General features: G+C 36.5%; 2 protein-coding genes, 1 long non-coding RNA gene and 1 pseudogene across 9 annotated transcripts; 2 read left to right on the top strand and 2 right to left on the bottom strand.

Annotated features, from left to right (window-relative positions):
• Positions 1–967: 967 nt before the first annotated feature.
• On the top strand, positions 968–24,656 carry CRISP3 (cysteine rich secretory protein 3). 4 transcript variants are annotated; one of them, XM_033217417.1, is made up of 9 exons: positions 1,068–1,092; positions 4,292–4,355; positions 14,296–14,399; positions 15,219–15,335; positions 16,432–16,519; positions 18,185–18,330; positions 18,735–18,832; positions 20,799–20,887; positions 23,175–24,656. In XM_033217417.1, exons 3-9 carry the CDS (start codon positions 14,328–14,330, stop codon positions 23,300–23,302), a joined length of 738 nt encoding a protein of 245 aa, XP_033073308.1. In that variant the 5' UTR covers positions 1,068–1,092; positions 4,292–4,355; positions 14,296–14,327; the 3' UTR covers positions 23,303–24,656. The 4 variants fall into 4 exon arrangements, with proteins under 4 accessions (XP_033073306.1, XP_033073307.1, XP_033073308.1 ...); XM_033217415.1 differs by lacking the exon at positions 4,292–4,355 and having other exon boundaries at positions 968–1,092; positions 14,326–14,399; XM_033217416.1 differs by lacking the exon at positions 4,292–4,355 and having other exon boundaries at positions 986–1,092.
• LOC117087338 lies at positions 20,005–43,336 on the bottom strand. The gene is made up of 4 exons (XR_004438763.1): positions 43,055–43,336; positions 31,454–31,592; positions 20,429–20,497; positions 20,005–20,099 (listed from the first exon to the last, which is right to left on the bottom strand). It is a non-coding gene; the product is annotated as an uncharacterized LOC117087338 (long non-coding RNA).
• Positions 43,337–43,430: 94 nt separating this feature from the next.
• On the top strand, positions 43,431–70,252 carry CRISP2 (cysteine rich secretory protein 2). 3 transcript variants are annotated; one of them, XM_033217420.1, is made up of 10 exons: positions 43,431–43,519; positions 44,453–44,556; positions 45,738–45,774; positions 47,821–47,895; positions 56,292–56,408; positions 57,141–57,228; positions 58,520–58,665; positions 59,076–59,173; positions 61,104–61,192; positions 69,684–70,252. In XM_033217420.1, exons 4-10 carry the CDS (start codon positions 47,830–47,832, stop codon positions 69,809–69,811), a joined length of 732 nt encoding a protein of 243 aa, XP_033073311.1. In that variant the 5' UTR covers positions 43,431–43,519; positions 44,453–44,556; positions 45,738–45,774; positions 47,821–47,829; the 3' UTR covers positions 69,812–70,252. The 3 variants fall into 3 exon arrangements, with proteins under 3 accessions (XP_033073311.1, XP_033073310.1, XP_033073312.1); XM_033217419.1 differs by having other exon boundaries at positions 43,439–43,539; XM_033217421.1 differs by lacking the exon at positions 43,431–43,519 and adding an exon at positions 43,524–43,624.
• Positions 70,253–96,313: 26,061 nt separating this feature from the next.
• Positions 96,314–100,838, bottom strand: LOC117088535 (annotated as a pseudogene). The gene is made up of 2 exons (XR_004439245.1): positions 100,779–100,838; positions 96,314–98,763 (listed from the first exon to the last, which is right to left on the bottom strand). The product of XR_004439245.1 is annotated as a caspase-3-like (transcript).
• Between the last annotated feature and the right edge of the window lie 19,916 nt (positions 100,839–120,754).

Here is a 120,754-nt window from a genome sequence, read left to right as displayed (position 1 = left end):
AAATCCAAACTGATTTTCTGAGTTCTTAACTCTCTTATAACAGACATTTAGAAGTATCTAATTCTTGAACTCAAAATTAACCATAACTTTAAAATGTGCCTATTGAGTAGACATTGATTTGTGATTATACATTTTGTCACATAAATCAATAAAGCTAAATATAAAAATGAAAATGAACAGAAACTTTTGAATTATGTACCACATGGTGCAATCTATATGCCGACATGTGTGCTATGCATATGCTACTTGTGATTTATTAATTTATACTTATTTATTTATATAACTCAGTATTTAAGATTATTGTATTTTAGAAGTAGAGGAAATCTGAAATTGTTAGTCCCCCCTACTTTATTATTGTGCTATGGAAACAAGCCTGGAATGATTGAAATTTTCCACAGATGAACAGAATCAAATAATGATAATTTAACATGGAGATCAATATTATGTTTAGTTTTATACAACCAGAAAGTAAAAGTAAATACAGCACATCTTTGAACATGGAAATACCAATGAGTTATGGTGTTTGGCCATCGAGTTCTGAAAGTCACTGTGGCCTTGTATTTACAAACATTAAAGATAAAATTATTATCCAAAACAGTAATGTCCAATAGTTTATTAATAAACATTTTAGATAGCTGTAAAAAACATTGTGTTCTCTAGAGTTCATGAAAATTATGAGCTTAATTTCAATCCAACAGAAGTAATTCTAAAAACTCTAATGTTATGATGATAATAATTTGGCTAAGAAATTTCAAACTATTGACTAGCAAAAATATGGATAAATTGTAATATACGAGCTTCAAAGAATAAATGCACAATTACAAAACTTGATATAGCAATTTATTTTTAAAAGGCATTTGAGGAAACACCAAATTATTTCAAAATCATTATTAGAAAATCAGCAATGAAATCTGAGACTATTGGTATGACAAATCCTGTTTCAGGCCTTGTTGATCTAGAGTTACTTGCACAACCAGAATTTGCCAAAACAGGAAATAGGTGTTTCATATATATGGCTCTAACCTTCTCTCTCTCCACCTTCCTTCTGTCAGCAGATGAAACAAAAACTTCATCCTGGTCTGAAAACCACTGGTAAGTGATAACGCCTTTATTTCAAGGTGAACAACACATTTATACCTTCTCAATGATAAAGTGATATATTCAGTATATTGTATCTATGATTTTCCAAAGTTTATTGATAACTTTTAATGAAAGCAATTATCTTAACATATTCACTTTAAGCTGAGAAACTAATATATAGACAGCTTTATTATTCCAAAAGCACTTTTATCCAATCTGATTTTTAAATAAATTTTTACCTTTCATTCTAAAGTAATATAATTATTTCCCATGTCTATGACTTTTGGAAACAATTATACTAGAACTATTTTTAATAGAAAAATGAAAAACTATGAATATATGTGTGTGCATACTGTTCCATCAGTAACTTTTACTAATATTAAAACATACAGCTATATGAGAAGCCATAGCAAAAGTTTTAAATTGGTTAAAACAAAATTATAGCACTGATCTCGAGATTAAAAAGTATTTTATTAAAGACCATCAACATAAAATGCAGTTTACCTCATGAAATGCACTCAGATTACAAAATAAAAAACTTATAAAAGTTTTTCAGTCAAAAGTCAATCTACTCAGTCACGTTTATGTAGGTAATTTAAATATAATATCTATCGTGCATATTTCATCTAAGGAAGCAATTTCCACATACAGCTTTATATTCTGTAGCACATTAGAAGTGATTATGAAGAATCAGATATTAGGAGACCACAGAACTACCTAATGACAACATGAAAAGGGTTACTTACCACTAGACAGAAGATTTTAAAGTAAAATGCTTTTCTTCCCTGTGGCTAAATGCTATCCAGGAAACTCTGGGAGTATTTACAATAGCCATAGAAGATCCGGTGTTGCCTCTTCTGCTAGTTAAAACCAAATCTAGAATGTTTGCCTGTATGACTAAGACCTCTGAAAGCGGATCAGAAGAAATTAAATTGATGACAAGTTTCAAGCGTGGGAGTTACCCTACATTGATGAGTTGTGAGGTAAATTGGGGTTTCTGATTTGTAAGAGACAGGGATGAATTGGAAGGAAGAGCGTCAGAATTCTCAAGTAATGTAAATCTGATATTGCTGTGAATTTCAGTTATGTTATTTATTGAATTCAAGTAAAAGGGAGGGAATTCATCCTTGAAAAAAAAGTGCTTCTCAAGAAATGCAAGACAGCTATTCTTATTTGTATATCTTTACAAATTTCTTACTTGATGAAATATAGCAGTTTTGCAAACTTTGCATATTGGCCTAGGCTGCTTTCTGTATCACAGATACATAATAAGATGAAAGAAAGTGATCAGAATAAAGATTAGTTATTAAATTTTAAGAAAATATTGCATCAAATACTTTTCTGTGCTGTGACTAATATATAAATGTGTCTATACCTATAGTGCACGCATTATACTCACATGTATTAATGCTTTTGACATCTTTTCTAATCCACATGATCCTTTAAAATATTTCTGTAATCTCTTCTCCCTCCTTTGTTTTTTAATGCTGAGATGTTTGGTCTGTCTCTTAAATTTTGTATTTACCTCCATCGATTGATTTACCTATTCCTACAATAATATTAAATTTTGTCAACAAAGGTTTGAAGTCTATCTTAATAACTAATATGAAAAGATAATCCAATTAATTCTTCTTTATTTTATTTGTTTGTTTATTTATTTGAGATGGAGTCTCACTCTGTCTCCCAGGCTGGAGTGCAGTGGCACAATCTCGGCTCGCTGCAACCTCCACCTCCCGGTTTCAAGCGATTCTCGTGCCTCAGCCTCCCCAGTAACTGGGATTACAGGCATGCACCACTGCCATGCCCGGTGCAATACAAATACAACTTTTGTATTTTTAGTAGAGACGGGGTTTCACCATATCGCGCAGGGTGGTCTCGAACTCCTGAGCTCAGGCGACCCACCCGCCTCGGCCTCCCAAAGTGCTAGGATTACAGGCGTGAGCCACTGCGCCCAGCCAATTCTTCTTTTAAAAGTTTACTGTTATTCAAAAGCCACTTAAAATTTGTATTGGAATTAAAATAAACAATTAGGTTAGTTTAGGATTGATATCTTAACCTTAACATGTACCATTTAAAAGCATTACAAAACTCTCAATTTATTCAGAACTTCTACTATGTTCTTTATTAAAGTTTTAAAATTTTCTCCAAAAAGGATTTTTAATTTTTTTGTTGTTTTCCAGATACTGTATAGTTTTTTTAACTGTTACAAGTGTTTCTTAAATCTTATATTCTAGTTGAGTATTTCCAGTAATAGAAATGGCATTTTTGTAAGTTGATAGTGCATCTAGCAAAATTGTTTATTTTCGTGTGTTCTCCAGATAGATGATCGCATCATTTAAAAACAATAACAATTTTACCTCTTCCCTTACAAAGGTTACAAATATTTTATATAAATAAATATATAAATTAACATATAATATATATTTATTACACATAATATATAATATATATAATATGTGTTATGTGTAATAAATATATATTATATAATTATTTAAATAAATAAAATATATTTATAAATATAAACATATAATATATTTATATAAATATAACATATAATATATTTATATAAATATAAACATAATATAATATGTTCTATATTCTATATTCTATATAATATACATTATATATAGTAATATATAATATACATTATATATTATGTGTAATAAATATATATTATATAATATATTCATTATGTTACTTGTATATATTATATGCATATACATGTATATGTATGTATTTTCTTTTCTTACGGCTTTGATTAGGATCTCTCCAGTACTTTGTTAAATAAAAGTATTAGTCATTCTTTTCTTGTTCCCAATATTAAATGAAATGCACCTAGACTTTCTCCAATAACCATTATATTGGATATAGATTTGTAGTATATGCTTCCTACCAAATTAATGATCTCCTCTATTTTTCCTTAAAAAAAAATACATATAGGGATTGAATTTAATGACGTATTTTTGTCATATTACTTTGCTTTAATCTATTAATATGATGAATTTTACCAATGAATTTTCTGATTTTGAATTATTCTTGCAGTCCTCATATAACTTTACTTGGTCATGATATTTTTAATATATTTTTGAAATTGGTGAGTTAATATTTTGTTAGGATTCTTGCAATTCATTTACGAAGTGGCCTTATGTATTATTTACTATTATTCTTATGTTTTTTATGAGTCAATCAAGGAATTATATCCACTCCTCAGATTACATTTCAGGAATGAAACAGCATTGGGAGGACGCTGTCAAGCTAATTTGAATCATACAACGGTAGGGAGTAAGAAGGTGTGACTATAAGTGACTATAAGAACACTGGAGAGTGCTATCACGCATGACCTTATTATCATCAGTCCTTCACACAGGACGGTTCTTTTTTTTTTCTTTTTCTTTTTTTGAGGCGGAGTCTCGCTAAGTCGCCCAGGCTGGAGTGCGGTGGCGCAATCTCGGCTCACTGCAAGCTCTGCCTCCCGGGTTCACACCATTCTCCTGCCTCAGCCCCCTAAGTAGCTGGGACTACAGGAGCCCGCCACCACTCCTGGATAATTTTTTTGTATTTTTAGTAGAGATGGGGTTTCATCGTGTTGGCCAGGATGGTATCGATCTCCTGACCTCGTGATCCGCCCGACTCGGCCTCCCAAAGTCCTGGGATTACAGGCGTGAGCCACCGCGCCCGGGCCCCACACAGGATGGTTCTTACAGCTCTGTGATACTACTTTGCTGACACATAGCAGCAGAGCAAGCGTTTTTCTGTTGTTGCAGAATTTTGCAAATAAAGAGGAATCAATGATTGTTTTGAGGCAAGAGTCGGAACTAACAGGCATTACTTTAGACCAACCACTGCTGTTGGATACAGCACTCCCCTCCCCTTCACATTCACTATACACAACACACACACACACAGCACACACACATACACACACATTCTAGAAGTCATGAGAGACTTTATTCTCAGATTTTCTCACTATCTTTTCAGTATTTTCTTGGAATCCCTGTTTCCCTCTTGCTTCTATAATTCTTTCAGAGTTAATTTTGGGGTGACAGTAAGAAACTTGCCTACTTTGATATTCTGCCTGGAATAGAAGCCAAAGGCTTGCTTTATAAATGGACCTTTTGATTAATTCTTCTCTTATCAACTAAGCAAATTTGTCCTACTTCCCAATTTGCAAATCCTTATTTCCACAAAATGGGCTCTTAAGACCAGATACGCCTATAGATTTTTTGTAGATATATGTTATCAGTCAACATGCAGTGATATCAGGTCATTTGAGAAAATATATAACACTCCCTTTTCCAAGGGAGTGTTTCAGACATACCAGTGGTCCTAACATCAGTGTGAAGAAGGCACAGTATGTTACAGTTTAATTGTATTCTATATATTTATGCTTCAGAAAGACAGAATTTGCTCTGCTGTAGATCTGGAATTAGTAGCAAACTATCACTATTTGAAATCATAAATCTTTGAAATCTGGGAATTTGGTTTTTCTCTAATCACACTTGAGACGAATTATTAATTTCTTTGAGAAAGGAAAACCAGAACAGAACAGAAAACCATATAAAAGGTGGGACTCAGTGACTTACACAAAGTGCAAAATAACTTTCAAGTGAAATGAATTAAGAGAAATCTAATGTTTATTTCCAAGAAATAACAGAAAAAACTGTATAACTAATACATTTAGAAATTGCTTCATGCAAGTGAATGACAGGAGAGGCAATTTTTTAAAAATTCTTTCTAGTACCTTCTATGTGACGCTACTAAATGGAATTGCAAACAAATCATTTTCCTCTTGCACCTGCTATTTACAGTAGTCCCTGGGGAGGAGAAGTGCGGATGGAGTGAAATATTACAGCGACCCTCTGTCACCATTATTGGTCTTACTGCTGATGATATATCTTTATCATATTTACCTCATTTGAATTGTTTACTCCCTGAGCCCTGAATTGTGCTAGATTCTTCCCCATCTCTCTCCATAAAGCATTGTAATGGATCACTGTAAAAGGAAATAAAATCTTATTCTCCTGTTTTGCACACATGAGAAAATTCAACCAGCTCCCACTCTGGGTACTTGAATGACGAGCTCCCATAATGATATACCAGGACTCTGAGGGCAAGAACCAAGTCTTGCTCACTTGATCATGTGCACCAATATTGTAACATGTTATCCTGAATAGAGTGTACAGAACTTGATAAATGTCTCCTAAAGGAAAGAAGAATACCTAATTGTCTTTGAATTACAAATGAAAATAAGGATCTATTTTTCCTCTTTTGCTCTCAAATTCTGAAGGAGGCCCACTAGAGGGCCCACCCATAAATACAGCACACTAAGAGTTAGAGCATCCACATATTAATTTAGAGGTGGAAGTGGGGCTGGATTAAGTTATTTTTGAGTGAGTTTCAAAGTCTGTAACACTAGTAGATTGAAATGTTCTGGAGTTCCAGATCTGCATTCTGGCACTATCATTTTTCGTGGATTCTTTTTTTTTTTTTTCAGGCTTCAAGTGTATTTATTGATGCATTGGACAAAGTAAAACCACAATTGTTATCAAAAAGTATATCTCTCCTCTCATTTTCTTGTTCTTGCATTGGAAATATCTTTGAAAAAGTGATACAAATGGATACCAGCGAAGTCCCATATTTGTGGGGTGATTGTGCAGCAATGCTGGGACGGGATGGTTTGTGACATTGACTTTAATAGCATGAAAATGGGTTTTGCAATTGTGTATCAGGCTGCATTCCAATACTTAGATTCACAGTGGGGGGGTGCAAGAGTGCTGGTTAGCGGAAGGGAAAGCTGAATTTAGTGCTGGGGACCAGTTTGGGGTGGAAAGTTCTTCCTTTGGGAGTTCTGTGGGGATTTGGTGTTAGCTGAATTCATAGTCTAAGGGAGACCCACTCCCAGCCCTCAAGAGCTGAAGTTCAGGACGAATCAGTGAATAACTAAGAAGGAAGAGCTTTTGTAGGATGAGTCACTACTTCTATTAACACTCAGTCCAAAACAGAAGGCTAAGGATCTACCATGTATTATTTATTCTGCTTTCTTGTTTATAAACTTAACATTGAAGCATAAGGTTTTTCTCTGAGGTTACAAAACCACCATAAATATATAGTGGTTTTTATGTCTAATATACTGCCATAAGAGGATGTACTCTCATTTACCTAGACATTATAGCTCCCTATTACTAGGCATGTAATTAATTTACAATGTTTTACTTCTTATAAATGATAACATGATAAAAATTTTATACTTAAAACTTTTCCAATGTAGTTTATAATTTCAGTAGGTTTCCAAGAAGTTGAATTAGTGAGACAAAGAATGTGAACATATTAAGGATATTAATACAGATAGGGTTAGTAATCCCTTAAAAGTGATAATCAAATTATTACCTTTTTGGTTTAAGTTCCAGAGGAAAAAATGTTGTCTTTTTAAATTTGAGGCATGGTACTAAAGGTGAAGTTTTGAGAGGAAAGGAGTTAGGATACTGGCTGCACAGGTAAAGTTGAAGAGAGTAGTTTAGAAGTATGCATGAAAATCATATACTTGGTGGGCGGAGCAAGATGGCCGAATAGGAGCAGCTCCAGTCTCCAACTCCCAGCGCGAGCGACACAGAAGACCGGTGATTTCTGCGTTTTCAACTGAGGTACTGGGGTCATCTCGCTAGGGAGTGCCGGACAATCGGTGCTGGTCAGCTGCTGCAGCCTGACCAGCGTGAGCTAAAGCAGGGCGAGGCATCGCCTCACCTGGAAGCACAAGGGGGAAAGGAATCCCTTTTTCCTAGCCAGGGGAACTGAGACACACAACACCTGGAAAATTGGGTAACTCCCACCCCAATACTGCGCTTTAAGGAAACAGGCACACCAGGAGAATATATCCCACACCTGGCTGGGAGGGTCCCACGCCCACGGAGCCTCCCTCACTGCTAACACAGCCGTCTGCGGCGATCTATCCGCAAGGCAGCAGCGAGGCTGGGGGAGGGGCGCCTGCCATTGCTGAGGCTTAAGTAGGTAAACAAAGCCGCTGGGAAGCTCGAACTGGGTGGAGCTCACAGCAGCTCAAGGAAGCCTGCCTGTCTCTATAGACTCTACCTCTGCGGACAGCGCACAGCTGCAGTCCATTAGGGGAAAGAGCGGGGACGGTGCAGACGCGAACGACTCTGTCTGACAGCTTTGGGGAGAGCCTTGGATCTCCTAACGCGGAGGTTGAGATCTGAGAACGGACAGACTGCCTGCTCAGGTGGGTCCCTGACCCCTGAGTAGCCTAGCTGGGAGACATCCCCCACTAGGGGCAGTCTGACACCCCACACCTCACAGGGTGGCGTCACCCCTGAGAGGAAACTTCCAAAGAAAGAATCAGACAGGTACACTCGCTGTTCAGCAATATTCTATCTTCGGCAACCTCTGCTGCTGATACCCAGGCAAACAGGGTCTGGAGTGGACCTCAAGCAATCTCCAACAGACCAACAGACAGTCCTTCTGACTGTCAGACGGAAAACTATCAAACAGGAAGGACACCTATACCAAAACCCCATCCGTACGTCACCATCATCAAAGTCCAGAGACAGATAAAACCACAAAGATGGGGAAGAAGCAGGGCAGAAAAGCTGGAAATTCAAAAAATAAGAGCGCATCTCCCCCTGCAAAGGAGCGCAGCCCATCGCCAGCAACGGATCAAAGCTGGTCAGAGAATGACTTTGACGAGATGAGAGAAGAAGTCTTCAGTCCATCAAACCTCTCAGAGCTAAAGGAGGAATTACGTACCCAGCGCAAAGAAACTAAAAATCTTGAAAAAAAAGTGGAAGAATTGACAGCTAGATTAATTAATGCAGAGAAGATCATAAACGAAATGACAGAGATGAAAACCATGACACGAGAAATACGTGACAAATGCACAAGCTTCAGTAACCGACTCGATCAACTGGAAGAAAGAGTATCAGCGATTGAGGATCAAATGAATGAAATGAAGCGAGAAGAGAAACCAAAAGAAAAAAGAAGAAAAAGAAATGAACAAAGCCTGCAAGAAGTATGGGATTATGTAAAAAGACCAAATCTACGTCTGATTGGGGTGCCTGAAAGTGAGGGGGAAATGGAACCAAGTTGGAAAACACTCTTCAGGATATCATCCAGGAGAACTTCCCCAACCTAGTAGGGCAGGCCAACATTCAAATTCAGGAAATACAGAGAACGCCACAAAGATACTCCTCCAGAAGAGCAACTCCAAGACACATAATTGCCAGATTCACCAAAGTTGAAATGAAGGAAAAAATCTTAAGGGCAGCCAGAGAGAAAGGTCGGGTTACCCACAAAGGGAAGCCCATCAGAATAACAGCAGACCTCTCGGCAGAAACTCTACAAGCCAGAAGAGAGTGGGGGCCAATATTCAACGTTCTTAAAGAAAAGAATTTTCAACCCAGAATTTCATATCCAGCCAAACTAAGCTTCATCAGTGAAGGAGAAATAAAATCCTTTACAGATAAGCAAATGCTTAGAGATTTTGTCACCACCAGGCCTGCCTTACAAGAGACCCTGAAGGAAGCCCTAAACATGGAAAGGAACAACCGGTACCAGCCATTGCAAAAACATGCCAAAATGTAAAGACCATCGAGGCTAGGAAGAAACTGCATCAACTAACGAGCAAAATAACCAGTTAATATCATAATGACAGGATCAAGTTCACACATAACAATATTAACCTTAAATGTAAATGGACTAAATGCTCCAATTAAAAGACACAGACTGGCAAACTGGATAAAGAGTCAAGACCCATCAGTCTGCTGTATTCAGGAGACCCATCTCACATGCAGAGACATACATAGGCTCAAAATAAAGGGATGGAGGAAGATCTACCAAGCAAATGGAAAACAAAAAAAAGCAGGGGTTGCAATCCTAGTCTCTGATAAAACAGACTTTAAACCATCAAAGATCAAAAGAGACAAGGCCATTACATCATGGTAAAGGGATCAATTCAACAGGAAGAGCTAACTCTCCTAAATATATATGCACCCAATACAGGAGCACCCAGATTCATAAAGCAAGTCCTTAGAGACCTACAAAGAGACTTAGACTCCCATACAATAATAATGGGAGACTTCAACACTCCACTGTCAACATTAGACAGATCAACGAGACAGAAAGTTAACAAGGATATCCAGGAATTAAACTCATCTCTGCACCAAGCGGACCTAATAGACATCTATAGAACTCTCCACCCCAAATCAACAGAATATACATTCTTCTCAGCACCACATCGCACTTATTCCAAAATTGACCACATAATTGGAAGTAAAGCACTCCTCAGCAAATGTACAAGAACAGAAATTATAACAAACTGTCTCTCAGACCACAGTGCAATCAAACTAGAACTCAGGACTAAGAAACTCAATCCAAACCGCTCAACTACATGGAAACTGAACAACCTGCTCCTGAATGACTACTGGGTACATAACGAAATGAAAGCAGAAATAAAGATGTTCTTTGAAACCAATGAGAACAAAGATACAACATACCAGAATCTCTGGGACACATTTAAAGCAGTGTGTAGAGGGAAATTTATAGCACTAAATGCCCACAAGAGAAAGCAGGAGAGATCTAAAATTGACACTCTAACATCACAATTAAAAGAACTAGAGAGGCAAGAGCAAACACATTCAAAAGCTAGCAGAAGGCAAGAAATAACTAAGATCAGAGCAGAACTGAAGGAGATAGAGACACAAAAAACCCTCCAAAAAATCAATGAATCCAGGAGTTGGTTTTTTGAAAAGATCAACAAAATTGACAGACCGCTAGCTAGACTAATAAAGAAGAAAAGAGAGAGGAATCAAATAGAAGCAATAAAAAATGATAAAGGGGATATCACCACCGACCCCACAGAAATACAAACCACCATCAGAGAATACTATAAATGCCTCTATGCAAATCAACTAGAAAATCTAGAAGAAATGGATAATTTCCTGGACACTTACACTCTCCCAAGACTAAACCAGGAAGAAGTTGAATCCCTGAATAGACCAATAGCAGGCTCTGAAATTGAGGCAACAATTAATAGCCTACCCACCAAAAAAAGTCCAGGACCAGATGGATTCACAGCTGAATTCTACCAGAGGTACAAGGAGGAGCTGGTACCATTCCTTCTGAAACTATTTCAATCAATAGAAAAAGAGGGAATCCTCCCTAACTCTTTTTATGAGGCCAACATCATCCTGATACCAAAGCCTGGCAGAGACACAACAAAAAGAATTTTAGACCAATATCCCTGATGAACATCGATGCAAAAATCCTCAATAAAATACTGGCAAACCGGATTCAGCAGCACATCAAAAAGCTTATCCACCATGATCAAGTGGGCTTCATCCCTGGGATGCAAGGCTGGTTCAACATTCGCAAATCAATAAACGTAATCCAGCATATAAACAGAACCAAAGACAAGAACCACATGATTATCTCAATAGATGCAGAAAAGGCTTTTGACAAAATTCAACAGCCCTTTATGCTAAAAACGCTCAATAAATTTGGTATTGATGGAACGTACCTCAAAATAATAAGAGCTATTTATGACAAACCCACAGCTAATATCATACTGAATGGGCAAAAACTGGAAAAATTCCCTTTGAAAACTGGCACAAGACAGGGATGCCCTCTCTCACCACTCCTATTCAACATAGTGTTGGAAGTTCTGGCTAGGGCAATCAGGCAAGAGAAAGAAATCAAGGGTATCCAGTTAGGAAAAGAAGAAGTCAAATTGTCCCTGTTTGCAGATGACATGATTGTATATTTAGAAAACCCCATTGTCTCAGCCCAAAATCTCCTTAAGCTGATAAGCAACTTCAGCAAAGTCTCAGGATACAAAATTAATGTGCAAAAATCACAAGCATTCTTATACACCAGTAACAGACAAGCAGAGAGCCAAATCAGGAATCAACTTCCATTCACAATTGCTTCAAAGAGAATCAAATACCTAGGAATCCAGCTTACAAGGGATGTCAAGGACCTCTTCAAGGAGAACTACAAACCACTGCTCAGTGAAATCAAAGAGGACACAAACAAATGGAAGAACATACCATGCTCATGGATAGGAAGAATCAATATCGTGAAAATGGCCATACTGCCCAAGGTAATTTATAGATTCAATGCCATCCCCATCAAGCTACCAATGACTTTCTTCACAGAATTGGAAAAAACTGCTTTAAAGTTCATATGGAACCAAAAAAGAGCCCGCATTGCCAAGACAATCCTAAGTCAAAAGGACAAAGCTGGAGGCATCACGCTACCTGACTTCAAACTATACTACAAGGCTACAGTAACCAAAACAGCATGGTACTGGTACCACAACAGAGATATAGACCAATGGAACAGAACAGAGTCCTCAGAAATAATACCACACATCTACAGCCATCTGATCTTTGACAAACCTGAGAGAAACAAGAAATGGGGAAAGGATTCCCTATTTAATAAATGGTGCTGGGAAAATTGGCAAGCCATAAGTAGAAAGCTGAAACTGGATCCTTTCCTTACCCCTTATACGAAAATTAATTCAAGATGGATTAGAGACTTAAATGTTAGACCTAATACCATCAAAACCCTAGAAGAAAATCTAGGTAGTACCATTCAGGACATAGGCATGGGCAAGGACTTCATGTCTAAAACACCAAAAGCAACGGCAGCAAAAGCAAAAATTGACACATGGGATCTAATTAAACTAAAGAGCTTTTGCACAGCTAAAGAAACTACCATCAGAGTGAACAGGCAACCTACAGAATGGGAAAAAATTTTTGCAACCTACTCATCTGACAAAGGGCTAATATCCAGAATCTACCAAGAACTCAAACAAATATACAAGAAAAAAAACAAAACCCCATCAAAAAGTGGGGAAAGGATATGAACAGACATTTCTCAAAAGAAGACATCCATACAGCCAACAGACACATGAAAAAATGCTCATCATCACTGGCCATCAGAGAAATGCAAATCAAAACCACAATGAGATACCATCTCACACCAGTTAGAATGGCAATCATTAAGAAGTCAGGAAACAACAGGTGTTGGAGAGGATGTGGAGAAATAGGAACACTTTTACACTGTTGGTGGGATTGTAAACTAGTTCAACCATTATGGAAAACAGTATGGCGATTCCTCAAGGATCTAGAACTAGATGTACCATATGACCCAGCCATCCCACTACTGGGTATATACCCAAAGGATTATAAATTACTCTACTACAAAGACACATGCACACGTATGTTTATTGCGGCACTATTCACAATAGCAAAGACTTGGAATCAACCCAAATGTCCATCTGTGACAGACTGGATTAAGAAAATGTGGCACATATACACCATGGAATACTATGCAGCCATCAAAAAGGATGAGTTTGCGTCCTTTGTAGGGACATGGATGCAGCTGGAAACCATCATTCTTAGCAAACTATCACAAGAAGAGAAAACCAAACACCGCATGTTCTCACTCATAGGTGGGAACTGAACAATGAGATCACTTGGACTCGGGAAGGGGAACATCACACACTGGGGCCTATCATGGGGAGGGGGAGGAGGGAGGGATTGCATTGGGGAGTTATACATGACATAAACGTCATGCACATGTACCCTAGAACTTAAAGTATAATAAAAATAAAAAAATAAAAAAATAAAAAATAAAAAATCAGCTAAAACAAAAACAAAAAAAAAAAAAAAAGAAAATCATATACTTAGAGAACTTTCTAGGGTTCAAAGAACAGCAAGTATATGAGCCAGATCCCTGATGGAAAAGAACTGGTACATGCTAACTTGTAATTTGAAGAGATGTTAATAAGAGTATATTTATAAAAGTGTAGACAGCACTTAAGGAAATCAGCAAGGGCTAATGCAGTAGTATCCCAGTAATAATCAAAGTTGGAAGCTACTGAATTGTCATTGTGAAGAATCCACTCCTAGAACCTAAAGAGAGCAGTTACACAGAGAAGACTGCAGAGCTGCAGAAGAAGGAGGTAGAAAGTCCTTAGCATTTACAGGCATGCTTCAAGGGCTTCAGTAGGGAATTTAGGTTTGTTCTTTATAGTCCCAGTTGGAGGCATACTTCGAAAGCTGAATCCACTGTCACTCTGCTGACTCCATGCGACAAGTCTTCTCCTGTTACATTAGTAATGAATTTGGGATAATGGAAGTCATTTCGTTTTTCCCACCCTCATGTTACTCAGCAGTTCATGTACTAATCATTTTAATGCAGATCCCTGATCCACTGGTTTTGTTTTCCCAGCAATGACATTATTCCCAGTGCTGTTGCTCCTGGTTGCTGGGCTGCTTCCATCGTTTCCAGCAAAGGAAAATAAGGTATGGTTGAAGTCAAAAATCTTCAGAAAAATTCAGGCAACCATGAGGGATAGCAAGCTACTAAATCAATCTTCAAAGGTGAAAAGGACTAGAGTGTCTGGTACATCATAAAGTACTCATTAGTAGCTCAAGATAGTTAACATAATTATGTTTAAAGCTGTCGTGATCAATATGGTAGCCCCTGGCCACATGAGGGTATTGAAGTTCATTAATTAAATGACTTTGCTCCATCCCACAAATTGTCTTGGAGATTTTTTTAATGTGGTAAAACTATCTTTTGAGTGATCCCATAAAATTTGCTACATAATACATAAAACTCTTTTACTAGAGTACTGCATGTTACACATGCACTTAGACTGAGCCTAAGCATTTTTTCTAAATACCAGACACCATTTCAGGCAGAAATTCCTCCTAAAGTCTTAGGGTAAATCATATAGCCCAATCCTTACCACTTCTTTGCTGCAGCCTGAGTGTGAATGTCTTAATAATTCCTATCATGTACCCTTGTCCCTATAAGATGTTGTCACTCATATATCTAGAAAAATCACATTAAGACCTCTCTTAACCCAGAAACTGGTGTTTGTGACCTCAGAGGAGATTTTAGTTTGTTATGCCATGAATTATATCCCCAATCTGAAAACTCTCATATGATACTTTTCCATTAAAAAGTCATGGCTTTGGCTGTCATTGACAGTGTTTACCTAGTATTGGCTCAAACACTTTTTTTAAATGGTCCTTGTTCCCTCAAGCTAACATAGTTACTACTATGTGCAATTTCCAGCAATGTTAAAAAATAATTGTAATTTTATTTTCCCTTAGGATCCCGCTTTTACTGCTTTGTTAACCACCCAAACACAAGTGCAAAGCGAGATTGTAAATAAACACAATGAACTGAGGAGAGCAGTCTCTCCACCTGCCAGCAACATGCTAAAGATGGTAAGAAGTGGTATATTGCAAAGGAGAAGGGTGTGAACAAGCCGTGGAAGGAGCAGGTGGCTGCAACAAAAATCTCTTAATAACTTCAAGGTTTACAAAGTTCTGTCTCTATTTTGTTATTTCATTTAAGCTGTGTAATGGGCAGAGCTGAATTTCTTAACTTCTCTTTATAATGGTTGCGTAACGTCAAATTCATAGGGCTATTTAAATTATGGAGGCAGAATTAAAAGCAAATCTTTGGACATACAGTGAAAAGCCATTATGCTTTTCTGCTCATCTTATCTGTCCTAATCTAAGATCAGAAAGAATTTTTTCGTTTAAGCTAAATGCCACTTAGGGTAAATAACAATCTACTTTTCTGGGCCCTGTACCAAAGGCCACATGTCTCCCAAACATTCAGTGAGGGGGCGCGGGGGAAAAGAACTCGAAGTGAAGTAAGCCAGCTAATTACTTCATTGTCAGCAAAAGCAATTTCAACACCTCCACATGTTTATCAATATTTAGAGTAGGATCATTACTAAAAATGTTTAGGTTTCTACTGTCCTGCCATAAATACTTAGGCCATAAACCTAGATTTTTTTGATTACTTAGAGTAGGCATATTGCCTATATTTCTTTGTGGAGCAGAAAAAGGCCCATCAAAAAATATATATATTTGATTACTATAAAAATCAGAAGATGCTGCCGGGCGCGGTGGCTCAAGCCTGTAATCCCAGCACTTTGGGAGGCCGAGACGGGCGGATCACGAGGTCAGGAGATCGAGACCATCCTGGCTAACACGGTGAAACCCCGTCTCTACTAAAAATACAAAAAACTAGCCGGGCGAGGTGGCGGGCACCTGTAGTCCCAGCTACTCCGGAGGAAAATGGCGTAAACCCGGGAGGCGGAGCTTGCAGTGAGCTGAGATCCGGCCACTGCACTCCAGCCCGGGCGACAGAGCAAGACTCCGTCTCAAAAAAAAAAAAAAAAAAAAATCAGAAGGTGCTTGCACAGAAATTTTATGATGATGTAAATCAACCTATAACCTGATTATAAGGCTTATGCTCCTGTGAGGTTTGAGATATTAAGTGGATATCTTTTTTCTGTTCTTGTTTCAGGAATGGAACAAAGAGGCTGCAGCAAATGCCCAAAAGTGGGCAAACCAGTGCAATTACAGACACAGTAACCCAAGCGATCGAAAGACTAGTATGTAAATTAGGAAATATTTGTTGAATATATCAACAAGTAAAATAATAAGAAACCATATTATAATGTTGAATTAAGAAAAGTTTGTAAATAAATATTGCTTCTAATGCTACCTTTTTCAAGATAGAATATCTCTATATGTAGAGATAACTCTGAGAAGTACCATCTGTGCTTATGGTTTTATACAAATTTTACAAAAACTGTCTCAGGCAGTATCACATTTGTACCTCTCAATCAGCTCATGAGTAAAGCAGGCTACAGATCATCTCTTTCCCAAGTACAGAGATTAGAAAACCAACAGTCTTGGAGAAAATGATGACTGGTAATTATTGTCATATATAGGAAATCTGGAATTAGAATTTCTGGCTTCTAAATCAGTACCCTTTTTAGTGACAATATAGAGCCTATTTGTGTTTTGAAACCTACTTAATTTTGTTCTTATAAAATATTTTAAATTTTGTCAAACTGTTTCTGAATTTTACAAAAAAAAATTTAACATCAGCATTAGCTTTTACAATTTTCTTTTGAAGTTTTGATGATAGTAAGCCATGTCTTTTATATTTTCTGGATGTTTACAATGCGTACAATATTAGACTAAAAAAAATGACCTGCAAGACATAATCTATGCATCAATAAATATAAATACAACTAGATAAAATATCATATGGATGAGCTATCAGATAAAATACTTACTGAATTATCAAAAATAACATAGGTAAAGGCAAGCCAAATTTACAAGTGGTAAATAACTGGCTTGTTTTGAAAATAGGACTGCCATTGTTATCTATATTTTTTATATTAAAACTATAATAAATTTATGAAAGGGGGTAATTATGGTCACCAGAAGATTGAAAGAAATGGTCTTGAAAATCCCAATCTATTGTTAAAATCTTAGCTTCTTTCTTTCCCTCTTAAAGGAGCTATACAAAGGCAGTTTATACTCTCTTTAAGTAGCATGTAGACATTCCATGTTAAGCCATCCAAATATAAATATTAATTTCAGGGCTTGAAAAAGCATTGAAATATTTCTGGGCTGCAAGACACTTCTTTTCCTTATTTTTTGAGCAAAGTGTGGCCTGTGATGTTCTGATCTGCTAAGAGGAGGCCTGTAACCTGTGAAAATATTGTCTTTTATGGTGTCACTTTCTTCACGTTTAGGGCTCTTAAAGACTGAGCCTAAGACTTTTTTAAAAATTCACACAAAATAATAATTCTAACCACTTATTCAGATTCCTATACATGAAAATCTCTGGTGAATATGGACTAGAGCAGGAGAGGAATTACTAAGTTTAAGTCTGCCTTCAGCAAGCTCACATTACAAAGCTGAAAGCTCATAAGGCTCACCCATGTGAAGAATTCAGTGTGTAAATAAATGAATCCAGGGAGAGCAGATATTAAAGAAAAAAGGCTTCTCCATCTACTCAAAGTTTTGCATGTTGAGACCAACCTCAAGTATTGGGCAAATCTGGCTTCTATTCAGCTTATAGCTGATAAGGATCTGAGGCACCCTCCTTGTATATTAGTTGATATTTATTAATGATGGGCATTGGGGACAGTATTTAAAAAACAGGGATTCTGCTGTGTGTGTGGTGGGGTCGGGTTGTGTGTGTATTTTGCCATTGCATGCTTTATTGCTTTCCTCATGAGTGGTCTGTTCCTTCTTAGGTCTAAAATGTGGTGAGAATCTCTACATGTCCAGTGCCCCCAATTCATGGTCACAAGCAATCCAAAGCTGGTTTGATGAATACAAGGATTTTGACTTTGGTGTAGGGCCAAAGACTCCCAATGCAGTGGTTGGACATTATACACAGGTAAGGAGAAGAAATGAAAAACCACCTCCTTTATAAGTGCCCTAAAAAAAGGATTCTTCAAATTTTGACTGATTCCAAGTTGAATTTGGGGGAAAATTTCAAGTGAATATAGAATAGTCTGGCATTTGGTGAGTATTTCAGCTGTGAGCTGTCATTTTTCAATAGTCTGCAGGATCATGGTAGGGAAACATAATCTTTGTCTAAGTCTCAAAAAGGAATGTACATGGAAATGTAATATTTTAAAAGTCTTTTAGTTTGATTCAATAATTTAACTAAATGTAGCCATAAGGTATAGGCAAAATATGTCGGTAATATTCTTCTCCATTTTGTATTTCCTACTATTTGTTTTTTGGTATTTCCTTCTTCTCTAATATGCTCTTGTATACTCACTTATGGGTTTATAGGTTGTTTGGTACTCTTCCTACCTCATTGGATGTGGAATTGCCCACTGTCCCAATCAAAGAGTTCTCAAATACTACTATGTTTGCCAATATTGTCCTACGTAAGTATATATTTTAGAGTTTATTGTCAATAATGCTAAATACAATTTAATATTTAATATAAAAACAAACTAAAAAGCATATTTCAGTAAAGGTGAAGGAGATTAATCTTTAGAAATATTTTCTGAAGTTGAGACACATTCAATCTACTTCGCAGAAAGATAAAGTTTTCAGTTCCAGTTCCAAGTATTATTGAATAGGGAACTGTCTTTCCTCATGCCTAAAATAATTTGTCTCCTCTCTCAGTTGCCTTTTCCTATGCTCATGGTTACTTCATGAGTACAGGTAGTGTGTAGTTGTCTAAATATAATTTTATCAGTTCATGCTAAGTTTACACACGAGAAACTGAAAGCTTGACAATTAGTCCAGGGATAAAGTAAGGTGACAGACAAATGAGTAATGACCCATTTTAGTAATATCAGTCCTTTCTGCTCAAATGCTCTTACTCATGCTTATCAGAAAATTTCACATTATACATTAAGAAATGATTAAATCTTGGACTTCAAAGACTTTTCAAGAGATCCCCAATGTTTCAAATAGCCAAGAAAAGATAATATCTTAAATTTTTGCTTCTTGGAATTTACTACAAAAACATTTCATGGAACCATCCGTTAAGATCATAATTTCTTAATTATCTCGGGTTTCCTGAAGAAAGTCCACTTTTTTCTCAGGCAACATATTTCACTTATTCACACAAAAACAATCTGTGGATATATTGAAGATATATTCACAACATATCTATTAGCTTTAATTTCCTTTTCATATTTGAAATTGTTCACCACTAGTGGGAGGGGCTTTCCCCAAACTCAGCTTTCTGCATGCCTTATTTTAAGGCTGTAGATATCCCAGGTGATGTAGGATTCCAGTTTGAGAAATATGACCTGTAAGGTCATTTTTCAGCAAAGAATTATCATTGTTTGCAGAAAATTGAAAGACCCTGGGAGACTGCTTCCAAATGCCTGGTCATGAGAGGAGAGCATCTTGAGTCTGCATCTGAGTGAGAGCTGGAAGTAGTAATGAGAGAAAGCAGGGAAAAGAGAACTTCCAGAACACTTTGATATTTATTTCACATTTTTTTAAGTGCTCACACTTCACATTTTTTTAAGTGCTCACACACGTACAGCTATATTCTATGAAGGAAGGCTGAGATTCAGCTACGTAGACTTGGACTGTTAACCTACTTAGTGCAATCAAGACTTTGACTTTCTTGTATTTTCAGATGATCATTACCAATAGGAAAATAATCATAAATGAGGTACAGGCTTGTCACTGTAAGATGAACACACAGAGGAGATTAGTATTAGTTAAATCTTTTTATCCCCTAATATTCCCATTCTTGGCAAACATAAACATCTCATACACACCACCTTTAGACATTCCCAAACCTTCCCAAGCACAATACCCTTTCACAAACATACAGCAAAAACCATGTGAAAATCACCACCCCACCTAAAAGCCAAAATTTATGCTGAAACTGTACTTACCCTTCTTCATATTAAAGAAATTATGGTATTTTTTATTTTTAATTATAAGCTACATTTAACATTAAATGTTATTTTTCATATTGCAACCTTCTGTGCTTCAGGAACTTTTCTTACCTCTCTAGGGGATGTGTTTTAACCCTTGCCAGCACCTTGTGGTACATCATCTCAGCAATTTGACCAAGTCTATTGGGAGATGAAGTGTGTTGCCATATTGAAATACGCTCTAAAAACTTTAGACTTTAATTATGCTATTTCAGTTTCTCAGGTTGCAAGACTATGATCAGGAAAGTGAATGAATGTGTGAGTTATTCTCTTAATTTGCATTATTGTCTGAATATACTCTGAGAATATTATTTTTAATTATTTGACATAATTAAAAACATTTAATAAATACCCATGTATATTTGGTGACTGATACTAACCTTGGAACATAAACTAAACAGAAAAATGAAAAATATTTGACATTTTTTATTTCAAATTTCAGTGGTAATTGGGTTAACAGACTATATGTCCCTTACGAACAAGGAGCACCTTGTGCCAGTTGCCCAAATAACTGTGACGATGGACTATGCAGTAAGTTTGAAGTGATTAACTTGATAATAAAATAAAATGATCTGACATTTCTTCTAAGAATTGGGAACTCTGAAGACAACCAACTTAAGCAATGCTTTCATGCAAAGGACAAGAAAAAAAAAATCTATCTGGCTCTGTCACCCAGGCTGGAGTGCAGTTGTGCCATCTCAACTCACTGCAACCTCTGCTTGCAGGGATCAAGTGATTCTAATGCCTCAGCCTCCTGAGTAGGTGGGACTACAGGCACGTGCCAGCACACCTGGCTAATTTTGTACTTTTTGTAGAGACAGGATTTTGCCATGTTGGCCACACTGGTCTCGAACTTCTGGCCATCAAGTGATCTGCCCACCTTAGCCACCCAAAGTACTGGGATTACAGGTGTGAGCCATCACACCCAGACTTATGGAGTGTTTTTAAGTGAACATTTTACACTGTTCAGTATCTATGTATTATTTGCAATGTAAAATTTGACCTGTTATCATATGTAACCTGATTAAACATTTACCATCCATGTTATATATTGGCATATATGAAAATGTGTCTGTGAAAATGACATATTATAATTAAATATGAAGTTTCTTCTCATAAAAGTTTATATCATTATACAAAATACAGCACATATTAAAAAAGAAAAACAAATATACATCTAAGAGTATGAGACCATAGAATATGGCTCAATCCAGACAGGGACTCCAAATACTGCAGTTTCTCATATGCTAATGAATTTATCATACTAACTTCCTCACGTTTGCCATAGTGTAGTTAGAGCCATCAAGTTTAATATCATAATCACTTGCACTTCAGCTTGCCAATAATTTTTGTATGCATTTTTAAAGTCAAAATCAAATCTGTATGTAGTATTAACTCACAGAAGCCTCAAAATATTTTAGCAAAAAGGAGTAAAATAAATATATATCTCATACAATTTCATTTTATGCTTTTATAAATAAAAATACAAAGAGTTGATATGTTTGTTTAACTAGGATGTATTACTAAAATTATTACTGACAATATAGTCGATCCATTCGTTGAGATTTTTACCTTTCAAATGAATTCACCTGACTGAATTGTAACATTTTTTTCTGACTGAATTGTATAGCTATAATTCAGAATATTGACAATACCAAAGCTATAAATCAACTAAAGAAGGAAAATCCAAATATTTCCAGCACTGCCAAATGCTGTTTTCTAAGAAGCTTGAAATTTATCTTATTAGTAATGATCAGCCAACTGAAAAATTTTAAACAGAAGAATGATAAGATCTGAACTGTGTTTTCTAAGGAGCTCCCGACAGTAGTAGGAAGAAGCAATTGGTTGAAAATCAGCTAGGAGACTGCTGGAAAAACACACACTCAAAAACAAATGGGTATCTTTATTGCATTAGCGCAAAATGAAGGAAAAACATAGACATATGAAAAATAGGAAAAAAGTAGACTAGTCAGTTGTTGTTACCTGGTATTGTTGAATATTGATTACAAAAAAAAAATAGAAACAAGTTCCAGTTGATTCCTGGCTCCTGGCTTGAATTGTTTAATAGTTGGGAGTGCCATTTCTCTGAAACTGCGTGAACCAAGTGAAGAATTGTTGGGAAATAACAAAGAAATGTCAAGCTTGTAGACAGGATGATGAATTTAGTTTGAGATTTGTTGAGTTTGTGGCCACTGAAGGACATCCAAGTAGAAATGTAGAATAATCATAATGACATTCTCTCCACCTTTTACTTTATACATTTACATCTTCCTATAATAATTACTTAGACCTGAGAGAAAGACTGGTGGCATTAGAGTCTAGAATAACTGTGTTCAATGACTTTCTACAACGATGAAGATATTCAATATTCTCACTTTCCTATGAAGTAGCCCTTAGACACATGGCTACTGAGCACATGATGTAACTGGTGTTGTTGAGGAAAGACCTGAAATTTTAATTTTATTTAATTTTGATTAATTTAAGTTTAAACAACCACATGACAAGTACCTACCATTTTGGATATCGCAGTTCCAGAGAAATCCATTTACATTAATTTTACTTTGCTCACACGTTGAGTAAGGAAAATATGTCAGTTCATCTTAGAAACGTTTCCAAAAGCTCGAATTTAAAAAGGAATCAGTGTGTTTACCTAAGAGAACTTGTGTGTCCCTCAAGATATAAAATGGCCATCTTAGTGTAATAATGCCAGTTTGTTTGCTCACTTCCCTACTCTTCGTTCATATAGACTGTATTGTATGTGTTGTTGTTATGGAAGAAAATGATAATGAAGTGACTGGTTTCTTTGTTTTTATTCCAGCCAATGGTTGCGAGTATGAAGATCTCTATAGTAACTGTGAAAATTTGAAGCTCAAATATTCCTGTCAACATCCGTTTGTCAGGGACAGTTGCAAGGCCTCCTGCAATTGTTCAAACAGCATTTATTAAATTCGCATTACACACTGAGTAGGGCTATGTAGAGAGGAGTCAGATTATCTACTTAGATTTGGCATCTACTTAGATTTAGCATATACTAGCTGGGAAATTGTCGGCATGTTTGATACACATTTGATTCCAAATCTTTTTCTTCTGGATCTGCTTTTTATTTTTACAAAAATCTTTTTCATACAAATGGTTTAAAAGTAACAAAATCTATAACAATAACTTTGGATTTTTATATATAAACTTTGTGATTTAAATTTACTGAATTTAATTAGGGTGAAAATTTTGAAAGTGGTATTCTCACATGACTAAATTCAGTAAAACCCTGGATTGAAAGTGAGAATTATGTTCCTAGAACAAAATGTACAAAAGGAACAATATAATTTTCACATGAGTGCTTGGCTGTAGTTGCCTTTCCTAGCTCCACTCTAAGGCTAAGCATCTTCAAAGACGTATTCCCATATGCTGTCTTAATTCCTTTCACTCATTCACCCTTCTTTACAATCATCTGACTGGCATCCTCACAACTGAGTTGAAGCTGTTCCTCCTAAAACAACCCTGACTTTTATTTTGCCAAAATCAATATAATCCTTTGTTTTTTATCTGCATAAATTTTACAGTAGAATATGATCATACCTTCATTTTTAAACCTCTCTTCTCTTTGATAAACCTTCCTTTAAAAAGAATCCAAGATAATATAGGTAAATACCCTCCACTCAAGGAGGTAGCACTCAGTCCCCTACCTTGTGAGTCTTCACTAAAATTAGTGACTCACTTCCAAAGAGTGGAATATGGAAAGGGAAACATAGTAACTTTACAGGTGAGAAAAATGACAAATGCCTTCTTCACCAAGTGATCAACATTAACGTCACCAGTGATAAGTCATGTGGATTTGTTCTATGCAACCTTTCTAAAAATTCGTAATCCCAATCTAATTATGAGCTAAAACATACAGCAAACTCAAGCTGAAGGACATTCTACAAAATATCCCTGGGGTATTTTAGAGTATTCCTCAAAACTGTAAAAATCATGGAAAATAAGAAAATCCTGAGAAACAATCACAGACCGCATGAGACTAGGGAGACATGGGAGCCAAATGCAATGTGCTTTCTTGGATCAGATCCTGGAAAAGAAAAAGATCAGTAATGAAAAAACTGATGAAGTCTGAATAGAATCTGGAGTATTTTTAACAGTAGTGTTGATTTCTTAACCTTGATAAATATAGCAGGGTAATGTAAGATGATAACATTAGAGAAACTGAAACTGGGTGAGGGCTATCTGGGAATTCTCTGTACTATCTTACCAAATTTTCGGCAAGTCTAAGAAAACAATGCAAAATAAAAAGTATTTTGAAAATAAATACAAGAATTTTTTCTTGACTCTATGACACATCATAGCTTTTCTTCAGTTTATCTAATTATTCTTTCCTAGACTTTTACTCTTAACCTTCAGTTCCATTATCCCAGTGCTGTATGTTTGATTTTGTCCTTTCAGGTAATATCAATGATTAGGTTGTCATATCAGATGGACATATTTACTCAGTATCAAACTGCAGTAAAAATTCCCAGGATCTAAGTAGTCATGAGGCAAAGGAAAACAGGAAGGTGCAGGACCACCAAGGCAGCTCCTAGATGATATTTTTGGCTGCATCTCTTAATCTCTTAAGCAATAAATTTCCTAATTAGTCTCCATTCAAAACCTTTCAATAGGCTTCAGAAGTAATTAGTATAATATTCGTGATCTTAAACTGATCTGCAAGAAGCTGAATAATCTTTTTTATATTTGCCTCTCCAATCTCACTTCATTCCACCCTCCCTCATTTCCTCTGCTCCAGTAGGATGAGCCTATTAAATTACCTCAAATTCCTCAAGATCATTTTTACCTTATGGTGTTTGTGTTTGCTATTGCTTTGTTTGGAAGAGTGATCACTGTATTATTTGCTAGAATTGCTACTTCACATTAAACATCATTTCATCAACAGATTATTTTGAGCATATACTCTAGAGAAACTCCCACTATTTTCTCTCAGAGCTCCCTATATTTTTTCTCCTTTTTTTTTCAAAGCCAAAAGCTGTATTTGTGATATTCTTTTCTCCTTGTTGTTCTTTTTTATTATACTTTAAGCTCTAGGGTATGTGTGCACAATGTGCAGGCTTGTTACATATGTATACGTGTGGCATGTTTGTGTGCTACACCCATTAACTAGTCATTTACATTAAGTGTATCTCCTAATGCTATCCCTCCCCTCTCCTCCCACCCCACAACAGGTCCCAGTGTGTGATGTTCCTTTTCCTGTGTCCAAGTGTTCTCATTGTTCAGTTCCCACCTGTGAGTGAGAACATGTGGTGTTTCTTTTTTTGTCCTTGTGATAGTTTGCTGAGAATGATGGTTTCCACCTTCATCCATGTCCCTACAAAGGACATGAACTCATCCTTTTTTATGGCTGCACAGTATTCCATGGTGTATATGTGCCACATTTTCTTAATCCAGTCTATCATTGATGGACTTTTGGGTTGGTTCCAAGTCTTTGCTACTGTGAATAGTGCTGCAATAAACATATGTGTGCATGTGTCCTTATAGCAGCATTATTTATAATCTTTTGGGTATATACCCAGTAATGGGATGGCTGGGTCAAATGATATTTCTAGTTCTAGATCCTTGAGGAATCGTCACACAGTATTCCACAATGGTTGAACTAGTTTACAGTCCCACCAACAGTGTAAAAGTGTTTCTATTTCTTCACATCCTCTCCAGCACCTGTTGTTTCCTGACTTTTTAATGATCGCCATTCTAACTGGCATGAGAGGGTATCTCATTGTGGTTTTGATTTGCATTTCTCTGATGGCCAGTGATGATGAGCACTTTTTCATGTGTCTGTTGGCTGCATAAATGTCTTCCTTTGAGAAGTGTCTATTCATATCCTTTGCCCACTTTTTGATGGGTTCGTTTGATTTTTTCTTGTAAATTTGTTTGAGTTTTCTGTAGATCCTGGATATTAGCCCTTTGTCAGATGAGTAGATTGTAAAAATTTTCTCCCATTCTGTAGGTTGCCTGTTCATTCTGATGGTAGTTTCTTTTGCTGTGCAGAAACTCTTTAGTTTAATTAGATTCCATTTGTCAATTTTGGTTTTTGTTGCCATTGCTTTTGGTGTTTTAGACATGAAGTCGTTGTCAATGACTATGTCCTGAATGGTATTCCTTAGGTTTTCTTCTTGGCTTTTTATGGTTTTAGGACTAACAGTTAAGTCTTTAATCCATCTTGAATTAATTTTTGTATAAGGTGTAAGGAAGGGATCCAGCTTCAGCTTTCTACTTATGGCTAGCCAGTTTTCCCAGCACCATTTATTAAATAGGGAATCCTTTCCCTGTTTCTTGTTTTTGTCCAGTTTGTCAAAGATCAGATGGTTGTAGATGTGTGGTATTATTTCTGAGGGCTCTGATCTGTTCCATTGGTCTGTATCTCTGTTTTGGTACCAGTATCATTCTGTTTTGATTACTATAGCCTTGTAGTATAGTTTGAAGTCAGATAGCGTGATGCTTCCAGCTTTGTTCTTTTGGCTTAGGATTGTCTTGGCAATGCAGGCTCCTTTTTGGTTCCATATGAACTTTAAAGTAGTTTTTTCCAATTCTGTGAAGAAAGTCATTGGTAGCTTGATGAAGATGACATCGAATCTATAAATTACCTTGGGCAGTATGGCCATTTTCATTATATTGATTCTTCCTATCCATGAGCATGGAATGTCCTTCCATTTGTTTGTGTCCTTTTTTATTTTGTTGAGCAGTGGTTTGTAGTTCTCCTTGAAGAGGTCCTTCACATCCTTTGTAAGATGGATTCCTAGGTATTTTATTCTCTTTAAAACAATTGTGAATGGGAGTTCACACATGATTTGGGTCTCTGCTTGTCTGTTATTGGTGTATAAGAATGCTTGTGATTTTTGCACATTGATTTTGTATCCCGAGACTTTGCTGAAGTTGCTTATCAGCTTAAGGAGATTTTGGACTGAGACAATGGGATTTTCTAAACATACAATCATGTCATCTGCAAACAGGGACAATTTGACTTTCTCTTTTCCAAATTGAATACTCTTTTATTTCTTTCTCCTTCCTGATTGCCCTGGCCAGAACTTCCAACACTATGTTGAATAGAAGTGGTGAGAGAGGGCATCCCTGTCTTTTGCCAGTTCTCAAAGGGAATGTTTCCAGTTTTTGCCCATTCAGTATGATATTGGTTGTGTGTTTGTCATAAATAGCTCTTATTATTTTGAGATATGTTCCATCAGTACCTAATCTATTGAGAGTTTTTAGCATGAAGGGCTGTTGAATTTTGTCAAAGGCCTTTTCTGCATCTATTGAGATAATCATGTGGTTTTTATCTTTGGTTCTGTTTATATGCTGGATTATGTTTATTGATTTGGGTATGTTGAACCAGCCTCGCATTCCAGGGATGAAGCCCACTTGACCATGGTGGATAAGCTTTTTGACGTGCTGCTGGATTTGGTTTGCCAGTATTTTATTGAGGATTTTTGCATTGATGTTCATCAGGGATATTGGTCTATAATTCTCTTTTTTTGTTGTGTCTATGCCAGCCTTTGCTATCATGATGATGTTGGCCTCATAAAATGAGTTAGGGAGGATTTCCTCTTTTTCTATTGATTGGAATAGTTTCAGAAGGAATGGTACCAGCTCCTCTTTGTACCTCTGGTAGAATTCAGCTGTGAATCCATCTGGTCCTGGATTTTTTTTTGGTTGGTAGGCTATTAATTATTGCCTCAATTTCAGAGCCTGTTATTGATCTATTCAGGAATTCAACTTCTTCCTGGTTTAGTCTTGGGAGGGTGTATGTGTCCATGGATTTATGCATTTCTTCAAGATTTTCTAGTTTATTTGCATAGAGGTGTTTATAGTATTCTCTGATGGTAGTTTGTATTTCTGTGGGATCGGTGGTGATATCCCCTATTTCATTTTTTATTGTATCTATTTGATTCTTCTCTCTTTTCTTCTTTATTAGTCTTGCTAGTGGTCTATCAATTTTGTTGATCTTTTCAAACAACCAACTCCTGGATCCATCGATTTTTTGAAAGGTTTTTTGTGTCTCTATCTCCTTCAGTTCTGCTCTGATCTTAGTTATTTCTTGCCTTCTGCTAGCTTTTTAATGTGTTTGCTCTTGCTTCTCTAGTTCTTTTAATTGTGGCGTTAGGGTGTCAATTTTAGATCTTTCCTGTTTTCTCTTGTGGACATTTATGCTGTAAATTTCCCTCTACACACTGCTTTAATGTGTACCAGAGATTCTGGTATGTTGTATCTTTGTTCTCATTGGTTTCAAAGAACATCTTGATTTCTGCCTTCATTTTGTTATGTACCTAGTAGTCATTCAGGAGTAGGTTGTTCAGTTTCCATGTAGTTGAGCGGTTTTGGCTGAGTTTCTTAATCCTGAGTTCTAGTTTGATTGCACTGTGGTCTGAGAAAGTTTGTTATAATTTCTGTTCTTGTATATTTGCTGAGGAGTGCTTTACTTCCAACTATGTGGTCAATTTTGGAATAAGTGTGATGTAGTGCTGAGAAGAATGTATATTCTATTGATTTGGGGTGGAGAGTTCTATAGATGTCTATTAGGTCTGCTTGGTGCAGAGTTGAGTTCAATTCCTAGATATCCTTTTTATCTTTCTATTTCGTTGATCTGTCTAATGTTGACAGCGGGGTGTTAAAGTCTCCCATTATTATTGTGTGAGAGTCTAAGTCTCTTTGTAGGTCTCTAAGGACTTGCTTTATGAATCTGGGTGCTCCTGTATTGGGTGCATATATATTTAGGATAGTTAGCTCTTCTTCTTGAATTGATCCCTTTACCATTATGTAATGGCCTTCTTTGTCTCTTTTTATCTTTGTTGTTTTAAATTCTGTTTTATCAGAGACTAAGATTGCAACCCCTGCTTTTTTTTGTTTTCCCTTTGCTTGATAGATCTTCCTCCATCCCTTTATTTTGAGCCTATGTGTGTCTCTGCATGTAAGATGGGTCTCCTGAATACAGCACACTGATGGGTCTCGATTCTTTATCCAATTTTCCAGTCTGTGTCTTTTAATTGGACCATTTAGCCCATTTACATTTAAGGTTAATATTGTTATGTGTGAATTTGATCCTGTCATTATGATATTAGCTGGTTATTTTGCTCGTTAGTTGATGCAGTTTCTTCCTAGCATCGATGGTCTTTACAATTTGGCATGTTTTTGCAGTGGCTGGTACCAGTTGTTCCTTTCCATGTTTAGTGCTTCCTTCAGGAGCTCTTGTAGGGCAGACCTGGTGGTGACAAAATCTCTAAGCATTTGCTTGTCTGTAAAGGATTTTATTTCTACTTCACTTGTGAAGCTTAGTTTAGCTGGATATGAAATTCTGGGTTGAAAATTCTTTTCTTTAAGAATGTCAAATATTGGACCCCATCTCTTCTGGCTTCTAGAGTTTCTACCAAGAGATCCACTGTTAATCTGATGGGCTTCCCTTTGTGGGTAACCAGACCTTTCTCTCTGGCTGCCCTTAAGATTTTTTCCTTCATTTCAACTTTGGTGAATCTGACAACTATGTGTCTTGGAGTTGCTCTTCTCAAGGAGTATCTTTGTGGCATTCTCTGTATTTCCTGAATTTGAATGTTGGCCTGCCTTGCTAGGTTGGGGAAGTTCTCCTGGGTAATATCTTGCAGAGTGTTTTCCAATTTGGTTCCCTTCTCCCCATCACTTTCAGGTACTCTAATCAGACATAGATTTGGTCTTTTCATGTAACCCTATATTTCTTGGAGACTTTGTTCATTTCTTTTTACTCTTTTTTTTTCTAAACTTCTCTTCTGGCTTCATTTCATTCATTTGATCTTCAATCACTGATACCCTTCCTTCCAGTTGATTGAATTGGCTACTGAAGCTTGTGCATTTGTCAAGTAGTTCTCGTGCCATGGTTTTCAGCTCCATCATGTCATTTAAGGGCTTCTCTACGCTGGTTATTCTAGTTAGCCATTCATCTAATCTAATTTTTTTTTTCAAGGTTTGTAGCTTCTTTTTGATGGGTTCGAAATTCCTCCTTTAGCTCAGAAAAGTTTGATCATATGAAGTCTTCTTCTCTCAACTCATCAAAGTCATTCTCCTTCCAGCTTTGTTCCATTGCTGGTGAGGAGCTGCATTCCTTTGGAGGGGGAGAGGCGCTCTGATTTTTAGAATTTTCAGCTTCTCTGCTCTGTTTTTCCCCATCTTTGTGGTTTTACCTACCATTGGTCTTTGATGATGGTGACATACAGATGGGGTTTTGGTGTGGATGTCTTTTCTGTTTGTTAGTTTTCCTTCTAACAGTAAGGACCCTCAGCTTTGGGTCTGTTGGAGTTTGCTGGAGGTCCACCCCAGATGCTGTTTGCCTGGGTATCAGCAGTGGAGGCTGCAGAACAGAGAATATTGCTGAACAGCAAATGTTGCTGCCTGATTGTTCCTCTGGAAGCTTTGTCTCAGAGGGGTACCCAGCCATGTGAGGTGTGAGTCTGGCCCTACTGGAGGGTGCCTCCCAGTTAGGCTACTGGGGGATCAGGGACCCACTTGGGGAGGCAGTCTGTCCGTTCTCAGATCTCAAACTCCATGCTGGGAGAACCACTGCTCTCTTCAAAGCTGTCAGACAGGGACATTTAAGTCTGCAGAGGTTTCTGCTGACTTTTGTTTGGCTATGCCCTGCCCCCAGAGGTGGAGTCTACAGAGGCAGGCAGGCCTCCTTGAGCTGTGGTGGGTTCCACCCAATTCAAGCTTCCCTGCCACTTTGTTTACCTACTCAAGCCTCAGCAACGGCGGGTTCCCCTCCCCCAGCCTCGCTGCTGCCTTGGAGTTCAATCTCAGACTGCTGTGCTAGCAATAAGTGAGGCTCCCTGGGCATAGGACCCTCTGAGCCATGCGTGGGATATAATCTCCTGGTGTGCGATTTGCTAAGACCATTTGAAAAGTGCAGCATTAGGGTGGGAGTGACCCGATTTTCCAGGGGCCATCTGTCACAGCTTCCCTTGGCTAGGAAAGGGAATTCCTTGACTGCTTGCATTTCCTGGGTGATACAATGCCTTGCCCTGCTTCGGCTCATCCTCGGTGGGCTGCACCCACTGTCCTGCACTCACTATCCAACAAGCCCCAGTGAGATGAACCCAGTACCTCGGTTGGAAATGCAGAAATCACCCATCTTCTGTGTTGCTCATGCTGGGAGCTGTAGACTAGAGCTGTTCCTATTTGGCCGTTGGAACCTCCTATGTTTCTTCTCATGGTAATCATCACAGTGTGTAATAATTCATTCCTGTGCTCAACAAACATTTATTGAAGACACTTATGTCTCATGTATTCATTTAGGCACTTTGAAATATAACAATTAGCAAGATATACCAAATTCCAAATTTCATGAAGTTCACATTCTAGCAGAGGAAAGAGAAAGAAAACTGTCTTGCAAATAAATACTTAATACAATGTCAGGAAATGACAAATGCTATGAACTAAACTTGGGAAGAGGATAGAGCATAGTGAGGGTAGACGGAGAGGGAGAAATGTTAATTTAAATAAGATTATCAGGTAAATCATCTCTAAAGTGCTAAATGCTATTTGGAGCTTTGAATTTATCCTGTTAGTAATGAACAACCAATTGTAAGATTTTAAACAGAAGAATGACAAAATCTGAATTGTGTTTCATGAAACAAAAACACAATACAAGTGAGAGAACTACCAATAGATAATTTGATGGAGGAGACTTTCAGGCAAGAATAGTGAGTAGGTTATTGAGGTAAGAATAAACTTGGTGTATTTGATTAAAGGCAAGAAGTCTATAACAGCTGGAGTAGAGGGAGCACGGTAAAGAAAATATTAAAAAGAGGTAAGAAAGTTAGGCAGGAATCTGGTTATATGGTGCCCTCTAGGGTAGGTAAAGAATTGGGATATTATTATAATTAAGATGGTAAATCATCAGAGTATATTAAAGAGTGATACTATTAGATCTAATATTGTGAGAGGACAAGAATGGGAGCAAGAAATCAGTTAAGAAGCTATTCATAGCCAAGCGTGGTGGCTCACGCCTGTAATCCCAGCACTTTGAGAGGCCAAGACAGGGGGATCACGAGTCAGGAGATCAAGACCATCCTGGCTAACATGGTGAAACCCCGTCTCTACTAAAATCACAAAAAATTAGCTGGGTATGGTGGCGGGTACCTGTAGTCCCAGCTACTCGGGAGGCTGAGGCAGGAGAATGGCGTGAACCCTGGAGGTGGAGCTTGCAGTGAGCCGAGGTCGCACCACTGCTCTCCAGCCTGGGTGACAGAGCGAGATTCCGTCTCAAGAAAAAAAAAAAAAAAAGCTATTCCCTAGAAAAGAGATTAAGTTAAATTATACTAAATTATAAATATATGTGTGTGTGTATATATATATATATGATATACCATACAAATAAAGATATAATATGATCATCTCAAAAAATGCAAATCATTGCACTTGACAAGATTCAACAGCATTTAATGAAAACAATTTTCAGAAATCTAAGAATAGAAGGTAACTTTCTTATTCTAATACAGAGCATCTACAAAATCAATCCCTGAGCTAACCTTATACTTAATAGTGAATGACTGAATGTTTTTTCTTTTTATTTCTTGTCATTGAAAAGATGATTGCATCCTTTTTATCTGGAATCCATAATCAGGAATAAGGCAAAGATGTCAGTTTGTACTATTTTTGTTCTGTAAACCAAAAAGTATCCAAAACAAGTGTCAATCAATTTAGAAAGTTTAATTTACCAAGGTTAAGGATGTGCCTGTGACACAGTCTCAGGAGGTCCTGACAAGGTATGCCCAAGGTAGTTGGCCTACAACTTGCTTTTATACATTGTAGGGAGACATAATACATCAATCAGTACATGTAAGATTTACATTGTTTCAATCTGGAAAGGCAGTACAACTCGAAGCAGGGGGGCTTCCTAGTCATAGATAGATTTAAACATATTTTGATTGGCAATTAGTTGAAAGTTATTATCAGTAGAAAGCAATGTCTGGGTTACATTAGGGGGTCGTGGGGACCTAGGTTTATCATGCAAATGAAGCCTCCAAGTAGCAGGCTTTAGAGAGAATAGACTGTAAATTTTTTTTTTATCAGACTTAAGGTCTGCATTAATGTTAACGCTAGAGAGGTATAATGAGGCATGCTAGGCCCCCACTTCCCACCAAGGCCTGACACAGTCATTCAGGTAAAACTTCAGAGTGCCTTAGCCAAGGAGAGAACCCCTTCAGATGATTATGGAGAACCTTTGAATTTTACTACTGGTTTATGATTCACACTTTATGTTATAGCCAATGCAATAAGTAAAGGAAAAAAAAATAAAGGTATAGAGATTAAAAAGGCAGAAACTGCCTTAATTTGAAAATTAAAATGATATTGTAGAAAATCTGAAGGAACCAATAGAAAAGCTACTAGAACTAATAAGTTTAGCAAGGTCACATGATTAAAAGGAGGGAGTATATCTTACTGATAGAGAAACAGAATAAGAATTACAGTGGAATTCTCATTAGAAACCACGCAAGCCATGCAAGCAAAAGAAAAAATCAAGATAATGATAAAGAGGATCACAGTTTTTACTACTGTATGCCATGGGAGGGGGCAACAAATATACATTGGAACTGATTTAAAGATTTGTGACACAGAACACAGCAGGACTCTGTATCTTTAACTCTCTTACTCTATATCAAGAGCCAAACTTCACTCATCACTTTTGTTGATAAGATCTACAGTGATGGTATTGTACAGCTGAAACTAAACATGAGAAAATAATGATTTCAAAGAAGGCTTGTGCTACATACGTGGGCATTATCTCAGTAAGAGCCTTCTGATCCAAATAGCTTTCAATGCACAGAAAACAATATTCATCAGAATAAGAGTATATATCTTTCCACATGCATAAAATATATCTGGTACTGTTCCAGCAGTGAATCCATACAGGTCTGCAGCAACCTCAATTCTTGCCTCCTCAGAAGAAATAATTTGACCAATAGGACATAAGGCAGAAAGAGAGACCAAGGCAAGTTTTAGAGCAGGAATGAAAGTTTATTCAAAATCTTTAAAGCAGGAATGAAAGGAAGTAAAGTACACTTGGAAGAAGGTCAAGCAGGCAACTTGAGAGATCAAGTGCATGGTTTTGTCAGAAGTGTGTGAATCAGAGCAACTCCATCTTAAATAGGGACTGCGTAAAATGAGGCTCAGACCTACTGGGCTGCATTCCCAGATGGTTAAGGCATTCTAAGTCACAGGATAAGATAGTAGGTTAGCACAAGACGGTCATAAAGATCTTGCTCATAAAACAGGTTGCAGTAAAGAAGTCAGCTAAAACCCACCAAAACCAAGATGGTGACAAGAGTGACCTCTGGTTGTCCTCACTGCTACACTCCCACCAGCACCATGACAGTTTGCAAATGCCATGGCAGCATCAGGAAGTTACCCTATATGGTCTAAAAAGAGGAAGCATGAATAATCAACCCTTTGTTTAGCATATATTCAAGAAATGACCATAAAAATGGGCAACCAGCAGCCCTCATGGCTGCTCTGCCTATGGAGTAGCCATTCTTTATTCCTTTACTTTCCTAATAAACTTGCTTTCACTTAGTCTATAGACTCACCCTGAATTCTTTCTTCTGTGAGATCCAAGAACCCTCTCTTGTGGTCTGGATCAGGACCCCTTTCCTATAACATCTTTCCAGTGACCATGAAGAGATAATACTGAGGAGACTCCCAACCCAAAGGAAATAGACTGCAGCACTGATTGGCTGACTTTAGGTAAGTGGGGCGCATATACTCAGGTAAAGAATGGGATTGGGTTAGAGGCCCACTTAGGGGAGTTAGAGTCTCTCCTAAGACAGAGTAGGCTAAAAGGCCCCTCTTAATAAAAGTAAGGATGTTTGACTGAATTTGGGTTCAAGGCCCAACTTAGGAAGGTCAGAGTCCTTCCTAAGATGTAAGGGGTTAGAGGCCACTCTCAGTAAAGTTCCTTTTGCTAAAAACAGATTTGGCACTACGGAATGTTAACCACCATTCTCTTTGGATTAATCTGCCTTGCACTCTTTGGTGACAGCTGTGGGTGACAGAATTAGGCATGTAAAGGATCACGGGACATGAGGAACTTTTTTCCTCCATAAAAGGGGAAACTTGATTGCCAATGGGAGTGCTCAAAAAGATCCCTTCTCGACTGACAAGCAGCCACCAGAACTTTTGATTCAGTGCCAGCTGCAATGGGTGGGTCTTTCTCTGGCCTCCCTGAGCACCTCACTTTCCCCACCCTGCTGCAGGCAATGCTTTTCTCCCTTCCCTTTCCTTTCTCTCTCTGTGCAAACCTGTTGAATGAATGGTAAAAATTAGTGTTTACTTTCTCTGTAAAGTTTTGATTAATGGGAAAAAGGATTTGCAAGGCTAGTCTTAAACTATAATAAATCTGGTGTGCTTTGTATGTCTTTTTGCATTGTTCTGTCATAAAAGAGTGGTACCTTAGGATAGAATGTGGACTTAGGACTCTCATAAGCCCACTGTTCAAGATGACCCAGCAAACCGGTCAGTTACAAACTTTGCTGCAAGTCCCTGAAAAAAAACAGAAACCTGGATGAGGTTTCTATCTTGTCTTGTATGTTCTTGGAAGCGTGACCTTGTAATCATGTGGCAGTACTTTCTCTTGGTCTCTGCCATCACAATGGCAGCCCAGGTTCAGGGTTCAATTCCTGGCTTAGGGAATGAGTCCTTTATCTTATTCTGTCTATGTATTTATGTATGCTGTGTGTGTGATATAAAAGAGCTTTAATTAATTGGTTTAATAATAAGAGCTCAAATAGAATATTTTGTCAGAAAAGTACAAAGTGTAATATATTTTATTTATTTCATGTGACTTAAGTAATCTTTGGGAAATAAAGACAGTTTTAAATATTATTGGTAAAATAAAAATATCTTCAAAATGTAAACATTTGGTCTAAATTATACAGGTTAGATATTGGGTTTTCTTTAAGGTCATGAACTGCTTCTTCAACTCTCAAAAAATGTTCAATTTATTTTGGAGCATTAGATTCTATATAAAGCCTGGGGACGTGTGGCCGGGCGCAGGGGCTCACGCCTGTAATCCCAGCACTTTGGGAGCCCGAGGCACGTGGCTCATGACGTTGGGAGATCAAGACCATTCCGGCTAACACGATGAAACCCCATCTCTAATAAAAATACAAAAAATTAGTTGGGCATGGTGGCAGGTGCCTGTACTCCCTCTACTCGGGAGGCTGAGGCAGGATAATTGCTTGAACCTGGGAGGCAGAGGTTGCAGTGAGCCGAGATCACGCCACTGCATTCCAGTCTGGGCAACAGAGTGAGACTGTGTCTCAAAAAAAAAAGGCCTGGGCACATGTTAAATTAGCCATGTCCCCTATCTATGTATACAAGGTTATAAAGAAAAGAGATTTCATATAAGAAAAAAATCTTGTATGGTAAATCCTTGTCCTAAAGTAAAGTAACTGGTTGTTTAAAAAGACGGATGTTTAGGACAAGTCAGAAAGCCCAAACACTTCATAGATGGTCTGGGTAAGTCATGAAAGAATTTATAAAATGGAATTTGTGCAAGAAATGTGCAATTTAAAGGTGATTAGGCCTCCTAAATGCTTCATAAAATGCCACTATGACACTTAACTGTACAACTTGCCTACTTTACAGCTAGGTAAAGCCTGAGACATGTGGAATTAGACATTGGAAAAAGTCAGACCTTATCTGCACTTCTATCTGGGTCCTAGGCTCTACACTTAGTACATAATTAAAATCCTGAACTTTCCAAGGTTTTCACCAAAAGTAAATGTTGCTAAGAGTTAACATTGTAACATGTAATCGAGACTACTGAAGAAACAGTTTTACATGCAAGGTGTATAAAGAAAGTAAATGTGTTTTCAGTTTAAAAAAATTATAAGAAGTCATGGGAATGTGACTTTTTTTTTTGCCTAAAGGGTAAAGGATTGTTTGAGTTTGGATGAAGCTGAAGTTTTAAGCAAGTTGTGAAAGTTTTGTGAAAAATTAATTGTAATAGAAATTCTGTGTGTGAACATATTGACTAAAGTTAAAAGGGTATCATTTCAGTTTTTCTAAAAATTAAACATTGGAATAAAAGCACAACAGGTTTTTCTTAGAGCACTGATCTACTATTTAACAAAAATTTGTAAACAGTTATAAAAGGTTTAAGAGAATATTACCTTATTGTCAGACATTAAAAATGGATAGATTTGTCTGTAAAATTGTATTAAAAATTGGGTTTAACATTAATAGTACACTAACACAGAAGTGAAATTTGGCTTATTTGATATAAAAGTCACACAGGAAGCACCGTCAAATATGAAATGGTGTTTGGCTTTCTTTGGGCTGTATTTGTATAAACATGTTGCTGGTATGTGTTCCAAAATTATAAAAATCTATAATTTTGATGTGACTTAGTGTATGTTATTAATAGTTGTTACATAAAATCATTGTAAACCACAAGGGCAACCAAATTTCTTTGTCAATCATGTTTTTGACTGTGGCTGCCCTAAAATATTTTGTCATCCACAGACAATTGCCTTGTTTTAACCCTCTCTAAAAGGTGGTTTTATAATCAATGATAGGACTTTCACAGGTGCTAAATGCAGGTTTTCTGATATCTTTGGAAATTGTGACATTAGAATAGAGGAAAAAACTTTCAGGACTCTCATGAAGAGCTGAAATATTTATGACTATTTTTCAGAACAGGAGTTAACTGCATGGACTAAACCAAAAAAGTCTGAAGTAATCTTTTTGACTGTGCTTAAAATGTTGCTAATCCTTTGTTTTGTTTTTCAGAGTCTAGAAAATGTTATTTTAAGCTGTTTACAGCTTTTAACAACTAGGTAAAGTATGCTTCTATAAACAAAATCAGAAGCACATTTGTTTCTCTCTGCTGATTTATCCAGAATTTGAAAACGGTTTGTGGGTATTCTTAACTTATGGCAATGTAGTTATTTGTGTAAGTATAATAAGAATCAGTTTTCTTTTGCAACAGGACACAATTGGAGAAATTGTTCATTTTATCAAGGCTTTGACTGGAATGGTGTGCTTTCCTTTAAGAAATCAAACTTGACTAGTAAAGCCAAAAAAAGCCCCTTCAGAAAACTGACCTCATACCTTGTCTACACAGTCCCTCTACAGGGTTCCTGACCTTTGGTCAGTAAAGAATGTCACTTCCTGACAGGCCTAAGAGCCCCAGATTGTCTTGAAACCTCAAGAGTTGAGGAATTTAGCCAACTGTTAGGTATTTGAGGGTAAAAAACCCATGGTTGGGCTTGACTTTGAAAAAGCCTTATCTGAGATTCCTTTCACGAAACAGAGGTCCATCAAAGCCAATTTTTAAAAAAAGCTTATGTGAAAAATAATTATTCTTGCTACACTTCATACAAAGAATCCAGCCAAGCATAATAAAGCAAATCAGTTTTACCATGATTTGTCCTTTGTAAAAATAGGAAACTGGAAGGAGAATTATGTTTCAAGAACTATGGTGTACCTGCTATTAGACTCTAGTCTCATCAGTAGTGTTGAGTTTTTTTCTGCAATTTAGAGTAACCCTGCTTATTCCTGTGAACTAACCAGCAGTCTCTGGTTGTTGCTCAGAAGAAAATGAAGGAATGGATAATGTAAAAATCTGAACCAATATTCCAATTCTGGGCACACTGGAATCAGCTAGTGACCCCATATCAGCTTGGTTTCAACAGTTGCCCAGTTCGTGGAAAGCCTTTTAGTGTAGTTAACTTAGGATAATTTTGCTTATTTTGCTTTACTGTTTTAAAATATCTAGCTGTTGTGCTCTTTGTGTAGGAATAGAGGATAAACTTACTCAACTTTTTAAAAAATCTTCCAGATATCACCTTTTGTTGAAACTCAAGAGTTATGAATGGCCTTCATCGTGTTAATGCATTCTGACTGAACTCCTCTGTACCCTGAACACAAGAGATCCTAATAGTTACACAGAAATATCTTTGCCCCATTCAGCCTGAAGAAGTTAAAGAAGATGAATCTTCATCCTTCTGCAACTGTTAGGAATAAGGGTTCTCTTATAAAAGGGAGAGTAGAAATGTCAGAGGAATGTGAACCAGAGCAACTCCATCCTAAACAGGGGCTGTTAAAATGAGACTGAGACCTCCTGGGTTGCATTTCTAGACAGTTAAGGCATTCCAAGTAAAAGGATAAGATAGGAGTTTGACACAAAATACAGGTCATAAAGACCTTGCTTGTAAAACAGTTTGCAGTAAACGAGTCAGCTAAAACTCACCAAAACCGAGATGGCAACAAGAGTGACCTCTGGTCGTCCTCACTGCTACACTTCCACCAGGGCTGTGACAGTTTACAAATGCCATGACAATGTCACGAAGTTACCCTATATGGTCTACAAAGGGGAGGCATGAAAAATCCACCCTTTGTTTAGTGTATAATCAAGAAATAACCATAAAAATTGGTAATCAGCAGCCCTTGGGGTTGCTCTGCCTATAGAATAGCTAATCTTTCCTGTAGAAATTTGATCTTTTGACTTGGGGTTTTATATGTTGGCATACTTCCAGGGTCTTGCATTGCTCTTCCCTGACTCTTCCCCTGGATCAGGCCATCTGCATGTGTAGTAGCCTGCTAGCACTTGGGAGTGGCCTCATGCCCAGTGTGTTTACTGGACATGCTCACTGAGAATTTTTTCTATACCAATACAGTGCTCCTAGAAGAAGTGTTTCCACTTGTTTTAGTCCTAGAAAGTCTTTTGGTTCTCTGCCTCTAGGCCTTATTCTCCTGCTTCATTTCCCCACTGAAAGATGTGATCTCCGTAAATCTTTATGGGAGGTGGAGCAACCGATGGTCTTTCTTCTGTAAATGCTTTATGACTTTATGGCGTGGGGATCATAGACCTCTTGCCTTGCTTTCTCTAGTGGAGGAAGGGTAGCTCCTTGATGGTCAGGGGAGGCATCTTCACCTGGAACTGGCTGGAACCCTTGTCACATGATCATCTAAAGCTTAATGGTCTCTAGGCAAGAGGAAATGAATTGGGTTAAAGATTTAATGGGAACTTCAGGGGGTGGATACCTATTCTGTCAGCAATGTTTGTTCAGGAAATTTGCAGGAGAAAAACAAAACCTGATCTTTTCTAGGATCTATGTGTTTCCTTAAAGTCTTAGCACAAGCGACTCTGTTTTGGTTTGGTTTGGTCTTTTGGGGCCTAGTGCATGAAATCAGTCCAAAACAATGGCCTCCTATGCTTTTGCGTAAAAAGAAAATTCTCCCCCGCCTTTTGATCAGGTTTTCACTTAGGTGAGAGTGTGACCAAAACTTAGGGTGTTAGCGCCACTCTTGATTCCCATTATTTCAGGTTTCTGGTCTCACCACATCATTCATAGGTTATGGAGTCCTCATGGTCACACATTTCTTTCAGCTCTTGTCATTCAAAAGTTGAAGAGAGACCATTTGACATTCAAGCAATGGCTGCATGCAAGCATTTAAAACCTTTGAGAGAATGCAGTGTATCAGGGAAACTAGTATTATGACTATCAGGAGGATAATACCAAGAGTTTGGAGTATGCTCTTTACTCAGGTTACCCATAAACCAAACCACCTAAAATTAAATAGATCAAAAAATGAGCTAAAGAGTCTGCTTACTTAATTAAGCAATCTCTTCATTTATCCTCTACAGCTAAACCTCTATAATCTTCATTGGATGTATTTCTCCATAGGCCACAAGTGCCAGCAGCTGCACAGATACTTCTCTATTCAGCCAATTCTATCGTAATTTTCACAAGAGAATTTAAAGTCTGGTATTTAACTGTAGCTTGTACAGTAGAATCGGCTACAGAGCTTACCATGAGGAACACATTTCTAATTATTGCTTCTTTTACTCCAAACCATGGAAAAAGGAATTAACAAATGATGCCCTTCTAGAAAAGTGAAGGACTCCTGGCAGTGTTCTTAGAAGTACCTGTACTGCTCCTTTCAGTAATAGAGATCTGCTTTCCATGTGCTCTCCAACACATGTAGGCACAAAACTTACAAGTACTCTATTCTGGATTTGCCCTTCATACAAAATCTATCAACACTTTAAAAAAATCTCTTCATATTCCACCCTTTTGTCCCATTTCTACTACTACAAAATTAATCTGGGGAATTGTCACCACACTTATTTTTCCTGCCATTAATTTGTCAGCTCTGCAAATCACCCCATGCAGTGAGATCAGGTGGCTTTTATGAAATAGTATTTTGATCAAATAATTTCCCAACCCTCCAAAACATCAATGAAATTACTTTCCTATGTTATACAGAAAAGCAAATCTCTTTAGACTTCTATACAAAGTTTCCCCAACCTTTTCAACAGTCTATCTTCCTGTCTTGAATATGCCTCATGATATAATGATTTATCTGCTTTTGCTCTTCCAACTCTTTCTCCCTTCAAATCAAGCCATATGCATTATTCAACAACAGTTCAGATGTCAAAACTTTCCTAGGTTTTACCCAGATCATATCAACTCACCGAACTCTCAATTACTGTATATATTTTTGGTTGCCCTACTTAGCATTAAACTACAAATGCCTAATAGTATTCTTTACTTATTCATATACATACGCCTTTCTCTCATAGTACTATGAGTCTTAGAAAAAAGAGATTTTATGTCCTTTTTTCTGTATTTTCTAAGAATCTATGTCAGGTCAATATTTAGTCATTTAACAAATATTTACAAACTACCACCTATATTTGATATTGTGCTAGGTTTGGGAGATACAGCAATAATCAAGAGAGACGTAGCCAATTTCTGAAATTCTTGTTCACCAACAATTTCTGGCACCACAGCACTCAAGTTGCTCTCGTTCTGATATCATCAATGTGAAGATGGGAACAAGTAATAATTACAGGAATGGCTCTTCTCCAAAAATGAAAAATAAGATATTCATAGTAAATGATAGACTATTATAGAGCTGAGAATGAATTGTTTGGCACTAGAAAGAACAAATAGGTAGGCAGAGATTTTGTGCATATAGGTATTTGAAATGTCCAATTAATAACTTAGGCAAGATATGGCGAAAACATGAACATACAAGTGAGAGACAGATTGAGGACTAGATTTCATAAATATTTAGAAAGGCAAACTGTCAGAAATGAACTTTGATTGGATGTAGATATAGGAGTTAAGCAGTCTAAATTCCAAAATTTTTGTCAGTGCTGCATGAACTGAAATAAGCAGCAAAAGAAAACTAAAACAATGTCTGTGTGCTGATCCCTTGAAATTACATTGTAACACTGCCAAAGAAAAATGGCACTGAGCACCAAGTTTGTTATAGTTTCAGTTGTGCCCAGGTGAGTCTCCAGAGTTGGTGAAATCTCAAGCTTCTTATTGTGTGGCTTACAGAGAACCAAGGTATGAGGGATATTAATCCTTGGTTTGATGTCTTTTGACCCAACCTTCTTCCTCTAGGTCATAAGCTAATTCACTCCTTTTCCCTTTGAAAACAACAGTGAATAGAAGAAAATGCACCTATTACTCATCTGCCTTCTGAGAGAGGCAACATGTCTTTAACCAATGCTTGACACATCTGCTAAACTTGGAGCCAGTAGCCTTGGGTCAGGAATTCTGAGTATTTTCATAAGAGTTGTTCCTGTTACTCTTCGTGAGTTTTCTCACCATAAAACTGTTGCCAACGGGGAAAGAGGGGCAAGAACATGAAGTGTTTATGAGAGAGCCTGAAACTGACAACCTGTGTAACCGGAGTGCGCGGTTGGCATGATACTGGCAGCACATTGCAAACTTAAGCAGCTGTGGACTCCTAATTCTCTCTTTAAATTGAACTACATTAATTCAGGCATTCTTGTCTGAATGCGAACACCTCCTTTCTCAAGCCACCCACTGGGCAATCCGAATCCTTATATGGCCTCCCTCCTCCTCCTAGTACGGCGCAGGTATGCGAACAGACATTTTCTTTCCTCATCAACTGGTGGTAATGAGAAAAAGAGAACTCTGCTTTTCCCAAGGGAAAACGGGCAGGTTTTTCTCCGTAGTGGGGGCGGGGAGGCGATAGGAGGAGAGCAGCCCACGTAGGCGGGTAGCGGCGATGAAAGCATAAAGCCCCGTGACGTCGCCCACACGCGGCGCCTGGCAAGTGCACAATCGCGGTGAGGGAGGCGCGCAGCAGCCGCCAACGCTCCGGCCCAACTGCTGGAAGGTCTGTGCTCTGGAGCCAGGGTAAATATAAGACCCAGATTGGAGACTAGAAATGGCTAGGGACGGGGAGGTGTGATGAAGCACAGGGGAAAGAACCATCGTTGAGGTGAGGGGGCTTCTGATCCTCCTTCGCTCCTCTGCCGGCACCTGGAGGGCACATACATAGCTGATGTCCGGCAGACTGAGAGTTCAATTTTGTTGCTCAGCACCGACCTACCATAACTTTCAACATGCTTCTCTATGTTTAGTCTATTGAACTCTTTACCTACCTTAAAAGATAAATCATTCTAAGTACAAAAGACCCAGTGAATCATAGTAGAAGCCTGAAGCCATCTCTAAATCTGATTTTTACGAAGTCAAATTAAGACTCTTAGTTTCTAATAGATGTTTTGAATGTACAGATATTAGAAACTGTAATAACAATTAGAATTGGGGTTATTGACTCTGCTGGACTTTATATTATCTATTGGCTTCCAGAATTAAAAAAAAAAAAAAAAGAGAGAGATAAAGCTGTTACCCCCAACTCCACATAGTTAATACTTACCATGTGGGACACTGCTTATGGAAATGATCTTTTAAAGAATGGATTGAAGTCCTAGATAAGGGGTTGGGAGTCTTGAAAATAGGTTGCAATTTTCCAGGCAAGTTAGCCAACTAGTAGTTACTGGACTTCAAGAAGTCCATTTTTTTTTTTTTTTTTTTTTTTTTGTTAGTGTTTGAAGGAAATATCAGGACGCTGAAATACAATCTGACCTCAGAAGGACAATATGGTCTTAACGGTGAGATCAAATAAATACAGTAAAGTATTAGAAACAATACTAAACAATTGAGTCAAAATTTAAGTTTGTGACAAAGATTATAGACACCATCTATAAGCGTATTTTTCACATCTTTATTTTAAATATTTTGTAAATATTTTGTTTCCTTGTTCTAGGGCTATAAAATTATACATCATGGCCCTCCTAAAGACACTCTAGGAAAACCATGTCATCCTGATCTTAAAACACCTGCAAGAAAGAGCACAGTACTTCACCATTAGTAAGTAGCAAGGAAAAAAAAAAATGGTAGCCAACTTTTCAACTATATATCATTGTGGGTTTAAAGAAATAAAATGTAATTATACAGAATAGAAAAAAATATTTTTACTTGAATATACTCTCACCAACAGTGACATTGCTTTCATAGATGAAATGAAGATGATTATAGGTTAGATGGTGGAGGGTAGGGAGAGAAGAGCAGCAAAGAGAAGAATATGGCATCATGGCCTATTATACAATTCTGGGTCATCAGATGCAAACAATGGGTGATTGAGCTATGCAGAAATCTTCAGGCTTCTGTGTATTGCTTTCAATGAACTGATGACGATACAGCAGCCCAGATGTTAGAGCATTTTCCTAAACTTAGCCAGAAGGTCTCTAACAGAACCAGGCCTTGAACATATGAATCTCGAATTAGATTATACTGATTTGTTTTTCCTATAACACCTAGAAGGAAAAACATGTCTCTTAAACCCTTAGAAATTAGCAATTCAATCAAACAGCATATGTTTACAGAAAGATCTTATGTGCTCAGCAATCTAGCAGGCATTGCAAAGGATAATAAAAACATGGATAATTTCCATTTATTTGTATTATATGCATAATGTATTTATTGTATTAGAGGTGTTACATACATTGTCCCCTTCAGTCTTCAAAGCAAAAACCTGTGATATAAAAATCTACATTTTACGTAAGAAAAAAACTGAAGTTTGGCATAGATTTCCCAGACCTGATGGTTTCCAAAGACTGCACCTGTAACCAATAAGGCACAGGTAGTTGATAACTAGAAAGTAAAAATCATAGACAGCTGAACTATAAGAGTTCAACTATAAAGCAGAATCCTGGTAACCTTCACAGTAATTAACCTGTCTTGGGTTGTCAGTATAGAAATACCAGTCCAAAAAGGCCACATCCAGATTATAGTGTGCCTAAGGAGAAGGGAGGACTGATTAGAAAGGGAGGGCATGATTTACTTACTCATGTTAAAAACTATGTGGGAAGCAAATAATGTCAAAAGCATTATCAGACAACTGGCAAGGAAGTTTGAGGCTACTGGTATGAAAAATACTATTTCAGAATTTTGTTGACTTAGATTTATTTAACAAAACCAGAGTTTGCCAAAACAGAAATATGTATAATATATATGTTGCTCTAAACCTTCCACCTTCTTTCTTTCTAAAGATAAAGCAGATATTTCATCTTGCTCGGAAAACCAACAGTAAGTGATAATTCATTTATTTTAATGTGAATATTTTATCATGCCAATCATTTTTATGTTGTCAAGTGTAAAACGATTAGTGAGTTTGCTCATGATTTTATCTTTCACTTTTTGTTTGTTTGTTTTAGAGACAGGGTCTCTTTCTGTCTCCCAGGCTGGAATGAAGTGCTGTGATCATAGTTCACTGCTGCCTCGAACTCCTGGGCTCAAGTGATCATCCCACCTCAGACTCCTGAGTAGCGAGGAATACAGGCACTTGCCACCATGCCCAGCTCATTATGTTTTGTTTTTGTTTGTTTGTTTTTAGTAGATGTGAGGTCTCACTATGTTTTCCAGGCTAATCTTGAACTCCTGGGCTCAAGTTATGTGCTGTCACCTCAGTCTCCCAAAATGTTAGGATTGCAGGAATGAGCCACTGTGCCTGACCTATTCATGATTTTCAAAACTTTGATAAATTTGTATTGAGAATGACCTCAAGTTAATTTTATTCTTTTACAGTTAAGAAGGTAAATTACAGCAGTATCATACCCCCCAAAATTTGATATGTAAAAATTTTTTACATTTTTTTCTAAAAATAAGTAATGGAATTAATTCTCATGTTTGTGACTTTAAACAATTATAGTAGAACTACCTTTAATAGGAAAATGGAAAAGTATGACTGTTTAAGCATATCGTATAAGCTGGCATATTAATGATTTTACTATTAACATACACAGTTATGTATTAAGAAGGGAATTATTAAAGTAAAAATAGAGGGTCTCCATTGTGCTGCAACAATGTCTGCCTTTTCCCAGTTAAAACTGTGTCTCTTTCAATTAGTCAATATCTCTTTCAAAGTCATTGACTTTGAAGTCATAATTGGATGAAGACTAATTTCTGACATCACCTATGCATTGGCACAGGTTAATTAACTGTCTTAAGCCTTAATTGCATCATCCATACAATATAAATAGTAATACCCAGTAAGGTATGGGAGTGAAATTGTACATCATTTTCCACAAACCATCAATAATTGTTCATCCCTCATCCCTTTTTTGCATACCATTGAGGATAAAGGCAATGGATGGAACAAGTATCAATGATACACTATTTACAGTAAGTGAAGCCTGAGAAGTATCACAGATAAATTGTTTGGAATTTTCTTTCCTTCCAAGAACTTGGGAGTGCAAATCCCACACACATGCAACAAATCTAGGGAGCATAACTCTTAATTTACAAAGTAAACAATTTATATGTCTAGTGACAGAAAGGTGAGTGTTTCTGAAACTAAGTGGTCTTGTTGCTTCATCTAAAGGATGTAGGACTTTTTGACATATTGAGAAAGGACAACATGGCTAACAAAATTCTGAGTATCTTTTTAGGAGATAATGAAAATATGAAACAATCTTCGTACAAAATAATGCATTGAGTAAACTTGAACAAGCTATATTTTCAATGCATTAATTGTATTTTTCTATACAGAGAAATTTGAAAATATTCGCAAGTGTAAGGAAGAAAATAGATATAACTTCTAGTTACTCCATTAGGGAAATAACAACTAATAAAGCATTTGTACAACCATATCTGTGTAATCACAACCTTGTTATCTTAGAGTCTGGTATAAATAAAAGGACAAACCATTATACTTTTCATATAGAATAGCCAATTGAGAGATGGTACATATTGAAAATAAACTTTTCTCCAAAAATTGAGATGAAGAATGAATGTCAGTACTATAATTAACTATTCAGGAATCTGTTTTCTTTTTGATGGTGTAAGGATAGCAGAAGTAGGCAGAAAGAAGGGAGTATGTGTCTATCTTTTATAGATGTACCTCAAGGGCATCAGTAGAGTTCTTCAGCTTATTTTTTTATTGTCACTATCAGAGACAAGCTTGGCCTCATTATGATTCTACTGGTACCATACGGCAATTCTTCTTTTGTTCCATTCTTAACGAATCTGGAAATCACAGTTCCTTTGAAATAATCGAGATTATATTGATATTCTCCCTCTTAGAAGTTTTTAAACTACTTATTTCAATGCAGATCTTTGTTTTTCCTGACTTAGTTTTCAGCAATGGCTTTACTACCGGTGTTGTTTCTGGTTATGGTGCTGCTTCCATCTTTACCTGCAGAAGGAAAGGTAAGGTTAAAATGGAAAATCTTTTCGGAGCTATCCAGCAACTTTGTGCTATGGCAGGCTATTTTGAAAGTAAAGGAGGGTAAGAGAGTTTGGTATGTCAGTTTCCACTGGTTCTCTCAGAGTTCTCAGACCACTTAACACAATTATTGAGATGAAAGGCCAAGGCTATGCTGTATGTGTTCTGCATGTGTATGCTAGCCACCTGTCACATGTGACTACTGAACACATGAAATGAGGTTTGAACAGGCAAGATGTACTCTGATGGTAAGAAACTCACCAGATTTCAAACATTTAGAACAAAAAAGAAGAAAATATCTCAATTTTTTATATTGCCTCCATGATGAAATGATAATATTTTAGATATTCAGTTAAATAATATATTAGGAACTTAGGTTGGTTGCAACAAATTACCACAAGCTAAGTGGCTTATAACAGCAAAAACTTATTCTCTCACAGTTATGGAGGCCAGAAATCTAAAATAAAATTATCTACTGGGTTGAGCTCCTTCTGGAGGATCTAAGAGGGAGGGATCTGTTCCATGCTTTTCTCCACCTTCTGGTGGTGTCTCCCACTGCTTGGCATTCCTTGGCTTGTGGCTGCATCACTCCAATCTCTGCCTCCATCTTTACATTATCTTCTCCTCTCTGTGTGTCTCTTATAGAGGCACTTGTCATTACATTCAGGGACAACTGGATAATCAAGGATTATCTCATCCTGAGATCCTTAACTTAATTACATCTGCAAAGACTTTTTCCAAATAAGATCACATTCACAGTTTCTGAGCATAAGGACATGGACATATCTTTTTGGAGACTACCACCTAACTCATTACAAATAAAATATATTTAAATTAATATCACTTAAAAATTAAAATGGCATATCATGTTTAAATTATTTTTCTAATAAACATCACTGGTCTGTGGAGTTAGAAAATTGATGATAGTTCTCTTACCCCAATCTATTTTCTGATTTCCTTAATTTTATTTCTTTTTAATGAGATCCCCATACAAAATTAACAATATACTTACACAATATTAAATTAACACAACTTCTCCACTATATTAGCACATTTAATTTTTATAGTTAGGGTATAATAATAATTAGATTTATATTTTTAATTAAGAAAACAAAAACCCCAACTCTAAAGGTCTTAGTGGTTTGTTTAGTAGTGATAATAGAGTTAGTATGTGAAGGGTCAAGAGGATTTTGAATTCAGATCCTAGAGTTATTTCTAATATGCTACTTTGTTGAATTGACCCTATATTATGATCAGCAATCTTCAGTGATAAAATGTGCAGTGTTCACATACAGTGTGTATCTCCTAGCCAGGAAGCCTCTGAAACAGCTTTGGCATTGCTGTTTGTTGTCACATTTTCCATTAACTCCGTGCACACTAGACTCACTAGGACTTTTCAGACTGGAGGACTCTGACACTCAGTTCAAACTTCATTTGGCATTCAGAAATATAGTCATTGTATTACTGTAATTAAATTATCAATGTGCAGGTAATTTATTCATCACCTAGGACCTCATTCAAATAATTTGCTGTTCTTTTCATTTCTTTCGCCGAAAGATTTTCTTTCATACCCCTTTCCAATCCCCTTTAACCTCTCTGACTCGTCTCCTGGTCTTCATTTTTAAATTATTAAAGAGTGAGATGTCATTTTGTTTTGGCACCACTACATGTTTGAAATCAGATGCTCTATAAACACTCTGCCCAGTATGATTTTCTGATGTTTTCAAAATGCCTAGAAAACTCTGTTCATCTTTCAAAACCCCAGAATCACATTTTATGAAGCTTTCCCTGACTTCAAAGAATTGATCCCTCCTTCCTCTCTATCTTGTAGATCCCTAAGATCAGTTTTGTTATCATGTGTATTGTAATTTTTACTTATGTCACCTATTCAATATAAACTCTTTAAGGATAGATACCATATTTATTTTATTCTCAATATGTTTAATGTTTCTAGTCAGGTAATAGCTTTATGAACACATTTAAAAGTACATCCCTTTTTCAGTACAATTTTATCTACAAAGCAAGAAGGTGTGAGAAGCAGGAAATAATTTAGAAATTAACTTTTTATGTGTTTTGAAATGAAACCACCATAACCAGATTTTTTTAGGTCGAGGAAATATCCAGGGATGATATTTTATGCTTTGATGTGATACAGAAATCTGCTTCTACTGATATTTTATATGCACATCTTTTCTAACATATGAGTCAATAACTTTGCCATATTTATTGGTACAACGGCATCTGCTATCAGTCCCTGTTGTTAGGAACATAAAAGCAGGAAAGAGAAATTCATATATAGTAGATAATGGCAATAATGTGCTCAGACCTATGGTGTAAGAATTGTGAGAGCCTTAAGGGAACTCAGTATGGGAGGAGAGGAGGATAACTTATCCCAAGGTGTCAGAAAAAAATCTTTAAGTGGCCCTGTTCCTTTTAGACTTATACTTCAAAATCTTGCTCATACCTATATAACCTCATACTCGTGTGTAAATTTAGGTCATCAAATTGCTTGGACCTTGATCCAGCAATTTTCAGACCCTATTTTATCTCCAGGCTTAGCAGGCCCCATACCACACACACAGACAAATATACAACCACAAAGATAAACCAAACATATTAGGGCCCAATTTAATACTTTATCAGTTATGTTTCTGTTACTGAAAGGAACAAAGTCAGCAATAGATAGATTTGATCCCTCCAAATTGCTTTAATTTTTTTTTTTAGTATTACAAAGTTATCTTTTATACAACCCATAAAATTTGCTACATAATAGGTATAATGGTTTTACTATAGTACTGAATGTAGACATGCACTTCAACTGGGCCTAAACATTTTTCCTTAAAGGCAGATACCATGTCAAGGAAAACTGCCCCATAAAATTTAGGATGAATCATGGGCTCCAGCTTTACCCTACCTTGCAGCCTGATCAAATGTGAATGAATATATCTCAAGGTTTTAAATTTGCATGCTTGTAGTTATAAAATATTATTATTCATATGTCTATACAAATCCTATTAAAAGTTCCCTTGCTGGGGGAAATGGCAGATAGGAGGCATGACTAACTTGCAGTTGCCACTTGGATAAACAGAACAATATGTGGATAAACAGAACAATATGTGGATAAACAGAACAATATGTGGAGATTCACATCATGAACTTTTGCACCAAGAACCACTGCAGGGGCATGGCAGGAAAACTGAAAGAACTCACAGACCCTTTGAAAGAAGTGGCTTGCCACTACAAACTCTGTGAGTTCACTGAAACACTGTGAGTGCCCAAAGTGTGAGGGAAGAAAGTCTGCCTCTAAACACACATCCTCACTGAGGAAGCTGAAAATCCAGATCATGGGAGAAGGATTTAACCTTACTTAAGGCTGAAACGAATTTAGAGAGCCATGCAAAATAAAAAAGAAGAAGAAGCAGTGAGAAGAGCCCTGTAGGCAATCCCAGTCCCCACAGAAGCCCAGGGAAGCAATTTCTGACTTTATCTCACAGAGATCCTCAAGGAGGGAAGCCAGTGGAATTAGGGAAGGGCCACAGGGAGGAGACTTCCAGCTGAACTTTGTAATAATTTTGGCCAAGTACAAATTTTTCTGGGCAGATCTGGGATTGTGAATGGGAAGTACAGATAGGAGTACAGAAGCAGCAGCAGGTAGGAAGTGGGGAAAGGCCTGAAAGCCCTGCTTACTGTCTCCTTGGGGAGGCTTGTAGCCTGGACCAAGATCTCAGCCTTGCACAACAGAGGCCTGGATATAAATTCAGCTCTATTGGCCGTTGAGGGAGCACAGCAGGGGTGAGACTGACCTTGCAGGCTGAGTAGGAGCTTAGTGAAGCCTGTCACTGCTGGCTTTCCACCCCTTCCCTGGTGACCTGTATGAAGCAGCAGAGGCAGCCATCGCCCCCTTGGAACATAACTCCTTTGGCCTGAGAACCACATCCCCACCTTCCACAGTGGCTGCAGGAAACCCCCACCAAGGAGAGTCGGAGTTCAGGTATCCCTAATCCTGCCCACACATGATGGTCTTTCTCTACCCAACCTGGTAGCCAAAGACAAAAGACATAAACTCATGGGAGCTCTATGGCCCTGTCCATCACCTGAAAAACCTGAATATTTATCCAGTAGACCTTAGGGCAAACTTGTATCCCCCCATACTACCACAGCTTATGCTGTCTTGAAACCAACTCAGGCTGTTACAGCAACTCATAACAGAACAACTCTACCCCAAGGAAAGAGAAAACAACAGTTAATTCCACTGCCTGTAACAATCCTGGCTAACCAGAGGTCCTGAGATTGTCCACATGACAACTTCACTATTAGCATAACCAACATTCAAGAAAACCAGTGCACTAAACAAAACTACAACCAAGGACTCTCGGAGTCCACTTCACTCCCCTGCTACCTCCACTGGAGCAGGTGTCAGTGTCTGTGGCTGAGAGACCTGAAGATGGATCACATCACAGGACTGTCTGCGGGCACTCTCCAGTACCAGCCTGGAGTCCAGTAGCTCTGATGGGTGGCTAGACCCAGAAGAGCAATAACAATCACTGCAGTCTGGCTCTCAGGAAGCCCCATCTCTAGGGGAACGGGGAGAGTACCACCTCAAGGGTTCAAGGCAAAAGTACCTGAACAGCAGCCCTTGAGCCACAGATCCTTCCTTGGACATAGTCTACCTGATGAGAAGTCTACCTGATTACAATTCTGGTAATATGACAAAACAATGTTCTATAACATCCCCCAAAAGATCATACTGGCTCACCAGAAATGGATTAAAACCAAGAAGAAATCTCTGAATTGCTGGAAAAAGAATTCAGAAGGTTAATTATTAAGCTTCTCAAGGAGGAACGAGAGAAAGTTGAAAACCAACTCAAAGAAATTTAAAAAGTAATGCAAGTATGAATGAAAAAATTTCCAGAAAAATAAATATCACAAATAAAAAACAATCACAACTCCTGGAAATGAAACACACTTAGAGAAACGCAAAAAATACTGGAAAGTTTCAACAATAGAGTATAATAAGTGGAAGAAAGAATTTCAGAGCTTCAAGATTTGGCTTTTGAATTCTAACAAAGACAAAAAAAATGATAAAAAGAAAATGAACAAAGCCTCCAAGAAGTTTTGGGATTATGTTAAGTGACCAAAGCTAAGAATAATTGATGTTCCTAGGGAAGAAGAGAAATCTAAAAGTTTGCAAAACTTATTTGAGGGAAATAATTGAGGAAAACTTTCCTGGCCTCGCTGGAGACCTACACATTCAAATACAAGAAGCTCAAAGAACTCCTGGGAAATTCATCATAAAAAGGTCATGACCTGGGCACACAGTCATCAGGTTATCTGAAGTCAAGATCAAGAAAAGAATATTAAGAGCTGTGAGGCAAAAGCATCAGGTAACCTACAAAGGAAAACCTACCAGATTAACTGCAGATTTTTCTGCAGAAACCCTATAAGCCAGAACAGATTGGGGTCCTATCTTTAGCTATCAATGTACACAAATCAGTGGTACTGCTATACACCAACAGCGACCAAGATGAGAATCAAATCAAGAACTCAATACCTTTTACAACAGCTGAAAAAACAATAAAATACTTAGGAGCATACCTAACCAAGGAGGTGAAAGACCTCTACAAGAAAACTGCGGAACACTGCTGAAAGAAATTATAAATGACACAAACAAATGGAAACACATCCCATGCTCATGGATGGATAAAATCAACATTGTAAAAATGACCATATTGCCAAAAACAATCTACAAATTCCATGTAATTCCCATCAAAACACCATCATCATTTTTCACAGAACTAGAAAATACAATCCTAAAATTGATATGGAGCCAAAAAAGAGCCTGCACAGACAAAGCAAAACAAAACAAAAATAACAAGTCTGGAAGCATCACATAACCCCACTTCAAACTATACTACAAGGCTATAGTCACCAAAACAGCATGGTACTGTATAAAAATAGGCACATAAACCAGTGGAACAGAGTAGAGAACTCAGAAATAAGGTCAAATACTTACAGCCAACTGACCTTAAACAAAGCAAACAAAAACATAAAGTGGGAAAAGGACACCTTATTCAACAAACGGTGATGGGATAATTGGCAAGATCCATGTAGAAGAATGAAACTGAATCTTCATCTCTCACCTTATATAAAAATCAACTCAAGATGGATCAAGTACTTAAATCTAAGACCAAACCATGTAAACTCTAGAAGATAACATCAGAAAAACTCTTTTAGACATCGACTTAGGCAAATGTCTAAGACCAAGGCAAATGTCTTATGACCAAGAACCCAAAAGCAAATGCAATAAAAACAAAGATAAAAACATGGGACTTAATTAAACTAAAAAGCTTCTGCACGGCAAAACAAATAATCAGCAGAGTAAACAGAAACCTCGGGGGCCGGGCGCGGTGGCTCATGCCTGTAATCCCAGCACTTTGGGAGGCCGAGGCCGGAGGATCACGAGGTCAGGAGATCGAGACCATCCTGGCTAACACGGTGAAACCCCCTCTCTACTAAAAAATACGAAAAAAACCTAGCCGGGCGAGGTGGCGAGCGCCTGTAGTCCCAGCTACTCGGGAGGCTGAGGCAGGAGAATGGCGTGAACCCGGGAGGCAGAGCTTGCAGTGAGCTGAGATCTGGCCACTGCACTCCAGCCTGGGCAACAGAGCGAGACTCCGTTTCAAAAAAAAAAAAAAAAAAAACAGAAACCCCACAGAATGGGAGAAAATCTTCGCAAATTATTTATCCAACTAAGGACTAATATCCAGAATCTACAAGGAACTCAAACAAATCAGAATCCCATCAAAAAGTGGGCTAAGGGCATGAGTGGACAATTCTCAAAATAAAATAGAAAAATGGCTGACCAACATATGGAAAGCTGCTTAACATCATTAATTACCAGGGAAATGCAAATCGAAACCACAATGAAGCTAACACCTTATCCCTAAAAGAATGGCCATAATTTAATTTAAAAAATAATAGATATTGGTGTGGATATGGAAAAGGGAACACTTTTATACTGCTGATGGGAATGTAAGCTACTACAATCACTATGGAAAACAGTATAGAAATTCCTTAAAGAACTAAATGTAATTCTACCATTTGATCCAGCAATTTCACTACTGAGTGTCTACTCAGAGGAAAAGAACTCATTATATGAAAAAAAGACACCTGCACACTCATGTTTATAGCAGTACAATTCACAATTGCAAAAATATGGAACCAGCCCGAATGCCCATTAATCAATGAATGGATAAAGAAAATGTGATATATATGTATATATATAATATATATTATATATAATGTATAATGTATACCTATATATACATACCGTGTGTGTGTGTGTGTGTGTGTGTGTATACACACCATGTAATACTGCTCAACCACAAAAAGAAATGAAATAATGGCATTTGCAGCAACCTGGATGGAGTTGGAGACCATTATTCTAAGTGACGTAACTCAGGAATGGAAAAACTAAATATCATATGTCCTCACTAATAAGTGGGAGCTAAACTATGAGGATGCACAGGCATAAGAATGATACAATGAGGCCAGGTGCGGTGGCTCACGCCTGCAACCCCAGCACTTTGGGAGGCCTATGCGGGTGGATCATGAGGTCAGGAGATCGAGACCATCCTGGCTAACATGGTGAAACCCTGTCTCTACTAAAAATACAAAAAAATAGCTGAGTGTGGTGGCGGGCGCCTGTAGTCCCAGCTAATCAGGAGGCTGAGACTGGAGAATGGCATGAACCCGGGACGGGGATCTTGCAGTGAGCTGAGATGGTGCCACTGCACTGCAGCCTGGGGGACAGAGCAAGACTCCGTCGCAGAAAAAAAAAAAAAATAATAATAATGATACAATGGACTTTGGGGACTTGGGAGAAAGGGTGGGAGGGGGGCGTGGGATAAAAGACTACACGTTGGATACAGTGGACACTGCTTGGGTGATGGGTGCACGAAAATCTCAGGCATCACCAGTAAAGAACGTATTCATGCAGTTACCACCTGTTCCCCCAAAACTGTTTTTTTGAAAAGTTCCCTTGAAACAGAAATCGGCATTTGTGGCCTCCGAGGGGTTTTTTAGTTTGTCATGCCATGAGTTACTCACAATTCCCAAAGCTTCAATCTACTACTTTCCTATTTAAACATTTTGATCTACTACTTTACTATTTAAAAGTTATATCTTCAACTCAGATTTAGTGACAATGCTTAACAACTAATATTGACTTTTAATATTTAAATATTTGTAATATTTAATATATGTACATGAAAACTAAATATTTTGCACTTTTTAAAGTGACTTTGTTCTCTTGCATTAACTTATTCACTATTATATGAAATTTACAACATTGTTAAATTCTAATTTTATTTTCTTTTAGGATCCCGCTTTTACTGCTTTGTTAACCACCCAGGGGCAAGTGCAAAGGGAGATTGTAAATAAACACAATGAACTAAGGAAAGCAGTCTCTCCACCTGCCAGTAACATGCTAAAGATGGTAAGAGGCAGTGATGTAAGGAGATGGGTGTGAACCAGCTGTGGCAGGAGCAGACGGCTGGCCACTAGCATCTCTTACGAACTTTGTGGTTTACAAGGTTGTGTCTTTTTTTTTTTTTTTACAATGGTTAAAAAAAACTGTCAATTATACAGGGTTATTAAATTTGGAAGGCAGAATTGGAAGTCAAATATTCAGGCATCCAGTGTTAAACCATTACACTTTTTGTTCATTTTCTTTCCTGGTTTAAAATCAAGAAATCCCCTTTCCTTCAGGGTGTCAGCTGTTGTGAGTAAAAGCCCACTTCCCAGGGCACAGTCCCTGAAAGACAGGGATGTATCTCTGATACGAAAGCAATGGCCTACATGTGAAAACAAATGGAATTGGAAATAACGTTGGCCAGCTTATTACTATTAAAATATAATGAGGATATTTCACCTGCTTATCAGTATTTACACTAGCATCATTAATAAATATCCTAGGTATGGCTGCTTTGCTATCATACATAATCACATATTATTGTCTTATTTTGCCTTTTAGATACATTACCTATGGACTACCCTTCATGTGTAAACTGGCACCAGAACAGATAAAAACACTTAAAAATATTTTAGTAACAGTAGTATTAGAGAATACATCTACAGAAATTTTAAAGTATTTACAAATCAGATTATAAAGTGTATGTTTCATTGTGGCTGAATCATTAAGTGTATTTTGTTTTCTTGTGACGTTTAGGAATGGAGCAGAGAGGTAACAGCGAATGCCCAAAGGTGGGCAAATAAGTGCACTTTACAGCACAGTGATCCAGAGGACCGCAAAACCAGTATGTAAATTAGTAAATATTTGTTGAATAAATAAATGAATAAAACAATAATAGAGCATTGTAGGATGCTCTATAATAAGAAGACTTTGAAAATAAATGTTACTTATACTGTTATCTTTTTGAAGTCAAAGTATCTGTATACAGAGGGATATTTACAATAAGAACAATGTTGTGCTTTTTTATTATGTACATTATGCAAATAATTTTGCTTCTTGCAACCAGTTCATGAATACAGCAGATTTTATATCATCTTTCTTTTTGTAAGTGTAAGGATTAGAAAAGCCAGAATTTGAAAGAAAAGTGACTCACCCAAGAACATAATCTGAAACAGTGTCGTACTAGAAATTTTTAACCAAGCTTTCTGATTTCTAACCCACTGCCCTTTTTGTTAATTTATGTAGCTGTCGGATGTTTTGAAATCTATTCTTTTGTATCCATAAAATATATTGAACTTATGATGAATTATTCCTTTTTGATCTAAAGTGGATAAAAGTGGATAAAGTGGATTTAAATTTATCATATTCAAAATTTCTATAAAAATGAATATTTTTGAATATATCATTTTTAAAATTTTTAATATGAGGCAATCAAGTATTTTGTGTGGACTGGATACCTACAATGCACAGAATGCTACATTTGAGTTTTAAAAAGACTTATCAAGGATTATAAAAACTAGTAAATGCCCAAATAATTTATGAAGTGTTTCTGGGCTGTAAGGCACTTCTTGACAAACTCACAAGGATTTCAACTTGTAATATCTGATTTCCTGGTTAAGAGAAAATCCACAAATTTTGAAAACTGTTATCCTTCCTGGTGTCAGCTTTCTCTTTCTTGGGACTCTTAAAAACAGACTATAAAGTCTTTTTTTCAGATTTCACACAAAGTCATATACATTTATTTAGGGTCCTATATTTGAAAAATCTCTATTGAGGGTTACTAGAGCAAAAGACAAAATGTAAGAGTTGGTCACTGCCTTTAGCAAGCTTAAGATATAAAGCTGGAAACACTCAAGGCATACACGTGGAAAATTTAGCATGCAAGGATTTTTAAAGAGCAGAGTGTTAGCCTACTCAAAGTTTTATGTGGTCAGGCCAGCCTCAGTGTGTTAGGCAGTTCAGTATTCTTATCGGCCTTATAGCTGATAAGGAACTGAAGCACACCTTTATGTATTAATCAACAATTAGCATCTGCTGGACCCTGGGTTTGAAAGGCAACATCTTTGTGTTTGTGTAGTCAATTTCTTTTACCATTGCATGTTTATTACCTTGCTCATGAATGATCTGCCCCTTAGGTACAAAATGTGGCGAGAATCTCTATATGTCAAGTGACCCTACTTCCTGGTCAGCTGCAATCCAAAGCTGGTATGATGAGAGCCTAGATTTTGTCTATGGTGTAGGACCAAAGAGTCCCAATGCAGTTGTTGGACATTATACTCAGGTAAAAAGAATGCATGAAAATACCTATGTCACAAATGTTCTAATAGGAAAGCTTCTCCAAATTATGACCACTGCAACGTTCAATTTAGGAGGACAGTCCAAGTGGGAAGAATACAGTCTTGGAATTTGGCTGCTGTAGAGCTGTCATTTTTGTCCATTGTCAGCCAAACTCTTAGTAGGAAAGCATACTCTGTATTGTTCCTACATTATAAATTTTAAAGTGATGAATGTACATGAAAATTAAATATTTTTAAAGTTTATGACTTTGGTTCAATAATTTAAATATTTGTATGGTGTATGTCTATAAACTAAAACTAACATTTTTCAGTTTTATATTTGCTACTATTTTTTAAAATATTTTTCCTCTTCTCTAATGTACTTTTATATATTTATTCCATTGTTAATTTGCAGCTTGTTTGGTACTCGACTTACCAGGTAGGCTGTGGAATTGCCTATTGTCCCAATCAAGATGCTCTAAAATACTTCTATGTTTGCCAATATTGTCCTGCGTAAGTAGACTGTTTAGCGTTTAATGGCAATAATTCTATCTGCAATTTATTTTTTAATAATTCTCATATCTTAAACCAGAATGAAAGCATATCTCAATAAAGGGGAGGGGATAAATGTTTGGAAATGTTTTTTAAGGTTGAGACGCTTTCAACTTCTCAGAGGAGAACAACTTCTCAGTTTCGGTTATAAAACTGAATCTCTCATTCCTCATTAATAGAATAATGTCTTTTCTTTCAGTTGGCTTTCCCTCAGCTTAGGGTTACTCTATGAGCATGTGTAGTATTTCTCTAGAATTGGTATCATCACGGCTTGCTAATTTCATACTCTAGGAGTATAGATGCTTTAGAGTGCTGGTGAGATTGCAAATGGAAGATGGATTGTGATTTTGGCCCTTTCTGCTCCAATATTCCTACTTCTGCTTATGTAAAACACACACACACACACATATTCACAATTACCATTGCAAATGATTCATTCATTTGGATTTCAATGGCTTTTCAGGACATCTTTATTTCAGAATACAGAAAAGATAATATCTTAAGTCTCTGATTCTCAGAATTGTTCACAGAAAGCTCTTTAACCATCTTGTAAAGTTTGATTTATAGCAGTAAACATGCTCCTTCATTAAACAATATGTTTAGAGTTATCCACAATAAATCCTATGGATATTTTAAGGAGATATTCACGATACGTTAATTGAAAATTTAATGTTTGAAATTCTTTACCACTGGAGGCTGCGGTGGGGAACACAACTACAGGATTTGTTTCGAGACTGTAGATAACGAAGATGATATAGGGTTCCAGTTTGCGAAGTATAACGTCCAAAGTCATTTTCCTTCAAGTACCTATTAAGATTTAAGTAGAGAGAATTGAAAGGCCCTAGGAGGATGTATCCACACTCACTGACTGGCCTTCAGAGGGAGGCATCAGCAGCCAGGTGTCAGAAGTGACAGTTGGAATAGATCATGAGGGAAGTCAAGGGAATTAGAACTTTTAAAATCCTTTTATATCTGTTTCACAATTTTCCAAGAGCTCATACACATACAGCTATATTCTAGGCAAAGAGACAGATTTAGCTGCATTTCCTTGGGTCCTTAGCCCACTTGGTCTACTAAAATTTAGACTCCTAAATATTTTTAAATGAATTTAATGGCCAATAGAATAATGATCATCATTAACTTATGGTTAATCATTGCAAAACTATTATATCCTGGATATCAGTATTTATCAAAACTTTTCTTTAATTTTGTTCTTTTTTTTTTAACTTTAAGTTCTGGGATAACAGAAACTAATATTCTGTTTTGGTAAATGTAAAAATCTCATACATGCCACCTCTAGAAACTCACAAACCTTCCTAAGCACACTCCTACAAACACACACGCCACTAACTACTGAAAAATCGCAACCTCCATCTGGAAGAAAAAAATACTCTGGAGGTATATTTTTCATAGTTTCTGTTAGAGACACTATGGGTTTGTTTTCCATTTTTCAAATGGAAAATGATATTTTAACATTGCATATTAATTTCCTGCTACAACCTGCTACTCCTAGGATCTTGTCCTTTCCCTCTACAAGATATGTTTTGTCCGTTATTGGCACCTTGGGATACACTGCCTTAGTAATTTGACTAAATATACTGGGAGATAAAGATAGTGTCACTACACTGAATATACTCTGAAAATTTCAGACCCTTGTCATCAAATTTAGTTACCCAGCCTGTGAAATTATGGTCAAGAAGGTATGTCCATGTGTGAAGCATTTTCTTAATTTGGGTTGTTATCTGAAATACCCATTGGGAATTGTAATTTTTCAGTTTTGTTAACATACTAAAAACACTGAAAAACTATTTATATATATTTGATGATTAATACTGCCCTTAGAGTATAAACAGTAAAGTGAAAAATATTTGACATGTATTTCAAATTTCAGTGGTAATAATGTGAATAGAAAGAATACCCCTTACCAACAAGGAACACCTTGTGCCAGTTGCCCTGATAACTGTGACAAAGGACTGTGCAGTAAGTTTGAAGTGTTTAGCTTGCTATTATTTATTATATAATTGATATTTTCTTTTCTTTATATAATTTAACAAATCTCCTAAAGTAATGAATTGAAATAACGTATTTATGAAAAAACCCTAAAAATATTCAACAAAGTATGCTTAAAAAAACATTTTACACACTGGAGGAGCTACATATTATTTGTAATGAAAAGCATATTGCCCTATGTAACATAATGGAGTATTTATCATCAATGTGTTTTTGTGGCTCTGCAGAGCCCATTAATATTAACCATACACCGTTTGGTAAATAGTTCAATTATCAAGTTCGTATAACTGTACCAAAAGTGGTATTTTAAGAGAATCAAAATGTATAAATCTAAGGTGTGAGACCAAATTATGGCTCAGTCTAGATAGGCATGCCAAATATTACTGTTTATTTGTGCCAATATGTCTGTCATGCTGATTTCCTCACTCCTTTTTTATAGTATAATTAGGATCATAGTGTTTGCCTTAATAAATGATTACTTGCCCTATAATTTCATAATTGTTTTGTGTATATTTTTATGACAAAACTCTATATGCAATATTGGCTCATAGAACCTGTGCACATATTTTTGCAAAAGGAGAAAATGAAATAAATATCGTATATCTCATTTAATAAATTGCCATGAATAGAAGTAAAAATAGCTGCTGGCTTTCTGTAGTTGGGATACTTTTATTAAAATTATTATGAATGATAAAGTTGACACAATCACTGAAACTTTTACCTCTTCAATGCACTCACCTTTACTAAGCATTTTTTCTGACTCGGTTATATAGCTATATTTCAGAATATTAATGATACCAAAGCTATAAATCAGGCAGAGGTGGGCAGATAACAAGGTCAGGAGTTCGAGACTAGCCTGGTCAACATGGTGAAACCCCATCTCTACTAAAAAGACAAAAATTAGCCAGGTGTGGTGGTGGGCGCCTGTAGTCCTGGCTACTTGGGAGGCTGACGCAGGAGAATTGCTTGAACCTGGGAGGCAGCCACTGCACTCCAGCCTGGGCAACAGAGCGAGACTCTGTCTCAATAAATAAATAAATAAATAAATAAGAAAAATAGTTGAATACTTATACATTTGCTGAATGCAGTTTGCTAACAAGTCTGGAATTCATCTGTCATGGTATCAGCTGGTATCAGCTGCTGTGTCCATGGGATTGCCTGCATCACCCTTCTCATAAATCCTAGGTAACACAGAGTGGAGAGAGACACTGTCCACTTGGGGGAAGGAGAAGGAAGTGCGTGGGGTACTCTGCCTTGGATTTAGTACTGGGCCTGCCACAACAAAATACATACCAGTAAGAAACCCACAGCTCCTAAATCCAGATTGGTATGCATAGATAGAGCCTCTAGACCCACCACAGCACCAAAAAGGAATCTGCTGCCCCAATGGGACAGACTTAAGTCTCAGTACCACTGGTTAACAAAAATGGCCTCAGACCCAAAATGAATTGTAGTAGCTGGAAAGTCATAACAGCTGCTGGCCTTGGGCAAGCCCTGGTTCTGTCCTGGTCCGAGAGTCCATGGACTTCAGATGCATCAAAGCACAGTGACAGCTGTGGCATCCAGGGAATTGTCCATGTTACCCTTCTCCTAACCAACTTTGCAGCAAATCTGGGTTTAGAACATCACTAATAATGAAATAACTGCCATCTTAGGAGACTCATTAGTCTCCTTTAAATTCTTGGAAGGCCTTCTGAAGAAGAACAGGTACAAACAAGCCCAGACTGAAAAGACTAGAATAATTAATTCTTTAGTGCCTAGATACTGAGATAGTAATCCGCAAGTTTCAAGAACATTCAGGAAAACACGACCTCATCAAAAGAACTAAGTAAAGCACCAGTGACCAACCCTTGAAAGATGGAAATGTGGAATCTTTAGGATAAGGAATTCAAAATAGCTGTTTGTAGGAAGCCCAATAAACTTCAATAAAACACAGAGAAACAATTTAGAAATTTATCAGAGAAATTTGAAAATGAGATTGACATAAAAAAAAAAAAAAACCCAGAAATCCTGAAGCTGAAAAATACGATAAATAAAGTGAAAAAAACATTAGATGGTCTCAACAGCAGAATTCATTAAGCAGAAGAATCCGTGAGCTTGAAGACAGGCTATATGAAAATACAGAGGAGAAAAAGAGAAGGAAAAAGCATGAACTTTCTTCATTGATCTACAAGATCAATAAGACAGCATCAAAAGCGCAAATGTAAGAATCATTGGGATTCTAGAGGGAATAAAGAATGAGAAAGGGGTAGAAACCTTATTGAAAGAAACAACAAACAGAAAACATTCCAAACCTGCAGAAAGATAGAAATAATCAGTAAAGAAAGGCCAAAGTTTATTAATCAGATTCAACCCAAATAAGACTACCCCTTGGCATATAATTATAAAATTCTCAAGGGTCAAGGAAAAAAGAGAATTCTAAAAGCAACAAGAGAAAAGAAGCAAATAACATGTAACAGAGTTTCAATACACCTATTAGCAGACTTCTAAGTGGAAACCTTACAGACCAGAAGGAAGAGGGGACAATTTACACAAGTGCTAAAAAATGATTTTAAAAAACCTACCTAAAATATTGCACCCAACAAAACTATTCTTCAGACATAAAAGAGAAATAAGGACTCCCAGACAAATTCTGGAGAAATTCATTATTACAACACCTGTTTTAAAAGAAGTGCTAGGCTGGGTGTGGTGACTCACGCCTGTAATCCCAGCACTTTGGGAGGCTAAGATGGGCGGATCATGAGGTCAGGAGATCAAGACCATCCTGGCTAACACAGTGAAACCCCCTCTCTACTAAAAATATGAAAAATTAGCCAGGGGTGGTGGCAGGCACCTGTAGTCCCAGTTACTCAGGAGGCTGAGGCAGGAGAATGGCGTGAACCTGGGAGGCGGAGCTTGCAGTGAGCCGAGATCATGCCAGTGCACTCCAGCCTGGGCAACAGAGCTAGACCCTATCTAAAAAAAGAAAGAAAAAAAAAAGAAATGCTGAATGGAGTTCTTCTATCTAAAAGAAAAGAATGCTAAAGTGTAACGTGAAAATATCTAAAGATATAAAACTCACTAGCTAAAGTAAGCATACAGAAAAATTTAGAGTATTCCAATATTATAATTGTGGTATTTAAACCACTCATATCTTTAGCATGAAGACTAAAACAACAAAACTGTTAAAATAATAACTATAACTAAAGGTATAAATTGAGATATCCAAAAGTCAAAAAATATCATGGGTATATGAAGTTAAAATGTAAAATTTTTGTTTCTTTGTGATCAAAGTTGTCATCATTAGTTTAAAATAATTTGTTATAACTATAAGAACTTTTGTAAGCCTCATGGTAGCCACAAAGAAAAAATCCTATAATATATACACTAAAAATACACTAAAAATAAAAGGCAATTGACGAAAACATACAATCAGAAAAACTCACTTAACAACAAAGGAAGGCAGCAAGAGAGAAAGAAAAGATTACAAAACAACCAGAGAATGTGTAACAAAATGGAATTAGTAAATTCTTACCTATCAATAATAACCTTGAATGTAAATGGACTTAATTTTCCAATTAAAAAACACAGAACAGATGAATGGATTAAAAAAACAAGACCCAAATGTGCTTCATACAATAAAAAACTCATTTCCCCTGTAAAGACATGCATAGAGTGAAAGTAAAGAGATGAAAAGAGATATTCCCTGCAAATAGAAAACAAAAAAGAGAAAGTAGCTATAAGGCCATTATTTAATGATAAAGGGGTCAATGTGTTAGGAAGATATGATAATTATAAACACATATACACCCAACATCAGAACACCTAGCTATAAAGCAAATATTAATAGACTTAAAGAAAAAGACAGATAACCATTTAATAACAATAGGGGAATTCAATACCTCACTTTTAGCAATGGACAGATTATTCAGACAGAAAATCAACAAAGAAACATTTGAGTTAAACAGCTTTCCGGACCAAATGAACCTAACAGACATTTACAGAACTTTCCATTTGATAGCTACAGAATTCACATTGTTTTCATCAGCACACAGGATATTCTCCAGAGAGAACACATAGACCAGGAAACAACTCTTAAATTTTTAAAAAATGGAAATCATGTTAAGTATCTTTTCTAACTACAGTGCAATAAAACTAGAAATCAGTAACAAGAGGAACTTTGAAAACAATATAAATACATGGAAATTAAACAAGATGCTCCTGAATGACCAATGGATCAATTAAGTAATTTTAAAAGATTAAAAAATTTTCTAAATGAATAAAAATAGAAACACACCATAACAAAAAGTATGGGATACAGCCAAAACAGTACTGAGGGAAAGTTTACAGCATGAAAGTACTACATCAAAAAGTAGAAAGATTTCAAATAAGCACCCTAATAAATGACGCACCTCAAGGAACCAGAAAAGCAAGAGCAATCCACACCCAAACTTAGTTAAAGGAAAGAAATAATAAAGATCAGAGAAGAATAAACAAAATTGAGGCAAAAAATATAAAAATATAAAAGATCAAAGAAACAAAAGGTTAGTTTTTTGAAAAGATAAAGAAAATTGACAGATCATTAGCTGGACTAAGAAAAAGAGAGAAAAAACTAAAATATAAAATCAGAAGTGAAAAGCAGACATCACAATTGGTGCTATAGAAATGTAAAAGACAATTAGAGACTATAATGAACAACCAAGAAATTGGAAAACCTAGAGGAAACGGATAAATTTATGGATACATACAACCTACCCAAGATTGAACCAAGAAGAAACAGAAAACTTGAATAGACCAATAATAAATAATGAAATTGATTACAAAATAAGTCTCACAACAATGAAAAGTTCAGGACAAGATGACTTCGTTGCTGAATTCTACCAAACTTTTAAAGAACAAATACCAATTCTTCTTGAACTATTTGAAACATTTGATGTGGTTGGGGAAATTCTTCTGAATTCATTTACAATGCCAGCATTATCCTGATACAAAAACCAGACAAGGGCACAACAAAAAAGAATGAATATAGATGCAAAAATCCTCAATAAATACTGTACTACCAAAACAAATTCAACAACACACAAAAAAGATTAAATGGCATGATCAAGTGAGATTTATCTCATATATACAAAGATGTTTGGACAAAATATACCACCTTAACAGAATGAAAGACAAAACCATATGATCCTCTCAATAGACAAAAAAAAAAAAAGCATTTGGTGAAATTTGATAAAATTCAAGATCTCTTCATGATAAAAACTAGAAACAAACTAGACATAGAAGGAACATATCTCACCACAATAAAGGCCATATATGACAAGCCCACAGCTAATATCTTACTAAAAGGTAAAATGTTAAAAACTTTTTTTCTAAGATCAGGAACAAGACAAGGATGCCCACTCTCACTCTCATCAGTCTTATTCAACATAGTATTGAAAGTTCTAGCCAGAGCAATTAGACAAAAGAAATAAAAGGCATCCAAATTGTAAAGAAGGAAGTCAAATTTCCCCTGTTTGCTAATGACGTAATCTTATATTTAGAAAAACAAAGAACTCCCACCACACAAAAAACAAACAAACAAACAAACAAAACTCTTAGAACTCATAAACTCAGTAAAGTTGCAGGATACAAAACCAAAATAGAAAAACCAATTATGTTTTTATACACCAACAATGAACTATCTCAAAAAGAAAGCAAGAAAACAACTACATTTACAAATGCTACAAAATGAATAAATAAATACATAGGAATAAATTTAACAAAGGAAATAAAATATTTCATAGGAAAAACTATAAAACACTGATGAAAGAAATTGAAGACTACAGAGAAAAAAATGAAATACATACTATGTTCATGGACTGGAAGAATTAACATTGTTAATAATGATCAAACTACCCAAAGCAATTTACAGATTGAATTCAATCTCTATCAAAACATTTGTGCCACTTTTCACAGAAATAGAGAAAACAATCCTAAAATTCGTATAGAATCACAAAAGACCCTGAATAGCCAAAGCAATTTTGAGGAAAAAGACAGAGCTGGAGGCTCTGGCTTCAAAATATACTCCAAAGCTATGATAACCAAAACAGCATGGTATTGGCATAAAAATAATCATGTATACCAATGAAACAGAGAACCTAGAGATAAATTAACACATTTATAACCTATTGATTTTTGACAAAGACACCAAGAACATACACTGGGGTAAGGACTGTCTCTTCAGTAAATGGTGTTGGGAAAACTGGATATCCATATGCAGAAGAATGAAACTAGACCCCTATCTCTCACCATATACAAAAATAAACTCAAAATGGATTCAAGATTTAAATGTACAACCTGTAACCATGAACTACTTGAAGGAAACAATGGGAAAATCCTTTGGGACATTAATCTGGGCAAAGATTTTATGGAGAAGACCTCCAAAGCACAGGCTGCAAAAGCAAAAATAGATACATTAAATTATTATCAAGCTGAAAAGCTTCTGTGCAACAAAAGAAACAACTGATAATGTGAAGAGACAATCTGAAAAATGAAAGAAAATATTTACAAACTGTTCATCTGACAAGGGATTAATATCCAGAATATTCAAAGACCTCTGCAACTCAGTAGGAAAAAAACATATTAAAAAGTGAGCAAAGGGCTGGGTGCGGTGGCTCACGCCTGTAATCCCAGCACTTTGGGAGGCTGAGGTGGGCAGATCATGAGGTTGGGAGATCAAGACCATCCTGGCTAACTAAACCCGTCTCTACTAAAAATACAAAAATAAAAAATAAAAAAAGTAGCCTGGCATGGGCAACAGAGCAAGTCTCCATCTCAAAAAAAAAAAAAAAAAAAAAAGAAAGAAAAGTACATGAATAGACATTTCTCAAAAGAATACAACAAATGGCCAAAAAGTATTCGAATAAAATGGTCAACATCCCTAATCATCAGCAAAATGCAAATAAAAACTACAATGAGGTTTCATCTCACCTAGGTTAGAATGGCTATTATCAGAAAGACAGAAAATCAAATACTGGCAAAGATGCAAAGGAACTTTTATCACTGTTGCTAGGAATGCAAATTAGTACAGTCATTATAAGGAACATTATGGAAATTCCTAAAAAAAAAATGAAATTACTATATGACCCAGCAATCCCACTACTGAGATACCTCCAAATGAAAGATCAATGTGGCAAAGAGATGTTTGCCCTCCTATAAATACTGCACGATCTCACTAATATGTGGGATCTAAAAAGGTTAATTTAATAGAAGTAGAAAGTAAAATAGTGATTGTCAGTGGCTGGAAAGGGTAGGCGGGGGTGGAAAGGGGAGGAGAGGGGTCAATGAGTGCACAGCTGCAGACAGGAAGAATAAGTTTGGTATTCTATTACATAATAGAGTGACCATAGCTAATAATAATTATGTCTCAAGAAAGCTAGAAGGATTTTGATTGTTATCACCAAGAAATGATAACTAACTTATTAGAAAGAAATGTGTTTAAAGTGATAAATGTGCTAAATACCCTGATTTGCTCATGATGTAATATATACGTATATCAAAACATCACACTGTACCCAATAAATATATGGAATTATTATGTACCAATTGTATATTTTAAAATTAAACTTTTTAACAAACATATGCCTTTACTACAGGACTAGCAAAATGAGTTTTAAAAATGGACAGGTTTGAGAGACAGAAAGTAGAATAGTCAATCAATGTTTACCCCCTGTGCTGGGTGAGTGCTGGCCAAAAGAAGAAATGAAAGAGTTCAAGTTGATTCCAGTTCCTGGCTTAAATTACTGAGTAATTGGAGTGTCATACCCCTTAGATTGTGGGAGTGATGCAGGGAGATCACTCCTGAGAATTGTCAGCCTTTTAGCTAATACAAGGAGTTTAATTTGAGTTTTATTGAGTTTTATTGAGTTTGAGGTCCCTGGGGAACATCCAAGTAGAAACATCAAAAGGAAAAGGGCATATTGTCCTTGTTTTATACTTTTATCCACCCATAAAGATTATTAACTCAAAAAAAGCATTGGAGTGTAATGCCATGCTGCCCAATATTATGATATGATGGAAACAGTCTCTATCAACATGTGCTACTAATCACACTTTGAATGCTTGAAATGTGGCTAATAAGATTAAGAAACTAAAATTTTAATTTTAATTTAAATACCTATGTGTAGCTAATGGTTCCCATATTTGGCTATGCAGGCATAGAAAGATTTAGTTACATTCATATTATTCTGCTTGCTGAGGGGGAAAAGTAGGTCAATTTATTTTAGAAACATATCACTAAATGTAGAATTTAAACAGTGATGGATTTATCAGTGAGCTCAACTAAGACACCTCATATGTCCCTTAAGATGTGAAAGACCCATTATAGTGTAAGTGATGCTAACTTGTTTGTTCCCTCCTACCCCCTCCCGACACACTTTGAATGTATGGTTTTGCTGTTACTGAGGAAAATGATAATGACATAACTAATCTGTTTTTGTTACAGCCAATAGCTGCCAGTATCAAGATCTCCTAAGTAACTGTGATTCCTTGAAGAATACAGCTGGCTGTGAACATGAGTTGCTCAAGGAAAAGTGCAAGGCTACTTGCCTATGTGAGAACAAAATTTACTAATTTGCCTAGTGAGCATTTTGCAGGACTACATGGATAAGGGCTGCATCATTTAATTGACACATACCAGGGGAAACTGTATGTATGTTAGTTACAAATTTGATTTCAAAGAGCAATGCATCTTCTCCTAGATTCAAAGAGCAATGCATCTTCTCCCGGATCGTCACAGAAATCACTTTCAGGCAATGATTTACAAAAGTAGCATAGTATATGACGACAACTATGAACTCTGACATAAATTTAGTGCTTTATAATGAACTGAATCAGATTGAGGATTTTGAAAACTGTATAACCATAGGATTTAGGTCACTAGGCCTTTGGATCAAAATAGTGAGTTACATATAACCTGAAACATGCTGAAGAAGAAGACTGTAACATCATTGCCATTCCTACTACCTGAGTTTTTACCTGCATAAACAATAAATTCAAAGCTTTACATCTGCATTTGTCTTATGACCTTTCTTTTAAACAAAAGTAATCAGCTTTTCAAACAAAGAACTTTTCTAGCAACCATATGATACGATTCTTATGCAATATTTTATACCATTCATAATTAACTCCAGCTAGATTCATCTGAGATAAATGATAAAACAACTATTTTCAAAATAGTTGTCTATAAAGTTAAATTTTAACAAAAAATGAATCAGTTCTACTCTTATTTGCTTTCTCCTTTCTGATATTTTGATCTCCCTACTGGTTTAGTTTATTTTTTTTAAGCCAACAAAAAGAGGACGCAATTCAACCAAATATACAAATATAGCTTTCCAAGAAAACAAACAAGTGGAATAATCAGTATTAGATTGATAACAACAGGGTAAAGTAAGCCCACTTTATAGATGAGAAAACATATACTAAAACCCTTTTTAAAGGTGAAAAAGTTACTGAAAATCAGAAAGTAGATCTGGCTAGACAGATGGTGAAATAGCATGAGCTACTAATGCCTCCAGGATTAAACAGATTATCGGAATCATCCTATAGCCATTAAGGAAATTGAATTAATAATCTTAAAGCTTCCAAAAAGGGAGTTTCTAGGCCCCCAAATGGTTTCACCACGTGATTCTGCCAAATACTTAAAAGAATAATTAATAGCAATTTTACAGTTTCTTCCAGAAAATTAAATGGAAGAAAATACGTCTTAATTCAGTCTTTGAGACCAGTATTATTTTGGTACTAAAGCTAAGGACATTTCAACAGAAAACATACATAGAGATCTATTGCTATCATGAGCATAGATGGAAAAATTTTAAACGAACATTTAGTAAATGTTTCAGGAATATAGTAAAAGGAAAATATACCCTGACCCAGACTTGAAACAAATTACTAGAATAAATCAAAAATTATGCTGTGTCTAGAAGATAAATTGCCTATTACAGAGTATATTAATTATATATATAGCTCCCCCAGAATTTCTTTGGAAATTGATTTTTCCACAAGATTAGCATTTCTTCATCCTAATCTTAATAATTCAAGCGTCTCACAAACTATGTTTTAAAATATTTAAGCCTATTTTAGAGGAGAAAAGGAATATTTATTTTTGTAACTGCAAGACCACTGAGGTACAGTGACAATGTGGGAGAGAAGCAAACAGAATATTCTACTTGAGTGGTTCTCATATGAAGCATCCCATTATTGAGGTGGCATTTGAAAACTTTTAAATACAAAGTTTTCTTTAGAATTTTAAGATTAGAGTTAGCTTTGTGGGTGGAAGATCTGATCTGGTCCTTAATAGAAGTGACTAAAAAATAACCTTTATGAATGATTTTGGGTAGTGGGAAAATCTTTGCTAGTCTCATAGCATTCTTAAAATGTATCTAACTCTAGTGACTGGTTAAAAAAAAAACAACAACAACCCTCCATACTAGAATCTTTAAAATTTAATTGCTAATTAAGAGTTACACTCAAAACACTTTTTCTCCCACTAAACTGAACAGTTGTTTTAGTAATGTGTGTTTTGTCTTACATAATCGAATTTGTATCACTAAGCTTACCTTCATTCTACAATAATAATAGCAAATTTTTAGATACTGTATAGTTAATTTTTCAAAATGTTAATGATGATGATTTTAATATATAGTTTTTTAACCCATGAAAATGTCCAAATCTAAACTAAAATGTCTTCAGAAATACCCCAAATATCCACAAACATTTGACTTTATAAATTCTGCTGAATCTTTTCCAAAATGAACATTTTCAGTGAACATTATGATATCATTGCTAACTCAAGTTCTTCCTTCATTTGGTCACATATTAACTATTCATCTGTGTTTCCTTCTACATTCATGCACCCATAATTCATTGATTTCTGACATTTGATTGTGCCTCAGCCTATTTATTTTCATACTTCCTGACTTTTGTTTATCTTAGTTTTTCTTACTCAATCTGGTCAGAATCGTATTTAATTTTAATTTCAGTTCAATGTTTCATGTGAAATGACTCCTTCCTCTTGGATCACACAGGATTTGTTTTGGTTTCTTTTGTGAAAACCTGCTTTCTCTATTAAATATTAAGTTACCCCAGGAGAAACCTGTGACTATTTATTCCTATGGCTTGTAGTGCATGCACAATGTGGTGTGCATATGGTAGGCTATCATTCAGTATTTACCACATGAATACAAATAACTTTATCATCAATTCTGTTCTCAATCAGGTATTGACTAAATAGGAGACAAGATATATAAGGGTACAGAATATTAAGAATAACTTTTTTGATAAGCAAACAACATAAGTTTTACATTAGGAAAATTCATAACTATGTTTCCAAATGCAAATTCTCTTTAAATTGCTGACTCATATTTATTAATACCAATAAAGCAGATATGGAAATTTTAAAGATAGAAGATGCTCTTATAAACAGCTGAGAATTTATTTAATATACTCATTTTTGTCTTCTGCTTTGAAAACCCTCACACTCTCCTCTAACTTGGTTTCTCTCTGGAAAGAGCGATGTGGAAGAGGGTGAATTTATCACCTTTTTGTTAAAAATTATGAGGAAAGGGGGATTCTGATTAGAACATAGATTAACCCATACTATTAAGTTCCTCCATTTACTCAGAGTATACTTCATGTTCTTAGAAAACATTTGATAATATTTTAATGTTTCCCCATGTACATTTTGTTCCTTTTAAAAAAAATTATTCCTAAAAATGTAAAAGTTATGAAATAAATTTTTAATGATTAAAAGGGTTATTGCTATTATTTTTTAAAAAGAAATTTTTATACCTATTTTATATCCAGTCACCTCATTAAACTAATTAGTTTTAGTAATATTTGAGCTGTTTAAATAATCTGTTATTTAAAATACCACTTGGCATATAATGAGTGATTAATAAACAATGTTATTATCATCCAAGACTGTGCTGTATTCCAGTAAAATAGATTAATAACTCAGTGCCATTTTATAGCATTAAATGCATATAAGCAAGGAAATAATAAAAACATAAGTAATTACAGCCCAATATGATAAATACCATACTAGAGGTATATATTAATTTGATTTTCACTGGGACGTTTTCATGTCTGTAATATAATTTTAAATATTCTAGTATAAAAGGGGCTGTCTAAATACATGTGTTGGTTTTAAATTATGCTTTAGGAATAGTCATTTTCTTTCATCAGAAATTCATAATCCAGGTTGGGCGCAGTGGCTCACACCTGTAATCCCAGCACTTTGGGAGTCCAAGGAGGGCAGATCACCTGAGGTCAGGAGTTCAAGACCAGCCTGATCAACATTGTGAATCCTCATCTCTACTATAAATACAAAAATTAGCTGGGCATCGTGGCGGGTGCCTGTAGTCCCAGCTACTTGGAAGTAGGCTGAGGCAGGAGAATCACTTAAACCTGGGAGGTGGAGGTGGCAGTGAGCTGAGACGACGCCATTGCACTCCAGCCTGGGCAACAAGAGTAAAACTCAGTCTCAAAAAAAATGAAAAGAAAGAAAAAAAAAAGAGAGAGAAAATCATAATCCAGGGTGTACAGCTAGTGTTTACTCAAAACAAACTATAAAGATAATGTAACTGCTACAAATATGTCAACTAATACTACCTTAATCAATATGAGACTTTTTAAATGAAAATAATGAGATTCAAAAATGAATTTTTATGAAAATAATGTAATGTAAAGCAGTCGTTTTGGAAAGGAGCCCTCAACATAGACACTAATGGTATTCAAAATATTCTACAAAATTTAGAGGCAATCCCCACTCAATAGGTAACGTTGACAAAGTAAGGTCTGTTTTCATAATATTTTCTCATCACAATATAATGGCTTTTTGGCCTATTCCTCAAAGCCCAATTAGTTGCCAGCTAGGTTGCTAGTAAATGCTCAGTGAATCATTTGTGGCAGATAATGGTTTAATGCATTCTCCTAATTAAAAAAAAGTATTTTTATTTTGATTTTATTTGCATTTATATTCTGTATATTTCCCAGTTGACTAGCCTTAAAAAATAAAAAATAAATAAAAAAGAAACACCTTTATCTTAAAGCCTTCTAGTATTAACAGAGGAAGCACTGCATAACACAAAAACAAACATGCTTTTCTAAATACAAGGAAAACTGAATCCTGTTCAAGCTTTTCTCCAACTGTAAATACACACATCACTTAATTTTTCAGAACCATGGTTTTGTTAATTTGTTTTAAAGATGTAAAATTAAAAGTGAAAAGTAAGACTTTGCTTAAGACTCATCCATTGCAGGTTGACCTCCCAGAAATGGGACTAATTCCCTTCAAAGCTCCATGGCAACAAGCTATGGCCCAGTGATTGAGACAGTTTCTCAAAACTTGAACATCAGTCCCTCAGCATATCAAAGGAAGGGCTGGTATTTCCCCAGTCATGAACACAGGTGTGCCTAATACTGTTACTTGTTACACCATAAGACTTTAACCATCTGGCTTAGATCCCAGGCCTCTGCCACATCAGGGGAGGGGTAACTGTCCCCCAAGCCTGCCCCAAACCAGAAAGCAGAAGTACCACAATGAAACTGAAGCAAGGTTCATTTCACTTCTGAATCGCAGCCCCTGAGTACATGAGAGGAGAAATCCATGTTCTGTGATCATGAAACCGAAAGGCTCCAGGGCTCAAGGACAGAAATCTCTAACAGTCTAATGTCTGAACCTACTGTATCTCTTCACACTGACCTAAATGGTAATGGACAACAGATTAACCATCTGACCCCAACTCTATGAATTTTCCCCAGTAATCACTACTCTAGCAGTTCTGGCATGCGTACTGTGTGGTCATTTGTGGTTGTTTGCATGACAAGAGTTTTGTACTAGAACACCACATTTCAAGATTCTAAGAATGAAAAATTTCTGCATAGAAAATTTAGAACCTCAACGCGATGCTTCCAGTGATGTCAAAGATCAGGAAGAGTTAGATAATACTACTCCTGGCAGAAAGTGATGTAAGAAAAAGAAATTATTAGTAGCTTCAAAATGATTCATGCTTTATCAACATTTATACTAAATATGCTAGTTCACATTTATTTATTGAATATGCTCATACATTAATTCAATGTATTTCACTTAATTGCATTTTTTGTTAAGTATAAGATTAAAATTAAAATTTTAGGCTTTAATTTAGACAGTACTGATAATTGTATTTAAAAATTAAAGGGTTTTATTGGTATTTTCATTTGAAACCAGAGAGGGAAATTCGGCAATATCTAACAGCTGCATGTGCATTTATCCTTTAATCTACCAGTCCTTTAGAAATGATCATTAATTCGCTTCTAGCAATTGCATATTGTTGTTCCAAGAATTTGGAAACATATATGCTCAAGATTATTTATTAAAATATTATTTGTATTGGAAATAATCTATACATACACAAAATTTGGTTAAGCGAACTATAACACATCCACACAATTGATTATTGTGCAGCTTTTAAAATTAATAATGATATTTATGAGCTGATCTGGACTTATCTTAAGGATACATTACTAAATGAAAGACAGCAAAGTGCAAAGCATTTTTATAGTATTCTACTTTTTGTATTAAAAAATGATAAATACAAAAAATATATAGCTTCACATTTTTGCGAAATGTGTATACAACGTAGAGTATACTAGAAAGTAATGAGACTAGTATACCGTGGGTGGCTGAGAATGGGGTAGGCTGGATGAAGGATGACAACGGTGTAAGAAAAAATGGTTGGGAGGAGTGATATTTCTCTGGGTATTCCTCTTTGTATAGTTCCAGCTTGTGAATTATATTAATGTCTTACATACTCATTCAAATAAAGTATAATTAATATAATTAAGAGGTGGGAGAAAGTCCGAAAATGGGATAGAAACAAAAAACAAACTATATTTCAAATAAATAATCACAATAAAAAGTGGGGGGGAAAAGAGCCAACCTAACGAATATTATAATGCCATATTCCTTCTAGGTAAAGATAAAAACTGCAAACAAATGTTTGACTCCAATTAATAAAGTTGTGTTTATTTTTACCATAGACACACGAGTTAGTAGTTCTGAAACTGAGTATATATTTTATGACTGAACAAATGAATAAATACATTATGGATAATGAGAACCAGGTTTCTCACTTTTGGAGAAGGGATTTAAACATATGAGAAAAGAGAATGTGGGAGTAAACCCTGTGGTGTTCTATTGAAATTGGTGGTATCAGTATGAATTTATGGTTTTTAATATATAAACAGAGCTGTCAGGGAAATACCAGTGAACAAAGTGAATCCCTGCCTTCATCAGCTGATAACTTTAGAATTAGGAAATAAGGACATAGACACTCCCAGTCACTACAGAGACAACCTTTCCTCACAATCCTAAAAAGATTCATAAAATGATACAATGTAACACCAAAGGGCGGAAATGCTGTCTTAGGACTTTCAAATGGAACACGGTGTGACTTTAAGTTAGAGGAAATTTCAAAAAACACCATTTCATGCTGCTCATATGAAGTGTCCATCTTTCTCACTGCAGCATTGGTGGCCAGTGGCAAAGGCAGTGGGGGTTGATGAGGCAATGGCAGCCATTGGAGGCATCTGTGGAGCCCAAAAGAGAAACTCATTTGTGAGACCTGGAACTACTGGCAGTGTGCTCACCAACCACAGATCAAAAATAGTAGGAAAAAAAAATACTATACAGATGGTTGCATATGTATTGAACATGCACGGACTTTTTTCTTGTCATTATTCCCTTAAAAATACAATATAACAACTATTTTTATAGGATTTAAATTGTATCTGGTATTATAAGTAATCTAGCGATGTTTTAAAGTATGTAGGAAGCTGTGTGTAGGTCAGAGCAAATGCTACACCATTTTATATAAAGGACTTGAGCTTCAGTGGAGTTTGGTATCTTCAAAGGGTCCTAGAACAAATTCCCCATTGCTACTGAAGGATGATTATATTCATTTTTGCACTTTATCCTCCCAATATTCCTTTCCCTGCATTTTACAGATGAGGAAACAAGGATAGGAAGATTAAATACTTTGCCCAGATACAATCAGCCGATGAACATCAAAGCATGGACTCAATACAGATATAGTAGGACTCAAAGTCTTATACTTTTAAGCACTACCACAATTCTGTTTCCTGATGAAAACTGAAATTAACTCATAGCTTGAATTAAAATATATTCAAACTGGACATTTAATTTGAAAAGAAATATTTCCTTTATATAAAGCTCGTAGGTAGATTACTTGTTCTATATTCATGCAAATGTGTTCACTTTTGACAATGTGACATTTAAAACCTTTAGTTCAATGGTAGGCTTAAAACATGTCTTCATAAATTACATAGTGACTTAGTCCTATTAACTTCTGTGTATGTGTGTGTGTGTATATATATATAGAAAAATATATATATACAAAAAATATATATATAGAAAATATATATAGAGAGAAAAATATATATATATATATGGAAACGGAGTCTCATTCTGCCACCCAGGCTGGAGTGCAGTGGCATGTTCTCGGCTCACTGCAACCTCCACGTGCCAAGTTCAAGTGATTCTCCTGCCTCAGCCTCCCGAGTAGTTGGGATTACAGGTGCCTGCCACCACACCCGGCTAATTTTTGTATTTTTAGTAGAGACGGGGTTTCACCGTCTTGGCCATGCTGGTCTTGAACTCCTGATCTGGTGATCTGCCTGCCTTGGCCTCCCAAAGTGCTTGGATTACAGGCGTGAGCCACCGTGCCCAACAGTTTCTATAATATTAAAAACTCATAATTATAAAAATGGTGACAAAAAATAGATTAAACCTTGAAGGGTCCTGATTGGGTGAGAACATGAAGGAGCCCTTTAGAGTGCTATTTACATAGGTATATACATGTGTAGAAATTAAATGAGCTATGCAATTAATATTTTGTGTGCTGTATTGTATACACTATATGCCTCAATTAATTAATTTATTTATTCATTTATTCTGAGATGGAGTTTTGCTCTTGTTGCCCAGGCTGGAGGGTAATGGTACGATCTCAGCTCACTACAACCTCTGCCTCCCAGATTCAAGCGATTCTCCTGCCTGCCTTAGCCTCTGGAGTAGCTGGGATTACAGGCATGTGCCACCATGCCCAGCTAAGTTTTGTATTTTTAATAGAGATGGGATTTCGCCATGTCAGCCAGTTGGTCTTGAACTCTTGACCTCAGATGATCCACCTACCTTGGCCTCCCAAAGTACTGGGATTACAGGGCATGAGCCACTGTGCCTGGTGACCTCAACTTGAAACAGGAAGAAAAGAAGGGAGGAAGGGATGGAGGGAAGGAGGGAAGGGAGGAAGAGAAGGAGAGCGGGCGGGAATGAGGGAAGGGAGGGAGGAAGGAAGGAGAAAGAAGGAAGAAAAAAGAAAAATAAAGAGAAAGTGAAAGAAAAAGAAACAAAGAAAGAGAAAAAGAAAAGAAAGAAAGAGAAAGAAAGAAAGAGAAAGAAAGGGAGGGAGGAAGCAAGGAAGGAGAAGGAAAAGGAGGAGGAACAGGAGGAGGAGGTGGAGGGAGGAAGGAAGGATGGGAAAGAAGGAAGGAAGAAAGGGAAAGAAAGAAAGAAAGAAAATAAATGACTAGAGTATGTTATGTGGTTGCTAGTTTGGGAACTAAATCAGGTGTTCAGTTTGGACATGTTGAAAGTGTAGGCATAGAGAAGACAGTTGAATACATAAGGAGGGATTTAGTCTAAAATGGAGATAAAGATTTGAAAATCATCTTTGTATAGGTGGCACGTAAAACCACAGTACTACCTGAGATTCCTGGGAAGTAAGTGAAACAATATGTTAAATCCAAGAATTTTAAAAAGTTTGTGAAAATAAGAGCAACGGTCCACCAAAAGTGTCAAAAACAAGAAGAGGAAGGGATGAAATAGTATAATATAGATGTCAGATAAACAGATGATTATTTAACTTTTATTTTTTATTATTTTATTTCACGGAGATGAATCTTTAAACTCTACAGCCTGGCACAATTATCTGAAGGAGAAAAAGAATGATCTAACCTGTGAGGACACAGTAAATAATTATTTAAATGTTTGGGGGATATTAAGAAACATTTCTTTTTTTTTTTTTTTTTTTTTTTTTTTTTTTTTTTTTTGTTGAGACGGAGTCTCGCTCTGTCACCCAGGCTGGAGTGCAGTGGCCGGATCTCAGCTCACTGCAAGCTCCGCCTCCCGGGTTTACGCCATTCTCTCGCCTCAGCCTCCCAAGTAGCTGGGACTACAGGCGCCCGCCATCTCGCCCGGCTAATTTTTTGTATTTTTTTTAGTAGAGACGGGGTTTCACCGTGTTAGCCAGGATGGTCTCGATCTCCTGACCTCGTGATCCGCCCGTCTCGGCCTCCCAAAGTGCTGGGATTACAGGCTTGAGCCACCGCGCCCGGCCTAAGAAACATTTCAAGGTGATCATGAGATCACTGTCAGTTAACCAGGAATAATGACAAGGAGGACCACAATATATTGATTAACATGTGACAAATGGAAAGGGCAAAAAAAAGTCTTGAAGCTGGGCATGGTGATGTGCACTTGGAATCCAAGCTACTTAGGAGACTGAGCTAGGAGGATTGCTTGAGCCCAGTAGTTTGAGGCCAGCCTGGGGGGAAAAAAATAAAAGAAAATCTTGGCATTAATCTGAGAAATTCCTCCAATTTAAAGAGATTTTATCATTTTTAAACCATGATATTATATGTAAAACAGTAAAATATATTTTTTAAATTTGCTATACTAAATTTGTTTCTTTTTGATAGTTTACAAATATAAATCAAAATTGATTCTGTTTTATAAATCTATATGTGATTGCCCACATTTAAAGTTTCAGCAGAATTCATTACTTTGTTCAAATGTGGATCTATTTACTAATATTATGATGGATACCTTAATCTAGTTGAAAAAATGCTAATTCCAAAGAAAATATCAATCTATAGGTCTCTATAATTGTTCAGCACAAGATTATAATCTTGATTGGATGCTATTATAATCAATGCTTCCAGTGACTTTTATGTAAACAAGCAATTAGGCAGTGTGTTAGGACAGCAATGAACAACCTCTCAGGAATTGGTAATTAATTTTTTTTACTTTATTAAACCAAGTTATGTTATCAATTTCTACTGAAATGTCTATGAAACCCCAAAACTTTAGGCAAGATAGCCTAAATTTACTCTCCTGGGATATTACATGAATGCAACGATAATTATTTAAGTGGAAATTTAATAAGGAAAGACTATGTAGTTATACAGAGTAGGTTAGTCTAAGGCAGTGGTTCTTAAAGAGCCATCCCCAGCCAGAAGCATCAGCATTCTGGGCTCTCTTCATGTTAAAAACTCTCAAAAAACTAGGTATTCAAGTAACATACCTCAAAATAATAACTGCCATCTATGACAAAGCCACAGCCAACATCATTCTGAATGGGTAAAAGCTAGAAGCATTCCCTGTGAAAAATGGCACAAGGATGCCCTCTCTCAGCACTCCTATTCAACATAGTATTGGAAGTTCTGGCCAAGGCAATCAGGTAAGAGAGAGAAATAAAGCATATTCAAATAGGAAGATTGGAAGTCAAACTATCCCTATTTGTAGACAGCATGATTCTATTTCTAGAAAACTCCATAATCTCAGTCCAAAAGCTCCTTTTAAGCTGATATGTAACTTTAGCAAAGACTCAGGATACAAAATAAGTGTGTAAAAATCACAAGCACTTTATAAATCAACAACAATCAAGGTAAGAGCCAAATTATGAATGAACTCCCATTCACATTTGCCACAAAAACAATAAAATACCTAAGAATACAGCTAACTAGGGAGGTAAAAGATCTCTACAAGAAGAATTACAAACCACTGCTCAATGAAATCAGAGATGACACAAACAAATGGAAAAACATTCCATGCTCATGGATAGGAAGAATAAATATTGTTAAATGGCCATACTGCCCAAAGCAATTTATAAAGTCAATGCTATTCATATTAACATTGACATTCTTCACAGAACTAGAGAAAACTATTTTAAAAGTTATATGGAACCCAAAAAGAGCCCGAACAGACAAGACAATCATAAGCAAAAAGAACAAAGCAGGAGGCATCACACTACCCAACTTCGAAGTATACCACAAGGCTATAGTAACCAAACAGCACGGTACTGGTAGGTACAAAAACAGATAAACAGACCACTGGAACAGAAGAGATAACCCAGAAATAAGACAGCACACCTACAACTATCTAATCTTTGACAAATCTGACAAAAACAAGCAGTGAGGAAAGGACTCCCTATTCAATAAATGGTGCTGGGATAACTGACTAATCACATGCAGAAAATTAAAACTGGACCCCTTCATTAGACCATATACAAAAATTAACTCAAGATGGATAAAGACTTAAATGTAAAACCCAAAACTATAAAAACTCTGGAAGACAACTTAGGAAATACCATTCAGGGCATAGGCATGAGCAAAGATTTCATAATGAAGATGCCAAAAGCAATTGCAACAAAAACATAAATTGACAAATGGGATCTGATTAAACTAAAGAGCTTCTGTACAGCAAAATAAATTATCAACAATTAAATAGATAACCTACAAAATGGGCGAAATTTTTTGCAAACTGTGCATCTGACAATTGTTTAATATCTAGCATCTATAAGAAACTTAAATTTACAAGAAAAAATAAAACCTCATTAAAAAGTGGGAAAGGAATATGAATAGACACTTTTCAAAAGAAGACGTTCATGCAAGCAACAATCATACCACAAAGTTCAACACCACCGATCATTAGAGAAATGCAAATCAAAACCACAAGAAGATACCTTCTCACACCAGTCAGAATGGCTGTTATTAAAAAGTCAAAAAATAATAGATGTTGGCAAGGTTATGGAGAAAAGGAACGCTTATACACTGTTGGAGACAGTATAAATTAGTTCAGCCATTGTAGGTGACAGTGTGGCAATTCCTCAAAGATCTAAAGTCATAAATACCATTCAACTCAGAAATTCCATTACTGGGCATATACCCAAAGGAATATGAGTTGTTCTATTATAAAGACACATGCACATATATGTTCACTGCAGCACTATTCACAATAGCAAAGACAAGGAATCAACCTAAATACCCATCAATGATAGACTGGAAAAAGAAAATGTGATATATATACACCATAGAATATTATGCAGCTGTAAAAAAGAATGAGATCATGTCCTACGCAGGAACATGGATGGGGCTGGAGGCCATTATCATTAGGAAACTAACACAGAAACAGAAAACCAATCACTGCATATTCTCATAAGTGGGAGCTAAATGATCAGAACACAAGGACACGTAGAGGGGAACAACACACACTGGAACCTTTCAGAGGGTGGAGGATGCAGGACGGAGAGGATCAGGAAAAATAATTGATGAATACTAGGCCTAATACCTTGGTGATGAAATAATCTGTACAACAAACTGCTATGATACAAGTTTACCTATGTAACAAACCTACACATATACTCCTAAATTTAAAATAAAAGTCGGCTGGGTGCAGTGGCTCACACCTGTAATCCCAGCACTTTGGGAGACCGAAGCGGGTGGATCACCTGAGGTCAGGAGTTCGAGATCAACCTGGCCAACATCGTGAAACCCAGTCTCTACTAAAAATGCAGAAATTAGCCGCGTGTGGTGGCACTTGCCTGTAATTCCAGCTACTTGGGAGGCTGAGGCACAAGAATCATTTGGACCCGGCAGGCGGAGGTTGCTGTGAGCCCACATTGCGCCACTGTACTCCAGGCTAGGTGACAGAGTGAGACTCTGTCTCAAAAATAAATAAACATTTAAATAAATAAATAAATGTAAACAAACAAACAAAATACAAAAAACCATGAATCAGAAACTGGGGTAAGATGCAGCAATGTGTGTTCTAACTATGAAAATTTGAGGTTGACTGACCTAAGGCATGGAATATGGAAGGCAGACACCAGATTTGTCAGACCCCAGCGCAGTCATTAGGGGAGAATATTCCACCCAGGAGAAGACTCTTCCGTTAACCTCATTGTGAACTAAATAAAATGTCTCTCAAAACCATTTCACTTTGCTCTCATTTTAAGTTCAGAAAACAACCTTTTTATCACATTGCTTAACTTTCTAAATAACTTGTCACAATAAAAAGAGGAGTCCTTGAAGGGGAACAGAATCATCCTAATCTTGAACAGGTGGCGAATACTGTACCTTAACTGACAGACTCAAGGGTGGCAAGCATCAAAAGCTAGAATGCAGTAGTAACTAAGATGGAATTTAGGTTAAAAATCAATTGTAAAAGAACAAGTTGAGCAATACTTGGCGCACCTCATATGAAAAACTTAGAGCTTTTTTAAGTGCAAAAATGATTTATGGCAACAGTTTGACAAGACTACAAATGTGTTTGTGCAAATCTAATTTGCCTTTATAGGAAAATGTTCACTCAAGGCAAATAAAAGTCTCATTCTAAAGTGCATTGTGCAGAATATAAGTAGAACACTATATTTTATTCTGATATTAAATTTTAACAGAATACTTGAACTGGTGTCTGAAGTATAGTGATAGGGAGGCAAAGTGTATTAAAATTGTCCCAGCCATTAGGACATCCCACAGAGCCAACTGGGACACCAATTCTGGAGCATACAACAGACACGAGTAGCTATGATCATTTTGAGGAGTCAGGGACATTCTTATGCTTGCTTTGCTTTTGGCACTATGGAATATTAAGAGGCCACCTAACCCCCTTTGCAGGTGAAAAACCTTGGTAGGAGGAATTCAGATGAGAAAGTATCAACTTGATGCTGCTCCTGCTTCTTGTACAGTGATAAGAAGCATGTGCGCAAAGTCCAGCTTTAATGGTAAAACACACTAGTGCATCAGGCTAGAGATTCTGCTCTCTTACCTCCTTCAATTTAAATCCTGATGCTATCTTCCCTCTGAAAACTGGCACAGGACAGGGGATGCCCTCTCTCACCACTCCTATTCAACATAGTGTTGGAAGTTCTGGCCAGAGCAATCAGGCAGGAGAAAGAAATAAAGAATATTCAATTAGGAAAAGAGGAAGTCAAATTGTCCCTGTTTGCAGGTGACATGATTGTATATTTAGAAAATCCCATCGTCTCAGCCCAAAATCTCCTTAAGCTGATAAGCAACTTCAGCAAAGTCTCAGGATACAAAGTCCATACGCAAAAATCACAAGCATTTCTATACATCAATAACAGACAGAGAGCTAAATCTTGAGTGAACTCCCATTCACAATTGCTTCAAAGAGAATAAAATACCTAGGAATCCAACTTACAAGGGATGTGAAGGACCTCTTCAAGGAGAACTACAAACCACTGCTCAATTAAATAAAAGAGGACACAAACAAATGGAAGAACATTCCATGCTCATCGATAGGAAGAATCAATATCGTGAAAATGGCCATACTGCCCAAGGTAATTTATAGATTCAATGCCATCCCCATCAAGCTACCAGTGATTTTCTTCACAGAATTGGAAAAAGCTAAAGTTCATATGGAACCAAAAAGGAGCCTGCATTGCCAAGACAATACTAAGCCAAAAGAACAAAGCTGGAAGCATCATGCTACCTGACTTCAAACTATACTACAAGGCTACAGTAACCAAAAGAACATGGTACTGGTACCAAAACAAATATATAGACCAATGGAACAGATCAGAGCCCTCAGAAATAATACCACAATCTACAATCATCGATCTTTGACAAACCTGACATAAACAAGAAATGGGGAAAGGATTCCACATTTAATAAATGATGCTGGGAAAACTGGCTAGCCATATGTAGAAAGTGGAAACTGGATCCCTTCCTTACACCTTATACAAAAATTAATTCAAGATGGATTAAAGACTTAAATGTTAGACCTAAAACCATAAAAACCCTAGAAGAAAACCTAGGCAGTACCATTCAGGACATAGGCATTGGCAAGGACTTCATGTCTAAAACACCAAAAGCAATCCCAACAAAAGCCAAAATTGACAAATGGGATCTAATTAAACTAAAGAGTTTCTGCACAGCAAAGGAAACTACCATCAGAGTGAACAGGCAACCTACAGAATGGGAGAAAATTTTTACAATCTACCCATCTGACAAAGGGCTAATATCCAGAATCTACAAAAATGTAAACAAATTTACAAGAAAAAATCAAACAACTCCATCCAAAAGTGGGCAAAGTATATGAACAGACACTTCTCAAAAGAAGACATTTATGCAGCCAACACACACATGAAAAAATGCTTCTCACCACTGGCCATCAGAGAAATGCAAATCAAAACCACAATGAGATACCATCTCACACCAGTTAGAATGGCAATCATTAAACAGCCAGAAAACAACAGGTGCTGGAGAAGATGTGGAGAAATAGGAACACTTTTACACTGTTGGTGGGACTGTAAACTAGTTCAACCATTGTGGAAGACTGTGTGGCAATTCCTCAAGGATCTAGAACTAGAAATATCATTTGACAAAGCCATCCCATTACTGGGTGTATACCCAAAGGATTATAAATCATGCTGCTATAAAGACATATGCACATGTATGTTTATTGTGGCACTATTCACAATAGCAAAGACTTGGAACCAACCCAAATGCCCAACAATGGTAGACTGGATTAAGAAAATGTGGCACATATACACCACGGAATACTATACAGCCATAAAAAAGGATGAGTTCATGTCCTTTATAGGGAAATGGATGAAGCTGGAAACCATCATTCTGAGCAAACTGTTGCAAGGAGAGAAAACCAAACACCACATGTTCTCACTCATAGGTGGGAACTGAACAATGAGAACACTTGGACATGGGGTGGGGAACATCACACACTAGGGCCTGTCATTGGGTGGGGGGCGGGGGAGGGGTAGCATTAGGAGAAATACCTAATGTAAATGGCGAGTTAATGGGTACAGCACACCAACATGGCACATGTATATATACGTAACAAGCCTGCATATTGTGCACATGTACCCTAGAACTTAAAGTATAATAAAAAAAGGAAGAAGAAGAAGAAGAAGAAGTTCATGTGTGAAAATAAGAACAGTGAGGGCTCGGACTCAGACAAGTGGGAGAAACAACCTACCTGCACTGAAGATGTAAATGTAATGATGGAATGAAGGATGACTATGTTGCTAATTTTACCTAACCTGGACAGATATTAACACAAATTTTTTAAATTCTGTATTTCATGTGTTTTAAATAAAAATATAGTGTTTTCAAAAAAAAAAATCCTGATGCTGTCACATTTACATTCTCTGCAATTACAAATATCCCAATCCCACAGGAGAAATAGAAAGCCAGGGAGTCGGGGGGAGCTAGTTAAGGAATGAGACAGCAAGTTGCGCTGGTTGTAAATAACTTTGTTTTGTCTCCACTGTTCAGATTCGAAAATAATAAATCTATCAGAACTCTTTTCTGGGAAAGGGTAATAAGATGGAAATTTTTACTCCCAAGTTTTTTAGAAAAACCATACACTGTAGAAAAGCAATTGGAGTTTTTTTAAGCCTCTAGAGTTGGAATGGCATTTCTTGGAATCTGGACCCATGCTGAAATGGGAACATAGCACTGCTCATGTGAGCTGGGCATGCCTTATCAACGCAATCAGGTTATATAAGCTATCTGGAGTAATGGATGATTTTTCTCTTGTGCCCACTAAAGTGCTTAGCACCCTGTAGATCCATACTGATGTTCGGGAAATACTTGTGTTGAATTGTTTCTGAATACCTCCCTAGTATTCTGTTTTATACATTATTTTTGTTTTTTTAATTCTGAATGCAGTGTTTTGGGTGTACTCACCCTGCAAGTATGTTATCTCAGAGCTTAGAAGTCCTTCTGAGGTTCCATGGCCCTTCACTCTGAGAGACAGAAACACTGGAACAACAGAGGAGGTTGCAGAGATCATTAGTAGGAGTTACAAGTCTAACATTGATCCTAAACCCAGTTTCTCTAACTCCAGTTTCAGTGATCATACCAAGAACTTACTGTTGAATACCATTGTTTCTTATGTATCCGCTATAATCATATCTGTCTTCATTATCTATTTCCTTATGAAGTTCCAGTCCTTTAAAAGATTGCCTTTTGGGCTTTCCCTATACTTCCTTAAGTATATGTTTATTCATTATTAAGCTTGGTGTGTGTTTAGCTAGTCCTCTGTTTAGTATCCTGCACCCAGTACTCCGCTTGACATTAGCTATTGAGTAATAATTTGATGATTAGATACATCAGGAAATAAAGAATGAAAACAACAATAATTCCCACAGGACTGTATTTGTAGGACTGACATTATAAGAAGTTATTCATATTGCCAAAGAAATCCTTAACGTATTTCCTGCTAAAAGTGCTTGTGAAAGAACACTACCTGCTCTTCAATCTACCAAAAACAAAGAAGAGAATAGTTGTCATCTGTGCTCTTTTGATAAACATGAAACATCAACTCTGTGGGAGGAAGGAACAAGAGCCAACTTCCCTTTGAAACATAATGATTACAAGGAATCATAAAAGTTTAGTTGAATGCCATGTTCTCACTGAATACAGTGTTTTTTATTTCAATATAGTAAGTTGATATCCTAAATGCTTGGTGCATGTAAATTTGAAAGACAAAGTAGAAATATCTAAAAACTTAATGGAAAGAACATACCACAATACATTTGATCAACAAGAATGAAACCATCCCCAAGATAACTTTGTAAAATTAAGAGACTCTTGCATGATACCACTACACCAGTGGTGCTGCCAAAGTTGAATAAGGAAAAAAATAAAGCTCACCTAAGCTTGCAGCACAATCAACACTAATCATTAAGCCAGCTTGCCCTTTGGTCCTCTTCCTCGTAGCTGGTCACTGCTTACTACCCCAGTATAAGGTAACCCTTGTCACAAGACTCTTTTTTCCTTTTCTGCTCCATAGATAAAATCTAAGGCATTGTGAGATGATAAGCTTTGCTTTTGAATTTATTTTTTAGGTTCCACATACCAACAAAACTAGTGATGCCAGCTGCTCTGAAGGACCTAGCAAGAAGCTGACTCATGGAGGAATGCAGTTTCTACATCCTGATGATTACATCTCCCTTAACCTGACCAATCAACAATCCAAATTTTTCATCTTCTTATCCTCCACAATCCCCTTAAAGGACCACTTCATGAAGCAAATTTGTGGCTTGAGATTTCCTCTCATTTTCTAGTTCAAAGACCTTGTGATTATTAAACTCATTCTCGGCTGTAAACCCTGCTGCCTCAGTGTATTGGTCCATGGCTGCACAATGAGCATACAAACCTGGCAGTCTTGTAACAAAAACACAGAAATTAAAAGGCAACTATGGACATTGATACACAAAATTTATATTTATAATTGAACAGAGACTGGAGAACCAGCAGATTATGCCTGGCAAACAAAATATAGTCTTTCATTTAAAAATATATTAAATATATATTGATGCTCTAATATGTCTTGTAAATCCTGATTAGACTTCATAGAAGATACTGGTCTCACTATATTAAAACAATGTGGATAGATTTTACATTATCTTCTAAAATTGAGATCTCCGTTTACTGGAGGTGATATTACTAATAGGGATGCAAATTCAGTTTATGATCTTTATTGGCAACTTGAAGTGATGAGCTAGGGTGCTGACTTGTCAAATATTTTATTGAACTGCAGCTGTCAGAGATAACAATCTTAAAGTCAAGGTTAATAGGGCAGAGTCAGCAGTTTGGAAGGCCAAACTGGGAGGATCACTTGAGCCCATGATTTCAAGACCAGTCTGGGTAACATAGTGATACCTCATCTCTACTAAGGACAATAATAATAATAAAATTAGCCAGGCATGATGGTGGACAACTAGAGCCCCAGCTACTCAGGAGGCTGAAATGGGAGGATCACTTGAGCCTGGAAAGTCAAGGCTGCAGTGAGCCGAGATCATGCCACTGCACTCCAGCCTGGGTAACAAAGCAAGACCCTGTCTCTAAATAAAAGAAAAAAAGAAAAAGAAAAAGACTTTGATTTGGGTATATTTTCAGGTCACTGAGTCAAGGTGATAAAGTAGGTGAAAAACTAAATTAATTTCAGTTTTGTTTGTTGGAAAAAAGTAGGCACTAGCCCAGTTCTGCCTCGTGTGATATCACATGAATAAATAAAAAGCTCTAGAGAATAATGATCTACATCTGCTTCCATTATGTGAATTCACACATCATATAATATAATCACTTAACTCTCTGAGTCGTAGTTTTCTAAGTGAGAAAATAAAAATTCCTGCCCCATTACTTCAGAATCTTGTAATGTCACAACATTATATTTCTGAACATTTTGTGATGGTAAACACTGTGCAAACATTAGACATCATTATTATTCTGCTTAGACTACATGAAGATATTATTTTCTAATGAAGGCATTATTTTCTAATGTATGATTACATATGGGGGTTTTTAATAAAATATGACTTAAGGGAAAATACTTGAAAACCATGACCTATTACAAATTCTTGAAACAACAAGGGAAAAGATTGGATTTGTAGGTATCTGAGAGCCATCTGCAGATCTCATTAAATTGTAATCCCTGTCTACTAATTATGAATGTCTTATCTCCATAAATTCAGTTCATCATGTACACTGCTACTAAACTAATCTTCCTGGCTCATACTTACTATGTGTTTCTCTTCTGCTTAAAAATCCTCCAAAACGTTATCTTTCCTATAGAATAAAGCATTTAACTGGAAATATTATGATCTTTCATAAATTGTCTATAAACCCTACTCCCAACTTTTCCCCTTCCCAATAGTTCCCACTGCAACAATTTGGGAGTCTATATTAATCCTTTCTCACACTTTTATAAAGAAGTAACCAAGACTGGGTAATTTACAAAGAAAAGAGATTTAATTGACTCAAAGTTCCTCATGGTTGGAAAGGGCTCAGAAAACTTACAATCATTGCAGAATGGGAGACAGGTACCTTCTTCACAAAGTGCCAGCGGAGAGTGAGAGCATGCAGCGAAAACTACCATTTATTAAATCATCAGCTCTCATGGTAATTCATCCACTATCATGTAAACAGCAAAGGGGAAGCTGCTCCATAATCCAATCACTTCTCTTCCTCGACACCTGGGAATTACAGGTTCCTCCCTCAACACAATGGGATTACAATTCTAGACGAGATTTGGGTGGGAGTGCAGAACAAAACCGTATCAGAGCCCCTATCAGATAGCATAGTAAGAATAAGTAGTTTCTTCTTGCTGTAGTACTCCAGGTTTTTCTGCTTTTTCTCTGAAAGGAACGATATGATGTTCTATTTTCCTTTTGATGTCACCAATATCTAGAACATAACTTGCTTTTAATACAAGCCTGCCGAATCCAAGATCTGTAATAGATAGCCTATAAACGTGAATTTTGATCTTACTCATCACAGTGTCCAATTTCAAAATATCTTCTTTAATGTAAGCTCCTAATTAACTACATAGATATATTAATGCTCTTTTGTTGTAAAAATCAGAAAACTTAATTCCAAATGCCTTAAACAAAGCAGGAGGTTTATCTGACTTCATATGACTAAAAAGTCCCAAAGTGGGCACACTGTTGGAGCCAAAAGTTTTCAATAGCATCAAGTCACTAGATTCCCTTCCCTGTGGTCCTATTGATTCTGTCTTCCTCCGTATATTAGATTTACCTGAACATTATGTTATAGTCTTATTTTAAAACGTGTAACTTTAAACATGAAACAAAGAGCAAGATATTTGACTTTTCAGTGAGTGGATTTTTACACAACAGCGTGGAATGAATAAAACAGATTTAATGTTATCTCCCAGCCTCCGTAGGCCAGACTTCAAAAAAATAACATCTTTAACTCAAGGGTGAAGCAATATAGCCTTTCAACACTTTAGACAGGGTACGAGACTGATGGCAGAGAACCATATGGGTTAGTGAGTATGTTCAACATTCTACTGATTCTGAGAAACTGAGGTGTCCCTGTCTAGTTAAAGGACAAAAAGAAAAGTCACCAATCCATGTTAACTGATCTAAAAGGAAAGGCATGGGATTCGGTATCCTGCTGCCTCAGACTTCCTAGCAAACACAACCATGGTGCCATGGGAGCCAAGAAGCAATGGGCTTCTTTCTTCTATGAGACTAATTATTACATATAGTCACAGCTCTTACAAATAATGACCTAGCATTAATAAACCAGGTCATCCATGAACATGTGATGCCTCCATTTTTTAAATTATATTTTTAGTAATTGCATTACATTTTAAACAGTATTCACTCTTACATTATTATTATGTTCTAATAAGTAGGTCAACCTATATTTAATATAAAACCTAATGATTTCAAGTAGTTAAGGGGACAGTTTGGTGATCCAAGAGAGGGTGTTTTCAACAGAAGTTGTATATACAAGCAAGGCCAAGACACACAAAAAGTTTTTATTTTTTCTTTTTTAAAATTTTATTGCACTTTAAATTCTAGGGTACATGTGCACAACATGCAGCTTTCTTACATAGGTATACATGTGCCATGTTGGTGTGCTGCACCCATCAACTCACCATTTACATAAGGTATTTCTCCTAATGCTATCCCTCCACCACCCCCACCCTCCTGACTGGCCCTAATGTGGAATGTTCCCCTCCCTGTGTCCATGTGTTCCCATTGTTCAACTCCCACCTATGAGTGAGAACATGCAGTGTCTGGTTTTCTATCCTTGTGATAGTTTGCTCAGAATGATGGTTTCCAGCTTCATCCATGTCCCTGCAAAGAACATGAACTCATCCTTTTTTATGGCGGCATATGTGCCACATTTTCTTAATCCAGTCTATCATTGATGGACATTTGGGCTGGTTCCAAGTCTTTGCTACTGTGAACAGTGCCACAATGAACATACACGTATTTGTGTCTTTATCATAGAATGATTTATAATCCTTTGGGTATATGCCCAGTAATGGGATTGCTGGGTCGAATGGCATTTCTAGTTCTAGATCCTTGCAGAATCACCACACTGTCTTCCACAATGGCTGAACTAATTGACACTCCCACCAACATTGTAAAAGCGTTCCTATTTCTCCACATTCTCTCCAATACCTGTTGTTTCCTGACTTTCTAATGATCATCATTCTAACAGGTGTGAGATGGTATCTCATTGTGGTTTTGATTTGCATTTCTCTGATGAGCAGTGATGATGAGCATTTTTGCATATGTCTGTTGGCCGCGTAAATGTCTGCTTTTGAAAAGTGTCTGTTCATATCCTTTGCCCACTTTTTGATGGGGTTGTTTGTTTGTTTTTCTTTCTGTCAATTTGTTTAAGTTCTTTGTAGATTCTGGATATTAGCCATTTGTCAGATGAGTAGATTGCAAAAAGTTTCTCCCATTCTGTAGGTTGCCTGTTCACTCCAATGATAGTTTTTTTGGCTGTGCAGAAGCTCTTTAATTTAATTAGATCCCATCTGTCAATTTTGGCTTTTGTTGCCATTGCTTTTGGTGTTTTAGTCATGAAGTCTTGGCCCATGCCTATGTCCTGAGTGGTATTGCCTAGGTTTTCTTCTTGAGTTTTTATGGTGTTAGGTCTTACATTTAAGTCTTTAATCCATTTGAGTTAATTTTTCTATATGGTGTAAGACAGGGATCCAGTTTCAGCATTCTACATATAGCTAGCCGGTTTTCCCAACACCATTTATTAAATAGGGAATCCTTTCCCCATTTCTTGTTTTTGTCAGGTTTGTCAAAGCTCTGTGGTTGTAGATGTGTGGTGTTATTTCTGAGGGCTCTGTTCTGTTCCATTGGTCTATATATTTGTTTTGGTACCAGTACCATGCTGTTTTGGTTACTATAGCCTTGTAGTATAGTTTGAAGTCAGATAGCATGATGCCTCCAGCTTTGTTCTTTTTGCTTAGGACTGTCTTGGCAATGTGGGCTCCTTTTTGGTTCCACATGAACTTTAAAGTAGTTTTTCCAATTCTGTGAAGAAAGTCAGTGGTAGCTTGATGGGGATGGCATTGAATCTATAAATTACCTTGGGCAGTATGGCCATTTTCACGATATTGATTCTTCCTATCCATGAGCAAGGAATGTTCTTCCATTTGTTTGTGTCCTCTTTTATTTCGTTGAGCAGTGGTTTGTAGTTTTCCTTGAAGAGGTCCTTCACATCCCTTGTAAGTTGGATTCCTAGGTATTTTATTCTCTTTGAGGCAATTGTGAATGGGAGTTCACTCATGATTTGGGTCTCTGCTTGTCTGTTATTGGTGTATAGGAATGTTTGTGATTTCTGTACATTGATTTTGTATTCTGAGACTTTGCTGAAGTTGCTTATCAGCTTAAGGAGATTTTGGGCTGAGACGATGGGATTTTCTAAATATACAATCATGTCATCTGCAAACAGGGACAATTTGACTTCTTCTTTTACTAATTGAATACCCTTTATTTCATTCTCTTGCCTGATTGCCCTAGCCAGAACTTCCAACACTATGTTGAATAGGAGTGGTGAGAGAGGGCTTCCTTGTCTTGTGCCAGTTCTCAAAGGGAATGCTTCCAGTTTTTGCCCATTCAGTATGCTATTGGCTGTGGGTTTGCCATAGATAGTTCTTATTATTTTGAGACACATTCCATCAATATCTAGTTTATTGGGAGTTTTTAACATGAAAAGCTGTTGAATTTTGTTGAAGGCCTTTTCTGCATCTATTGAGATAATCATGTGGTTTTTGTCTTTGGTTCTGTTTATGTGATGGATTACATTTATTAATTTGAGTATGTTGAACCAGCCTTGCATTCCAGGGATGAAGCCAACTTGATCGTGGTGGATAAGCTTTTTGATGTGGTGCTGGATTCAGTTTGTCAGTATTTTATTGAGGATTTTTACATTGATATTCATCAGGGATATTGGCCTAAAATTCTCTTTTTTTTGTTGTGTCTCTACCAGGCTTTGGTATCACGATGATGCTAGCCTCATAAAATGAGTTAGGGAGGATTCTCTCTTTTTCTATTGATTGAAATAGTTTCAGAAGGAATGGTACCAGCTCCTCTTTGTACCTCTGGTAAATTCGACTGTGAATGTTAAGAATTTATAAGTAAACAAAACATACATAAATCCTTGTCCTTGTGGTTCTTATATTTGGAGATGGAGGAAGATAGACAATTAAGAGGAAAAATCAGGAAAATACATGATTCATGGTAATAAGCCACAAGGAGAAAAATTGAACAGGTAAGAGAGATAAAGGATACCTGTGGTCTGAGAGGAAGTTACAGTATCAGGATATCCTGGGAAGTCCTCACTGCAAAGATAACATTTGAAGAAAAAGCTGAAAGGGGATAAGGCAATGAGCCATGTGGAATTCCTTGGAAGAAAACTACAGGGAAAGAACAGCAAGGGCAAAATACTCAGGTAGGAGAGTGTCCACAATTCAAAGCAAGGAGGCTGGTGTGGCCAGAATAGAGTAAGCAAGGTGGAAAATAGAGGGAGATCAGAGAACTCGAGGGAGGAAGGCAAATCATGTAAAACCTTGAGAGCCATTTGTAAGGACTTTGGCTTGGTTTCACAGTGAAATGGACGCCATTGGAGGAATTAAACAGAGGAATGACATAATATAATTGATGTTTTCATAGGATTATTCTAGTAATATAAGATTGGGCTATGTTCAGGCAAGAGCTGAAATAAGGAGACAAGAAAATATGGCAAATATTATAGACAAGAGATGAAAGTACCTAGGACAAAGTAGTTGCTGTGCAATAATTAGAAAGTGTAAGATTCTGAATATGTCTTTTTTTTTTTTTTTTGAGACAGAGTCTCACTCTGTCACCCAGGCTGGAGTGCAGTGGCCGGATCTCAGCTCACTGCAAGCTCCGCCTCCCGGGTTCACGCCATTCTCCTGCCTCAGCCTCCCAAGTAGCTGGGACTACAGGCGCCTGCCACCTCGCCCAGCTAGTTTTTTGTATTTTTTAGTAGAGACGGGGTTTCACCATGTTAGCCAGGATGGTCTCGATCTCCTGACCTCGTGATCTGCCCGTCTCGGCCTCCCAAAGTGCTGGGATTACAGGCTTGAGCCACCGCGCCCAGCCCTGAATATGTCTTGAATGGAGGCTTGTCAGAATTTGCAGATGGATCGGATGTAGAATGTAAGAGGAAAAAGAAAAATCAAGATTACATTTAAGATTTTTGGACCGAACAACTAGAATCAGGGAATTGCTATTTCATGATGGGGAAGACTAGAGGAGGATTAAAGAATAGGACACATGGAGTATTCACAAAAGATTGCAGACCTTGATTTAGTCCAAGTGAGTTGTACAACTTTGCATCCCAATTGAGGGAAATTTAACCTATGAGATCAATTGTGTTAAATTTATTGTTTTATATCGCATGTTAGGGGTTTAGGAATCTGCAATCTTCCCTAAAATGAGATATAAAAGATGATGGGAGTTGGAAGTCTCTAGGCTTTACACAGAATCAAATTATATTCATAATAAGAAGCACAGACATGCCTCACAACTCCTCTGTGTCTCAGTTTCTTCACACTTAAACAGAGGGGTTTGGGTTTCAGAATTAACGTAATAATCACAGGCTGTTCTGATCATGTGCTAAGGTGAACACAACTGATTTCAAGCAATGTTATCCAGACTAACCTTTGAAGTAATAATCATTACTGGGCAATATGATGAAGAAGGAGCTGTTTATATACAACTTTTCAAACCAGTATTCTCTGTGCCCTTTTTACAACTGTGTATAAAATCTTTCTCTCTGGTATTTGACTACTAGGGCTTTTGTGTTGTAAGAGATCAAATACAAAATTTCTTTACTACGTAACCTAATATTCTCAATAAAGGATCCAAAAATACAGTACCATTTTAGACACTGTGTTCTCTCCCAGGTTTATTTGCATTTTTCTTCTTCTTTTCCTCCTCCTTTTTTAATGTCACTAAACATTAATTGAACCCATGCTATAAGATAGACACTGTGGTGTGTACTGTAGACATGAAGATAAATGAGATAGACATATTAATAGCTCCTGCTCTTAGGCTGTTCCTGTATTATAAAAGAGATGAACATATTGTCAGCTAATAATAACAAAATGTGAGATAGGGAAAGGGACAGGGAAGACAGAATTCTTTTTTTTTTAATTTTAAGTTTGAATGTATATTTTGAAATAAAAATGGAACATAACAAATTTGTACAAAATTGTCACACAGGAACACACTTTAAGATACCATTACATGCTATGTGTATTTAGAAAAGTTACAGATGTAGTAAGAAAAAAAAACTGTCATTGACAAATGCAAGTTCATTTTTTGAGCAACAAGAAATCTCCCATGAAATGTCAGACTGAAAGCCAGTGAGACTCGGTGAGTGACGGCGCAGCACCTGCTGAGGCCTGGAGCTTGCCTCCCGGGCTGGATGCTCAGCTTAGCCTGCGGCTGGATGCCACCTAGAGTCCTATGTGCCATGGTCTTTTTCTTTCAGTAAACAGTATAAAACATACTATTTTCCTTTGATTGTAAACTTCAAAAGAAAATAACATTCTTAAGAATTGTGCTACAAAGAGTACTATGATTTTTATTGTAACTCATCACATTTAGAACATTTCCACTTCACAAGTTTCTGATTTGCTTCACTTTCTTACTTGGCAATGGTGCCCTGGCAGCATCGTCCACACACACCACTATGTATGGAGAAGCGGGCTGCAGGCCCTTCCTGAAACCATGGTCCATGGCTCTGCCTTCACGGAACAGGCCGAGTCATGTCTCTGCTCAAGATCAAACCATCTGCTCTCAAGTTAGAGGTAGCTCAGCCCATCCATTTATTGCTTTCCTTATATTCCACTTTTTATTATTTAAGTTGTATTTTCATATGTTTCTATAGAATTTATTCATATTACCTGGCTAATAATCAACAGTTTGGGCTTTTGATATAACAACTCTTCAGATATATTGCTGGTATGTGAAGCTCAACTGATCTGCGTAGGGACAAATCAGAAGGTATTCATGCTGGTAGATCAGCTGCATTGCAGCATCTTACAGTTAAAACTCCACCCCTCTATGAATGTTATGTTTTAGCCTTAAAAGAGTTGAGTTTGCTCACACTTCCTCTCACATAAAATACTTAGTCTCTTTCTCAATATTAAACATTATTATTATTATTTTTTACAACAAAAGTGGTCAGGACAGACATCACAAAACCATAATCCCACATAAATGGTCTAAAAATGCAGTTAGGTCATCTTTGTATATCAATACTAAAAAAGAGGTTTGAGCCTTTGACCATGCCCATAGATGCCTAAGTTCTTCCACATCATCATTTCTATAGTTTGACAAAACTAGAATGCACAGTCTTAAGTGGGGGGAATATCATAAAAATTCATTACTCCAGTGTTTAACTTTTCCACGATTACTTGAAAATTCATAGCACAGCATCAGTGTAACTTGCTAATCATGAAAGCTGTAAATTAACAATCATTGCCTCTCATAATGACTGCACCAGTGTCCATTTTTATTTATTCCTAATTTAATTCAATTACAACTACTTGGCTGTAAGTTTGAGGTAGCTTCACAGTGGTTCCACCTGATGGAAGGAGTATGACTTAACGTACCCTCTGCAGCATGAGACTAGGTCAAAATGAGAGGGAAATACAGTACCAAATATACCGTCTTCTCACCTGGCATACAAACTAAAAACAACCACCAACCAACCATTTCTTTAGTGATAAAAATACAGTTCTTTTGTGAGCATGGAAACAATACATGGAATCTGTTTCTTTGCATGAAAAGTAGCATCAAGGGAAAAGGACTCAAATTATGTTGCCACCTTTCGGTTAACCTGGGTAAGAATGTTCATAAATTCAAGCTTGTTGGCGTACTGTTTCAGCATGGCATAAAGTGACTGGATGAACCAGGAGCCATCCTTTGAATTTCATCAGGAATAATAACCAGGTACTGTGGAGTATGCATACAAGAAGTCGGCCTCCACTGGTATTTTGTGACACGCCATGTCATCCTCAACACCACTGTCTGTCTCAATGCCACAGTTCAGTTCTGTACCACAGCAGGCCTGAATAATGAAAAGTTTGGGTTTTCCAGTTAGACTTCTACAACAATTCCCTCTGAAAAAGCTTGTTATTTTTTTCAGGTCAACAGGTCCATTTGTTCCAAAAATTATTCCTTCTTCACCATGGCTCAGAAGCACACAAACGAAACTGCTCCTTTTGCTGTGATCTTCTTTAGAAACATTACGCATCAATTCCACAATTTCTTCACGTGTAAGATCATTTTTATTCCTGACTTCATATTTCAAGTTTATGAATGTTTCCCTGAGGTTTGCTGCATCAACATCTGTACAGACCGAGATGCCATTCCAGTGCTTTTATGAAAATTCTTATTATTAATTATTATACATAAACCCATCTCGGGATAATCCATTTTATAACTGTCGTCCAGGGATATTCCAGAGTCCACTGATTTGCTTCCATGTATGATCTTTGGTTCCAAACTTTTAATGGATTTTGAATCCACTGAGCTTTCAGTGTTCTCCACGGATACCTTTATTAACTGCCACAACCGCCTTACAGCAGCAGCCACCCGCTACGATCCGCGTCTGCCGAGAGAATTCTTAGAAATACAGAAAGGAGGCCGGGCGCGGTGGCTCAAGCCTGTAATCCCAGCACTTTGGGAGGCCGAGACGGGCGGATCACGAGGTCAGGAGATCGAGACCATCCTGGCTAACACGGTGAAACCCCGTTTCTACTAAAAATACAAAAAACTAGCCGGGCGAGGTGGCAGGCGCCTGTAGTCCCAGCTACTCCGGAGGCTGAGGCAGGAGAATGGCGTAAACCCGGGAGGCGGAGCTTGCAGTGAGCTGAGATCCGGCCACTGCACTCCAGCCTGCCACTGCACTCCAGCCTGGGCGACAGAGCGAGACTCCGTCTCAAAAAAAAAAAAAAAAAAAAAAAAAGAAATACAGAAAGGAGCAACCATGAGAACAGCAAGAACTCACAACAAAATCAATCTTGAGCAGAGACATGACTTGGCCTATTCCGTGAAGGCAGAGCCATGGACCATGGTTTCAGGAAGGCCTTTTCACATGATTTGGTTTTCTTGCTTGTATTGTTTCAACATTAATACAGCTAAAAATGCTATGCTGATCAATTTTTGGTTTAGTTGTTTGTTTTCAATAAGAGTAGTCATGACATCTATATATAACTAAATTAATTTAAATACATCTCAGTTTTCATTATTGATACATCAGTCCAGTATTAATTCTGGTTCTCCAAGTAGATTAATATATATTATAGCCTCATATGTTTTCTTGAGACCACTAAAAATGTGTAATGGGAAAAATAATGAAAATTACCATCCACTGACAACTTATTTTATGACAATCACAATAGAACATCTCCCACATTTTTTTATTTTTATAATGTAAGTATTCTCAGCTTAAAAAATGATAAAACTCAAAAAAGTTATCTAACTTGTCCAAGTTTTTCATAACTGGTAAATTCCCAAATTGATATCTTAAGAGTGTTAACTTAAGAAGGCTTACCTCTTTATATAATTATCATGATTTGTCAGGAGAGAAAATTGAGGCACAAATTAGAGAAATTACTTACATGAAATGACAAGAGGGGTCAGTAATAAATTTAATATTGAACGATGTGAGGCAGCTTATTTACCAGGAAATGAAAGATCTATGTGTGTCTTAGAGAGTGAAGGTAACATTACCATAGGAGGGAAAAGCATGAGCAAATATTTGAAGAACGACAAGTATTTTGTTGCAGTCAGACCTTAGATTATGAGGCCAGATATCCAACTTAAAAGATTGTAAATAGACTTGCATGGCATGCTGAGTAATTTCTGTATGTCTTACAGACCGTAGGGAACAAGTAAAAGTCATTTACATGCTGTATTTTTATAAGCATACCAGGAAGTAGAATGGGAGACGAACAGATTTGAAGAAACTGACAGGAAGTTATTGCACAAGTTTAGGTAAGAGGCAGTAGTAAATGGGAAAGGAGATAAGGTACTATTTAAGAAATATCCTTACAGTAGAACAATGTGCTGTGACGTGAGGATGAGGGAGAAAGAAAAAAGACAGAAGGACATTATGCTGAATGAAATAAGTCAGATGCAAAAGGACAATTTTGTAAGTATATGATTCCATTTAGATGCGGTATCTGGAGTAGTCAAACCATACAGACCGAAAATGGGTGGTGGCCAGGAGTTAGAGGGAAGGAGGAATGAGGAGTTATTGTTTAATGACTACAGTGTTTCATTTTGGGGAGTCGAGAAAGTTCTGGAAATGGATGATGGTAGTGGCTGCACAACAATGCAAATGTACTTGATGCTACTGAACCATACATCTACAAATGATTAAAATGGCAAATTTCATGTTCTGTATAATTTATCACAACTTTAAACCTGCTCCCCCTGCCCCGGCCGGCAATTTGCTCCATATACCTTCAAAATAGCTGGAGGTATCTTCTGATCACAAGTAGAGCTTAAAATACTCCCTTAACACAGCATTTTGTCAATAATTAATTTAGTACATTTTTCTCATAATAGTACTGTTTGAGGCTGCAAAATAAAGCATCCCCTGTTACCTTCTGGACAAAGTTTTTGTTAATGACTGCTCTGTTTCTATCACCTGTCAAAGCTTCCATTAATGGCTCCTTTATTTCAAAAGTCCAGATAATACCACGGAAGCAGGCTGCTGGTGTCACTCAGTTCCTTCAGTTTAGAATTTTTTTCTGTAGAAAATAAAAATTTTAAACAAACCACTGTCTCACATTAGGAAAAACTGTCACCAGCAGTGGAGCAAGGGATTGTGAAACTTAAAAACAAAAAAGAAGTCTTGCAATTTGAATTTTGCATCAAGATGGCTTTCGTAATTAAAAAATATTCTGGTGGCATTCTAAATTTGATAGTTTTAAGAATCCTATTGGAATGGTTTTATCATTTATCACTCATGCATGTCATATAATTCTGACAACTCATTTCAGAACATATTGCCATTCCAATACAAAGAAGTGCCTAGTATTGGCTATTTTCTCACTGTGTTTACTTTTTTTCTTTATTTCCTCCCTTTCTTCCTTCGCTCCCTCCATCCCTTTTTACTGCCTGCCTGCAATTTTCTTTCTTTAAAAAATAAGATAGGCATAGTTTGCACAGCAAAAGATTACATTTAACCAAATAAAGTGTTTTGGGACATTATAATGTCCTTCTGAACCTGTGATATTTTTATGCATTTAAAATTATAAAAATATGATATTTTGGTGTAAATTATTTTACTATGCCAATTGTCTGTCAGTGGGTTAATACCATGTGAAAAATAACATATTGGCAAGTAAAAAGAAAACTATCTTTGTAAAGTTTTATTTCTAAAGAACATGGGCAGAATTTTTGTCATTTGAGAACTGAAATACTGGAAAAAACTTTCCCAAATGCCCACACTATCAAATTTAGTTAAGAATGAACATGTTTAAAATATAATCTGGATGATATTTGCCTTTTCTCCTAATCTAGAAGGTAAAAATTGTTCCATAAAGAGAAATGTTTATAAATTTCCTGCAGTTGCCTCCAAAAATTGTGCACGTAAAAATATTTTGCTATACAGCTAAAAGTAAAGGGCTTATCATTTTAACCCAATAAAAGTTCTAGCTGTTTTCAGGGAAATAGTATCATAGGAATGTGAAGAGAGTATTTAGGGTGTCCTCTTGAGACTTTTTGATAATTCTTAAAATTAAAATAACCTGCTAGAGATAGTCTCCAGTTTTTGACATTTTACCACCACCTGTTTCAGAATTATAATAATTCAACCTCTTAATTGGAAAGATAAAAATTTAAAGTTCAGAGTTGCTGACTCCAAAATATCACACAGCCAGACAGTATCAGTGCTGAAACTCAAATCTAAATGTTCCAGTTCAGAACTTTTCTCATTATACCCATCTATCTTCTGCACATTTAGAACTGATATTTATCTTCATTAATATACAGGCTTAAGGAGGAGAAAATTGCACGTTGATAGCAAATTGATAGTTGAAAGTTACACATTGATAGTATACTTATCATTAATTTTTCAAAAATGTCTAAGATCATAAAGGAAGATTCTGCTTTATACATAATCTATCTCTTTGCTGCTGAGCATTTGAAGACTCTTTAGAGAAAGTCTTCAGTGCTGTCAACAGAAGATAACGTATTAGCCTGTGATCTGAATGATGTTTAAAATCTTCTCTCCAATAGTATGCCATTTGAAGTATTTTTTTTAATTTAAGCAGGAAGTGTAGGCAACTACAATTTTTAGAGGAAGTAATTTCTTTTTCAATCTAGTTTACTGTTATTTCAGCTGTTTCAATTCAGCTTAGCAAATATTCATTGAGTGCATATTTTATAAGAATTGCAAAGATGAACATGACACAATTTTAGATCACAAATTTATCAGCAGCTAAAAAACAATTATATATATAAATATATATAATATATATGTGCATACATATGATGACATCAGTCTTTCTGATATGTTCTGAGAGTAATACAAATTTTAATGAGTTTTAAAATATGGAAATAGGTAATAGAATTATTTTAAGCTCTAATATGGTAAATATTAGTGGCTGTAAGCCACGTAAGCTAAAGCTCTTTGAATCCTCACTAATTTTTAACAGTATAAAAAGGTTCTGAAACCAAAAAGTTTGAAAACCACTGCCTTAAGGCATTCATCATGCATAAGAAAGTAACCTCATTTTTATGCATCTAAGATAGGAGAATAGAGAAAATAGTCCCTCAAATAATTTTCTGTCTTCTTCCAGAAACACAGACATACAGTGCCATGGTTTGCCAGTATGGATAATACAATTTATTTCAAAAAACTTTCTAGCACATAGCTAATGTTCAAGAAATACATTTAGGAAAAATATATTGACTTGGAAAACAAATTAAATTAAGAAAACAAAACCTAGATGAGAAAGAACAAGTACTTCAGAACTTCTAAAAATCCAAAACACATCCAGGTGGATTTATCGCTGCAAATTACATATAAATAAAATAGCTCTTGTGGTTGAGGGAGAAGCCATGGGAGGATGTAAACACACTGAGATCTGAACGTACTGTTCAAGTAGCTATCAACCTTGAGTATGACTAAAGATTATGTGAGGAATTTGTTTAAAATTCATGTTTGTCATCTTTAGAAATGCTGATTATGTAAGATCTAAGAATCTGTTCAGAAACGTTGATTATGTAAGATCTAAGAATCTGTTCAGAAATGTCGATTATGTAAGATCTAGGAATCTGTACTTTAACAGGCATCCTGAATGTTGCTGATGTAGGTTCTCTATAGATTATACTTTGGGAAACACTGTACTAAACTCAGCAAAATTGAGATAATAGCTTAATAAGCTCATGAGACTCAAATGCTGAAAAAAATGTTATAAGTTGTGAAGGATTATTACTTTTAGTGTTCGTATCTAAGAAGAGGTAAGTACTAGACTGACATCAAAATGATCATCACCATCATCATCATCAGTGTATTTCTCATTAGAGAAGAATAATGAGATGAATTGTTTGTGAGGGCATATGTGGGGTTAAACTGAGTGATGGAGGCTCTGCGTGGAGGAAGGCTACTGTCGCTACTTGTTCCTGGGAGATGACAAATAGGTCATTCTGGGAGAGGTGCAAAATAACTGCAATTGTTAAAAACAGGTTTCTTCCCCTCTTTTAGGGATGTCTCTATTCCATCTGCTACTATGTGTGGTCTCTGTTCTTCGTTACTCCATGCAACAGGTAGGATCCATGAATATAACACAGAAAAACACATTGAAATTGTCTCTTCACAAAGTCCCCTGAAAGGGTGGGAAGCCCCTATAAATGTTTTGTCATCTCCTAATTCTTACAGCACACTTTATTAATCTGTGAGGAGAAATAAGAAGAAAGATATTGAGAAAGAAAGGATGAAAATGTACAAATTTATATTTTAAAATAGCAAGCAAAATACATATGGCATATATATACACAAAATATATGCAACATACATATATACAGAGTACTATAAATCTAGTTCAATCTAGTAGTATAGATTTAAATCTAGTACTGTACTTTAATACTAGATTTTAAACCAAGAATTCAAAAATTCTACCTGAAAGGAATAATTTTGCATCCCTGGCTTTCTGCCTCCTTTCTAGCAATAATATTCCTATCTAATTATTTGATAACTTAAAATTATCAATTTTATAAAATGTGGAATATATACCCAATGGAATATTATTCAGTTTAAAGTACTCCTGCCATTTGTGACAACATGGATAAACGTGGAGGACATTATGTTAAGTTAAAAAAGTCAGACACAGAAAGGGAATTAGTGGATAATTTCACTTACATGTGGAATCTAAAATAGTCAACACCACAGAAGCAGAGAGTAGAATGGTGGTTGCCAAGGCAAAGAAGGAGGAAAAATCTGGGAGATGTTGTTTTAAGGTACAAAGTATTAATTAAGCAAAATGAGTAAGTTCTAGAGATCTGATGTATAGTATGGTAACTATAATCGACCACACTGTGTTGTGTGCTTGAAATTTGCTAAGAGAGAGGACCTTAAGTATTCTCACTACAAAAGAAAAAGAAGAAGAAGAAAGAGATTGGACGTGGTGAAGAGAGACAGAGAGAAAGAAGAAAGATAGAAAAGAAAAAAGAAAAGAAAAGAAAGGAAAAGAAAAGAGAAAAGGGAAGGGAAAGGAAGGGAGAGAGTTGGAAGGAAAGAAGGAAGGAAGGAAGGAAGGAAGGAAGGAAGGAAGGAAGAAAGGAAGGAAGATTATTTTTAGAGAATAGATTATCTAAAAATGTATTGAGTCATGATGACCTAAACTTATTACTTTGTGAAGATTTAATGGCTATTAATTTTAAAACCAAAGCTGGGCACAGATATGACTGAATATCCCAAAATCTTATAGTATTTTTAAATACAGCCGTTTACCTACTGCTTTACTCTATCAAGAGCTTGGGACTATCTCATAACTTTCAAAGCCTACAAGAATGGTAATATTGAATAAAATACAGAGAATGCTAAATTTAGAGTCAGAAGTCTTTACTCTTTCAATTATCCATTACATTTTTCCCTTTTGAAGTAAGAGTCAGTAAAATTCCCTGCACAGAACTGCACAAGAGAAAAGGAAAACTACAAAGTGATTTTAAAATGAAAGGCATACTTGGTACTAAAGGGCACTGACAAGCTTTCAGGAGTACTGAGATAAGTGCTGGTCTTCTTCCTTCTTTCACAGTAACAAAAAACTCTTTCAGTGTAGGAATGACAGTGCTGTTCTATAAATACTGATTAATTTGAGGGCTGTGAATGATTGTAGCTAGAGCTAGATTAAGGACAAAATGTCTTCTGCCTAAACAAATAGAATTGCATTTCATGGTACTCAGGATACAATGGTTATGCAAAAATTTCCTGTATATTTGGTTCCAGAATAAACGATGGTCAAAAGGAAAGGGGTGCGTAAAAGAGTGTGCACTTTCTGTCCAAACACATGTTCTCTGAGTGCGGAGTCATTCAAAATCAAAGTGGTAATATAGCATCATGATTATGGGAAGAGGCTCCAGAGACAATTCAATGAGCTCAAATTCTAATTCCAACATTTACTAGCACTGTGACTTAGGTTAAATTCCTCAGTTTCTTGGGCCTTGAGATTCTTTATTTAAGAAAAGAGAGTAAAATAATGCCTATTATATCAAGTGGTTATGAGGATTCAGTGAGAGAATACAGGAAAAGTGCTTATCAGCTAACAGAGTTATAAAAGTGCTCAATAAATTATCATATTATTCTTAAACTTTAATCTCACATGGCACTGGTTGTCATTTCACCTTGAAAAACAGTTTCCTCAGCTAACCTTTTATGAATGGGCAGTGTTCCAAGGCATCTACAGTCTGTAGTGTTCCTACAAGGGGGAACGTTTTTCAAAATCAATGTTACTAAATAATCATTCATCAGTGGTGTTTAAAAGTCTCTGAAAACTAGATCTGAGACAATCTTGCATCAAAGCAAGTTCTATGAGTCATATCGGAATAGACAAAATATAGAGAAAATTGTCATATTTGAATAGACAAAATATAGATAAAATTGTGAAGATTATTAAGAACTACTTACCCTATATGCTCTGTTTCAGAGGTTTTTATGCCAAAGTTCACAGGAAAGTTACTCTGAAAGATTCATGAACCCTTTGATAGTGTATGCAAAATATTGCAGAAATGAATGTTTGACAATTTCTCATGAAAAGCAATAAAACTTTTCATTAGATTCTCAAAAGTCTCTACGACACAAAAAAAGGTTAAAAAATCTCTGGCCTAGCCTAGTTTTACAAATGTTCCCACCTGTGTCTGGATTGGTGTAAGCAATAGTGCTGAGAAATGCAAAAATGTTTTAGCATTCCTTGGAATGCTATACTTACCATCTAGTTCAATGTGAGCAAGATAAATGCATAGCACATATTCTGCTTCTCAAAGGCTTTAAACTGATTTGGAACACTAAATATATATGCAAAATAATAAACAAAATCAAGTGGTTATGATTAAATGTTAAAAAGGAAGAAAAATTTAAAAGGGGTAAAGGTGTAGTAGGTCATTGAAGGGAATAGGGAATGGAGCACAGCCATCCCTTGGTGTCTTTGGGGATTTGTCTAGGACCCCCTCAGACGCCAAAGTTTGCAGATGCTCAAGTTCTAATGTAAAATAACCTAGTATTTGTATATAACCTGTACACATCCTCCCGTAAACTTTAAATGATTGCTAGATTGCTATATCTAATATAATGCTTACACTTCATTTCATTTGCATAGATTCAATATGGAATTTATTTCTTAATATTTTCAAACCCACAAATGCCGAACCCACAGATACAGAGAACAGACTGTAATTAGGAAAGCTATTGCAGAGGATAAAAATTGAGTGGGGACAATGATAAATGGATGGAAGATAGTTTTTTAAGAGGACAGTGATGGCCCTCTTAGACAGTAAAAGTAAAGATTTAAATCCAAAACAAAAGTCACTGGAAAAAAGAAGTGACTCTGGCCTTGCTTTATTGTGAACAGCATACTTAAGAAGGTATGTGTAATGATTTGATTAGGTAGAGAAGATCTAGATTTTGAGGAGCTCATTGTTATACTTAATAATTTTTGGCTTAAAGTGTTAAGGAGCAGAAGATGCTGAACACAAGATATTAAAAGGAAAAAACAGTATTTAAAAGAATAGAACATGGTTGGAATGTGAAGAATAAACAATTATTCCTGAGAGAGGGGAAGTCTGGAGTAAGTTAAGAGAGTAGCATTTTTCAGGAGTGTTCATAGTTTATCCAGTATATAATGTATAATGCAATACATGTCTGTGTTTCTGTAAGGGTTGGACATCTCAAGCTGCTACATCAGCTCAGAATATAGTAGATACATATAGCATGGCAAACAGTTCACCAGATGAAAGACAAGTTGATTGTAAGTCATAGCAGTCTCCAAGGGACTGTATGTTGCAGATCACTAGCAATGCCTTGAGAAAAGGCCTTTTTGGAGAGGATGTGTAACTCTCCATTGATTTCACACACATCCAGGAATCAAGCAATACCAAAAATGCCTTGTCCCAACATTTGATATCATTCATAGTAGTAAAAGAACACTACTGTTTTGTCTATGAATATTATGTGGCATTATCCAAAAGTCACCTTGCCTTCCCTCTTAAGTCCCCCGCCTTGACAGAAATCAGCTTTCAGAAGATTAAATTAAATCATCATGCATTCAAAAGTTTAAAAACAGGCCGGGCGCGGTGGCTCAAGCCTGTAATCCCAGCACTTTGGGAGGCCGAGACGGGCGGATCACGAGGTCAGGAGATCGAGACCATCCTGGCTAACACGGTGAAACCCCGTCTCTACTAAAAAATACAAAAAACTAGCCGGGCGAGGTGGCGGGCGCCTGTAGTCCCAGCTACTCGGGAGGCTGAGGCAGGAGAATGCGTGAACCCGGGAGGCGGAGCTTGTAGTGAGCTGAGATCCGGCCACTGCACTCCAGCCTGGGCGACAGAGCGAGACTCCGTCTCAAAAAAAAAAAAAAAAAAAAAAAAAAAAAAAAAAGTTTAAAAACAACGATGAACTAAGGCTTTAAACCATCTCTTTTTTTCCGCAACTTCAAATGTTTAATAACTTCATTCATCTCTTTCTCCTACCTTGCTTACTTTGACTAATAGACCACTGTCTTGCACCTTTTCAAAGATTATTCTCTCATTTTATTTCTTGATCAATCATTATTTTGCATGACTCTTAATGCACACAAAAGTTTAAATTACCCAAGTAGAGAAAAATTTGATTCATTTTTTAAGCAATTAAGGCACAGTTATTAATTCATTAAATAGTCTTACTAGGCTTTATATTAAATTAAGACCTTGCTTTCCATTTCACAATAAAAGATGGGGGGCAGTAGGCAGGAAAGATATTACCAGAACTTTTCTGTATGTGTATGTGTGTGTGTATATATATATAAAATATATATATATATATAAAATATATATCTATACATACACACACACACACACATATATATATACCCTTAATAATAGCACATTCTGAAAGGCCTTACTATGTGCTAGGCTCTGTGCTAAGCACTTTAAATGCATTTTCTTGTGTGCACAATGCTAGATGCATCAGTCACATGCACTGTCTCACGTGTAATAGCCTTTTAACGGCACAATAAGTTGAGAACTATTATTATTTTCATTTCAGAGATGAGGACAGATTAAATATTGTGCCCATAGATACTGAGCTAATAAGAGATGTCATCTAGATTTGAACCTGGGGTCCAACGCCAATGCTCCTGTGCCTAACTGATATGCAAATCTCTCCTTACAATTCTTGTCTTTTAACAGGGTGATTCACCTTCTGTTCAAAGTTAACCTGTGTTCTGAGCCCCAACCCTCCTCTCTCCTGGAGTTTGCTTCATCCATTATGTATCCTTTCTCCACTCTCTTTGATATCTCCAACTTTACTGGTTTCTTTCCAACGGAATAAAGGTAATAACTGTCCATTAACTTAAAAACGAAAGATTTAATTCACTGATTTCCATAAAGCTGCATTATAGGTAGCATCTTGGGAACACTTGTATTACAAAGCAATACAGAGGATAGAGGAATCATTCTGTGCCCACCCTGACATCTGCTCCTCTGCCTTCATCATTAACAGTGGCGTGGGCTGAGCAAAGCACCTGGTGGGAATTGCTATACCTGGTGAAGCAGCACTGGTGCTGCCATGCCTGGAGGAAGATGCTGGCATCAGGAAAGACAACAGGGCTTGGTAGAGAAAAGCAAAGAAGTAACATGATGGAAGACCAACAGAAACTATTAGGGACTTCTGTACTCAGCAGAGGATTGGGAGCCACCAGGTAGAAACTGTTGTCCTGGAAGAACGGCAAGAAAGGTGACAGTATTCAGGGGAGTATCCCTTAATAGCTGTAACTAACAAGAGTCATGGGTTTGCAATATCCACTGGGGCACTATAACCACAGTAGAAACTACAAGGTGATTACAAAGCAAGAAAATTATTGCGTCTGAATGAGAACACAGGTGAAGTAGCAGCAACACTCAGAAGCTACAGGACCCAGTAGAGCCACTACCACTCTATCATGTGAAGCAGAATAGTGACTACTGCTGGCAAAATTTTCTTCATCACTGTAGGTGAGACACCACCCAGAAAGTCCTCAAAATTCTTGGGAGACAGTTTATAATATTAAAAATTACTGTTTTTATAAAATAACAAAACATTAATCATTAATAAAATAGTTTATAATAGCCAAACTTTTCAAGGAAGCTGATACACTAAAAGAATTTATTTCCTAGTATGACTCTACCTGTCTTAATTTAAAATTGTGTCTGATTTGTACAGTAAATCCTAAAATGAAAAAAGTTTTGTTCTAGGATTTCCCAAATTTTAGATGCTTCTTCTGTCTGGAAAAGACCCATTTCAACAAGGGAGCCCTGAGAAGTATTCCATGCTCTTTATTTTGAAGACGAGGACAGGAAAACTATGAAACTGGGTAGCTGCCATGTTAATTTCCTAGGGCTGCTGTAACAAAGTACCACAAACTGAGTGGCTTAAAACGACGGAATTTACTCTCTGACAAGTCTAGAGACCAGAATCCAAAACCAAAGTATAGCAGGATAGTTTCTTCTGGAGGCTCTGGGGAGAGAAACCATTCATGCTTGTCTCCTAACTTCTGGTGACGGCTCTTCTTGGCATTCCTTGGTTTGTAGCTGCTTCACTCTGGTTTCTGCCTGCATCTTCACCTTGCTGTCTACCCTCTGTGTGTGTTTCCTCTGTTTCTTCGAATCTCTCTCTTTTTAGAAGGACACCAGTTATTGGATTTAGGCCTACCCCAATTCAGTATTACCTTATCTTAATTTGATTACATCTGCAAAAACCCTATTTCCAAATGAGGTCATTCTCACAGGTACTGGGGGTTAGGACTTCAACCTATCTTAAGGGGTGGAGACAGAGGCATAATTTAACCCACAACAACTGGTTTTCCTTCTTTTCCTCCCTCTCTCTCTTTTTCCCCTTTTTCTCTTTTTTTTTTCTTTCTTTCTTACTTGTTACTGAACCAATTTTTCTCCTGTAATCCCTGCCTCCCAATGCTGCTATCTCTCTGTTAGCTGGGCTTGTGGGTAAAAACAGTAAGTCACAGATTATAATTATGTTGATCCTTTCAACTGGTTCAGTAAACTGAGTTAGGTGGAGTAAATTTTGAGTAAATTACTGGTTTGTTTAATCAGCCAATTTAGGCAAAAAGATCAATATAGTTGTAGATATAAACAAATATAATTTTAAAATAATAATGTATTTACTCTTTTAATAGTTATCTAAAACAATAAATTTGATGTTCTTTAACTTTTAAGTTTTCTGATAGCTTGAATAAATTAACTAAACTGGGTAGGAACCCGACACAATCAAAGGATGAAGAATCTTGATGTTTCCATTCTGATTTTCTCTTATTGTTGTTGTTGTTAGGAAACAAAACAATATATTTAGCCTCTTATTTACAACTTAAATTGAGGATAACTGTAGACCTTGATGGGGAAAAGGTAAATTCATAAATAACCATTTGCTAGTTATAGATCTGACAAATGGACTTTTAAAATATTAATCAATGGTACATACAAGCAAGAGCAGTCTTTCTTTAGTAAATCTATGCTCACTGATTTTTATTTAACTTACAAATTGTCCAGAAGCATTTCATTTTTCCACGTGGCCCTTGTATTTCTTTTCCAAGTAGCTGGCCCTCTCTTTCATAGTAGCTAAAAGCCAGATATAGAGATTTATTTGCTTAAAATTTTAAAAAAAATGCCTTGTATTTTGCTGATATTCCATTTGCCTAAATAACAGCCAAATTCATTGTTGTATTAATGATGATTCAATCACATTGTGACTTGCAACTGAAGGGGTCTGTCACAAATGTATTCATTATCTTAAAGCAATCTGTTTTCTCCAAGTTCAGGAAACACAATATGTTGTGTATACACAAGCCTAAATATGAAAGAGTAACTGCCTGTGTTTGCCTATGGGGATAACAGGTATACTGTTAAATGAGATGATGAATCAAGGTGTACTGCAAGCCATGGAGCTGTTCCAAAGTTAGGCACATTCCTGAGCTAAAGAAGGCACATAAAGATCTTTAAGTATTTTTATGTGACTTCACAATTTTAGTTCCAAGGCCTTTCATTTTTACCACCAATGAGAAATAAAACGTCCTTTTGAGTTAGAGTTTGCAAAAATTTTAGCTTCTTTTTATATTCCTACTGGTTCCTCTATCATATCAATGTTTTTAAATGTTTATAGTGTCTTCATTACTATAAAAATAATGCATATAAGTTTAAGAAAATTTGAAAATATAAAAACATAAGAATCACATTTATGACTATCCATAATCCTACCACCCAGAAATTATAATCAAATTGATTACTGGTACAATTTTCACCCTGTGATTAGACCCAGTCCTACAGATTGTGGGAACCAGAGTAAATCAACCGGTGTGTTGACTTCTTTCATTCAAATATTTGGACATGGATAAAATCTGGTTTATAATAACAGTACAGGGAAGCATTAAATGGACCACAAAATCTCTAAAGGAAGTGATCTTTCCAAGCAAAAAGTAGAGGAAGCATAACGGATAAATTAATATCACTTTTTCACATAAAACCTGAGGTTTCCTTTCCGTAGTTGAGAAGTTGGATTTGAGTCAGATTAAAGGGCAAGAGTCTTAGGCTGACGCATTGTGTCGGCAGAAGCCACTGTAAATTGACAGACTGTTCTAGCCATAAGAATAATCCAATGCCAATTTGAAAGGGAGTCGCTGTAGAAATTCAATCAAAACCAGAAATTACAGTTATTACACCTGGATAATGCCTACTAATTTGCTTTTCCTATATGCAAAATGATTGCAAAACAAAATTACTGAATTCAAAAAACTTTTAAAAAACATTAATAGACAAAATTTTTTATTTCGTTTAACATGACTTTCTTTTCTCCAGAAATGTGTGTTTATAGATAAATAATCTCTTGATTCTGAATGCAAAAACACCCTAAACTCAACCTCTCTAAATTTGTTAAGGAGAGGCAATATCTTATACTGTAGTTTTTTTTTTTTTCCCCAATACAGAGGAAGGCCTCAATAAATGTTTTGAGTGAATAGTGAGATTACAGGGGTTACAGAGATGATACTGAATCACCAGTCTTCTTACAAACTAGAGTTACAAACTACAGAAACCAAATCTCTGTGGAGAAAATGGCATTTGTTGGGAGGGTACCAGGAAGCTCACAAAATCGACTTCAGCCTTGAAACCCAAAGTCACGAAACAAGTCCCACCAAAGCAAGCTGATGTCTCAGGCAAATAATACCATAAGAATATTCTAGTTTACGAAAATGCCACTACTGCTATCACAAACATCCCCCAAGTTTTCAATTCCCATGCATTCTTCATTAACTGCCTTTGAAATTCTCTAAGTTCTAGACATGAGAATCCTACTAACCAAGCTAAAGTCATAGATTTTAACCTGGCAAATGGCTGGGGGAGAGGAATGGAAATATCTGCCCCAATAAGAGACTCAACAGTAGGAAACAAGGCTCTTATTTTAAAATTCCTTCAAAATAGAAAGGGTCTTCAATGTGGGTAGCCAAAAATGACAAAATAAAAGTAATATTGCACTTACTGTGTCCCTACTGTGTCTCAGGCTTTGTTTGTAAATTTTTACTCAGTAACATTATGATCGTTATTGTGACTTCATTATGACTCTGCAAAGTCATTATTATTCGCATGTTTTAGAGAACAAAACCAATTACAGAATTTGTGACTTGCACAGATTCACACATCAAGTCAACACTGTAGTTAGGATAGGGAAATAGGCAGTCTGGATTCAAGGTCTGAGGCTCTAAGCATTGATTTATACTGAAGACTCCAAAATACTCCTAAACGTCTCCCTTCCCTGCTTGTTATAATCCCTGAAGTTTCAGCATGCAGTTTCTATTTAGGTTGTAATCCTCTAATAAAAACCTTTATTGATGTTCTATCAAAATATCAATACATGTGACCCATCTATGCCATGAAATATGTTTACCGTCTTTAAAACTAAGAAGGTAAAACTGATATTCCAAGACACGTGGTGAAGTTTTTAAAGTATTATATTATAATGTTATTATAAAATCAGAAATATGTATATGAGAACATATTTATGTATAAATGTATAGAAGGAGATCAGAAAGATGAATATCAAACTATTGCCAGCAGCGTAAGAGTGAATGAGTGGACATTCATACTTTATGTTGTTCTGTATGGTATGAATAATTAAAAAAAACTTTAGATTTTATCATCTAAAAACTATAAATATATGTAAATATAGATATATGTAATTATTTATATTTCTATTAAGAGAAGCACTTTTTCTAGGATGTAAGTAATACCTGAAAGACAGTAGAAGAGCATCAAAACCAATTTAGTCGAAGAAAAAGAATGACACAGTTTTAGAGTCAGACTGACTGACTTTCATTTTAATGTGGATACTGGAATTTTCTAAATGGCATTAGACTTCAACAGCCATTTCATGTCTTAGTTTTCCCATTTGTATAATGACAATAGGAGAAAAAAATTAAAAACCCTATCTTACTGCACTGTTTTAAGGATTGTAGTTAGCATGGGTAAAGAGCCTGGCAGGTATCAGCTGCCAGTAGATGTTAAAAATGCCACCAAATGCTTACTCTGAAGACACATCTGTGTCTAAGGCTCAGCAAGCTGAGGCATGCTGATAAAATACAGTGGGGAATGAGACCAAGTTCTGGAAGAAAAAAAAAGAAATAAAGATCTGTCATATTTTCTGGGAAGTCCTTCAATTCTAACCTTATCTTTGAAAAGCAGCTTGCCCAAGGCCGTGTCTGGCTTATGTGACTTCCCCTTCACTTAAGCTGTGTACTCCCATGGGCCCAACTGCTAGGACACTAATCAGGCGGGATCTCTCTGGAACCCACACGTAGGTTTCTGTCCCCTCGCTCTCCTTCTCCACCACTTTTTCTTTCTCTAGCTCCTCCTCTTTTGTTCTTTATTTTATTTTGTGTAGTGGTTACCACAGTCATTTATTATTAATAAAACTAGGAATATATGTTTGGGACATAATCCTCTCTTGGCAAGGCTGTGGAGAGAGAATATTTCAAAATTAAAACTCTTCTCTACCTTGACCAAGTAATCAAGATTTATGTCACCAATAGTAATGCATATTTATATGAAGTACCCCCTGATATAATGTGATGAGAAGGACATTCCACCTCTGTAATTCTCAATCCAAAAATGTGTAACCCCAGTCCAATTATGAGAAAATATCAGCAAACCCCGCCTGAAGAATATTCTACAATGTATCTGACTAGTACTCTTCAAAAGAGTCAAGATTATGAAAGACAAGGAAAGACTGAGGAACTGTTATAAAATATAGGAGACTAAGAAATTGTGGTGACTAAATGCAGTGTAGGACCCAGGATTGGACTCTGGAATAGAAAAAGGATTCTAGTGAAAAGTCTGGTGTTTAGTTAATAGTATTATAACAATGTTAATCTCTTGATTTTTGTCATTATACTATGATTATGTTAGATGTTAATATTAGAGGAAAGTGAACATAGGACAATAAGAGACTCTGTTATCTTTGCAACTCATCTGTAAATCTAAAATTATTCAAAATAAAGCATTTAAAAATATTGTCTGATTGCAATATTTTTGCAATAAAACAAAAATTTCTTTGTGGGTTTTGTAGTTGTTCGTGTTGTTTATTTGGTTGGCTTTTGAGACAGAGTCTCATTCTGTTGCCCAGGTTAGAGTGCAGTGGCATAATCACAGCTGACTGCAGCCTCCACCTCCCATGCCCAAGTGGTCCTCACCTCAGCCTCCTAAGTAACTGAGACCACAAGTGTGTGCCACCACTCTTTTGTTGACTTCTGATGACTTTATTGCCTAAATAGTATTTCTTCATTTTCACAGTTCATTGTACTCATACAATGGTTTTAATTTTAATCCAAAACACTGCCCCATCTATTATCACCATATTTCTCTTTAATAACTTAGATTTTTTATCTCTTTAAAGTGTATAAAGTGCCTTTATATACACTCTCTCACCGAATCTTACAACTGCTTCAGGTGGACGAAGCAAGAATCCTCACTGCCACATTAAGGATGAGAAAAATAGTGACAAAGACAGTTTAAGAGATTCACTTTATGGTATATGAGTTAGTGACAATTCTAAGGAGAACATGGTTTGGTGCAATTCAACAATTCTTTTTTTAAAAAGAGCAAAGAATCTGAATAGACAGTTCATCAAGAAAGATATACTACACAAATGGACAAAAGCACACAAAAGATGCTTGACATCATTGTTTGTCAGGGAAATGAAGATCAAAACCACAAGAACACATCACTTTACACCCACCAGGATAGCTAGACTTAAAATAAAAACTCAACAATATTGGTGAGGATGTGAAGAAATCAGAACGGTCATACACCTCTGGTGAGAAGATAAAGAGAAAATTACTTTTGAAAATTGTTGGCAATTCTTCAAACGATTAATTGTCAAGTTACCATAGGATCCAGCAATTCTACTTAATATATATTCAAGAAAAATGAAGACATATGTCTACAACAAAAACTTATACATTAATGTTTCTATCAGCGTTATTTATAGTAGCCAAAAGTTGAAAATAATCCTAATGTCTGCCAAGAAAATGATGAATAGACAAATGTGTTATAGCCATATAATGAAATATTATTTGGCCGTGAAAAGTAATGAAGTACTGATAGGTGCTACAAATGAATAGACCTTGAAAACATGCTAAGTAAAACAAACCTATCACAAAAGACCTCATACTATATGATTCCACTCATATGATAATCCAGAATAGGGGACTCCGTAGAGAAAGGGTAGATTTGTAGTGGCTTAGGGCTAGGAAAAGGGTGTAGGAATTGCTAAAGAATATGGTGTTTTTTGAGGTGATGAAAATGTCTAAAATTGACTGTGGTAATAGCAAAGACATGGAATCAACCTAGATGCCCATAAACACTGGACTGCATAAAGAAAATGTGGTACATATACATCATGAAATACCACACAGCCATAAAAAGAAATAAAATCATGTCCTTTGCAGCAACATGGATGCAGTTGGAGGCCGTTATCCTAAGTGAATTAATACAGGAACCAAAAACCAAATACCACATGTTCTCACTTGTTAAGTGGGAGCTAAATATTGAGTACACATGGATACAAGGAAGGGAACAATAGACTACAAGATCTGTTTGAGGGTGGACCGTGGGAGGAGGGTGAGGACTGAAAAACTACCTATCAAGTACTTTGCTGATTACCTGGGTGACAAAAGTATCTGTACACCAAACCCCCGTGACATGCAATTTATCCATGTAAAAAACCTGAACATGTACCCCTTGAACCTAAAACAAATGTTGGGAAAAAAAAAATAAGATGACAAATGGGCAAAATATACAAACACATAATTCATAAAAGAAATATGGATGCCTAAGAAATACATAAGAATTTTCTTAAATGTACTGTGGTGATGGTTAAACATATCTGTGGATGTACCAAAAACCATTGAATTGTATCCTTCAAATGGGTGAAATGTATGATGTGTGAATTATATCTCAATAAAGGTGTTTTGAAAAATGTAAACTTATAACATTATTTTCCACAATGAGTCAAATCAGAAATAAAAATAAGTGAATAAAACAGTTGGCTTTCCTCATGATGCTCAAATCTAATGGATGAAGTAATAAATAATTGTGTGAAAACTGTGGTCTAGACATTCTAATTCTTAAACCAGGAATTTTTTTACATGTAATATAAATCATCCAGCTAAGTAGTCAGGCAATTATCCCCATTTTCAAAGCAGGAAAGCAATACATATGCTCCATAGAAGATCCATTTCTTTTTTTTTTTTTTTTTTTTTTTGTGACGGAGTCTCGCTCTGTCACCCAGGCTGGAATGCAGTGGCGCGATCTCGACTCACTGAAAATCTCCACCTCCTGAGTTCAAGAGATTCTCCTGCCTCAGCCTCCCCAGTAGCTGGGATTACAGGCGTGAGCTACCACACCCAGCTAATTTGTGTATTTTTAGTAGAGACAGGGTTTCACCATGTTGGCCAGAATGGTCTTGATCTCGTGGCCATCTCCTGATCACGTGATCCGCCCACCTCGGCCCCCCAAAGTGCTGGGATTACAGCGTTGAGCCACCACTCCTGGCCCATGTCTTCAGTTCAACAATACCAAACCAAGATGAAAGAAGAGAGAAGGAAATATTAGCCATGTACTTAATGAAACATTACCTTCAGCCACAATCCTGACACTTTCAAGGCCCTGTTCATCCCTGCTACAGGTAAGTTGTCTCATTCTGAAAATTCTGGAAGTGTCAATAGTGAAGAGTAACCCACAAAAAGGGGGATGCCTTTATAGAATGTAAACTCTAGCTCAACACTTACACATGGTGATGATCATACTTGAAAACACTTTGTGCCTGATCTTTGGTTGATGACATTTGTCCATTTAATATGTATATGGAGGTCGAGTGAATCACTTTCCAGTGGAAAAACTACATATATATGTACATACAATTATATATAATCATATATAATTACATTTAAATATGTAACATGTTATATATAATATACATATACATATGTACATATAACAGTCCCCAATAGAAAAGAGATGTAGTTTCAATATTCTCGATTTTAAAAGCACATACATATATTTTTTCTCCGTCTGCAAAGTTTGAAATTCGTATCAATTTTAGGATTCTGTAATTAAGCCTAAGTTTGGGAATAGCTATTGAATATCTAAATGGAGACACACAAAGGTTTTCTATGATCTAGATCTCTCCTAGTTGAGAAAAAAATGCTCCAAGTAGAAAAGTTGATAGCACATTTCAAGTTAAAGTAAAATAAAAAACTGTAAACAGAAAATAGTTCTAAAATTTTTTATTCCCTTTTTATGTTTCAGAAGTTTCTTTGATATTGTCAGCACCTTGAGATCAGTGTGAGCATGTTATCTCACATAGAAAAACAGTATGGAGTATATGAGATATCTTGGTGCAAGCAATTATGTAGCCATATAAATAAATAATAAATGGTTATAAAAAGAAAAACAATATGGTATAGCAGAAAGAAGTAAAATTTAGGAAATTGGGCAAACCTGTGTTCATTCTGGCTCTGCTATCTACCCGCTGTGCAACTTTGAACAAGTTGCTGAAACTCTCTGAGCCTCAAGCTGTCTGTAGAGTTCTCCTTTAACTTGGAGAAGTTAGTTTTGTTGTCTTTGCTAAAGATCACTTCAGAGGCGCTGTAGCTCTTCTTCTGCAAAGTTTCTGCAGAGTCACTAAGGAAAGGTGAAAAATCAACTTGTCTAAAGAATACAGGGACCTCCTAGGAAGATTTTGACTGATATTCTTCAACATCTACCTGGAATTCAGAAGTAACACAATTCATTGACATAAACTGATATGTCTGTGAGAATTACCAGGGGCAAGAAATGATAGGAAGCCTCCTGAGACTGAAGAAAAAGTGAAATAAAGCTGTTGGCTGTAGTTAAAACAGGTATTTTTAACCTGGGGTTCCATAAATGTAATTCAGATGGTCCATATATTTAAAAAGGGAAACAAGAATGCATTTAACTGAAATTTAATATTTTTTCTATTGTGAATGTAGAAAATAAACAACAGCATCATTAATAATATTGATAACTGTCACTAATAGACATCACAGATATCTCAAAATATTACTTATACTCATTACTCCAATTTGGAAACTATTAGACATGCCACTAGATGTCATTTCATTCATTACAGAGAAGCACTATATCAGATAGTTGGCTATCGGTTCTTCTTTTACATTACAGTATTTGGTCAGTGTATTTCACTATGACTGGTTTCCTTGGTAATCCTATGTATTTTGCTTTGTGCATTTAAAATATATTTTGATATGAGATTCAGAGGCTTGTGCCAAAAGTGTCCATAGCACAAAAATGTTAAACATTCCTAGCTTAAGACAAGTTCCAAAGCCTTGGGCAGCTGCTTTGGAAATGCTGGTGCTGATTTATCTGGTCCTGTAACCCTGCTCAGTTCCAGTGTTCTGTGAAATAATGCTGAGTGCCACCAGGTAGCTGGAAAGAAAGCCCTTCGTGAGGGCACAGGGCCATCCACCATAGACCCAAGAAAGTAAAAAGAGCCTTTGTGGGTTTTTGCCCCACATCCCCTATGGCAGCAAGAAATGTTTGTGTCTGCTCCCCACCTGGGAAGGAAGACAAGTTAAACTGGCCATCCTGTTAGACTAAATAAAACCCAAGGTCTCTTTTTGGAATGAAAACATGAAAGAAGCACTAAAAGAGAGTCACTGGACCTCATACCAGTATGACAGTTGGGTGCTTGGGTAGCTACATATATAAACCAATGGAGCAAGTTATGTATGCAAAGAATAAAAATATATCAAATTGCAGGCCGGGTGCAGTGTCTCATGCCTGTAATCCCAGCACTTTGGGAGGCCAAGGTGGGCGAATCACCTGAGGTCAGGAGTTTGAGACCAGACTGACTCACATGGTGAAACCCTGCCTCTGCTAAAAATACAGATATTAGCTGGGCATGGTGGTGCACACCTGTAATCCCAGCTACTTGGGAGGCTGAGGCAGGAGAATCACTTGAAGCCGGGAGGTGGAGGTTGCAGTGAGCTGAGATCGTGCCATTGCACTCCAGCCTGGGCAACAGAGCAAGACTCCGTCTCAAAATAAGAATAATAATAATATACGTGTGTGTGTGTGTGTGTGTGTATGTAAAACTGCAGTGGGACTAAACAAGGTGGGTAAATAGCCACCTAACACAGTGTCCAGAACAGAAAATGCTAAAAATATTTTAGTACCTTCATCTTCCTAAATACTTCCCACCCTCCTGCCACTATTACAGATACACAAAGGTAGAGAGAAAGAGACAATTTAAAACAGTGGTGCTCCTCTTTCAATTATTCTTTGCTATCAAAAATAAGCAAACTCA

Source organism: Trachypithecus francoisi, unplaced genomic scaffold (assembly GCF_009764315.1).
Source record: "Trachypithecus francoisi isolate TF-2019V2 unplaced genomic scaffold, Tfra_2.0 Lachesis_group10, whole genome shotgun sequence".
Lineage (NCBI taxonomy): Eukaryota > Metazoa > Chordata > Mammalia > Primates > Cercopithecidae > Trachypithecus > Trachypithecus francoisi.
Note: the sequence above shows the minus strand (reverse complement) of the source record. Positions and strands in the feature narration are given on the sequence as shown.

What these genes read in the sequence shown, in the direction of transcription:
- CRISP3 (XM_033217415.1), top strand. Translation starts at nt 1,056, where the DNA reads ATGAAACAAAAACTTCATCCTGGTCTGAAAACCACTG. An exon ending in TCCTGGTCTGAAAACCACTG is followed by an intron (nt 1,093 to 14,325) that starts GTAAGTGATAAC and finishes TTGTTTTCCCAG; the next exon opens with CAATGACATTATTCCCAGTG. An exon ending in CTGTGACGATGGACTATGCA is followed by an intron (nt 20,888 to 23,174) that starts GTAAGTTTGAAG and finishes TTTTTATTCCAG; the next exon opens with CCAATGGTTGCGAGTATGAA.
- CRISP2 (XM_033217420.1), top strand. Translation starts at nt 47,830, where the DNA reads ATGGCTTTACTACCGGTGTTGTTTCTGGTTATGGTGCTGCTTCCATCT. An exon ending in TCCAGAGGACCGCAAAACCA is followed by an intron (nt 57,229 to 58,519) that starts GTATGTAAATTA and finishes TCTGCCCCTTAG; the next exon opens with GTACAAAATGTGGCGAGAAT. An exon ending in TTGTTGGACATTATACTCAG is followed by an intron (nt 58,666 to 59,075) that starts GTAAAAAGAATG and finishes GTTAATTTGCAG; the next exon opens with CTTGTTTGGTACTCGACTTA.